The 121,552-nt window shown below is 35.5% G+C and overlaps 11 protein-coding genes, 1 long non-coding RNA gene and 2 pseudogenes across 21 annotated transcripts; 10 read left to right on the top strand and 4 right to left on the bottom strand.

The window, feature by feature from the left end:
• The first annotated feature begins 2,477 nt into the window (after nt 1-2,477).
• On the top strand, nt 2,478-3,356 carry LOC140805615 (uncharacterized). Its single transcript, XM_073161875.1, has one exon. It carries the CDS (start codon nt 2,478-2,480, stop codon nt 3,354-3,356), a length of 879 nt encoding a protein of 292 aa, XP_073017976.1.
• A 635-nt stretch (nt 3,357-3,991) lies between these two features.
• Nucleotides 3,992-9,483, bottom strand: LOC140805886 (protein FLX-like 2). Of its 4 annotated transcripts, none has more exons than XM_073162246.1 (5): nt 9,384-9,465; nt 7,675-7,756; nt 5,505-6,050; nt 4,592-4,731; nt 3,992-4,361 (listed from the first exon to the last, which is right to left on the bottom strand). In XM_073162246.1, exons 3-5 carry the CDS (start codon nt 6,038-6,040, stop codon nt 4,111-4,113), a joined length of 927 nt encoding a protein of 308 aa, XP_073018347.1. In that variant the 5' UTR covers nt 6,041-6,050; nt 7,675-7,756; nt 9,384-9,465; the 3' UTR covers nt 3,992-4,110. The 4 variants fall into 4 exon arrangements, with proteins under 4 accessions (XP_073018347.1, XP_073018345.1, XP_073018344.1 ...); XM_073162244.1 differs by having other exon boundaries at nt 5,505-6,053; nt 9,384-9,464; XM_073162243.1 differs by lacking the exon at nt 7,675-7,756 and having other exon boundaries at nt 5,505-6,053; nt 9,384-9,483.
• A 3,997-nt stretch (nt 9,484-13,480) lies between these two features.
• On the bottom strand, nt 13,481-15,927 carry LOC140805099 (probable serine/threonine-protein kinase PBL11). The gene is made up of 7 exons (XM_073161289.1): nt 15,720-15,927; nt 15,401-15,604; nt 14,794-14,862; nt 14,645-14,713; nt 14,481-14,543; nt 14,072-14,394; nt 13,481-13,994 (listed from the first exon to the last, which is right to left on the bottom strand). The coding sequence occupies exons 1-7, from the start codon at nt 15,910-15,912 to the stop codon at nt 13,569-13,571; spliced, it is 1,347 nt and encodes a 448-aa protein (XP_073017390.1). The 5' UTR covers nt 15,913-15,927; the 3' UTR covers nt 13,481-13,568.
• A 1,269-nt stretch (nt 15,928-17,196) lies between these two features.
• Nucleotides 17,197-18,735, top strand: LOC140804155 (uncharacterized). Its single transcript, XR_012112098.1, has 3 exons — nt 17,197-17,398; nt 17,770-17,832; nt 18,522-18,735. It is a non-coding gene; the product is annotated as an uncharacterized lncRNA (long non-coding RNA).
• Nucleotides 18,736-21,913: 3,178 nt separating this feature from the next.
• Nucleotides 21,914-25,523, top strand: LOC140805884 (uncharacterized). 3 transcript variants are annotated; one of them, XM_073162240.1, is made up of 9 exons: nt 21,914-22,073; nt 22,170-22,303; nt 23,000-23,069; nt 23,456-23,538; nt 23,728-23,766; nt 24,589-24,659; nt 24,870-24,984; nt 25,105-25,209; nt 25,361-25,523. In XM_073162240.1, the coding sequence occupies exons 1-8, from the start codon at nt 22,022-22,024 to the stop codon at nt 25,171-25,173; spliced, it is 633 nt and encodes a 210-aa protein (XP_073018341.1). In that variant the 5' UTR covers nt 21,914-22,021; the 3' UTR covers nt 25,174-25,209; nt 25,361-25,523. The 3 variants fall into 3 exon arrangements, with proteins under 3 accessions (XP_073018341.1, XP_073018340.1, XP_073018342.1); XM_073162239.1 differs by having other exon boundaries at nt 25,105-25,210; nt 25,356-25,523; XM_073162241.1 differs by having other exon boundaries at nt 21,916-22,073; nt 22,185-22,303; nt 25,105-25,210; nt 25,356-25,523.
• Nucleotides 25,524-36,613: 11,090 nt separating this feature from the next.
• Nucleotides 36,614-41,821, top strand: LOC140805882 (cell division control protein 48 homolog C-like). Its single transcript, XM_073162238.1, is given in 11 exon segments — nt 36,614-37,600; nt 38,250-38,851; nt 39,231-39,383; nt 39,727-39,843; nt 39,923-40,027; nt 40,677-40,742; nt 40,839-40,903; nt 41,007-41,166; nt 41,168-41,209; nt 41,315-41,455; nt 41,541-41,821. Coding segments are annotated over 11 exon segments (2,448 nt in total). The 5' UTR covers nt 36,614-36,663; the 3' UTR covers nt 41,601-41,821.
• Nucleotides 41,822-42,316: 495 nt separating this feature from the next.
• Nucleotides 42,317-46,943, top strand: LOC140805881 (uncharacterized). Its single transcript, XM_073162237.1, has 8 exons — nt 42,317-42,540; nt 43,272-43,384; nt 44,484-44,555; nt 44,995-45,030; nt 45,385-45,430; nt 45,697-45,784; nt 46,506-46,563; nt 46,680-46,943. The coding sequence occupies exons 1-8, from the start codon at nt 42,462-42,464 to the stop codon at nt 46,728-46,730; spliced, it is 543 nt and encodes a 180-aa protein (XP_073018338.1). The 5' UTR covers nt 42,317-42,461; the 3' UTR covers nt 46,731-46,943.
• Nucleotides 46,944-47,208: 265 nt separating this feature from the next.
• Nucleotides 47,209-61,222, top strand: LOC140805879 (DNA mismatch repair protein MSH7). 3 transcript variants are annotated; one of them, XM_073162236.1, is made up of 18 exons: nt 47,209-47,558; nt 47,988-48,537; nt 49,079-49,174; nt 49,296-49,351; nt 49,918-49,984; nt 50,985-51,077; nt 51,240-51,353; nt 51,449-51,482; nt 51,579-51,626; nt 52,613-52,803; nt 52,909-53,035; nt 53,116-53,393; nt 54,016-54,207; nt 54,486-54,893; nt 54,974-55,070; nt 59,101-59,228; nt 59,468-59,924; nt 60,450-61,222. In XM_073162236.1, the coding sequence occupies exons 1-17, from the start codon at nt 47,236-47,238 to the stop codon at nt 59,921-59,923; spliced, it is 3,258 nt and encodes a 1,085-aa protein (XP_073018337.1). In that variant the 5' UTR covers nt 47,209-47,235; the 3' UTR covers nt 59,924; nt 60,450-61,222. The 3 variants fall into 3 exon arrangements, with proteins under 3 accessions (XP_073018337.1, XP_073018335.1, XP_073018334.1); XM_073162234.1 differs by having other exon boundaries at nt 60,220-61,222; XM_073162233.1 differs by lacking the exon at nt 60,450-61,222 and having other exon boundaries at nt 59,468-60,005.
• Nucleotides 61,223-63,155: 1,933 nt separating this feature from the next.
• Nucleotides 63,156-64,375, top strand: LOC140805883 (uncharacterized; annotated as a pseudogene).
• A 1,503-nt stretch (nt 64,376-65,878) lies between these two features.
• On the top strand, nt 65,879-66,908 carry LOC140804807 (uncharacterized). Its single transcript, XM_073160942.1, has one exon. It carries the CDS (start codon nt 66,266-66,268, stop codon nt 66,695-66,697), a length of 432 nt encoding a protein of 143 aa, XP_073017043.1. The 5' UTR covers nt 65,879-66,265; the 3' UTR covers nt 66,698-66,908.
• A 700-nt stretch (nt 66,909-67,608) lies between these two features.
• Nucleotides 67,609-72,093, top strand: LOC140805876 (uncharacterized). Its single transcript, XM_073162230.1, has 8 exons — nt 67,609-67,840; nt 68,882-69,006; nt 69,125-69,162; nt 69,535-69,645; nt 69,756-69,835; nt 70,391-70,427; nt 71,192-71,233; nt 71,697-72,093. Exons 1-8 carry the CDS (start codon nt 67,673-67,675, stop codon nt 71,765-71,767), a joined length of 672 nt encoding a protein of 223 aa, XP_073018331.1. The 5' UTR covers nt 67,609-67,672; the 3' UTR covers nt 71,768-72,093.
• A 13,614-nt stretch (nt 72,094-85,707) lies between these two features.
• Nucleotides 85,708-106,520, top strand: LOC140805874 (uncharacterized; annotated as a pseudogene).
• A 1,924-nt stretch (nt 106,521-108,444) lies between these two features.
• On the bottom strand, nt 108,445-110,068 carry LOC140805875 (uncharacterized). Its single transcript, XM_073162229.1, has 5 exons — nt 109,672-110,068; nt 109,482-109,600; nt 109,120-109,275; nt 108,972-109,038; nt 108,445-108,892 (listed from the first exon to the last, which is right to left on the bottom strand). The coding sequence occupies exons 2-5, from the start codon at nt 109,497-109,499 to the stop codon at nt 108,822-108,824; spliced, it is 312 nt and encodes a 103-aa protein (XP_073018330.1). The 5' UTR covers nt 109,500-109,600; nt 109,672-110,068; the 3' UTR covers nt 108,445-108,821.
• Nucleotides 110,069-110,424: 356 nt separating this feature from the next.
• LOC140805873 (uncharacterized) lies at nt 110,425-118,464 on the bottom strand. Of its 3 annotated transcripts, none has more exons than XM_073162226.1 (15): nt 118,072-118,458; nt 117,869-117,992; nt 117,701-117,747; nt 117,526-117,619; nt 116,109-116,896; nt 114,752-114,880; nt 113,971-114,034; nt 113,657-113,696; nt 113,430-113,502; nt 112,713-112,778; nt 112,275-112,349; nt 112,030-112,199; nt 111,640-111,686; nt 111,055-111,256; nt 110,425-110,750 (listed from the first exon to the last, which is right to left on the bottom strand). In XM_073162226.1, the coding sequence occupies exons 1-15, from the start codon at nt 118,383-118,385 to the stop codon at nt 110,476-110,478; spliced, it is 2,508 nt and encodes an 835-aa protein (XP_073018327.1). In that variant the 5' UTR covers nt 118,386-118,458; the 3' UTR covers nt 110,425-110,475. The 3 variants fall into 3 exon arrangements, with proteins under 3 accessions (XP_073018327.1, XP_073018328.1, XP_073018329.1); XM_073162227.1 differs by having other exon boundaries at nt 116,109-116,893; nt 118,072-118,457; XM_073162228.1 differs by lacking the exons at nt 110,425-110,750; nt 111,055-111,256 and adding an exon at nt 111,493-111,550 and having other exon boundaries at nt 111,587-111,686; nt 118,072-118,464.
• Between the last annotated feature and the right edge of the window lie 3,088 nt (nt 118,465-121,552).

Raw genomic sequence — 121,552 nt, 5'->3', positions numbered from 1 at the left:
TATAAAAATGTTAAAAGAATAAAAAAGTTTTTCATTATAAATTTTCTACTATTCCCATAAATTGTGTGTTTTTAGATTAATTGCATGAAAAATTTTCTACACAATCATTAAATACATGAATATCATAATCGTGTTTTATTTTTTAATAGAAAATTGCAATATAAGAAATTTTGAAATAATATTACATAAAAATTGAATTGATATTTGATAATAAAAATACATTAGAGAAATAAATATTTTCTTGATACATAATTCTTAGAAAAAATATTAAAAAATAGATTTTTTATTTAAAAATCATTAAATATTAAAAGAATATATATTTAACTATTATACCTATAAAAGTGTAAAAAGGATAACAAAGTTTTTCATTGTAAATTTTCTACTAACCTTTTAAATTGTGTGTTTTAGATTAATTGCATGAAATTTTCTACACAAATTATGGGAAATCTATGCATTAAGAATGAATATATATCTGATAATAGAAATATTTTTTTTTATCTATATACCTACAACAGTATAGATCATTGGACATGTTTTTCAATTGTCAAAAGATAAAAAGGACCTCCTCATCAATACAAATCCTAGATTCAATAAAGATATATTTGTAAATTTCTAATTGTTGTAAGTGTAAAAATGAAATATCAAAATTTTTTATTTATTCCACCTAATATATAATTAATTAGTAGCCCAATTATTCCATATAATATATAATTAATAGTCTAACAAATGCTAATGAATTATCGCTGCAATATACATTGATTGTAATAATTTATATCACTTCAAGAATAAAATATAACTCTTATATCAATTTTCTCAAATATTTCAACCTTATACCAATTTTAAATATTTTATCCTTCTAATTTTCTTTCAACATGTTATTTTATGATTTTAATGCAATTTTGTAATTATATTTTAGTGTAGTTTCTAATTAATAATAAATCATAGTATCACAAGAAGATATAAGAAAAAAATAATTATATATGCAATAGTACAATAACATGATAATAATATAATAATATTAAATTTAATAATAATATATTTTATGATTTTTTAACTAAAAATTGAAAGTAAATAAATTATTTAGTATAATTTAGATCAATAATCATGAATGTTAATATACTAATAATATCATCAAATATGGATCTGATAGAAAAATGAAGAGAGTTAGCTATATAATAAGAATTTTAAATATTTTAGTAGTAATTTTGTTAAAAAAATTATATATCAGACAAGTCTTTTAGTAGAATCCTTCATACAAAGAAGAAAGGGGTATGAGTGTTTTTCTCCGAACATCCATAAAATTCCCGTATCTTTACTTTTCACAAGTTTTTACATTTCAAACTATATCTTGTTGTTTAGATTGCCATCCGATTGAAAATATCATTAGAAATATTGAAACGTCTTCCACAATTTTCACGTGGTTCATATTCTAACCGTTTGCTTTTTATGTTATTATAACTTATACGTGGTGCTTAGATATATATATTTTCAAAAAAAAAAATCAGTTCAATTCGTTCTATATATTATGCTCATTATAATTTATTAATAACATAAAATCAATTACTTGAATTTTAATTTGAGAAACAGTTTTGAAAGTAAGATATATAAGTTCTTAATTAATTTATTCGTCTAATATGACAAAAGACTAAACCAATATGTTAAGACTCATAAGAACTTTTCTCAGAAAATGAAGATGTTTCATTGTTCGGCTTACAGCGAGAAATGAGCTTCCAAAATAGTATCCAAAGGAAGAAAAGAAACTATTTATACTAAAGTAAAAATAGGAAAAATGTGTTTTACTAAAAGCGTGTTTTGTGAATCTTATTCTACCAACACAATATAAATAAAAAAAATGATTAAAATTATTTTTTTAAAAAATCAAAGTTTAATTTTTATTAAATAATTAATATACACGTGCGATGCACATGCTTCTTGCTAGTGTCCTTAAAATAGTAGATTCGCTGTCTCCAGCAAAATCACAGTGTCGGATTTACTTATTACCAATTTTTTTTTAAAAAATAAAAACAAACAAGAATTTGAAAAAAAAAAACTCTTGAATCTATCTTAATTTCTTGAAGCAAGAAAGTTATGAAATGTGTTGTCTGGATATTTTGGCTTTCCATGAGTATCGTTGATCTTGTCGTGATTTATTCTAAATTTTTGTCACAATCAGGGAAAAAAATACACCATATATACACACACACACACACACCCCTAAGAAATCTTGCAAAGAAATTACTTGGTCCCCACCGTGCACACATGCATGACTGAGTCTCTCTGGACTAAGTGCCTGAAGGCGAAGTCCAAACAAATTTGAAGCCGTCATCACCAAAGCCTTTATATATATTATATGTGCATGACTATTGCATATACAGCTGAATCTAAGGTTAATCACCATGGAATATTTTCAAAAATATTTCGGTTTTCTGCTGATTATTGGAAGATCAATCCAACTTTTTTCAAAAAATGCAAAGTTGATGGCTTCAGTAACCACAATTTCCCTACTCGTTTCTTCAATCTTCTTCCTCCTCTTCGACTTCTCCTCGCTCTCGTTGACTCGCGACATGCTCGCCAAGGAATCCTTGATCCCAATCACAAGCGCATCTAGCTCGGAATTCAACAACCGTGTGCTCAGCAAAATCAAAAATTTCCCACTACTCCTCTTAGTATACACGACCTTCGTTTTTTCGTATTCTTTCATCGCAGTTCTGTCCGTGATCGCCACAGTCATAGTAACATCTGAATCTTGTAATAACAAGACTTTATCCTTGAAAGGACTGTCGTCAAGAATCTTGAAATCTTTGAGAAGGACAATTGCTACGGGGGTTTACACGACCATATTCGTGATAGGCTATGTGTTCTCGGCCATTTATTTGGCAAGCCCTATACTTTCGAATTCGTCTTCTGATACGTTTGCTGCCCTCGGATATGGTTTCTTGTTCTCTGTGTTTGCGTATATAATATATCTTTACACGTCAAGTGTTTGGATTCTTGGATTGGTTGTTTCAGTGCTGGATGAAGAAAGTTGTGGGCTCGTGGCATTGGGGAAATCTTCAGCTATGATTAAAAAATACAGGTTTAATGGGTTTTTCCTGAATATTTTCTTGAATTTGATAACTTTGGCTTTATTTATAGGTCTAAAGATTGTGAAGGGTGGTAATAATTGGTTATCAGATGACCCGAGTATTCTTTCAGGGTTGTATTTGGTGAATTGTTCTTGTTTAGTGAAGATTTTCAGTTTTGTGGCTTACACGGTTTTGTATTTCGAGTGTAAAGAAAACCCTGATGAAGAGATTGAATTGGGAGGGTATGGGAGAATTTCTACGACCACACCACTTTTCAGTGGTGTCCCTTGAAGGTTCCTTATGATATTCTGTGTAATTTATGGATTATTCATCTTTATGTATGTAATAATGTATACATTAATCTTTAATCTTTTCGTTTTTTTAGTATATTTGGGTTGCATCAAGGATGGATTTAGAAATTTTGTCGCAAATGAATTACTCATATATGAATTATCATGTAATGTACCTGAAGTTAAAAATCGATGAGAACAAATCTTAAAAAGTCGAACATATAACATTTAGTCAAAATGGAGCAAGAAACTTCGGAAAATGACAAATCGCCTTTGTTGGCAACTTGGAATCAATCAAAATCAATTCTGGCAAGTTCATTAGCATCGTCAAGTCTACTGTATTTAATGACTGGACAAAGCAAACAATTGCTACATCGCAAACTGATATATGCAAAGATTGAGAGAAAGGGAAGGATCTACATGTTACATCAATTTAGCTTTTCTCTTGTCTAGCCTATCGTATATGGAAATTAAAAGAAATGAATATGCAATGTGTGTGTGTGTGTGTGTGTGTGTGAGAGAGTAAAGCCATGCAAATAGAATAGGCTAGACAAGAGGAAAGATAAACGAATGTAACATGTAGATCCTTCCTTTCTCCCAATCAAAGAAGTATTAAAAGCATCGGTGGCTAAAAACTTAGAAAGGGAAAAAGTACTTTTTACTATTTTTGGTTTTCACGTTAGAATGCATAAAACATTACCATATACAAGAAAATGTTTACGTTCCCTTGTTCTCGAAAAACTATCATTAACAGTTTACTTCTGAATATGGGATGCATCAAATGTACCTCCCCAGCCAGAAACACCAGTACCACTAATGACTGGGCCGTTAACTACTGGAGGAAGAGGTGCATATCCACTGCTGGTAAATGGATTCGTTCCCCCTCCCACAACTCCAACCAAAGGAGGAAAAGGCCTACTAAAATTGTCAAGATCACCATTTCCATGAAAAGTAGGTGGATAAATGTAACCTGAATTGATATGAGGGGCGTTGTACGGTATTGGAGCTACAAAAGACACGAGAGAATTGTTACACACAAGTGGAAAACAAGAGAAAATAAGCTTTAATAAGATTTCGGGTAAGCTATAAAATGCTATACGGGGTGCAATTCATCCCAGTGGCTAATTATCTTGGCCACATTAGTTTTATAATCAAGATGGTAGGTAGTTTGATAGGTGAATCTCACCCAATGTAGCAGACAACCAACAAAGATTTCATGTATGGACAGAAAATTACCTCTAGCTCTCTTCTCAGCATTTAACACCTCAGTTTGCAACCATTCCACTTCTTCAACCACGCGAATGAGGTCTTTTTCCATGATCTTCATTTGTTCCACCTTTTCTATGTTCAAACCTTTTTCATGTTCAAAGACCTTGCTTTTGTTTCATATCAAAAGAAAATAGTCAAGGCCAAATATGACGGAACACGTGACGAAATAAGAGCGTCCATAAAAATGCAAGAACTGACACCATGATCTCAATTTTGGCCTTGGTTCCCATTAGTGTTGGGTTTGTTTTGAAGGATTTGGAATTAGGGGAATGATTTGAAATCTAATTTAATGCTTCATACAAAAAAAATATAAAATTTGAGTTTACCAACAAATTTTAAATGACAGGATCTGAACAGGGGTTTCAGATGGTTAAATGACGAACTTAAATATAATGAATTAGTTTAACTTTCTTTAAATGAAAGGATTTCAAAATTAATGAACATGACAACATGTTATGATAGGGATTTCAAATGTCCTAAAAATAAACTAAACATAAATTGAATTTGAATATGAGTTTAATTTTCTCAATTTGTTTTTTTTCTATGGCAAACAGATATGGTGGATATAGATAACGGACTTTAAATTCAGCTCAAATGCGTGAATCCAAACTCAGGCATAAATGATTGCAAATCAGCTTAAAATGGTTGCTAATGTCCAAAAAAGTGTGATAAAATTATAATCAATGATTTAAAATAATTTACTCAAAAATCCCTCCACCCAAACATTTTGTAAAATACCTCTTACCTATCCTAAAGATGATTACTCGTGGCATCAAGTAAAGACCATTAAGAATGCCTATTCAGTAATGAGAGATTAGATGAGGGTGAGAAGACGTCATATGAAAAATAACAGAGAACGTGGAAAGCTCACTGTATTTACCGTAATCTTTTATGTTCTTGTCTCAAACTATCAAGTTCAGAATGCATTTCTGGAAGTTTTTTAACATCTGCACGAACGGTATCCAATTCATTTGTAGCACGTTGGATTTGAGCAGTCAACTGTAGCTTAGCTTCCACCAAGCTTTGTGCTTCAACACGGGCCTCTTGAAGTTCCTTTTTAATATTGTCTCCAGCTCTAATATTTGCTTCCATTTTTCCAGTCTTGTCCAATAAAATCCGAATCTGAATGTCACCTTCTGTTTGTATGCTTCTGATATGTTCTCTAAGTTTCTCCACTTCCCGTTGTGCAGCTACAAGGTCCTGCCTCAAGGCAATATGACTACATGCCAATTTATGATTATCTTCAGAAAGTTGTTCTATTTCTGCAGCCTGGGTGGCCAATTTTTTCTCTAAAAGAACATGAGGAAGTGGTTCCATAGAGTGAGAGACAGCAGGCAACAGACCATGACGTGCCATCTCTGAAGCTGGTGTAAAATGCCTATCATGCGGAGGTGGTATATTTCTTCTTGAAGCCATGAGTAATACACTACTGAAAATGGAAAGGAGAAAATTTAGAAGAATTTCATGCTAATTCATCACCAAGCACTGAGGCCACAGAAATAACTTCCAAATAAGCTAACACGTAGAGGATGATATTGTACTATCCTTTGAGAAATAAAGATGTTGACCCTTAAGATTTCCAGGTCAGCATCCAGCAAACAATCCACTCTTCAAAAGCAGGAATACCCAATGTTTTTGACCATAATAAGCAAAAGATTTCTGAATACAAACATGAGGCCGAAAAAATTTTCAATTCCTTTTTTGAAATTTTCCCTTAAATTGGCACAATTTCTTTCACTGATACCCATTTATCCAATATTTTAATTTATGATAAGTATGTTGATGACGAAACAACAATCCACCATCAATATGAGATTATCTACTGCACAGCATATAAACGACAGACCATAGTTGTCAAAGGCGAGCGCCTCTCGCCTCAAGGCGAGAGGCGCCACCAGGCGCGGGTGTTGCGCCTGGGGCAATCCCAGGCTCAACAATTTACAAAGGCGAGCCCAGGCGCACGCCTGGGCTCGCCTTGGAAAGGCTCTCAGGCGCGCCTTAGGCACGCCTTTGTAATATTAACTTAAAATGTAACTTCTCTGTTTTTTTTTAGTATTAACTTAAAATGTAAAAGGCCGACCCCAACACCAAACCCTAGCAGCCCAGTTAACAAATTAAATAAGCGACAAGAGCTTCACGCCTGGGCTCGCCTTGGAAAGGCTCTCAGGCGCGCCTTAGGCACGCCTTTGTAATATTAACTTAAAATGTAACTTCTCTGTTTTTTTTAGTATTAACTTAAAATGTAAAAGGCCGACCCCAACACCAAACCCTAGCAGCCCAGTTAACAAATTAAATAAGCGACAAGAGCTTTGCAAACTGCAACAGAATTACATCCAACAACGCGACGACAGTTGGATGATGGAAGAATTTTAATCAAGTTACTTATTATTATGAACTTATTAATTATTTGTTGCTTTGTGTGACATTGTAACTTAATTATTTCATATTTTAATATATATTAATCTAAGATAAATATTTTTTTTTTTTAAATTTAAAAACGTGCGCCTTGCTTCGGTAAGGCGCACGCCTCGCCTTGCGCCTTGCGCCTCAGGCTCCAGAGCCCTTGTGCGCCTCGGCGCGCCTTGCACCCTTGACAACTATGCGACAGACCAACATTACATTTTTCCTTCAACCTGTATGTACAAAATATGAGAAGCTTTGTTTTGAAATGTATACATTACACAAGACACAACTCATCAGTTAAAATTTATAGGGCCCAGACTGCCTTAATTAAATTTATTGCGAAAATTACGAATTTATCTAGTTGTTCATGGAAATAGTGATCTTTCTAAATCAGCTCATCCTAATTTGTCACTTTCTCAATAAATTTTTCTTTGGAACTACTTAATAAACCAATTTCATCGATGCAAGCCTAAGAGAAGAAAATATACTTTACTGCATAACCAATCTCACTGTTAAATCCATTAACAAAAGGAATGACAAAAAAATCCTTAGATATAAAATATCCGAACTAAATAAATGCATCTTGATAAGAATAAAACCACGAAAATCTAACAAAGCAATACAAATTAATCATAACCAAGCCCCACCGGTCAAATTCTTAAATCACCATCCCCTTTGACCATCTCCTCCACATATATAAATACTCATCTCCTTCATTTGGACCAGTACCTGAAAATTTTAAGTTTAACAATGGCGAGATGAATTCAGTATGCACTATGCAACCAGTGCCCTTAAATACAGCCACTAAATCAACCTCAACTATCACGATAAAAACTATAACAACGAATACTAAATGCGTATGCATATAGCATGCTAGAATTTACTGTTTCGAAGAAATATAATAGAATACATATCAGTTTTATGGCATGCAACACGCTGACAATATAAACACAAGAGATGACTCTCTATACCGTTGTGCACATAGCACATTTACCCAAGAACCAAAAGATGGCTCATATAATCATGGTTGTCAAAAGCACAAGAAGAGCGCGCTTAAGCACACGGCTTCTGTGAAGTGCGCGCTGTTTTGCGCTTTGCGCTTTAAGCACGCAAAACAACCTTTTTAAAAAAATTCTGACAGGAGAAATCGCCCTTTGAAATTTTGATTTCTCCTCCATTTCTTTTTTAAAGAAAGAGTAGGTGAAACCCTAACATCAAATCGTCTCTGTCCTCTGTTGCCTCTGCCCTCGCATTTTAACATTTGATATTTGGAAGTTGACGACGACGATGACTATTTCAACATTTAATGTCTCGTGTTTCGTATTTTTAAGGAAAAAAAAAATTATTTATTTAGAATATTTTATTGATTGCACTTTATTTCCGTAAAACATGCTCCTCGCTTTGTGTTTTGCGCTTAAAGCCCTAAGACACTTGAGCAGCTTAATGCGCCTTGCGCTTTTAATTACTAAGCATATAATAAATAAAACATATATACTTATGTGTTACGTGGAGCATAGGAAAACAAGAGGTTGCACACATGCACTGCTGTAAAGATAGAAGTTTAAACTGCAGAAACCAAGAGGCAACTCCCAAAGCAAAACAGAATAGAGAATAAAGACATGCAGAATCTCAATGGATATGAATCTATATGCAAAAGTAAATAATGCAAAACCTAACCGAAGCTGGACACAATATACACATATACAACCTGCAATAAAACACAAAACGACCATATATACGTCCAAATTCATAATTATGGTGCCTTTGCCAAATAAAGTGGAATCGAAGTCCGTTCGCTGAGTCGTTTGTTTAATATGATTGTAGAACTTTGGTAAAACTCTCGAAACCTTAAAATATAAGATATATTTAAGATATAATTGGGCAACTATATTCTAAATACAAAAATAGAAAAAAAAAATACTCACCGGTATCAAATAAAATTGATAGCAGCAGATCAAACTCACATGTCATAACGCGAGATCGAATATGGGTTTCTAAAGCTATTGAAATAAATCATATTATCACAAACAAATCCAATAATAATTATTATTTATTTTCAAGATTTGCATAAAAACTAAAATCTAAACTTGGAGTACACGGACAATGCGAATCTCAAACACCAAATTCAAAATGTTTTCAAGGCAAAGCATCAGACTATCATATTCAAAACTTGAATGGAAATCCAACTTAAAATCCATAAACAAAAAACTAGGTTTAAAAGAATAAATAGAATCTATTGACGAAAGATTAACAAGGTTCTGAAAATAATTCTCGACCTCTCGATTAATTATTTCCTAATGGTTAGAATATTGTTAGATGCCAAAACAAATGCCCCAATTAGGGTTCTCGTTCATACCTCAATTTCTTAATTCCTCCCACTAAAAAAATCTAGAATCCTCCGGTTTCCTACGCGAGTGTTGTTTCCAAATATAAGTGATTCGAAAGCTTGGTCCGATACTCCGATGGCAAATGACAAGAAATAAATAATGGTGATTTTGGGCCTAACCCGTTATTTTTTACACTGGTCCCCAATTTGGATCCATTATTGAGGCCCATATTTGAAAGATTGGTGAGTTTGGGCCCAATCCATTATTTTCACGATTATTTATTAAGGGGTCCATTATTAGAAGCATTTTCGAAAAATCGAAATAAATACATCTCAAGTACTCAACTTGTTTGAATGTAAAACTTGGACAGAAGTCTCGAATCTACTAAGTTATCAGAAAAAAATAATTTGAATTTCGGAAATTTTAATCCATCTATCAATAAAATATTCAATTTTTGCCCATAATTGACTTTTTTTCTATGAAATGTATGAAACTTGTAAAATTTATTTAATTTGTTTTTACTTTTTTTAAATTTAATTGCTTCCAAGTTAATTCATTTCCTTCCAAAATAAAAAAAAAGTCCTTAACTTTGGCCTTTAGCCACCGTCTTATGGTCACCATGTGCTATGAAAGTTGGCTCATTTATGGTCACAATTATGAGCAAGAAAGTTGGACTTGTTTGCCCTATATATGTTTAGACATTGTTTGATCTTAAAAATAAGATAATAATTAGGAATAATTGTGCGAAATATCTATGTGAAATTCTTTTTGAGTTAATATATCTCAGTGTAATGGATTTGAGCATTTCAATCTCTCTATTAATACGCAAATTATGTCAATCCTCAAGTGAAAATCATCATTGAGCTAATGCCTCTCTATAACAGATTTGAACATTTTAGTCTAAATCTGATATTTTTTTTTAGCATGTAAACCTATATCTCATGAGAAAATTACGGTAAATATTCATAAACATTTTTTGTGTATTTCATTCTCTATTCGCATTCAATATATAATTAATTGACGCAATTCAATCGAAACCATGAAGGAAATTTTTATTTATAATAGAAAAAAGAAAAATCCCTCTGAAAATTATCGATCCCAAAATCATCATATTTTATATATATTAAAATAATAATAATATTATTACTATTCTTTATTGCGTTCAATATATAATTAACTGACGCAACTAAATCGAAACAATGATAAAAAATTTTATTTATAATAGAAAAATAGAATTTTTAGAAAAATCCTTGTGAAAATTATCGATCCCAATATCATCACATTTTATATATTTTTAAATAATAATAATATTACTATTCTTTATTCGCGTTCAATATATAATTAATTGACGCAATTTAATCGAAACAATGGTTTTTCACCATATCAGGTTCAAAGTAACGGATATCGTCCCTGTAATGCCCGGAAATTTAATCCTAGTAATCTATAATTATTGATATATAATTTGATATGATTATGAAAGGATTAATCGGGACATGAAATAAGATTAAATATATATATATATATATATATATATATATATCCAACCTTGCATGTAAAGAACGTGGCACAATTGCATGTATCTTGATCGGCGCTCGAGCGGTTAATCTTTATCGCTCAGGCGCGAAGCTTTCTGTCCGAAACATTTCCTCATGCACCTTGGCGTATATATATATATACATAACTTAGCCATTTGAACGAAAATCAGAAAGAAGAATCGAGAAAAGTTCATGTATATGTGTTGAAAATCCTTACGCCTTTTCTGAGAAATCCGTCCGTCCAAATTGTAATCCGACTTCAGTACTGTAATCCTATCAACGTAGGCTACAACTGGACGTAAGTTTTGCTACGTTTTGACATGCTTTGAAATTATGCTATTGTCAGAATTGAATAGGATTCATATATGATGTTCTTGATATGTTAGATATCGTAGAATTGAACTCAGATTGAAAAACAGACTGATTATGGAATTGTTATGAATTTTTAGGGTATATTGATTTATACCAGACAGATTTGGATTATGGATTGATTATAGAAGGTATTGGATATGAGTTTTGGATTGTAACTATTATCTGGTGATATGGTATTGACGGGGATACTGAGTTTGTACCGTTATGCCGATGATTTTGAATTAAATCCAGATTGATCAGATTGTTATTGATTTGAATAGTATATTGACATGAGATTGTTGATATTGTCATTGCCAGACAGATTGTTAATTCAGGACTTCGACTGAGCCAGAAACCGACGAAGAAAGGTATAAATCAATGTGGTATTGGGAGATCGACTTGAGTCGGATTAGACTTGAGTTTCCCTAAATCACATACTTTACTTTATTGCATTGATATTTGCATTGATTTGACTGATGTACTTGTTCTCTTGAAGATAGATAGCAGGTATTAGACGAGTAATCTTGTGACAGAAGTGCTTGATAGTGGTGGAATCGCCACGGGCACATTGCACGATGTCTCAAGATGGGTTATTAGCGATAGAGCTACAGTCCATGACGGATAGGTCAGGACACCGGATGTTTGGTTATATCGAGTAATAGGAATTGGAATTCTTCTATTACGGAATTCGATATAGGAACACCATATTTGGTTATATCGAGTGATAGGAACGGAGTTCCTTCTATTACGGAATTCGATATATGAAATACCACATTTGGAAACCGGGATCCTTTGGCTAGGATTGAGTCTAGTCTGAATGATTGTTTATGTTTCAGATTTTGATACATATATTTGTTACCTGATTACATGCTTTATATGTGTTTATATGATTGCATGTTTCGTTGATTTATACTGGGATTTATTCTCATCGGAGTTATCCGGCTGTTGTCTTGTCTGTATGTGTACATGAGAACAGGTGGGACAGGATCAGGGTCCAGGAGATGAGGAGAGATCGTGATTAGAGTGGAGGCTCCGGACTTGGATTGTATATAGTGGTTAAACACTTGATAGTAGTTGTTGAACCCTAGTTTGTACTGATTTGTAGATGGTACAGGACTTGTACTTTATTATATACTGATATGTATATTAGCTTGATTTCACTACGTTCCGCATTTAAAAAAAAAATTAAATTTAGACCCTGTTTTATAATTGATAATTAGTCCCAATGATGATTAAGAACTGGATTAGCGTCCGGGTCCTCACAGTCCCACTGCATTAGGGTTGGAGTAACGGGTTGGAACTCCTACCATTTAGAGTTTCAAATTTATAGTGCTCAAAATCATAATTCTATCTCAAAACATTATAATACGGAAAATGGTTTCTTTTTTAACCATTAACTTATGTATTTTGGGTTTTGGTCTATTAAATTTTAAAATTTTAGTTTTAGTATATTAACTTTAAATGACCCAATTGCTGACTTAGCATCTAACAAATCAATAACTTTTGATATCACGTCAATATCTTTCAAGTCTATAATAGTATTTTTCGATATCACACACCACATTCCAGGCTCACATCAACATTTTTTGGAGTGACAACAGTAATTAAATCAAAACAGTCAAAATTTTAATATTAGTGTACTAAAATCAAACTTTGAAAACGTAATAGATCAAAAACAAAAATTGAACAAGTGGACAAAAAAATGATTTCCTCATTGATAAATAAGAGTGGGTCTCATGTGATACCGTCTCACGGATCATAATTTGTGAAACGGGTCAACCTCACTCGTATTCACAATAAAAAGTAATAATCTTAGCATAAAAAATAATATATTTTCATGGATAACTCAAATAAGAGATATGTCTCATAAATACGACCCGTGAGACCGTCTCACACAAGTTTTTGCCGATAAATAAAGACTCTTTGCTATATTATAATAGTTCAGAACCTTATAATAACCTATCGAGGCCATGGTATAATTTTGGATTTGTCTAAAATAACTTATAGTGTGATGTATTTGATGAAGTACATAAATGAATACTTCTTTTTCATTACTCAAAATAATTTTTTGATTCTGTAATGTCAAACAATCTGTGAAAATTATGATCTTTGTTCTTTAACATTAAGCGTCATTTATAGCAAAATACTTTAAAACGATAAATATATCACATTCACGTGATTAATAATATTCGTATATTATGTTACACGTACACGGGGCACGTATTCGTCATCGACTAAATATTAGTGCAGTCATAATTAAGCTTGCTCGGAATATATTGATTTGATCCGGATAGGATCTTCCTCAAGTTTCTAAAAAATTTCCGCTACTTATCCATCAAACGCTAGTCTCTGTCCCTCCTCATCCATGCTCATACTCGTTTCCAAACATCTCAAACTAGCACTTTGAAAAATGAGGCTATCCACATCTACGTGAAACCTTTGAAGTCCAATGCCATCTATGCTTACAATGCTTTGAGAATACTCACAATCAATTGTTGATTGATTACTCCTCAATCTCGGAGGAGGATCCATTGCAAGATTCTGCTCGGGCGATAAATGGTCTTGGAGATTGAGGTTGGCTTCAAGTTCTTGCCACACTTGACTCATTGTCGGCCTTTCTTTGGGTTCTTTCGCCACACATTTTAGCCCAAGTTGTCCCATTTTGAGCATCACATCCATGTTGCAATATCCCTCAAGTAAAAGGTTGGCGTCCAAGATTTCCTCAATGTTTCCTTTCTCAATACTAGGCCTTACCTGCATTCATCAAACACACAAATTTATTCGACGCGAAATTCATAAATATAAGTACATATTCATACATTTGAACTCACCCGATCAATAATATGAGACTTGATATGAGTCCCGGTAGACTCTACCGCAGGTCTAGCAACAACAAGTTGCAGAAGTATGACCCCGAAGCTATACACATCCGTGAATGGAGTCAAATGAAAACTCGAACAATAAGCCGGGTCGAGATATCCCGGGGTACCTTTGACCAAACTGCTCACGTGTGATTGATCTCCGACCGGACCTGATCTGACCAGACCGAAATCTGATACTTTGGCCTCGAATCTGTCGCTAATCAATATGTTACTCGGCTTTATGTCGCGATGGATAATACCCGGTTTTACCTCCTCGTGTAAGTGCGCGATCCCTACTAGTACACATCATGGAAGACGAAATTTAAAAAATGAATTTGTATGAAATTTATATTAATAGATTTAAATACTAATTTCTTACCTTTGGCAGCTCCGATTGCTATATCTACTCTTTGCCTCCAAGTTAAGCTTCTTCCTCCCCTCCCTAACTCGGTGTGATTATTACAAGATTTTCATAAATTTCTTTTTCAAGTGTGATTAATATTCATTTTAAAAACGTTGTACATATACATTATTATGACCTACCCATTATGTAGTCAAGTAATGAACCATTGCTCACGTATTCATAGACCAATATTTTAGCTGCCTTTGGCCCTATTTAAAGAAATCCCCGACGTCATGCAGGAGTTTAATTCTATTACAAAAAATCAAATTCGATTTCGATAATCACTCACCATTTTCTTCGCAGAAACCCACGAGTCTCACTGTGTTGTTGTGCTTCACTTTTGACAGCAATCTCACCTCTGCTTCCAAATAAATATAATAAACAAGAATTTATTTCAAGAAACAAAATAAACCAAATTAAGTATCGTGTAATTCTTTAATCAAAGTTCACTTAAATCTTACATTGTCAAGTCTATATGACACTAGTTTAAATTGTTGGATCGTATAGTACAATGACTTTTAGTTTTGAGTGAGTCTCATGTGACAGCGTCTCACGGATCTTAATCTGTGAGACGGGTCAAGCTTACCCATATTCACAATAAAAAGTAATACTATTAGCATAAAAAGTAATATTTTTTTATGGATGACCCAAATAATAGATCCATCTCACAAATACGACCCGTGAGACCGTCTCACACAAGTTTTTGCCTTTAGGTTTTAGACTTGGTCCAACTACTGACATGATATCGAAAAATACTAACAAATGTCACGTCGTAATCAGATCAAAATAGACAAAAGAATAAATTTTGTGCTAGAAACAATTAATATATCAAAACCTAAAATTGAGGAAATTAATAGACTAAAACAATATTTTCCGCCAAAAAAATATGGGATTACCATTTCTGAATTCTTCGGTGGTAGTATATGATTCTGCGAGGGGCTTCTTGATTGCAAGAATCTCATTAACACCAAAAGTTCCGCAATAAACATTGCTAAACGCACCGTTACCAACTAAGAATTCTTCACTAAAATTGTGGGTCGCCTTTCGTAATTCTTCCAACCGAAAACGTCTTAAATTCAATTTCTCTGCATCTAGTCTTCCTGATTTCATCACCATTCCAAGTTAGCTTCGTCAAAATTTAATAACACTTGAATATATATAGTTGATGAACTTGAATTTCGTCCAAAAATTCACTAAATCGATCCATATATTTACCTCGTCTTCTCCCGCACAATAGGAAACTTGGAGCGAGCTTCCTTCTGAAACAGAAACAAAGCCAGCCAACTACGAATACTAATACAATTGCGACGGTGATTCCGCCGTATAAATGTCCATTTCTGGACTCGGTTTTATGGTTTTGCAATCTTGGAAGCGTTGAAACTGGTGAAAATGCTTCTCTATTCTCCATTTGTATTTTCAAAGTTCAAATGCTTTAACTTCAAGTGGGTAGCACTAGCACACACACATATATATATATTTATAATATACTATTTTTCTTGATTCAAACTCAAAGGATCGTAAAAGGATATGGGATTACAGGAAAAGTAGGGAACTTAATAATGCATGAAACCAAAATTTAATGCATGAATTAGCTAGCCGGCCTTTAACGTAGTACTGCTGTTATTATTATTATTATTATTTCATGTTCTGCTTGTTGGCATAAACAGGACTTGGTCTTTTAATCAGGCGGCACAATTAGCCAAACAGGACATGTTAGCTGCGAGATGGATGATGCTGTTGGATATTTTTGCTCTTATTTTAATGTTACTCGACGATGACAGGCAACTATAATAATCCAACGTTTTTGTTTTCTGTTTTCGTCTGACCAGGTTTACTTGATATGGACATCGTACCAAATATGTGTGTCGGAGTTTTTTTTTATATTACGTGCATGATCACTTAAATTCTTATTTAGAAAAATTTGTATTTTGATCTTATATATTTACGTTTGTGTTAGTTAATAATCTTTTATAAATTTCCAAGAAAGGATCTCATGTTATATATCTTTCACATATCAAGTGTTAGCTTTTTATTCCTTGGTTTTGGTAGTGTGTCACTTTTGCCAAGATAAACCCTATTACACTTTTATAAATAAAGTCCTATTAATATAATGCATTTTAGTTTTTATTACTTCGTGGCCTCTCATAAAGATGGCTTTGCTCTATAAAAGGATTTATTTATTTAACAAATTGTGGTATAAAGAACTATAGAAAATAATTATTTATATGAATGTGGCATCATATTGAGACAACCACCACTCGTGTCAGTCACATTTATATTAATGTTATTGTTAGTTCGAAAAAAAAAATTTATGGAAACATTAGAATCATTAAAGGAAAAGGATAAAAAAATATTCTTGGATTTTTGACATTATTGTTAACGGCATTTAGTTAGAGATGATTTAAAATTAATTTCACTGTCCAACTTATATAATATTGTTTTATTAATCCTGACTGAAAATTAAAGGCTAACTTATATAATATTGTTTTATTAATCCTGACTGAAAATTTGTAAGGTCCGAGATTATAGAAATGATATTATTTTAAACCGAGATTATTGAATTAGAGAATTATGGAGTGTTGAATTATATTCCAAGATGTTTGAACTTATTTAGGATTGAAATTGAATCGAAAAGATTGAATAGGGGCCGATTTGCAAATAGTGAAAAGTTGAGGGACTAAAGTGCAAATATGGAAATTTGAGTGGGACACTTGTCTTCACCATGCATGGGGACACTTTGATTCCTTCAAATTCAGAACAAGAACCGAGAATTCCAGAGCAAAGTTTCCTCAAGTTTCTTCGTACCATAGATTTGTGATTTTGGCAAATCCGTCTATCAGAATTTAAATCCGGACACGGTACCGTACTCCTCTCGACACGAGCTACAACTGGGCGTAAGTTTCATTGAGTTTTATTATCATTTGAAATTATGATGTTGTTGGAATTGAATATATTTCATATATAGTGTTCTTGATATACTAGACACCGTAGAATCGAAGTCAGAATGAAGAAGGGATTGATTCTGGAATTATTATGATTTTCTGATTATATTGATTGGGAATTGAATAGATTTGAGTTATGGATTGATTACAAATTGTATCGAATATGGGTTATGATTTGTAATTAATATCTGGTGATATGGCATTGACGGGAATACTGAGATTGTGCCGTTATGCCGCTGATTTGAGTTAATTCAGATTAATCAGATTCAGAGTTGAATCGAGAATAAAATATTGATATTATGATTCTTGATATATCGTTTCAGATTTACAGAGACAGTCTTGAGTTCAGAACTTTGATTGCTTTAGACCGAGACTATAAACGAAAGGTATAAGTCAATGTGGTACTGGGAGATCGACTTGAGTCAGCTTAGACTTGAGTTTCCCTAAATCACATACTTTACTTTATTGCATTGATATTGCATTGATTTGATGGATATACTTGTTCTCTTGATTTATAGATAGCAGGTATCAGACGAGAAATCTTGTGACAGAAGTGCCTGATAGTGGTGGGATCGCCACGGGCACATTGCACGATGTCACAGGACAGTGTAGACATCTTGGGACGGAAGTGCCTGACAGTGGCGGGATCGCCACGGGCACATTGCACGATGTCTCAAGATGGGATATTAGCGATAGAGCTACAGTCCATGACGGTTAGGTCAGGACACCGAATGTTGGTTATATCGAGTAAATAGGATTGGAATTCTTCTATTACGGAATTCGATATAGGAACACCATATTTGGTTATATCGAGTAATAGGAACAGAGTTCCTTATATTACGGAATTCGATATAGGAATACCACATTTGGAAACCGGGATCCCTAGACTAGGATTGAGTCTAGTCTGTCGACAGTCTATGATTGTTTATGTTCAGATTTTGATACATATATCTGTTACCTGATTACATGCTTTATATTTGTTTATATGATTGCATGTTTCGTTGATTTATACTGAGATTTATTCTCACCGGAGTTATCCGGCTGTTGTCTTGTCTGTATGTGTACATGACAACAGGTGGGACATGATCAGGGTCCAGAAGATGAGGAGAGATCGTGATAGAGTGGAGACTTCGGACTTGGATGTATATAGGGTTTTGACACTTGATATTTAGATGTTGAACCTTAGTTTTACTGATTTGTAGACGATACAGGACTTGTACTTTATTTTATACTGAGTTGTATATTAGTTGATTTCACTACGTTCCGCATTTTTAAAAATAAAAATAAAAAAAAATTTAGACCCTGTTTTATAATTGATTAATTAGTCCCAACGATGATTAAGAACTTGATTAGCGTCCGGTCCTCACAAAATTAAAGGCTAACTTATATAATATTGTTTTATTAATCCTGACTGAAAATTAAAGGCTACTTCCATGTGTACGTCTCGTAATCAATCATCTTTCTCATGCATGTGAATGAACAAATATATAGACACACGCGTATACATATAGGTGTTTACTTATTTATTTATAATATGGTGTATGTTTTCATGTGTCTATTATGTATATTTGTACATATATACATGTGTGAGTATGTGCAGGACCGATCCTAGTAATTTTTGGATATGATTCTAATTTAAAAAAAAAACGCTAGTAAATCATAATGTGTGTTCATTTTTTTTAGTTCCATAATAGCCGTTTCGAATTAGATCAAAACATTAAAGATAATATTAAAAAAATCAAACAATACACAACAATCAAAATATTTCTATTATAATTAAATAATAAAATCAAAAATGTCTAAAACGATCACTAAAAAATATAATGTATGACAGTGTTAAAGCTAAAGACATTAATGTATGATCATGTTGTTCAACAATTTCTTTTTCTATTTATAACACACTCAATCAATTCAATATTTATTTTGACATGGTTGATCGGAGAAAAGTTTCGATTAACTTTAATTTTAAGAAACTTCGTTCTATACTTGTTATTATAAACGGGACAATTAACAAGATTTATAAGTAATATGAGCTTTTGGGAAACACTCATCTACTTTCTTAAGGTAATTAATTTATTACATCAATTGCAGATTTTACTTCTCTTGTTAATGAACACTTTAAGAATGTCAACTCCACAAATAAATCATCTTCGTTAATATAAGAACAACTCTTATTAGTCAGAGAATAAGTTTTATATTGTGTCAATTTACTGTAATATATAATAAATTTAGGGAAAAAAAAAAGTTTTTGTTTATACTTGACCCAAGAAAAATAAATTTATATTGGAAAAAAGTTATCAAGATGCTCAAGATTAATAAATTTACCAAGAAAAAATAAATAATAATAATAAAAAGTTTAGATTGAGCCCAAAAATAAATTTTTGTGATACGTAAGGAAAAAACTCACTAATAATAAATTTATATTACATCAATTTACGCTATTATATATATATTATATATATATATATATATATATATATATATATATATATATATATATATATATATATATTTCGAAATTTTGAATCTCTGAAAATAATAGATCATCCGAGTCAGACAACTCTCAAGCCTCTTAAGAGCACCCGCATTGGTGGGTGTTATAATTTGAATCAAATATTACACAAAACATTAAAAATGTAATTAATTAATATGTTAGTTATTCGTACTTAAGGCTATGTTCCCAACATGCAGGTACGATGTTTTCTTTTTCAATTTTGATTTTTGATTGAGATATCTATTTTTTCCTCTTTATTTAGCTTCAATAATTGATTTTGATGTTTTCAGAAAACTATGGTAGAGACTTTCTTGCCATGACAAATTGTTTCGAGTGCTATTTTCATTTTCTAAGACAGTCGCTTGGAATGTCACATAAATATTTGCTCACTATTTAAGGAGACACGTTTTATATTTCCGGATGATATCTTATAGTTTCGAATTCGAAAGGGTATCTTAATTCATCAAATTTTTTAAGTGTCTCCTTTCGATGAATGACCGAAATGAGACACTTTAAGAAATGAATATTACTGATATTTTTAGACGAAAGAATTGCTTTCCTGTAAAAACTTTGAAACAAATGTGTTATGATGTCCTATATTTAATTTTTGTAAGTGTAAGCTTGAGTTCTATGAACATTAACAATCTAATTTTTAAAAAAAAAATATATTTGTCATTCTCTTGGGATCAAAGATGTTTTATGTTACATTATTCTTATCTTTGAGGCGTGACCAAACTCGTAATTATCTCTCTTAAAATCATAAATATATCTACATGCCTAGAAACTACACTAGTTGGAAATCAAATTCATTGGATTATATGCAATGATTTATGTATAGAGGTTATGAACCTTGTATAAAAACCTTATTAAATAAATTAAATGAGTTAAACGCTTATCAAGTATTAATAATGACTTCATTCCACCACCCAAAATAAATACCTACATTTGAATCATTGCGATAAACATTTGCTGTGAATAAATTAATGAATTGAGTCCAATTAGCTGAACTCAGAGCTACAGCATTTGGAGCTGTATCTTATATGGACATCGATGAACACAGATTCAAGAGAGATTTTCTTTTCTGTTATGATTAAAACTAAGCAGCTTTTGTACATGCTTCACATATTTTGACTCATTTCCCCTTGTAAACCACAGACGAAGAAGTGTGAAAGATGGTTCTATGACATAAAAGTACGGTATAATAAAATTAAATTACTATGTTGTGTGCAGTGTTTTGACATCTAACATAACATATAACGAAATATTTTAACATACAAAATTTTACGTAAATAAAATAAGACACACGTAATTATACACAAATGTGTTCACTTGTGTGGTGTCTCATAACAAAATATTCACTTAAAAACTTATAAGTTTACAAAATCAATACTAGTGAATAAAAAAAATTTAACTCCCTTAACAGAGTAAGGGTGCAAAGTGCATCCAAAACACTCATCAAACTAAACCAAAACTACGGATATAACTCTAATGAAGTCAATTTTTTTTTATGAACAACACACTAAACTGTAAAGTGATTAGGTGTTGTGTCTTCAACACTTTATGAAAACACAACAATATGTCTTGACTTGTGCAATTGACATTTTCGATGTAAATCTTCAATTCTCGTGCTTGTTCATGCGGCGTCTCTCCTCTCTTGCCATCCACGTTTCACATTATTTTCTTTTGCCTTAGAGTTTATTCCATGAAAAAAGAAAATTAAAATAGATGGAAACAAAAATTTTATTAGAAAATAATTTTTTTAAAAACATTATGATCATATCTATAATTCTTATCATAAATTTCTATGGTTTATAAAAATAAAACTCAATGATTTATCAATAAACACATGAAAAGAAAATTTTTAATGAGGAATAAATCATATTCCTTTCAAATTGACGCTGACTCTAAAAAATCTCGCGAAATTTTTTTATGTTAAATAGTAAGAAATCGGAAAATTTTAATTTCCATCGGCACAAGCGAAAGGGTATGACGGTCACTTAATGGCCTGGTCCGATTCAACGCTGTTCATTTCTTAGCCACACAACGGGGAATAAATAACAAAACTTTTCGCCTGAATTTATATGATAATAGTCATGGGAAGCGCTCTGTTGCATGGTTCTTCTTGCTTGATTAGTGAGCCTCTTGCACTCTCCAATGATACGGAACCATGGTTTCGTTTCCCTTTTTATCATTTGACTCGTGTTTCGAATTTACTTGATGAATTGATAGCTGCTTTTGTGGCAGATTTTGGTAAAGTGGGTGTTCTTGGGAGGAATTTCCGGAGTTCATTTTGTGGCAAATATTCAATCTTGATCAGAAACACTGGCGCAGCATCAACTAGGCGTGCCACCGTTACTTCTGTTGTACACGTTTCTCTGTCTTTTCTGTGATTTGATTACCACCTATTGCGGAGTTCAAAATAAAATTACTGATAAAGTGCTAGCATTATCTTGAAATAGTAAATACATAGAGATTATCTCAATTTTTTGAGCATCTGCTTTTAAAACTTCATTAGTTCCCCCTTATTCCGTTGGCCGCTTGCAGTAATTTCGTCGGAATAAGAGGCTATTTTTGCGTTGTTTAAGTTTGAAATTTGCATTTAAAGTGGGTATCATGTGAGACCGTCTCACGGATCCTAATCTGTAACACGGATCAGACTTACCCATATTTACAATAAAAAGTAATACTCTTAGCATGAAAAATAATATTTTTTCATGGATGACCCAAATAAGAGATCCGTCTCACAAATACGACCTGTGAGACCGTCTCACACAAATTTTTGCCCAACATTTAAGAAAAATTGGAAGTGAAATTTAAGTTTTTTCACTTTCATACTTCCTTCTCATTAGAATGTGCCTGGTAATCATTTGTTTTCATATGGTTGGTGCATGAATCCAATAATTATGTTAACTGGGAAAAGGTATATCTTACAGATTATGCTTGAAACTTGAAGTTTTAAAATTTGAGTGTAATGCCATTCACCTCATTGTGTACTGGAGATCATACTTTGATGCAGTAACTACGCAGTGTAGCTTTAACGTCTTTTTTTTGTTTCACAGATTGGAAAGAAAGTTACGAAAGATACCATCATTCCTGACCCTGATTACCGTATTCCAGTTGTACTTCTTGGTGCGTATAGATGCTAAGAAAATGTCATGCAACCAAACTGCAAACATTTTATTTTGTTTCATTGTTCATGAAATGATCATCGAGACTCTTCCCAATGTTGGTATGGTTGTATAATGATGATTTGCAATACTTGGCACTATAATTTTAGTTCGTTTGTAGTCATGGCCCTTGGGATGCATCTTGCTATGCCACATAATATGAGATGAACATTGACTGTTGGAGATGGGGTGAACACAGGAAGTAATCAAGGGGACTGAGGGGATCCACTTCTAAACTTGCTTTTTTTCTATAATTTTTTTTTATCTTATTTGTCATTGTCCACACATATTTACATATAAAACATCAGAGAGCTGAAATAATGACTATTTGAATTTTTCGTTTGATAGGAGCGGCTGGTGGTTTTGTATTTGCGGATAATTTAGCTGCCGCAGTCCCCATTGGTCTTCTTGGATTACTCCTTTTAGTTCAGGTAATATGGAGGTTTATGCATGACATTTCTAAGAGTCACGGATAAAGTATCAATAGCTTGTCATGTTGGGGTACCGTTATGAAGCAGATATAGATGTGATTCTTCATATAGTTTGAGAATGCAACTTTGACTATCGCTATGTACGGAATATTGCAGTAACATTCAAATGATTTTATATATTTGTTTCAGGCAACAAGGGTGAGATTTGTCTTTGATGAAGAGTCCCTGGTTTGTTTACTAATCTCTTCTCTAATGCATTTGATGCAAACATTGAAGCAACTCAATTATGCATTAGTTTAGGCTCGTAACCTTATAATGATTATGGAATGACTGATTGAGAATTCCTCTTATCCTTAGTGTAATGTAACTTGTACACCGACTATTGTTCGGCGATCCATCAAATTTGTAGTAGAACTTCATACTATTATGCTTACCATTGAGGCAGTAATGGTAATTTTCAGGATGATGTCACAGCGGTATAAACTTCAGTTTGATAGGATACCAGCATACTTGTGCATCAAAATGATTTTCAATCCTTTTGGTCGACCATGTATTGACGGCAATAAGAGCTTACATCAAAAAATTAAAACTAAAAAAGTAGTGTTTGGTTTCCGAACTAGTTATTTCTGAAATTTTAAAATTTCAGAAATTAGATTAAATTGTTTGGATAAATATAGATTATTGAAGATAGAAACAAAATAACATAGGTCATTGAAGATAGGAAAAAAATATAGAGCAGAAATGTATGGAAGTTTAGATCTTATGAGATTTCAGCACCATATTTTAAATATTTATAAATCCTTCTAAAAGACTAAAACTAATATTTGTAAATATCTTGTAAACAAGTAACTATCTTATACAATATTTTGAACAACTGACAGGACCACAAGTTAGAGGAAGCAGGCTCTCAGTGACCTTTTCCATGCTGCAATATGTTCTTAAGTTTTACTTACTATAGCATGACTAAGTAGAATGCTCTTTTACATCTTGATCACACGGAACTCATTTATGCCGAAGTTCAATAAATAATTCCAAGAAACCTGATCACAGGAGGTAAAAATTGGAGACCAGCTCGAGGAATCAGGTGAAAATGCTTTCGTGGGTGGAAAAAACAGGTGGAAGTAAGTGTGAGCTTTTATTCTTTATTATTACGTACCGAGTTGTGGTTAAGAAACGGGGTTGTACAGTTGGATAGACAATTTCCGGTATCAAAAGACCTGAATTTTAGAGTGCTTACATGGTTTTTGACACAACTTTAAAATCCAAAGGGCCTGTGAGTGATCATATAAGCTGGTGTAACTATTTATTATCATTATTACGTGATCTGTCAGATATTCAACATTTGTGAACTGGGAGCTGTGGTGGCCTTCTTTTCCAATATTAGTTTATTTTAAGGAGACGCAGACAAAGCCAGAAGGACAAATTCACTTTTTCCCAGTAATTTTTGTAAGTGTCAACCACCTTGAAACCTGAGTATCATCTACCTGTTTTACTTCCGTGATCAAATTCTTGGTAGTGTACTGATAAAACCCATTTATCCTTGTTTCCTTTTATTGTTTCATGTAGAATGGCAAGCAACTCTATGATGTTATGGTAGAGCGATGTGGTTCTTCGAAAACCAGCGGCCCTAAATAGTGGCAACGACTAATGTTCGAGCCCGTGATGAATTAGGTGTGCACTCGTTCTTTTGCATTTAGTAATTCCATATACGGCTTCATTTTTCTTTGTTGTTTGCATGGTTATTTGGTAAGATAACTCTGATATGGATAGTATCTTGAATTTAGTCAAGACGACGCTAATAATGTATTTTTTGCATGAGAAGCCGAAATCCAAAGGTTGTTTATGGAGGGAGGCTCAGTTTCATGGACAAATTGCAATGTAAGATCAACTGTCGCTTGTGTCTAATTTCTATTTTCATTGTATTAAGGAAGCATGTTGCATCTGAACAAACTTTTACAGCAATTGAAATCACTGATCATTTGTCATTGCCATCTCTCTGTGTTTGTGAATAGCTAGAAGGAACAAAATCGGGGGTGAGTCAAAGCAATTGTTTCTTTAACTTCCTTTTATAAAAAATAAAAAATAAATCCCAACTTATATTGAATTTTTTTAGAAATATTTATCTTCTGGACTTTCAAAATATATTAAATTGTTCTATCAAGAGTAAAACTTGGATCCGACCCTCGAAATTTCAGGCTAAAAGAATCAACTTTTCCGGCAAGATAATAATATTCAATGGTCTTCGAGAATTACTAATGTCAAAACCGTAATCACTTTTTACTCAGAAAAAAGAGTTCGGATCTCTATGCAATTTAAACAATCATTTATTCGCTTATAATAAACGCAGCAATTAGTATTTTCGAGCAAAAAAACATTAACCCGTCCAAAATGGGTTTATTTCATCCTACCTATGCGGGCACTGCCCCATGATAGGATGGATGGCCAAGATTTGTCCATGCATATGTAGGACCCACTTTTTTTTTGAAATGGTATGTTTGGCAAGATCTTGGCCATCCATCCTCTCATGGAGGCAATGCCCACATAAAATGTCAAAAGAGCATAAATGTCATAATGTCGGGATTCACTCTCAATAGGAATAGCAATTAATATTCTTTACCATTAAAGGATAAGAACCGGAAAAAATAGAATAACAAAGGGTTACTCATGACTAATATTTTTCGTAGTCTCAAATTCATATGATGTTTCATCCACATGGAATATTGTATTCACTGAATATCTAACGACTATCATTGATTAAAATATGTGGAGTCTATGTTTAACTCCATATAATTTTTTTTCGATGGAATGAAGTCATTGTATTTATTACAAAAATAATGTCATTGAGATAAATTGAATTGAACTGCTATCTGTTGGAATTTTGGTGCTTAATGAATGAAAATTAAGCAAGTAAATCAATGTGTTTGATTTGGAAAAATTCGAAAAGAAAAAACGAAGCTTAATGAACGAATATTAAGTTCGATTGTTCTGAATAAAACTCGAAAAAGTTCATCATATGTTGAAAGAACATAAATCGAGTACTCGGAACGTGTAAGGGACGAAAAAGAAAAAAAAAAAAAAAGAGGCTCAGTGAACAGTGTCATGCGCGCGGCCGCGCGCCTGTCGTCTCGACAGGCGCTGCCGAGCACTGCTCGGCAACGTGCGCACGGACGCGTCCCTTCGAAATTTTTCTGACATTTTTTCATTCATTTGGCATTGTTTGATGCTTGTGATCAGTTACAAGTGCCAAGGGACACCCCTATGATTGAAAGATCATGTCTCTTACATGGAAAACATTAAATGCATGATTATTTGAAAATCAAAACAACTTTTTATCATAACATCATATGCATATTGTCTTCTTCCTTTCTTCAACAAGAGAGATTTCATCCATTTCTTTGTGAAAGAACTTGAATATTTGAGTGCTCATTATTCAAGTGTTGTAGTTGTATCTTGGGAGAAGATTGTCACAAACTCTAGCACATTGTGAGGGCAAATTCTTCTTAAGGAGAAAGTGTTCAACACTTGCCTCTACAAAGTTATTTCCATTGTTTTCTTCTTGTTTCTCCCTCATATTTGAATACCCCAAACAACAATCTTAAGAAGAATTTTGGTATTTTGATCATTTGCAAGAAGAACTTCAATGGCATCTTCATCTACAACACCACATACAACCATTGCACAAGGAGAGAAACCGGAGAAATTTTCTGGTGCGCACTTCAAAAGATGGCAACAAAAGATGTTTTTCTATCTCACAACCTTGAGTTTGTCAAGGTTCTTGAAGGAGGATCCTCCCACCGTTGCTGAAAACGAGACAGACACCAACATGAGGGCCGCTTTGGATGCTTGGAACCAAAGTGATTTCTTGTGCAAGAACTACATCATCAATGGACTTGACAATGCATTGTACAATGTGTATTGTCAAGTCAAGACCGCCAAGGAACTATGGGATATGCTTGATAAGAAATACAGGGCGGAGGATGCGGGCTTGAAGAAGTTCATTGTTGGGAGATTTCTAGACTTCAAGATGATAGACTCAAAATCTGTGATGAGTCAAGTGCAAGAACTACAACTTATCTTGCACGAGATTCATGCGGAAGGAATGAGTCTAAGTGAGTCCTTCCAAGTTGCTGCGTTGATCGAGAAACTCCCTCCGTTGTGGAAGGATTTCAAGAATTACTTGAAGCACAAAAGAAAGGAGATGAGATTGGAGGATCTCATTGTGAGATTGAGGATAGAAGAGGACAACAAGAGCACCGAGGCCAAGGCAAGTAAGATGGCACCAAGGGTGAACATTGTTGAATCAAGTTCTCAAGGGAAGAAAAGGAAGTTTGAAAAGCAACCACAACAAGGCCAACAACTATCAAACAAGAAGAAGTTCAAAGGCACTTGTTATAACTGCGGAAAACCGAATCACATGGCGAAGGATTGTAGGAAGCCAAAGAAGGGAAATCCTCAAGCCAACGTAGTTCAAGAAAGGTCGGTACCATTTGATTTTTCTGAACTTAATCTATCTGCAGTTATTTTAGAAGCCAATTTGGTGGAAAACTCCACTGAATGGTGGGTTGATACGGGAGCAACTCGACACATATGCTCCAACAAAAGGATGTTCTCCACATACACTCCATCGACCGGGAGAAAACTTTACATGGGGAACTCCGCTACATCTGAGGTGGTGGGCACCGGCAATGTCGTACTGAAGATGACATCGGGTTTGCAAGTAACCCTTGTTGATGTACTTCATGTACCAGACATAAGAAAGAACCTCGTGTCGGGGTCTTTGTTGGTCAAACATGGGTTTAGACTAGTATTTGAGTCTAACAAGGTTGTATTGACAAAGAATGGTCATTTTATTGGAAAAGGATATCTCGACGAGAACCTTTTCAAGTTGAATGTAATGGCTATAAGCCAAAGTGTTGTTGAAAGTAATAAAGACAAGAGTTCTATTTACTTGCTTGAGTGTTCTTATTTATGGCATGTTCGTTTAGGACACGTAAATTTTAATACCTTGCAACGTTTAATGAAACTTGAATTATTGCCTAAACACAACGTCGATCCAACACACAAATGCGAGATATGTGTTGAAGCAAAAATGACCAAAGCGCCTTACCACTCGATTGAAAGATGTACAACTCCTCTAGAATTAATACACACCGATCTTGGTGATTTAAAATTTGTACAAACTAGAGGAGAGAAAAGATACTACGTGACATTCATTGATGATAATACAAGGTACTGTTACGTATATCTTTTGAGGTCGAAAGATGAAGCTCTTGAAGCATTCAAATGTTATAAGACCGAAGTTGAGAATCAACTAGGCAAACAAATAAAGAGAGTTCGAAGCGATAGAGGGGGCGAATACGGATCACCGTTTGATGAATTCTGCACATCTGTGGGTATAATTCATGAAACGACTGCTCCTTATTCACCACAATCGAATGTCATTGCCGAAAGAAAGAATCGAACTCTGAAAGATATGATGAATGCTATGTTAATAAGTTCAGGACTACCCCAAAACTTGTGGGGAGAAGCAATATTATCGGCTAATTACGTCCTGAACAAGATACCCCACAAGAAAAATGACAAGTCACCTTATGAATTGTGAAAAGGTCACAAACTTTCCTACAAGTACCTTAAAGTGTGGGGGTGTCTAGCTAAGGTAGAAATACCAAAGCCTAAACAAGAGCGAATTGGACCAAAGACGGTCGACTGCATATTCATCGGATATGCACATAATAGTAGTGCCTATAGGTTTATAGTGCACAAATCTGAAAATACAGAAATGAATACGGGCATGACAATTGAGTCAAGAAATGCAGTATTCTTTGAAAATATATTTCCTTGTAAAGAAAGGAAAGAAAATGGTTCTAGCAAGCGAAAACTTGAGATGGGGCATGAAGGTCAAGTACCTACACATGATCCAACTCTAAATGAAAATGCTATACCATTGGAAGACTCTTCAAAAGAGCAAGAGCCACGAAGAAGCAAAAGGGCTAGAATCTCAAAGTCCTTTGGTCCAGACTTCCATACTTTTATGTTGGAGAATGAACCAAAGAACATACAAGATACTCTTGCAAGCCCTGACGCTCCTTATTGGAAAGAAGTCATCAACTCTGAAATGGATTCCATTTTGCAAAACCATACTTGGGAACTAGTGGATCTTCCACCAGGTACCAAGCCATTGGGATGCAAATGGATATTGAAAAAGAAAATGAGAGTTGATGGAAGTATTGAAAAATACAAAGCCAGGCTTGTGGCCAAAGGCTATAGACAAAGAGAAGGTCATGATTTCTTCGACACGTATTCACCAGTTTCAAGAATAACATCCATTCGTGTACTCATTGCTATTGCAGCTTTGCATAACTTTGAGATACATCAAATGGATGTCAAAACGACATTCTTAAATGGTGAACTTGAAGAAGAAATATACATGGATCAACCTGAAGGCTTTGTTGTTAAAGGACAAGAAAGAAAAGTCTGTCGTTTAATTAAGTCTCTATATGGACTTAAACAAGCGCCCAAGCAATGGCACGAAAAATTTGACAAAGTGGTATTGTCAAATAGATTTAAGATTAATGAGTGTGACAAATGTGTTTACATTAAAGGCACTCGAGAATCTTATGTGATGGTATGTCTATATGTGGATGACATGCTAATAATGTGGAATAACCAAGAGTTGATTAAGGGTACAAAGAAAATGTTGACAAAACATTTTGATATGAAAGATATGGGTATTGCTGATGTAATTCTAGGGATTAAAATCTTTAGAACTCCAGAAGCAATAGTCCTATCTCAATCTCATTATGTAGAAACAGTGTTAAAGAAGTTTAACGCTTATGACTCTACCCCAGTAAAAACGCCTTTAGACGTGAATGTCCATTTGGCGAAGAATCGTGGAAAACCAGTTTCCCAACTGGAATACTCCAAAATTTTTGGAAGCCTTATGTACATCACTAATTGTACTAGACCTGACATTGCTTGTGCGGTTAACAAGCTAAGTCGGTTTACAAGTAATCCTAATGATGTACATTGGAAGGCGTTGACAAGGGTGCTTAGATATTTAAAGCACACCTCAGAATATGGACTACATTTCACAAAGTATCCAGCAGTACTTGAAGGATACTGTGATGCAAATTGGATTTCTGACACCAATGACTCCAAATCCACTAGTGGCTATGTATTTAGCATTGGTGGAGGAGCAGTCTCTTGGAGGTCAACGAAACAAACTTGCATTGCAAGATCTACTATGGAATCAGAGTTCATAGCGCTAGATAAAGCTGCAGAAGAAGCTGAGTGGCTGCGCAACTTTCTAGAGGACATTCCATGTTGGATAAGTCCAGTGCCAGCAATCATGATACATTGCGACAGTCAGTCGGCAATTGCAAGGGCACAAAACAGTATGTATAATGGCAAGTCTCGACACATTCGTCGAAGACATAATACTGTGCGACAGTTGATCTCTAATGGAGTTATATCTGTTGATTATATTAAATCAAAGGATAACTTAGCGGATCCGCTTACAAAAGCATTAAATAGAGATCAAATGTACTGTCTGTCAAGAGGAATGAGTTTAAAACCTACCAAATAAAGTTTTCATAGTGGCAACCCAACCTTGTAGATTGGAGATCCCAAGATCTTGGTTCAATGGGACAACTAAATTATGAGAACTTGAGAAATCACTCCTCATTCCTAAGACGATGAGTGAAGTTGCCTACAAAGGTAGTGAGGTTAAGTATTGTACTTTTAATGATTCCGTAGCTTACAAAAGCGGGGTAAGTAGGATACCCTTTTTCAAGGAGATCACCTATGTACGTGTGAGGACGGGCCGCCTCGATGAAACACGTATGAAGCCAATATGTGTTCCATGATCAAAACGGACACAACCGATAACACAAAATGGAAATGGAAGAAAGGTTATCATGTGGGTACAATTGTCTGGGTTTACATGAACCGCCAAGAAGTTCAAGACATCACGTTCACTTCGTGGCCTAGTAAATCCGATTGTATTCCACTAGGGCAGGTTCAAAGCCAAAAGCTACCTCTCCTGATGTGATAATTTTTCGTATATACTCTCTCTTATGTATCACGAGCATTCATGCATTAATTTCATTCATTTGGGGGATTGTTGGAATTTTGGTGCTTAATGAATGAAAATTAAGCAAGTAAATCAATGTGTTTGATTTGGAAAAATTCGAAAAGAAAAAACGAAGCTTAATGAACGAATATTAAGTTCGATTGTTCTGAATAAAACTCGAAAAAGTTCATCATATGTTGAAAGAACATAAATCGAGTAGTCGGAACGTGTAAGGGACGGAAAAGAAAAAAAAAAAAAAGAGGCTCGGTGAACAGTGTCATGCGCGTCGCCGCGCGGCGCGCGCACGCCTGCCGAGACAGTGGCAGGCGCTGCCGAGCGCTGTCGAGAGCGCTCGGCAACGTGCGCACGGACGCGTCCCTTCGAAATTTTTCTGACATTTTTTCATTCCTTTGGCATTGTTTGATGCTTGTGATCAGTTACAAGTGCCAAGGGACACCCCTATAATTGAAAGATCATGTCTCTTACATGGAAAACATTAAATGCATGATTATTTGAAAATCAAAACCACTTTTTATCATAACATCATATGCATATTGTCTTCTTCCTTTCTTCAACAAGAGAGAGTTCATCCATTTCTTTGTGAAAGAACTTGAATATTTGAGTGTTCATTATTCAAGTGTTGTAGTTGTATCTTGGGAGAAGATTGCCACAAACTCTAGCACATTGTGAGGGCAAATTCTTCTTAAGGAGAAAGTGTTCAACACTTGCCTCTACAAAGTTATTTTCATTGTTTTCTTCTTGTTTCTCCCTCATATTTGAATACCCTAAAAAACACTATCATCTTCTAAAATTATATAATTTGTGATGGAATATCAACCTTTACTAATTGAGTGACAAACAAAAGAAATGAAAATAAGATTGAAGCCATGAAAGGAAAAGGATGTCGAAATGGTATTGGACGCAAAGTCAAACTGATAAAGCGAGAAAAAAAACCTTTAGATATTACAATGTCTAAACAAATCTGGAAAGTGGTTTCTTTCGTCTCCCCCAACACTTGAACACAGGACCTCCAGGTATAAGTGCTTGGATTCTTAAAGTGCGGGTACCAGTTGGGTCCTTCAAATTATCCTCTGAGATATGTCCTTGCAGTGAAACAAAGAGGATGGAGATGTCTCTAATACCATATGCATCAGCAGTGGGAAGTTTGATTTTCGCTATGATCTGTACAGGACTAGACATTACTCAAAGCAGTGAGAGCAGTTAGTCGGTATATGGCGAATCCTGGAATAGAGCATTGGAGCATTGTTAAGAGGATCCTTAGTTACATTAAGGGTATCTCAAATGCTGCATTATGTTATGGATGATCGGATTTTACACTCAGGGGCTATGTCGATTCAGATTATGCCGGTGATCCTGATAAGAGGAAATCTATTAATGGTTATGTGTTTACACTTGCAGGGGGGAGCAGTAAGACGAGTTTCAAAACTGCAAACAATTGTGACATTATCTACAACAGAGGCAGAATACATAGCATCTACTCAAGCTTGCAAGGAGGAAATATGGATTAAAAGGTTATTGGAGGAGATCGGACGTAAACAAGAGAATATTTCTTTGTTTTGTGACAGTCAGAGTGTGTTGAACAACGCAAAGAATCCAGCCTTTCATTCCTGGACGAAACACACTGGAATCCAATTTCACTTTGTACGAGAAGTAGTAGAAGAAGGAAGCGTAGATATGCATAAGATCCATACAAAATGTAACATAGCTGATTTTTGTCCAATCAAGTGAACATTGACAAATTTGAGTGATGTAGATCCTCAAGTGGCCTAGCGGAAATGTAAACAACATGAAATGACAAGATTGAAATTATGTGTGTAGATGTATTTGATTCTCAATCAAATCTCTAAGTGGAAGAAATGTCGGCAAAATGAATTAAATGTATGTCGGGAAATTGAATTGAATGAATGATTGGTGGCATGAACAACATGTTAAGTTTTGTTGAAAATAAGAATACGCGATTTTAACGCTTCTTCACACGAACAATGTGCTCTATAAATAGAGTTCCCTCCCCTCATTCTGAAATCATCCATTCTTCAAGTTTTCTCTCATCTTATAGTATTTGAGTGCTAAATCCTATAATATTTGTGAGGTGTTTTGTTCTCCTGTATTAAGAGAGAGTGTTCTCTTTGGAAACACAATGAGTGGTTGTACACCATAAAATATTATAGTGGAATTATTTTCATCTTGCCCGTGATTTTTACTTTAATAATTTTTAGGGTTTTTCACGTAAGTCTCGGTGTCCAATTTATTCTTTATTTTCATATTTATTATTTCAAATTGCCGCACGTGTGACCAACAGTAGTTGCATTAATATATTGGATTTGATGAAACCTATCTAAATAATATGTACAATAAGTGAAAATCATCTCATCGGTGGACATGGACAAGATTTCAAAACTTTTAATTTAGTTATTTAAAAACTTTCTTAAATACAACGCATGTCGATTATTTTTTGGGCTAATAATCACTATCATATATCAAAATTTTAGATTGTGTTAGCCAATGGCAATGACGTGATGTTTATCGTGTTTAGTATATTGATGTCGACCATCAACCTTAATACATATTTAATTTTTTAATTTTTGAGAAGTTATATATTATTAATTTTTAAAATGTGATAAAAAATATTTTTAAATCAAATTCAATAAAATTAATGAGAAATAATTTTTTAAAAAATTCAATAATTTCATAAATCCACATTCACAAACAATTTTGTGACATGACACATGTTTGACACATTTGAATGATAACAATAATTGTTTCATCAATATCTTTATCCAAATGAGTTGTGATTTTATCTACAAAATCTCTTTATAATAAACACAACAGCCTATTATTCCTAAAAAAAATGAAATATGCTATTATAAATAAATTATGTATAAACCAGAAAAGTTATTTTATTAACATTTACTATGTGTATTCCAAAACAATGGCAATAAATTTTATAACATATCTCATAATAAGATGTGCACTTTCTTTAGAATTGGTTTAATCATTTTTATTACGGGACATTTTATACTCTCATGTATCCGTGAACTTTGTAATATAGAAGAAAATTATCACATTAGTAAATACGTAATAATAAAAATTTTGTACAAATAGAAGAATAATGTTTTTTACTTCTCAATCATGAAAGTTAGATTTCAAACTTAATGTCTCGTTGTTTCCATATGTAGGTGGTTTATAACAACGAACAAATCTAAATTTAAACGAACATTACATCTTGGAAAGATTCAACTCAGATATGGTACTGAAAAGATGAGTCATCTCGTAATTCAATTTTGGAGTAGATAAATTTAGTAAGATAAATAGAATACAATTGGTTTTTAATATGATATGCAATATTGTATTATTTATAATTTAAAATTCAAATAAGACATTCCAAGTGATCAAAATCATATATTGGATGCTTTTGACAGAATTATATCATACATTAACTCTTTGAAATTATAGAAATCTCGAATTGCATGCATTGGATGTCAACATTTCTGATTATTGTGGGTAATATACATGTTTATTGAGGGAAATTTAATGTCCATTTGAAACTCTTTTGAATCTATCTCTTTTAATTTTTTTGGGCTCTCTTATTCGAATGTTTAAGAAGACAATTCAAGATATACAATATACATATGATTTTGGAAGAAAACTACAATACATTAATTCTTTCAAATTAAGGTAATCTCGAAATAATATACATTTGAGATTAAAAAATTTATGATTATTAAATGGTAATTTAATGTCCATTATAAAACCTTGTTGTATTGATAACTTTAAATACTCAACCAATTTTATTTTTAGAAAAATTAAATTAACTAATAAAATATTGTATTTTTTTAGCAACTAATTTGAACAGAAAATTACTTAAAATAGCAAAATGTATTTTTGAATGATTTACTTCAAGAGTGATACTGAACATTAGTGAAAATTAGTGAAATGTGTGTATCACCTATCAAGATATATATATATATATATATATATATATATATATATATATATATATATATATATATGAAAAGACTAGTGAAATGCCTGTCTTAAGAAAATGGACTTCATGCTGTTCAAAAATTAATTCCCATTCATTATTATATTAATTGTATCGAAGACGAAGCAATCGCATGGTTCAGCATTTGGATTGCCACACATTCTTTGCTGATTCACGAATCACTTATTTTATACCAAAAAAAAGTTCATGTTTTTCAAGCATTAGTTTGAAAAGGTACTGTTCCCCTTTTTATGTACATATATATAGTAAAAACTTGTGTGAGATGATTTCACAAATTATATTTTGTGAGACGAATTTCTTATTTGGGTTATCCATGAAAAAACATTAAATTTTATGCTAAGAATATTACTTTTTATTGTAAATATCAGTAGGATTGACCCGGTCTCACCGATAAATATTCGTGAGACCGTCTCACAAAAGACATAAACATTGACACAGCCAATACATGTTCATAAAATATAAAAGATACACATTAATAAACCTCGTCAAAAGTAATTATTTTTAACCTCTCTTCTTATTATTAGCACAGATAATACGAATAACAATAAATAATGTGAAATAAATTAATGATAATAAAACTAAAAACATTAAAACAACGGGTATTTAAAAAATTAGAATCAGTGCGTATTTGTTGGATCGCCCAACATTGAAAAATGATAATACAATTTTCTATTATAACAAAAATTTGTGTGAGACGGTCTCACGGGTCGTATTTGTGAGCCATATTTTTTTTAAAAAAAAAGGTTAAAATGAGGAGTCGGGGTCTGAGAAGTGAAACCCCCGGCGGCCCGGCATCTTAATTTGTTAATTGCATCTTAATTTGTTAATTGTTTTTCAATTTTTTTTTAAATATAATATATTTCAATATTTAAACAAATATTTTTGTTATTGTATTTTAAAACTAATAAAAATTATTATTTATTGTTATTATATTTTAAATTTACAACCAATTTTAATCTAGGCTTCTTAATTTAACCAACAATCAATTTGTTTTGAAATCGAAGACACCATAGAAAGCAAAACCCTGAGGATGGGAAGAGCGAGAGGCGGCGGTGGAGGAGCCAGATCATCCTCACCCTCCATGTTCGGCCGGATCCTATTCCGCCACCTAGAGTCCGCTAAGAAGACGTATAGTGGCGCCAGCGTCGACCAACTGGTGGACCATCTCCGCTCCACCTATCCGCACTACGCTCGTCTCAAGTTGCAGCCTTTAACCAAACGCGTCCATCAAATTCTTCACAGTTTAGACAAAGCAAATGGCGACGTCTCCGATTATTCAAATGGCAATGAACAAAAGGAAACAAATCCCAGAAAGAAGCGAAAGGGTGCTGATGAGAGCGAGGAGAAATTGCGGCTTCTCGAAGTTCGGCATGTGAAAACGAGGAGGAATGATGGCTTGTTGAACCTTGGTAATGACTTCTCTTCGTCCTCTGCGACATCTTCCTCAAGCCGCGTAGGATCATCGGAGGAGGACGAAGTTACAACATCTGGGGGTGATGGAATCGATTTGATGAAGTCGATGCTGAGGGATAATTACTGTAGTAAACCGAAGAAATCGGGGGGAGTGGAGGGGAAGAAGGAAGTGGTGGAACTCGAGGTTGTGGAGAACGGTCTTGACAAAACTGTGAAATTGGTAAGTCGGAAGGGCGGTGAAGATGGTATACAATTTGGGGAAAGAAAGGGAGGTGGTAATGCTCTTGGTGCGATTAGTAGTGACGAAAATAATGGGCCAAAGTTTAAGGATTTAGGGGGTATGAGTGAAGTGATTTGTCAATTAAAAATGGAAGTGATCGTGCCTTTGCGTCGTCCGGAGCTGCCGCGGCACCTGGGAGTGAAACCCATTTCCGGGATTTTGCTTTACGGGCCACCAGGATGTGGGAAAACCAAACTAGCTCATGCAATTGCCAATGAGGCCAGAGTCCCGTTTTACAAGATTTCTGCGACTGAATTGGTGTCTGGCATATCAGGTCTGCATGTTATATACATATAAAGTAATGCTTGTTACTTCTGTTTGTTAATGGTTTATTGTGTTGATTGCTTCTATTTAAGTTGGGGTTAACAAATATTCTCCACCTTATATTTGAGTTGTTAACTTGGAGAGCCATGATCGTTATCATGTATTAAGTGAGAGCCTCGGTCTGATATTTGTGAGTTGTCATTTTTTAATTGACCAAAAATAAAAGCTTAGAATGACTTATATTTAGTCTGAAACTCCTTCTTGGCGGAACCAGTTTGTGAGGACCAGGGTTGTTAGATTGACCAAAATCTGGAAAAAAATAGCGTAGAAAAAATTTATTTAGTCTGAAACTCCCTTCTTGGTGGAACCAATTTGCGAGGACTGGGATGGTTAGATTGACTATTATTCTATTGTTTGATATCAAAGAATATAGTTAATCATACTATGATCTTCATTTTACCTGATTTTTTTATTTTCAGGTGTCTTCATATCTGAATTTTCCATGTGCCTTTTTATGGGTTCTTAGCCACCTTTTGGTTTCTTATTTTTTTAGGTTATAGGTGTTTTTGATTTCTAGGCATGCTGAAAATCGCAAGTGTTGTGCTTGATAGATTTTTAAGCTTATTATATATATAATATTTGTTTTGAAAACTTTCTAGGTGCATCCGAAGAAAATATCCGAGAGCTGTTTTCAAAAGCTCACAGGACAGCACCTTCGATCGTATTCATTGATGAAATTGATGCAGTTGCTTCAAAAAGAGAAAATTTGCAAAGAGAAATGGAACGACGAATTGTTACACAATTGATGATGTGCATGGATGACACTTACAAACTCGCAAAACCTGTGGATAGAAAGGAACATCCAGAAAGTTCAGATAGCAGAACTGGTTATGTCCTTGTAATTGGAGCAACAAATAGACCGGATTCTATGGACCCTGCTTTGAGGAGGCCTGGACGCTTTGATCTTGAAATTGGCTTAGGTGTTCCAGATGAAGAAGCACGGGTTCAGATATTAACCGTACTCACTGGTAATCTTAAAGTTGATGGTGCTCTAGATCTTAAGAGAGTTGCTAGGTCCACTCCGGGATATGTCGGAGCAGATTTAGCTGCACTGGCCGACAAGGCTGGAAACCTTGCGATGAAGAGAATCATAGGTCAGAGAAAAGATGTTCTTTCAAGTGAACATAGTGAAGATTGGTTGAGTCACCCATGGTCACATGAAGAATTGGAAAAACTTAGCATTACCATGGCTGATTTTGAGGTAATCATGATTTGGATCCAATGCACTCATTGGTATGTAATGAATGGATTATGGTGCTTAATCTAAGTTAATTATACTAATTATGTTCCACAACAAACCTGCCCACCTTTCTTTCCAGCCATCTCTCGATTGTACAAAAGGTAGAGATATAAATGGGTAGTGGCATATGTCGTGAAAGTTGAGAATTTGCTATTGTGATTTCATGATTATGTTCTTCACACCAGTAATTATATTGAATTATATGACCTTGCCTTATCTACTCATCACATGTTCCTTTTCATTGATATTAGTTTCACATACCTTATTGTCTCTTTTTATTCCCCTCTTTTTTTCTTTGTTATTGTGATGCTCTATAATCTATCTATTTGATTGTTTGCAGGAAGCTGCAAAAATAGTTCAACCTTCTTCTAGAAGAGAAGGATTTTCTGCTGTACCGAATGTGAAGTGGGATGATGTCGGAGGACTTCATTTGCTCAGACAGGAACTTGACCGATATATAGTTAAGCGAATAAAGTATCCTGAAGATTATGAGGTAATTAATGTCATATCTGGTAACTTTTTTGTACGCAGATATCTGGTAAATGCCATGTGTGGCATATTCAAATTTATTTGCTTAGGCAAGAATTTTTTTGTAGACAAATGTGGCGTATCCAATTTTCTTTCTCGAGTTTTCAACGCGCGTATGCATATGTCCAAATATCATTGCACCTTATTCCTTGGGACTTTATTTATTGAGAATCAACCCATCTCTTAACCCACCCACCTGTTTTAACAAATAAACCTTGCAGAGTTTGCTGTCAAAAAATCTTCCAACTGGTCATATTCTCAATGATTTCGAGGAGTTTGATGCTTGATATAGATTTGTTATATTGTAGGATTTCGGTGTGGATCTAGAGACAGGAATTTTGCTCTATGGCCCGCCTGGCTGTGGAAAGACGTTGATTGCGAAGGCTGTTGCAAATGAAGCTGGAGCAAATTTCATTCATATTAAGGTTCCTTCGATTTCTTTTTTATAGTATAGCTGAGCACGTAATTTGTTGGTTCTTTAATTTTTTTATGGTGTATATTAAGGGCCCTGAACTGCTAAATAAATATGTTGGTGAAAGTGAATCGGCTGTGCGGATAATATTCAGTCGTGCAAGAACATGTTCTCCATGCATACTTTTTTTTGACGAGGTACCTTTCTCTCCTTCACTTCATTTACAATTGCCCACCCTGCTACCAAATAGGTTCAGGATTTTATATGGTGCTTCAAATTAAAGTATTCCCAATTTCATATCGTTATCTTCACCAATAGGGTCCCTTTGTTTCAATTTTACAGAATATATGTGCCCATCAAACATGCATAGTTGTGCTGCTGGTAGTCAAAACTTAATTGGATAATCTCAACATTTACTTTCTAATTTTTCGAAAGGGATTATAATATGCCTTCAAGGTTTAATGCAGGTCTGATGATTTTGAACTGTAGATTTACCGTATTGTGGTGTATTTATTTTTATTTTATCTATTCCACTCTAGTTGTGCTTACATTTTGGGAAAACTGATGGGTTAACAAATTGTACTTTGTGATGCAATTGTTTTTTTAGATTTTTTGTAGTTTCTCTGATTTATTTTCCAATCCATTTATCTGCTTGATACAGTAGTGGCAGTGGCATTTACAGAATTTTGCCCTTGAGAATTTAGCTCCTTTGCTTCCTAACTCCTTTTTGTACTTCGACTGATTTTTAATTTTGTTGTTTCTTCTCTTGGTAAATAGGTCAGTTCACTTGATGGATTTTTATGTTATCTTATATCCACAATTCCTCATTTGTTCCTTATCTATTAGGTGGATGCATTAACGACAAAGCGTGGTAAAGAAGGGGGATGGGTTGTTGAGCGACTCTTGAATCAGGTTAATGAAAAAACCCTTTTGGATCGGTTCCCCTTCTATGAGTATAATTTCCATCTGCTTGTCTGACCATGTTATGGGCTGTTTCTATTATTTCAGCTACTGATTGAGCTTGATGGAGCAGAAGTGAGACACGGTGTTTATGTAATTGGTGCCACAAATAGGTAGATGCTATTGTTCCAACTCTTGGGGCATTTTTGTGGATTAACAACCAAAATATATGTTTTTATTAGGTCCCTTGTTTAACATCCTCGACATTTTTGACAGGCCTGAAGTCATGGACCAGGCCCTTCTTAGACCTGGAAGATTTGGTAAACTTTTGTATGTTCCTCTTCCATGTCCAGAGGAACGAGGAATGATATTGAGAGCTCTTGTTGGGAAGAAGAAGATAGATGCCACGGTCGATCTTATGGCCCTTGGGAAAGGCACAATCATGTGAGAATTTTAGTGGAGCCGATCTATCTGCACTGGTATGCCCCTGTTATTCTGACGAACGTTCCTTTATACATGATTTGTTCTTAATTAAGCCTTCATGTTTTTTGTCTGAAACTGTTATTTGCACCTGACAATGACAGATGAATGAAGCTGCTATGGCTGCAATGGAAGATAAATTGGCGTTATCACATGAAAGTTCGTTTGATGACTCATATCGGACAATAAAAGACGAACATTTCAAGAGAGCATTAGATAAAATCTCACCCTCAGTTTCAGAAAAGGTCTTTTCGTGCTACACATTTGCAATCATCTAAATAAAATACCTTGTTTTACCCGTTCTCATCACATATACTTTTTTTTGTGCAGCAAAAAAAGTATTACAAAAGTTTGTCGGAAAGCTTCAATTATGGACGAGAGCAGAGTTGATGCTTCCTAATCAAACCATTTTCTTGAACTATTCCATCGGACAATTTCGGCTGACAACACCATTGTGTGACCGTCGATGCAGATTACTGCTGCATTTTTGTTCGAGGCATTGCCTTTTTCACTTTTGAGTTACATTTTTTTGATTTTTATGCTGTTGGCATTGTGTCACACCCGGTATTCTTTCTTCATGATGGAAGTGTAGTTCATGCACTTGAATATTTTTTCCTCTGAGTGAATGGAAAACGAGATCATGCAACCTGTGCAACGAAACACATCGGAAAAGAAAATAAAAAATTATCACAAAACACACGCCACTCCGTACTTATCACTGAATTTGAATAATTGGATCACACGACAATGCTCCAAGGGTTAATGTCTGAGCGAAGCTACTTTTGCTGCCTTCGATGCATGAGAAAGAGCTATGCAAGAAATGGAATCTCTCACCGCCATTATTCTTCTGAAGCCAATGTCTGGTCTAATTCGAGTATATATTCCTCTGTCTATATTAAATTTCTTCCCATTCAATAAATTTAATTTTTTTTATTAAAATACATATTATAATGACAGTATAATTTTAAATGGGTAATGGTGCTTTAGGGAGATAACGATACATTTTGACAAAACAAGTTTTTGGAATATAATTTTTATTTTATGACTTTTTAGATATGAAATTATTTTAATGGGACTTGATATGTAAGTTTTAGAAAAGACGGGGGTTAGTTTGCGATACAAAGAAATTTGCGATTTGGTTACGAACAAAAGCCCTAATTGTAGTCTGCCTATTGAAACGCTCATAGTAATTCCCATTTACTTTTACAAAGTTTGGGCTTTCAATTCCGAACTTTGAATTGGAGATACAAGATGGGTTGGATCGGAGAGCAAATAGATTCAATCAAATCTTTGCAGTTTAGACAAGTTCTCACTCAAATCATCAGCCTCGGTTCGTTATTTTATCTCTTTCGTTATGGATTGAATGTTGGATTCAGTTTTTCAAGTTTGCAATCATGGGTTTTACTCTGAATTTGAGTTTTTTAATGGGTTCAAAATTTGGAATTCCTTTTTGGATTTAAATGCATAGTTTTATGCAATGTGCGTATACATCAATGAGGAAGTTTGTCTCAGATATGCCTATGTTGTTTTGTAGGTGATAAATCTCTTTTTATATGGGAGAAATTTATCTTACATATATTTGCTAAGGGATAGTGGATTTGAGACCGCTGGGTCATTCCAGAAATTGAGAGGGGAAGTAGAAAGTAGCGAAGATATTTAGAGCTCATTCCCAATATAAATGAGAATGCAAGACTGATGCCTGATTGTTCTATATCCTATTTTCTTACATAAGTAAGAACTGGCTAAAAATTTACGTATAGAAATGATAATATGGATATAGTCATTGGCATTAATCACCAATTTTCCGTGATCCAATAGCACTGTATATTCTTTGGTCTTCATCCTTTATGAGGCTTTTAGCAGATGTACCATTATTTGCTTGATGACTGCAGTGTTATTCGTTATTATTTTTCTAGTCACCAGTTAATTTTATGTGAAGTAAATTATACGAATATCTTAATAAGCTATTAATTTACAAAATATTGCACTCAACCATGTTTTTTTCTCTTTTCTAACTCGTGAACACATAATTGACTAGTTATTATTCTTTGTGTCTTTCAGGTATGATAGTCACATCAGCACTTATTATTTGGAAAGGACTAATGTGCATCACTGGTAGTGAATCACCTGTTGTCGTTGTCCTTTCTGGAAGCATGGAACCTGGCTTTAAAAGGGTAAATCCCCCTTGATAATTTAAAAGAACAATCTGATTTTATCACCTGATTAGTGATCTCCAATAATCTCTACCTAGCTTTAACTAGATTTCAATCACAATAAAAGTCATTTACCATAGCTAATAACTCACATAGTATCTTATGTGCAGTCAAATTTGTTTGTGTCTAACTAGTGTTCTAAAAATCGGCCTAGGCGCCGACTGACCACACCGAAAAACTGCTAGTTGGCCAGCCTAGGAGGTTAGGCGGACTTAGGCAGCCCTAGGCAGTCGAAAATTACTTTTTTGTTGTTTTTTTTTTGTGATTTTTTTGAAAAGTTTTTTGAGCTTTTAATTTAACTTAAAAGTCCAACAAAAATAAATTAAAATTAAATCAAAGTCCAACAAGAAATGTGATTTGTTGGCTTACCCTAAAATATCAAATTTCATCTTATTATGTCGATACCGTGGAATCTGCCTGGCGCCGTTTGTTCATTGCCTAGGTGTTGGTCTGGCTTCCGACTAGTGTGCGACGAATTTTAGAGCCTTGGCGTCTAATTTCTCAAATTCCCATTTTTTGGGTATTTTGGTGGTTATTCTCAAGATCTGATAAATTACCATGTATAGGGTCCTTTATGTTGCTCAACATTGATGTTGATGGCCAATCTAGGTTTCGTAAATTGCATAAAACTGTTGTTGTACGTTGATTGAAACTGATATTCTCTCTATCCACTTATTAATGCTCTCATGCTCATGTTAATGAGTGAGTTTAACATAACTGCAATACTGTCCGAGTGACTGTATCTTAAAATATTTATATGCATGCTGCTGTACATGAATTAAAACACCCTTCTTGTACCGATTTTAGTATATACAGTTATATCCTATAACTTCAAAAAGTAAATTTCATTTTGCAAATTATTTGCTTATTCATACAAAAACCTTTTGAGCTAGTATTGTGCACATTGACTTATAATGCATATGCTTAGCCGCTGTTTTTTTTTATCTTAGGCACATTAAAAAAATTAAAAACAGTTTTATTTGATCATAATTATCAAACACTGTAACCTGGGTATTAAAATGCCAATTAATAAAATTTAATGGTGGTTTTAATGTTGCAGGGTGACATTTTATTCTTGCATATGAGTAAGGAACCTATTCGTGCTGGAGAAATCGTAGTTTTTAATGTTGATGTAAGTACTTATTATTTTGTTTGTTTCGTCTTTGTCCCCTCTGTTTGTTAGTCATATATTGTTTTTATGACTTTTACCTGTATTTATTCTTAATAATAAGTATCAGTTAGCATTTCATCCAAAAGCGTATGTGGCTGATCGCTAAATATCACTTACGTAGGGAATATCTTTTGTCTCCTCAATTATGGTTTATCACCATGGAATAGGGGAGGAGGTAGTATTAGATATGCAAACATCAATAAAGTAGTGGAGGAAGCCATAATATATAAAAAATATATCGAGAAAATTTGGAAAATCGCATTGAAGAAAAGATGCGGGAAAGCGTTTGTTTAATTTTTTTCTCTCTTCCAAAATAAGTAAATAATTTTTTCCATTTTTTTGTTTGTTTAAATTTTTTATCTCTTCCTTAATAAACTAAATATTTTTTCCTTGTTTTCAGGGGCGCGAAATTCCAATAGTCCACAGAGTTATTAAGGTGAGTACGCTGGGTAACACATGCTTTGTCATTTTTTTTTATTTCTGCTCATATTTATATTTGAACCTAACTTCACAAAACAAATGTTAGATATCAATGATTTTCTTATCCCCCTCAGAGAAGCGAAAGACAAGCAAATAGGTGGTGCGAAAATTATGGAGTCTGTCATTGAACATATTACCTTCTTGGAGGAGCAAATAAGATCAAAAACACATTTCTATATAATATCGTTTGTACTTTTAATGAGTTAATAATGAATGATACTTGTGGTTGTTCATAAGAAAAGGTGCTTTATCCTTTCATCTCTTCTTCTTGCTCGTAATTAAGTGACTCTAATGCTGCTTCTTTCTTTAGGTTCATGAGCGTCAGGATACTGGAGAAGTTGATGTCCTGACAAAAGGTGTCACGTCTTTGAATGTCTTTATCTCTAATCTATAATTGATGTTTCTTTTTATGCATCTTAGTGTACATGAGTTAATTTTCACTACAAAAGAAATGGACAGATTTAAAATGTTACAGAATGATGGCTTTTTTTAGTAATATTTGTGGCATGTGCATGTTTGATGTGTTGTGTTGCTTTTGGACCTGGTTTTAAGTTGATTTCACTACTACCATTTTCCATACAGTTGGATGGCTGGTGTTTACATTATTTATTTATATATTCAGGAGACAACAATTTTGGGGATGACAGACTCTTGTACGCTCATGGCCAACTTTGGCTTCAGAGGCATCACATTATGGGTAGAGCTGTTGGGTAAGTTGGTTGTGGTTAATGTTCTTGACATACTCATTTATACCATTGGTGGAAAGCGATCATGTACTAGGTTTGATTGATCATGTACTAGGTTTCATTGTGATGCGTATTAATTCATTAAATATTTGCAACTAAAATAAGGTTGCAGATCTAAAATTGGCTCTATATTGATCCTCTTTACGTGCTTTCCTAAACATGTAAGGGAAAGAAAATCATAGTTTTGAAAACATATATGTTAGGTAAGCGTCTAAGCGATTTGTAGTGTTTTTGCTCATGTGACGGATGATGATTATCATCTTTCTCCAAAACCGAAGAGGTAATTTACCCAGATCTGAATGAAGATGGTAAGTGTAAACAAGGAAGTACCTTGGACTGAGTTCCCTAGAGGTTTTCAAATTTAGATGTCGATGTATCCTAAAATTTCTGCTGAAATAATAATGGGACAGTTCTTTTATATTTCTGTTGCGCATCACATCCCATGATTCCCCCCCTCCCTGGTCTATGTTATGTTTGAATATTCTCAAGGAACAATAAGTCGTTCATTTAGTGAACCACTTTTCTTGACCTCATCATCTTGCTGCAATTTATTGCTATACGATTTAGCTCAGATCAGTTGATGTATGTCGGGTATTTCCTGAATGCTGGTTTTAATTGCTTGAAAATGATCATCAATTGGCTCACTTTTCTTTTCTTTCCTTTTATTTTTTTGGCCTTTTTTCAGATTCTTGCCATATGTAGGTTGGGTAACTATAATCATGACTGAAAAGCCTATCGTCAAGGTTCGGTTCTTAATGTGCAAGTCCATTTTTATTTTATTTTATTTTGTGTTGTATATATGTAAGAAATAAGTTTTTTGAATCGGTGTTTAGTTTAACTTGGTTTTTGTTTCATGCAGTACATACTAATAGGTGCTTTGGGATTGCTTGTGATTACTTCCAAAGAGTAGGGAGTGGAGATCATGTAATGTAACAAGCTTCTGAATTGTTGGAAATCGTTTACAGACTTGGAATTCTTTGTTCTGAATCGCCCAAATTGTGAACTACAAAAATATTCGTGATATGGAACGTACTAATATTTTTCTTAAGCAAGAATGAGATGAGATTTTCTTCCGAATGTAAACGAGTCGAGACGAGTATTAATACTTTCATGTTCGATATCATGTGTTTTGTTGTTGCTCTTAAACTTTTTTTATTTTGGATTCAAATCTGCTCCAACCAACACGTGCAGTGTTAGCCGAAATCTGGTTCAAGACGATCTCTAACACGATTGAATACTTTGATTATTTTGTACTAGGACATTCAGTGGAAACAAAGTATTTTTGATTTGTCGTTTGTTCTAAAAGCGATTTTAGAAATTTAAATTAGTGATCAATGGTTCTTTATTATAATATTAACACGTTTATAAAATTCACAATCCATTTTCGCTTGGGTTTATGGGAAAATCGTTAGTGTATGGCTGCACGACAACCACGTAATACTAAAGTTGCTGATTCGTTCATTTGGGCGCCAAAGTTGTCTCGTGAAATAATAGCGAAGCCCGCCTCTCCAGCTCCCGACCCAAAAATGCAGCGGCAAAAATCTATACTCTCGTTTCTAAAACCTCAGAACTCCGGCGGAGGAAAAGATGTCTCTGGTGGAGGCACCTCGCTGGAGAAGATGCCACGGCAGGCCTTGGCTGAAGACGGCGGCACCGTCGCCACTCCATCGGTCTTCTCCAGCATTAAACACAAATTCCTGAGATCCGAAGGCCGAATCAACGCTTCAACTGATTGCAGGTACTTTAATTGTTATCTTCTTAACCTATGAAATTACGAGAAAATATGTTTCTGAAGTAAATACTGAGCTACAGTTCCAATTTGACTTAATTTTAGTAAAATGAAGTTAAATACAGTATCGACATATTTATCCAATGATAAGCATATAATACTCTTACGGCCGTTCACTTGGCCTGAAGCATGAAAACTGGGTTTTTGATGTTGTAAATAAAAAGCGAAAAATATCAACCGCGTGTATAAAAATTTTGCTCACCCAGTGGTGCCATGATGAAAAAGGTTGGTTTATGTCAAACAATTTCAGCATGCCAATAAAAACTTTATTGACCCAAACTGACGTTCATTATATATCTTGTGATTCAGTGCTCATAATAAATGCACCAGTTTCATATGTGATTTAATTTTTTTTACCCTCCTGGGGTTATCATGCAGATTCAAAGAGGATGAAACTTCTATTATTCAATCTCTCACTGATAAATATCGTGGACAAGAAGATATAGGCAATGGATATTTAGGTCCCAAGCATCTTAACAAACACAACGAATTTAATGCAAGCAAAACAATCAGCTCCAACGGGAAAAAGTGGTGTTCCTCTGAAACTAGAAAAGAAGATATTATTGTTCCAGAAAAGTCGGGAACGAGACCGGTTGTCCCGGGTTTGAAGAGAGTCCAGGAGAGCCTTTTCAATTGCAAGGAAAATGCTGATGTTCCTGCTTCTAGTTGTAATAAAAAACAAAAGATTCTAACGACTACGGATAGTGGAACCAAAGATCATAATGATGACTTTAAACTTATCAGCAAGTTCGAATGGCTCCATCCCTCTCGGATCAAGGATGCCAATGGAAGAAATATTGGTGACCCTTTATATGATAAGAGGACACTTTACATTCCTCCTGATGCTTTGAGTAGAATGTCGGCATCGCAAAGACAGTATTGGAATGTCAAATGCCAGTACATGGACACGGTTCTCTTCTTTAAAGTGGTCTGTTTATGAACTTGGTCTAATTTCTTTCTTCTCTTTCATTGGAACTATTCTCACTGTGGAAATGCTTGTGGAAATTTTTGACTTCAGTTCTGCAATGGAGTAGAGACCGATAAATGGTGTTTTTTGTTGTTATAAACGTGTTAATCCATTCATATAAATAAAATATTTTGTTTCTTGTTTAATGAAATTTTCCATTTCTCATATAGATTAAAATATGACTGTCAAGTAGTTATCCTGATAACATGCCCTGAAAAATAATGCTTATATCAACTGTTTGCTTTAAGTTGCATTAGCATTGATACCGAAAAATTTGAAATAATGTTTGACCTGGCAAATAACAAGATAATTTACTACTTATACTTAGGTTTGCGGTGTCATATCTGTGTAGCCAGTGCTTTTTATTTTTATCTTCTGATGTCTTCCTTTTTCAGGTAATTTTTTAACTGGAATGTTCAATTAACAAGAGCAATAATTTTATGCTCTTTCATCTATGTTTTCTTTGGCATGTGCTTAAATCCGGTATTACAACCATTTCCAGGGAAAATTTTATGAGCTATATGAATTAGATGCTGAAATTGGGCACAAGGAACTTGATTGGAAAATGACACTAAGCGGTGTGGGAAAATGTCGACAGGTAGTCACCTTTTTGGGCTGAGATTCCCTTATGTGCCTGTACCAATATGACTATCTACTTATACCTGTGTGCAAGTTTGCATCTGTATGATGCTATATAAAGTGGCAGTTTATTTCTGTAGGTCGGGATATCTGAGAGCGGAATCGACGGTGCGGTTCAAAAGTTGATAGCCCGTGGGTATGACACTTTTCACTACTGTTCTTTAGTAAAATTAATTAGCTTAGCTGATGAATCTCTTGGCTTTCGAATTCTTACTCCCCACTGTTTTCGCAATTTCCTTTTTCTTGATAAAATTCATGTTGCCATCTGACCATAATTTTGTGTGTGTATAAACTGCAATTTGCATGGTTGGTCTTTTAATCCATTATCCAGATACTACTGTGCACAAAAAAGGAAAAAAAATGAAGTTATAAATTAGGATCCATACATATATTATATATACCTTACATTTTATTTTTACACTGATAAGGTTAAAGAAACAAAATAAATATTGAATGAAGTTCAATCTCCAAGTATTCACTGCTTACTTTTGGAGTTTCCATATATGATTATTTAAAAATAATCTCAATTGAGATTATAGTTGGGATCACCTTTGAACCTTTGATTTTCTATAACTATATTTCCCAAATATGGTCCATAATCATTACTCTATTCTGAGGGACTTCAAGGTCCATTTATTTAATAATTTGGATTATAAGAGATTAAATGTGCATATATTGTTGCATTTTTGTTTATTGGCACAGGCACAATGTTGGCCGGATGGAACAAATAGAGACATCAGATCAAGCAAAATCACGGGGCACTACTTCTGTAAGTTTATGACTCCTTGTAAGCTGCACTTAATTGATTAGATTGTTGAATTTTGAACAAAGTTTACATTAGGAATGCAGTAAAACCCATATATGCTACCCAGTATTGTTTTCTATGTAAAAATGGTAAGTTAATTTATGCATTTCCCATGTCCCGAACACTTCGAAGCTGTGTATAGAGTTTTTAAATATATAAAGGGGACTCCTATCAAAGGGTTACTCTTAGGAATTGTGGTCGTTTACAAATGAGATCTACATTGATGTAGACTAAGCGGGTTGTGCTGTCGACAAAGATTGACATTGGATGTACTACTTTCTATGTTCAAATTTGATAGGTGGGTTTAGGTCAGTTGCTCATGGAATTTATGAGGTTTGTTGGTCAATGCTCATGGAATTTATGAGGTTTTATAATAAAAAAGCTTCTAGAAGAATAGAAGTCATCTACCATGTCATTAATCAAGATTTACTGTGACAACGACGCTCCAATGGCCATTATCGCAATCTAGTACTTCATGATAGGACAAGACACGTGAAAGTTGACTAACACTTCATCAAGGAGAAGATTGATGATAGAATAATTTTTATGCCTTGTGTACTTAAATTTAACCATATTGCAGACTTTCTAACAGTGGGACAAGAAACAATTCAACATTTTAGTTTGCAGGTTGGGATTGGAGAATATTATTATGCCGACTTGATGGGTAATGTTGAAAGAGGGAAATAAACCTTTTTCTATTATTTCAGATTGTTTTTTTTTTGGTGATAGAATATCTTTGGTTTTTTAATATTTGATTAAATGTATTTTGTAGCATCCGTTTTTACCTCTTTTCCTGCTGTCTTCACTATTATAAGAGGAATGTTAGTTTGTCTTTGTAAATTGAGAGTGAAAAGGCAGTAAATACACTTCTCTTTCGTCTCAGCTATTTAATCCTTTACTACCATAAAGCTCTCAAGTCTTCCGTATCATCTGTGATTTAAAATGATCAAAATATATTCCACAGGTCATTCAAAGGAAATTAGTTAGAGTAATCTCACCCGCAACGAATGATGACAATATTGGGCCTGATGCTGTTCATCTTCTTGCCATAAAAGAGGTAGATTATTTATGTTGAAGGATTTCTCCATTTTTATTGTTCTTCATGCACGTTGGATGTACTGAAAGTTCATAAGTGTCAAATTTCATATGTCGACTTATGGATGACACACTGCAGCACAATTTTTGGCATTAACACCACGTCTTTTTATTTTGTATGTAGAATGGTTCAACTGGATTTGGGTTTGCATTCGTCGACTGTGCTGCTTTAAAATTCTGGGTTGGCTCCATAAGCGATGATATATCATGTGCTGCTTTGGGGGCTTTATTAGTGCAGGTATGTACTTATGTTTTGTTTTCAGTTTCGGTCACATGAGAATATCCAACTTGTTATGATATAATGCATCTTGATATCCTATTGTTCATTATTAGGTATCTCCAAAGGAAATCATCTATGAAAAACAAGGTTACGGTGTTTTCAGTTTTATAAAGTTCAGCCCCTTGTTTAATCATCTGTCATCAAGTAGAACGTTTCTTATGATTTCTATTTATTCCATTACAGTATTGTCGAATGAAGCTCAGAGAACACTTGAGAAGTATAGTGTGACGGGTAAGCTATGTAGCGCGGACATTCTTAATTTTTTTTGAAGTATCGGACACGAATACGGATATCCGCGTGTCGGATACACTATCGGTGTCGTTGACTTTTTTCATATTTGACCAGAATGGACACGGCTGCGACACGTTTTTGGATACATTGAAATTTTTTTTGGCCTTTTCTTTTTAAATCACTGCACTGAAATTATACATTGTATATATTTACATATTTTGTATATATATTTCTACACTATATTTTTATAAATACGTATATCTCTACAATTTTTAATACTATATATATGTATGTATGTATCATGTCTTATATTTTCAAAATTTTCCGTATCGTCGTATCCGTATCATATTCGATACAATACCCGTATCCGTATCCATGCAACATAGTTGGTAAGATACAAAAACCATTTAATTTTTTTGCATATAGATTATTTATTATTGTCCATGATTCTTGGTTATTTTTACCTTCAGTTTAATTTGTTTTATCGTGTTTTTTTCTCTGGCATTAATCATGAAAACATGGTTATTTGTTGGTCAAGTTCGGGGTGCATGAAGCTGATCTTGTGGACCAGTCATGGGCAGCACCATGATCAAAGGAATTACTATTGTATGTTCATGGTTAATCCACGTAAAGAAATACGGTATTTCATAAGGAATCTTATAATTTATTTTTGAAAAGGGAAACACTACCTTAGCCTAGATCACTAGTTAGGCATGGACCTATACCAGTCATAATCATATAGTGATTAACGTACAAAAGGGCTTGTGCATGTGTGTATGTTGAACCTATGGAGCATTGATCGTGCATTTTCTTATTCCTCAATCATTTGCTGCTGCATTTAGATTTTTAAGTTGTTCCAACAGTCTTGTTGGATAATTTATCCATGTAAAAAAGTTTCTATTATTACCGATCTTCTGTCTTTGTGTTTAACATAATCGTGGAAATATGCGGTTAGAAAATTTGTTAAACCTTAGTATCTTTTGTAGGGTTGTCTGCCTCACAATTGACTCCGGCTGATGCTTTTGGTGAAGCTATGGAAGTTAAAAATTCTATCGTGTCCAATAGATACTTTAGTGGGTCTTGTGATTCATGGCATTCTGTCCTTGACGGAGTAGCACAGCACAACCTTGCATTATCCGCTCTTGGTGGACTTATCAATCATCTAGCACGGTTGATGGTAAATGCATGAGCTTTGGGCTTGTAGTAGTTAATTCATTTTAATTGGGAAACTTTAGACGGCGGTTGTGCTGATGAATTATCTTAACCTCTTTGTTTGGAGCAGTTAAATGACATCATTCGCAATGGAGATATTTCATCTTATCAAGTCTATGGGGGTTGTCTTCGGATGGATGGTCAGACACTTGTGAACCTTGAGATTTTCAGTAATAATGCTGATGGAAGTAATTCAGGTTGGAACATGGTTTATTCGCTATCTCTCGCTCTATTTTTGGTTTTCCTTGTGACAGCAAAATTCATGGTTTTGTTGTAGGCACACTGTACAAATATCTTAATAATTGCATAACATCTTCTGGTAAACGGCTTTTAAGGAACTGGATATGCCACCCACTTAAAGATGTGGAGAAAATAAATCACAGACTAGATGTTGTTGAGGACTTGATTGCAAATTCAGAAGTCGTGTTACAAATTTTCCAATCTCTCCGAAAGCTTCCAGATTTAGAAAGGTTACTTGGATGCATAAAGTCTAGCATTCAGTCTTCTGCTTTACTCTCGTTGCCCTTAATTGGCAGCAAGATATTGAAAAAGCGAGTATGTACTTCTATCTTGAGATTGGAGCCTTCATACACTTCGATTATGTTTTTCTGTTTTTTCTGACCATTGATAAATCAACAAATAATTAGGTTTCTGTTATCTATTTCTCTTTTATTTTCTTTCTTTCCTCAAAGAATTTTATATCTTTTGTATTATCTGTTCAGGGCTGGTTTTTCCATCATAACCAGATGCATTTCCCTTAATTCCCAAATTGACTATATTATCCATGACCAAGTATGGACAACTGGGTGGGCTCGATGGACTTAACTTTTAATGTGTTTTGGGGCATTTGTTTGGTATGTTAAGAGTTAATTTGGTTGGAAAAAATTACTAAGCAACGAAAGAATCTATTGCTGCACATCCTTTACATATGGTGTAAGATTCTGTTATTCTTTCCTGCCACTAGGAACGTAGTTTGTGGCGGTAAGCAGTGAAGTTAATGTATCTGCGGCACAAATATATTTGATGTTATATTATACTTTTTTTTATAGAAAATTAGTAAGTTAAATTATGTTTTTGGCAATGCTGCCGTATAATTCCATCGAATAGATTCTGTCTATCTACTGTATAACATGACTTGCCCTGGGCTAAAGCAGATGAACTCTCTGTATTGGTACAGGTAAGAGTGTTTGGGTTGCTCATAAAAGGACTAAGAGCCGGAATGGACATGTTAATGGCCATACAAGATCAAGGACACTTGACCTCATTATCAAAAGTGGTAGCCCTTCCTATGCTGAGAGGCAGTGAAGGGCTTGACAAGTTTCTTGTTCAGTTTGAAGGAGCAATAGATAGTGACTTTCCAAATTACCAGGTTTGATTTGATTATCTTTGCACCAAGTTTTTGTGTTTGAAATTTCTGTTAGATGCGCCATATATCATATTGAGCTTGTTTCTACATATTTCTCATTTGTACAAGTTTCATTTGGTTATTAGTGCACATGGGTTAACTGAATGACTCTCTCTGTTTCTCTAAACACACATGCATATGCGTGTGCAAATGTTTATTAGTTGTTTTTTCATCCTGGAGTTAGTTTCATACGGAAAAAAATTGAAGTTCATGCAGTAATTGTTGTCTTTTGGTGATGGCAGAACCATGATGTGAGAGACTCAGAAGCTGAAACCTTGGCAATTTTGATGGAGTTGTTCATTGAGAAGGTTGCTCAGTGGTCTCAAGTCATACATGCAATAAATAACATCGATGTACTGAGATCTTTTGCAGTTGCAGCAATTAATTCTGCTGGAGCGATGTGTAGACCTGTTCTTTTTCCTCAGTCTAAATTTCTTAATCCTGCCATCGAAGGAATGCATCCTCTTCTTGAAACTAAAGGGCTGTGGCATCCTTATGCCCTTGGCGAAAATGGGGGGATACCGGTGCCAAACAATATCCACCTCGGAGGAAATGGAAGAGTTCCTTGTACTATGCTATTGACTGGTCCGAATATGGGCGGAAAATCAACCCTTTTACGTGCAACTTGTCTTGCTGTTATACTGGCACAGGTCCTTTTTGTTTGCTGGAAATTCCTACATTTTTGTTATTTTCTATATTCCTAGTTGTAATATTTATTTATGTGCTGCAGCTAGGTTGTTTTGTGCCATGTGAAATGTGCGCTCTTTCAGTTGTAGACATAATATTCACACGGCTTGGTGCAACAGATCGAATTATGACTGGCGAGAGTAAGTACTTTCTCTAAATAAACTCTAGATTTTTGTAGAACAAGATGTGTCTTCCATACCTTCCTCCTAGAGACTCATATTGGACCATGGCCTTTGTTTCTTTAAGCCCACTCTCTAAGCCTGTCTCATTATCCCACTCTCTAAGCATGTCTCATTTTCCTCTTCAAAATCCACGTTGTCCTCAAGGTGGTGGTTTGGAAAATGAGTCACTAGTACATCTCATCCTCCCAGGTGACCTCCTCTGCTCTGCGCCCCTTCCATTGAACTAATAGTTGTAATATTTGCTATGTTCCTCTTTTCTTGAACCGTTTGGCCAGAATTCTTTCAGGCTCCTATGTGATAGCTAGATCTGTCTCCAATTCTTCTGGTAACTTCGTTTCACCCTTACATTTAATGCCCATTGCTTTCTTTAGACAAGACCATGAAAAATTTGATGCACTCTTTATGCCCATCTCAGACAAGTCTCCAAACAACGGTTAAGAACTTCGGATTGGCCAACGGTTTCCTGATGATACGCAGAACTCATTTTGAGAATGATTCAAAAACACACTATCTCTGTCACTAACAATCGTCTTGGGGATACAATGCAGTCGCCCCACTTCCTTCATAAACACTTCGGCCACTCTTGCTGTCAGTGGGTGTTTTAGCAACATGAAGTGAGCTGCCTTAGAGAGTCTATCCACCACCATCATGATTATCTCGAAACCTTTGGACTTGTGCAGCCCTGTAATGAAGTCCATTGCCAAATCTTCCCAAATGACCTCTGGTATAGGTAGTCCTTGTAACAAACCAGGCAGTGACTTAGCCATATATTTTTGTTGCTGGCAAATGGCATATTAAAATCTATACATACTATTTTGCATTCCCGGCCAGAAGAAACTGTTGGCTATTCTTTTCAAAGTTCGGAAAGCCCGGAGTGGCTCCCATAGGTGTAACGTGAAACTCTTCAATCAACTTAGGCACCCCAGGTCTTTAGTTATTGCTTGCAACTTAGGATCTATCCCCATTCCCAATTCCAGTTCTTCCCACTCCAGCCATACTGGATTTGACAGAATTGACAATTCAACGTCCTGACACATCCTGACAATGCATAAGCCGCCCCATTCATTCGACTAACTTCTTATTTGATATCAAACTCAACCCAACAGTTTAGATAACCAATGCTGTTGGTCGGGTGTGTAGGTTCTCTGTTGTAGTAGACTCTAAGGATTTGTGATCAGTCATAATTGTGAACTTTATTCCCAATAAGTACGACCTCGAATGTTGGATAGCCATGACAAGAGACATCGACTCTTTCTCATATATGGATTTAGCCAAACCCGAGCTGCCAAAGCCATGCTATAATAAGCAAAAGGCTTCCATAATGAGACAAAATTGGTCCTCTTCCCTTCCCTGACGCATCATACTCTTTCACAAATTCTTTATCAAAATCAGTTTTACATCCCTGACGCTTCATACTCTTTCACAAATTCTTTATCAAAATCAGTTACTTGTAAAACGGGAATTTTTTTAATGACTGTTTTTAGCTGCTCAAAAGCCCTTTGCGCTTCCAAATTCCATTTGAAATATTAATCTTCAAAAGTCCGGTTACAGGTTTGACTATCATCTCATATCCTTTTATGAACTTTCTGTAATATCAAGTTAACCCCAGAAATCCTCGAACTCCCTTAACATTGAGAGGCTTAAGCCATCTTTGCACACTCCCGATTTTTTAATCATCCATCGACACCTCTTCCCTGGAGATTGTATGTCCCAAATATTCCACCTCCTTTAGCCCAAACTGACATATCTTTTGATTTAATACTAACTGGTGTTGGCTCAAAATTGTCAATATGATGCCAAGGTGCCTCAAATGCTCTCCCATGTAACACTGTAAATTAGTATATCGTCGAAGAATACTAGCACAAATTTTCTTAAGTATGGGGCTATGGGCGAAGTACCTCACTCATCTTTCACTGGAATAGGATATTTATCAATGATTTCATATAGTGCCCGATAGTCCACACAGAACCTCCAGCTACCGTCCTTTTTAACTAGGATCACAGGGCTAGATTACGAACTGGTGCTAGGCTAGAAAGCTTTTCTTTTACCCTTCGTTCCATCTCACTTTTTTTGGCAATGAACATATCTATAGGTCCTAACTACCACTAGTGCACAAAACGCAATCATGATCTATGATTGCGTTTTGTGGATCGCTCATCCACCATTTTTGTAAACCTTAAAACTATTAATTATAATTCAAGTTTCTTATCAAAAAAAAAAAAAAACTACCACTAGTGCACAACCCTCTTTTATGTGAATGTCATGCTCCTCCCTCGTATCGGGCCGTAAACCCTTGGGAACTTCGAAAATATTCTGGGATCTGGGCTTTGGCCAACAATTTTTTTCTCCGTCGGTGGAGTCCTCACTCTGACTGTAGCCCATAATGCACCACATCCACAAATTTGATTAGAGATCGCACAGAGACTATGGACCTGTTTAGGGACGGGTCCCCTTGAAACCCCCCATTTCTCTTGACCCTTGTACAAATTTCATCACCATCCTCCCCTGACCTACTCGAACTTCTCCAAGGGAACTCAGCCATTCCTCTCCCATGATCAAGCCCACAGCCCCTAATTCGAACAAGTACCCATCGATGGTTAACATACATACTCCAAGATCAACTCATAACTCTCTGCACATTCCTTGATAGAGGATTCGACAACCATCACCCAATTACACATCAAACCACATACTCTCATCCAAGCTAAACCCAACCCATCGATCAATTTTTTTGAAACAAAATTGTGGCTAGCACCATTGGTTGACCCCACCCACTGAATATAATGGTAACTCCAACCTTCCACAATCCACTTCTTGTCCTCTTTCTGGCTCACTCTTCCCCTGTCCCATGATCCACCTTTAACTCCTCTCTCCTATGTAGCATGGATACCCCTAAATTTTTTTCTGAAGTATCGGACACGGATACGACACACAGATACTCATGTTGGACACGGCAAAATCGTCGTCAATTTTTTGTTGGTTTGATCAGTCATATACGTCTTGGATACGACTAGGATACACCGTGGAAACGGCGAAGATACGTTTCAGTCTTAAAAAAATGAATTTTTTTGTCAATTTTTTTTTGGCTTTTTCTTTTTAAATCACTGCTCTGAAATTGTACAATGCGTATATTTACATAAATATGTATGTATATTTCTACAATATATTTATATAATATATGTCTTAGCAATTTTTAATACTATATATATATATATCATATTTATATATATTTTAATAATTGTCGTATTCTGGTCGCATCGTGATTTATATTTTCAAAATTTTCCGTGGGAGAAGGGAAGTATCTTATATATTCATATCTCTGTGCAAATATTCTCCTAGCCGCTGCTAGTTACAAATCACAATCACAAAAATAACGGGTGTGAATATTCTCCTAGCCACTGCTAGTTACAAATCACGATCACAAAAATAACGGAATGTATGTTCTCTTTCTTCCCTCACTATTTTTCTACTACAAATATTGGATCATGGACCTTTGTTTCTTTAAGCCCACGCTCTCTATGTCGTGTCATTTATCAACAGTAAATAGTTAATTATGGTAATGATATCAGAATTGTGCATTTTGGGGGCAATCTTACTGATTGTGTTTATGCCTTGCTGTCGACATTCCTGTTGGTGTCTTCTTTCTTATGACGATGCACTAAATAGGTTCATGTAAATAAGTATCAAGTTAGTTATGGTTATGCTGATGAACTATTGAAGATCTTCTGAACATCAACCTCTAGCTTTATGTGTGCTACTCCTTTACTGACATTTACATGTCACTCATCTGCAAGACTGGTTTCTGACTGGATGCCTGCAATCGACATGCATTTGCATTTAACTCTGTTAAGCGTCTAATTTTTTATCGCAAGGATTAGTCTATGCAAAACTCTTACAGTAGATAATAAATAAAACATTATGCAAGATATGGAGTATGGGATTTGCTTCCCTTCTTGATATTCATGGTTGAAACTTCTAAATTCTGTAGGTACCTTTCTCATTGAGTGCACAGAGACTGCATCTGTCCTGCAAAATGCCTCGCAGGACTCACTTGTTGTTCTTGATGAGTTGGGTCGAGGAACAAGTACTTTTGATGGATACTCTATCGCATATGCTGTGAGTTGCTGTTTTCCCCTTTTCTTGGTTAATTTATTATTGAAGAATTATATTTTGTATGCCATATGCAGATAAAAATATCTTGTGGGTAAGATATATTGAATTGTGTTTTCATAGATAAAATTTCAAGGATGATATTCACTGATAAATATTTTGTATTTTAATTCAAAAAAATTTGAGTTTCAATCAAAAGTCTCGTTTTTTCTTGTATCCTTGATGTTTCAAGATTATGCCCACAGGTATTTCGCCAACTCGTTGAGACAGTCCACTGCCGTTTGCTGTTTGCCACTCATTATCATGCTCTCACGAAGGAGTTCTCTGGTCATCCTCTTGTTACCTTGCAACATATGGCATGTAGTTTCAGTTCAAACAATAAAAATGAGCTCGTTTTCCTCTATCGGCTCACATCTGGAGCATGCCCAGAAAGCTATGGAATGCAAGTAGCTCTCATGGCTGGGATTTCCGAACAAGTGGTTGAATCAGCCACTAAGGCTGCACAAATTATGAAGAAAAAGATTGGAAAAAGTTTCGAGTTATGCGAGAAAAGGGGTAACTTTTCAACGTTACATGAAGAGTGGCTCAAATCTTTAATTTGTATGTCTTACACAAAGGAGATCAATTCAGATGACGACACCTTCGATGCTCTAATTTGCCTGTGGCATGAAGTTAAAAGTTCATTTAAGGTGATCACCTGAGGTAAAATGCTGCCTTTTCCTCACTTATTAGCTAATGTACTGTTTATTCCTTCTTACTGGTCACTGTGATTGGTTGACCTTTTTTGCCGTGTTAGTGGATGCAATTTAATACATCTAAGTAGGGATTGAGGCCAAAATTTCAGAGTACAAAATGGAGTTTTTCAGTGATATTCAGGCCATATTTTCTACTGAAACCATTAAAAAATGAGTTATTATTCTTTATAATTAAATAATATTAGGGAACTAATATGAACTAAAAATGTTGTATCTATGTAAATATGGCAAGTGTTAAATAGGTTTCTCTGGAGTTCACATCAAGCAATGGAACTTCAAGAGGACATTTTATCGATTTGGTAAAATATTGAAGCCTAGATGAAAACTGTATGGAGTGGACTGGATAATATGAAAAATGCACCAGCCAGGGATTATTGATCAAATTAACTTCAATTAGCTTGTACTTGTCTTTTACTTGGTCCGAGATTATCTCAGCGATGGAATATTCAATTTTTTTTTTACATATATGAAGCTAAATTCGGGCTTGGGAAAATTATGAACTAGTGAAAAAGAACTTTTGTTACTTCGTCCAAAGAGGAAATGAAGCATATGAGACTAGTATTATTTTGGTGGGTAGAATTGGTTATGGATTAGATATGGATGAGTGGGTGCTTGTAAAGTTGTATTATTTTGTAATTTTGTGACATTATTTGAAATCCGTGATTTTACTTAAAACTCCCACGTGCATGGTCCTTCTGACCCTCGCAGCTGATCCATACTCACTGAACACCTCATTTTTGTGACATTTTTTTACTTCTTACAATGTATATAACACACAAAAATAAAATTATAACACTGTATTTTCTTGTTTTTTTAGCTGTCCCATATGATGCATGACACTCGTTAAAATAATTTAATCCAATATAGTCTTCCTCAAAATTATTGACGTCCCGTGACAATAATTATGGTGAAAAGGTGAAATCATCTCCTCCACTCAAATTTTGTGAGGGGTCAAAGACGCAAAAGTGTGCAGACGAATGGGGTTTGTGAGGAAATCGAGTCTGTCATATGATACAAGTTAGAAATATGAAAGGTGACAAAAAGATAAAATACTACAGGACCAAAGGTGTCCCATACAAAATTGATTGAGAAGGCACGTTACCGTAAATTTAGAGCAAAAAAAAAATGTGGTGGTAAATACGAAATATAGACAGCCCACAGAAAATAAACCACCCACAGATTAAAATTGGTGGGTACAATTCTACCATCGTCGTAAAAGGAGGAAAACATGAGAAAAGAAAAGAAGCTGGCTCATTTACTTTTAATTTAGGTACGTTTTGTCCTATTTTCTTTTACAGAGGCCAAGTACAACCACAAGATTCGAGTAATTTCGCCCCTTCAATTGACACCCAAGATTGTAAGAGGTGCTTAGATTACTTTGAAAAAGTAAAATTCTACCTCTTTTCTTCTATCATTAGACAAACAGTACCAAGATGTATGCTCAAAACACCATCTTACTTAAAATGGTTTCTTGATTATTCCATTGCATAATTTTGGTACCTCATTAAAACAAGGTATAATTTTGTGGCTTAAATAGTGGACCCAACGTCTTATTTTTTTTTTTAAATCACATACTGATCACTAATTATTAATATATGTGGTAATGCCCGGAAAGGGTCTGAGTCATTCTCGGACAAAAGAAGGATCAAAGTAGGGTTGGTCCAGAGTTGATATTAGGAAGCCAGAAAGAGACTGGGTGGAGGTCGGCGCCAGTGTAGAACAAGTGCTTATTTAAACCACCTTAGGGCACATGTAAACCTGAGAAACCTATCAGACCATTCATTTCCAACTTATATAAGCCAATGCCCATGGCTTCAATTGGGTAACACCATAAGACTAAGTCGATTGATTATGAATCATGTCCACCGATGATCATGGGGCATGTTCTCTTTCATGCTCTCAATCATGCTAAAGCCAAGATGTGGGACACGTGATCCTCACATCATGGTCATTACCCGAGCATCTTGGAGCGGTCCCCGACTTTGGTACCCAGTAAATACCCGTATCAGAGGTAAAATCAGTGAATTCACTTTTCATTCTCCAATCACCCTCTATATTCACTTGAAAACACATTTTTTCAATTGGGTGAATAATTGACGACTTGAGCGTCACAGTGATCGATCGTATTGTAAACTCTTCCGACACCCCACTAATGTCTCTTGTTTTTGGTGTGCAAACAATCCATCTCGGATTCATCCTACTCACAAGGGGCGGAGGTATGTAGGGGCTGGGTTGGGCTCCAGCCCCACCTAAATTTTTTTTTAAAAAATAAATATGTTTTATTTTAAAAAATTTATGGATTAGCCCCAATCTGTATTTTTTCCTTCTTTAACTTCTCTATTCTTCTATCTCAAACCATCACAATTTTCATTACTTCAACTTGCCGTAATTGTAGATTCGGAAAGCCCACAGAATAAGCTTTTTTTTAATACCAAATTTTCGAAGTTTATTTGTCGTCTTGAAATCAGCCGTCGCTCATCGGTCGCCTTTTTCACCGAAAATCATAAAGAAATATTAATGTTAGACTTTCTACCGCTCGTTCTTGTTGTTCTTCGCTAGATTTCGAATTTTAAAGGTAATTTTAGAGTTTCAAAATTTGGGTATTTTGGTTTTTTTTTTTTAATTCCGATAATTGATATATATTAAATTTTTGATTGTAGGTACTATATTTGAGCCAATTGATGATATTGATAATTTTTTAGAATTTATTTGAGCATTATTTCGAATTTCCAGATTTTATATTGGGGATTGTCGATTTTTAGTGTTGATTATTTATTATTTGGGTGTTTAGATGCTATAGAAAATATAAATACGAATTTATGGAAGCATGAGTTTTTCGGAGATTCTATAGTAATCTACATCGAACAAGAATTGGTTGAAAAATTGATAACGATTTAATAATTAATGAGTTTTATTCTAAGAAGAATCGAAGAGAACAATTTCAGTAGTGTTTTAGCTCTATGTTTTCAAGGTATTAAATATTAAATACTCTTATTCTATGTTTTTATGAAGTCAATGTTTACATATTTTTTATTTTAATTTTTTAGTCAATTATTTATTTTATTAAATACAACATGAGACGGAGCCAGTCCCAGGTCATTTTGAATCCTGGCTCCGCCCCTGCTACCCACCCTATATATATATATATATATATATATATATATATATATATAATGAGTGCAAGATTAACTCTATATAACTCAATGGCATTCCAGTCTCCTTCGAACCAATCGCATTCCATTATCAATATGGACTCCTCCAAGATTTTAGCTCTTCTCTTCATTTCCATGCTCTCAGTCTCCACAGCAACCACTACAATCAAACCTGACTGTGCTAAACCTAAACCAAAACCAAAACCAAAACCGCACCCGCCCACAAAACACAAACCCCCCACCCTCCCTCCTATCGTAAAACCACCCATAACCCTCCCACCGGTGACCGTACGTCCCTCCTATTGTAAAACCACCCGTAACACTCCCACCGGTGACCGTCCCTCCTATAACCTTACCACCTGTTGTGAACCCACCGGTGGTGGTTGTGCCGCCGGTGCTGACACCACCAACCACTACACCTTGTCCCCCGCCACCATCTCCAGCGAAACCGGCCACCTGCCCAATTGATAGCTTGAAACTTGGTGCTTGTGTGGATCTTCTTGGTGGGCTGGTGCATATAGGGTTGGGTGACCCTGCTGCAAATGAGTGCTGCCCGATTCTTGGAGGGCTTTTGGAAGCAGAAGCAGCTGTGTGCTTGTGCACTACACTTAAAATAAAGGCTCTGAATCTACAAATCTATGTGCCCATTGCTCTTCAGTTGCTTCTGACCTGTGGGAAGACGCCACCTCCTGGATACGCTTGTTCTCTCTAGTTCCAAGTACGAACATGCATGCCCTCGCGCACACAATACAGATACGAAGGAAAAAAACTTGCAACCTTTCGGCTTCATGGCCACCTTTTTTGCCATGTCAATCTGACTTCCTTTATATTTTATAGATAAAATTAATTTTCTAATATAAATATTTTTAAGATATTTTAAATGCAAGAACACGAGTGATTCGGTTACCACGTTAATCATTGGCTAAAACAAATATTTTTCTGTTTATTGAAAATTAATTTTAATATATATGGCACATTCTCTAAATTTTCGATTAATTAATATTGATTGGTACGTTTTTTCTTGACTTATGCAGGTTCTCTTCTTGCTACAACATTGATTCAAGATTATGCACGGACACGAGAGGATGTCGGTCGAGTCTTGAATTTCATTCGATTTCCACGTTCTTGCATCTTGTTTAATTTCCTTGTCTTTTAAATGTTTGTCGTTAATTTTAAACACCATTCGATTCTGTTAACGTTGTTTTCTCATCGACAAGAAATGAATTAATCCATTTCAGTTCTCCAATTTGTTATGCCAAATGTCTCAGATAAAGCTAGCTAGCAACCGTTCAAATAAATTTTATGTTGATATTGTTTTATTTATCTTATTTACTTAGTTAGATAGGAACTTATCAATCATTTTATCTCTCTTTATTTGTATTTTTGTAGTTTAAATTCTTTGGATTAGCTTATCTTATCTCCTTAATTATTTATACAATCTTTGTAGATTCTACATATAAGAATAAAAAATATACGATGTTCACCAATTCTCTCCCTATTCTAACTTCATGGTACAAGAGCAACATGGATATACACGACCAAATACGGCATGGTAACACCTAAAATATCCCAAATTCCGAAGTTCAACCCCGCGGCAATTGACAGTATCCATTAATTGTCATTGATTGAATGACAAGAATTATTTGCATGGTCACAATCCGTTGTGCTATTTATCTGTGGCCGTGAGAAAGATGGCTTCTTGTCCGGCAACGCGTTATGTCCAACGTCTGATGATCTGAAATTTCGGATCTTGAATTCTAAGAGTTGCATGGTTATGTCTTGGTTAATAAACTCCATGACAATCGAGATTGGAAAGAATTTCCTCCTCTATCGCAGTGCCAAAGTTATCTAGAAAGCTGCAAGAGATACATATTCCTCCAAAGATAACACCTCCGAATTGTTTGCAATCGAATGCGGTTTACAAGATCTCCGCCAAGGGGAGTCCTCGGTCACCGATTTCTTTAACTCCTTTACCTGTTTGTGGCGACATTTAGATCTGTGAGGTGATGTGGATCAGAAGAGTGCTAACCGAGTTAAAAGTGAAAGAAAATTCCTTAGTTGAATTGTTGTGTGATAATCTAGCAGCTATATATCATCATATCAAAGAATTGGCAGTTCACCCTGTTAGTCCTCCAGGGCTGCTGGAATAGGACAACCAAAGGAAAGGAAGGAAGGCCCTGCTTGCCACCACTCCAAAAGCCTGAGGGTACACCATGATCGGACGAAACATGTTGAAGTAGACTGTCAAATTCATTAGTGATGATGCGATCCTGGTGAAATGGACGAGCAGGGTCGGGTGCTCCACCGGATCAGATCAATAATTTCGGTGCACCAATATCAAAATTTGACAAGTTAATGAACTAGAATAAAAAATTAATTAAGTTAATGGATTAAAAAAAATATTTTCCTAAAATTAAGACTTTATTGTGATGCACTCTCCCTTCTTAGTTCCAAAAGTTTCTCAACAACAATCATGCATGCATGCTCTCTTTTTGGGAATATTTCATGCTATGCATCCAAGGGCCAGAATTCTTTCGGGCCCATTTTTTTTTTTAATTCCCCCCCATGAAATGAAATCCTGGCCTTTGATATGGTGTGGGGGCCAGCATCGAATCAACCCTCTTTTTGCCCTTTCTTCATCCGTATCAAGAAATCGCATGCTGCCATGCACCTTCTCCAATTTATCTTGTAACAAAAGCATAACGTGATTAAAACAAGTGAACCTACGTAAACCTCACTAAGTGAAGTAGTGGGCTACTTTTGTGGGTGGGCAAAAGTCAAAACGTGGGATCGATCGATCGATCGCGTGAGGAATCTAGCAAACTTCCATTTCATCCCTTAGCTGCTTTAACTTCATCCACAAATTCTTCCTTTGCTTCACATTTACTCATCCTTTCCCGAATGATAACGAAGCAATGTGCCTTTTAATTTATCTACTTTTATGTTTTTAAAACATTTGAATTTTCACCTAACCAACTAAACCTAAATCCTGATATCTACACCTATAAATAGCTGCTGATAGCTCGTATTTTAAGTACGTAGTCTCACAAAAACTCCAATCTAGCTAGTATCCAAGAAACTAGTGTCAAGAATCTTGTTTTATCCGTTCTAAGGATTTCAGGCTCAATTTTCACGTATGACAAACATAAACTCTTACTTTGTTTTCGCTTTGCTGATATTTTCAGCATTGGCAAGGGTTTCTGAAAGCCGAGTGGCGAGAAAGGACCTGAACCTGAACTTGGGTGGCTTGGGCGGGATAGGATTGGGCTTGGGTACGGGGATTGGAATTGGCTTAGGAGGTGGAGGAAGTGGCTCAGGAGCTGGGGCCGGTTCTGGATCAGGGTTGGGCGCTAGCTCAAGCTCTAGTAGTTCTAGCTCGAGTTCCAGTGGTAGTGGTGGTGCAGAGTCAGAAGCTGGATCTTCTGCTGGATCAAGAGCTGGATCAAGTTCAGGTGGCCACAGTGGAGGCGGTGGCGGAGGCGGAGAAGGAGGAGGAGGTGGGTCTGGTTCGGGATATGGTGAAGGGTCTGGCAGGGGAAGTGGTCATGGAGGGGGAAATGGAAAATGAGTGCATGCATGTTATGTGTTTGCATTGCAGTGCATGTAATAAGTTTCTAAAACGAAAAAGGAGAATGCATCTATCTAACATACGAATTATATGTGTTTGTTTGGTCGTCAATTTGTCTGACAAAGTTTTAAATTTAAGTTCGGATTATTGTATGTTATTAGTGAATTAGCTTTCGACGTCATTGAGATAATATAAAATAAAATGTAAACAATATCGTTTTAATATTCGAAAAAAATTCGTTAATTTGATAATTAATTAATATTTAAAAAGGCTACATGTTTTTGACATGGAATATTATGAATTTATGGATATATAACTGATCGAATAGAGAGTAGGTATCTTGACGGTCTCACGAATCTTTATCTGTGAAACTGGTCAACCCTACTGATATTTACAATAAAAAGTAATACTTTTATCATAAAAAAGTAATAAATTTTTCATGGATAACCTAAATAAGATATCCGTCTCACAAAATACGACCCGTGAGACCGTCTCACATAAATTTAATTTGCAATGGAACAAGAGAAAAACTCTAAAATATGATGCTCGTGTTCCTCTTTATTGGGGAAAATGCCAATAAAAATTGTTTAGTTTATTAACCAATTTATCTTTATTTTTCATTTTTTTTTTAAAATCTCAAAATTCAAGTTAATATTATCGAGTAATCCGAATTCTCACACCGAAATACGATGATGTGTCCTCGTGATAATGTCAATCCGTTATTTTATAGGTATAACTAAGCAATATTATCTGATATTTTTAAGCTATTAGAAAATAATCTCTAATATTTTTAAACGAAATTATTAATTAAATATAAAATAAAACTTTATAATAATTCATTTAAAATATTTTCTAGTATGAAAATATTATTTACTGAGATTAAAATAATAAATTTCAAGGGAAAAGAAAAGCAGCTGAATAAGGAAATAAAAATTAATCCCCGTGGAGTGATTGAAAGGGAGAACAGGGGAAGATATGAGCCGGGTGATGAGCAAATGTATTGCATCTCCCTCTCTTTTTTGCTGCGCTCAGCTTCGTTTCTCACGGTTTCGAGCCACCTCTTCAAGAATGGCATCTGAATCTTCATCCTCGCCCTCTCCTTCCTCCGCCATTGATTTTCTCTCTCTTTGCCACCGTCTCAAGGTATGTTTTTTGTTCGTGTTTGTTGGATTTAATGAATTCCCATAACCACGTATTGGTGCGCTGTTTGTTTGCTCCTACTCTGTTTTTTGTTGACTAGAATGATAATGGGTTGGCAGTAGTTTTTCCTGTTGGCACTGGCTGAAGACTATTAAATAATTGATGGAGATATTAGCGTGAAATTTGTTTCTTCTTTTTTTCCTGAGCCCTGCTTGATTGCCGCGCCTGTTGATGGGAAATTCGAGGGGGTAACGAGGGGTTGATTTTATTTAATTGCTTTTGGGGTCGACTGTTTTGCTGATCGACTGAACTGGGCAATGGCATACTCGTTGCTGAGATAACTGAAAGATTCAAGTATAGTTGAAATATATTGCAATTTCTTCAGTATCTTTTGTTTCGTGATATGTGAGTATGTGACATGATGGATTTTGGCTTGTTGTCATCACACACTGTATCCCGAAGAAGTTTTGTTTTTATGTCTTCATTCATTCCTGCTGGTATGCTCTTGATTGACTCCTGCTTTGATACTAAAATCTAGTTGTTGCATGGTACCGAGTCAAAGCTGATCTTTTTACGCTAACCAGTTGAACAAAGTAGATTGAAGGTGATATGTATCTGTGAAATGATTTGATGGTGAAAGTTCTCTGCCTGAAACAGAAATCATGGAGCAAAGTTCACAATGTGTTTTTGCAGTAATTCATCATTACTTCTAGCTGCTGGAAATTATCGTCATACAACCATAAGTTTGTTTTATCTTTTGATGAAAAAGTTGAAATGCTTTAAACAATTTTGGGTGTGGTGATATCGAATTTTGATAGATGTTGAGTTCTATTGACTTGTACTGTGTCTTGAGGTGCAATAGATGTTTTTCTACTGACGTACCGATTTAACATTTTTTATTGATTTTAGTTTGGCATTATAATTTGATTCTGTGTGCAGTTCATACATGACTAGATCACTGTGCAAGTTTTTATATTTATATTATAGTGTTCACACAGTACTCTATTAATCTGCTAATTATATTGACCTTGGCAAACTTACTAGACAACAAAGAGAGCAGGATGGGTACGGAAAGAGGTTCAAAAACCTGAATCAATAGCTGATCACATGTATCGGATGGGATTAATGGCTCTTATTGCTCCTGATCTTCCCGGCGTCAACCGCGAGAAGTTGGTGTTTTGTTGTCCATGACTTCAACTATTACCTCAGTTTTATATAATTTCAGTAGAAAAATGGAAAAAATTAATATGTTGTTTGAATATTGTGGCTGTTTGATTCTGAATTCAGGTGCATAAAAATGGCGATCGTTCATGACATTGCTGAAGGTGGGGATAGACATACTTAGTTCTTTTGTGAGGCTGGTGCAATTTCTTTTATGATTAACAGCTTGCAAACCTTCACTAAACAATATTCTTACTGATTTATTTTAGGATCAGACTAGATCATATACTTTGACGAGTCAATGAAAAGAAAAATGGAAAAAAATCAAAATTAAGGAAAAATTCTATCAATCCTGTTCTTTGTCTTTCTCAATAAACTTCTTGAATTTTATGTGGTGCATATGTGTTATCTTTAATGAGTGTTTTTCCATCAAGACACAGTAATGAAATATGTGAATGCGTGTTTAATCATTTAATGTGGGTACTATGATTCTGCTAACTAGCATCTCAGTCTTCTTGTTTAATTCCTCTGAATAGCTATTGTTGGTGATATCACTCCTGCTGATGGGATCCCAAAGCTTGAAAAGAGTCGAAGGGAGCGAGAAGCGCTAGAGAGTATGTGTGAACTACTCGGTGGAGGTCCAAGAGGTATTGTGTTTCTTTTATCTCCACTAATTCAGCTTCTTGAACTGATTTTATGTAAAGTGATGTATCATGAATTTTACCAATAGTGGGCCTGATAGCTGATATTGCCACAGCTAAAGAGATTGGTGATTTGTGGATGGAGTACGAAGAGAATTCTTCATTGGAAGCTAAGGTTGTCAAGGACTTTGATAAGGTAATCAAAATTTGTGTAGTTATTTCCTTATTGCATGAAGTTCCCTCTTCTGAGAAGTTTGGTACCGGTAGTAGTTGCATATGGTGCTGATGCTGTGAAAGAATCATATTCTACATGGTTGGATACTAAATAGTCATGGGGATCACCAATCTAATTTTAGCAAATAGAAGTTCATTCAAGTTGAGTGTGTGTTATGGAATGATTTGATGTTTATTTTCAAATATCTAGTATTCTTTATTTTTTCAATTTGATAAACCTATAAATTAGGTGCCTTATTTTGATTACTTGCCAGACCTGTACTTGTGATTTTTATTTAAAATCTTTCTTTTTCTCACTTTATTTCACATTTAATTTATTTTCCATCTCCCTCCTCTACCCAGCATTTTCTATCTGCTTTGTCATTCTCTTCCTTCTCCTACATCAGTCAGTGTAATTAGCTAAAGAGGTATTTGATCATATGGCTGTAGTTATTATTTCACATTTGCTAGGTGATTGCATTTTATCTACTATTTTTTTTGCTTTTTTAATGATTAGAAAATTGATCTCCATTTTCAGGTGGAAATGATACTTCAAGCTTTGGAATATGAAAAAGGTTGGTTAACAACAGCCGTCTAATCGCAAGTATTTGATTGAAGATTTATGTTATGATAGATCTCAAAGAAATGATATGTTGTCTGTTAAGAACAGTAAAACTTAAGAATTATGAAACGCCTTGAGATGTTGATTGCTGCTACCTTGGATGCAGTAAATAATCTGTTATTATTTACCATTTCACTGGGTGTACTACTGGACTTTCTGTTAGTATATTCTTTTCCTAGTACTCTGTATGTTTGGCACTGTGACGACAGTGGGCTTTTGAGAGCGTCCTTTTTATGGGTCACTCTGTTTTACAGCTACTGCTAGATCAGTTGTCTTTCTTCAACTCTGGGGGATATGTCTAATGAACTATAATTTTATTCAAGCTGCACCTACGCTTTTGGAAAATCGTTTTTAATTAGCAATGTGAAGAAGTAATAACCATTTAATCAGCATCATTGCTTGGGGTTCTAGAGCTCCTATTTATTGTTTATCACTTGCCATAACCAAAAAATGGTATGAAGCAAAGACGTTCTTCTGGGGAGAAATGTAAAAAGAAAAGGGAAAAAAACTCTTCCCTCTTCTCGGGGCATCTGCAGATTATCATAATTAGATTACTTCCTCCTTGTATACTAGGCGGAATGGAATTCAATCTGTATCCAAAGGACTGTCTGATGTTAGGAGGATTGTACTCCATTATTGAACTGCCTTGAATGCTTCGTATGCTAACACATGTTGTTATTTATTTGACTCATATACTTCAATGTGTTGTGTGTGCAGAGCAAGGGAAAGATTTGGAAGAATTTTTCGAGTCTACTGCAGGTATGCTGTATTAACCATCAACTCAGACAAGTGTTTACTGTCGCTTGCATATAACATATAGTAACTTGTTAAAAAATCAACCACCTTATTTCTGATCACATTCAGACTTTATTCCTGAGACGGCTTTGCATCGGTCACCGACTTTAGAATGGATTTCCCTGTTATTACTGTTGTGTTGCCGCATATGGAATAATATTTAATCTAGAAAATGAAAAATTATACTTCAATTCGAGTCCATCTACTTCAACTAATAGTGTCTGTGCGCACTGTTTGTAAAATTTGGGCAACACATTCTGGCAGAGAATGATTTGAAGCTTCAAGTATTTTCAGATCTTCATCCATATGCATCTCTTTTAACCCTTTGTATATATTTGAATGATTTTTCATTTCAGTGGCTTGTACATATTGATAATACCTCAACTCCAATGAAATCCCTTTCTCAACTCTACCAATCTTTCTGCAGGCAAGTTCCAAACTGACTTAGGCAAAGCTTGGGCGTTGGAGGTGGCATCAAGGAGAAGAAAGCAAAACTAACATTTTAACCCAAAATATTACAAGATTCCTTCGCTTCCGGACCCTAACCTGATGTTATTTTCGCGAGGGGCGAAAGTATCATTTTATCACATCTGCTTCGTATTCGATTTAGACTCGAAAAGTAGAACTCAGTTTTTAGAATTACTTGCACTTAGTTACTCATGCACACACATCAGAGAATACATGTATGGAGTTAACTAGTATTTTGACGTTCTGTTGCTGATCTAAACATGTTTAAATTACCCAATGGTTAAAGGTTCCTTGTGAAACCCATTTTACACATTGATCTCATCGGCTATCTATTAAAAAATATTTTTACGTGTTTCTATACATTTCTTTGGTAAATTTATAGACTAATAAAAAATAAAATAATTATTTATTTTTAGATATATTAAATTTGGTATCATGTTGCGGAGTATCCGCACTGGTCCGGTTGCCCAAGCCTGCCGGCCCCTTAGTTTATTATAAAATTGAATTTTTGTAAATTTTGAAAAATATTAATTATTATTTAATTTAAAAAACCTAATAGTATTGATAAAAACGAAAATAAATCATATGAATATTTATTAATAATAATTATAATTTTAAAATTAAGAATATTTGTAATAAATAATTAATATTATCAAAAATAACCAGCGTAACTGATTTAATTTGAAAATTAATATCAAATCAAATTAAAATTGAATATTTAGTTTTGTGTTCAAATTAACCAAATTATTTGGGGGTAAAAGTTTTATTTACGAAATACAAGTAAAACTGCATACAAATAATGAAGGTTTTTAAGAAAATCTGTTTAATAAGTTTAACTGATTTTTTTTTATGAAATCACCGAAACCAATCTATTTTTTTGAACATTAAAAACCCTGGTTTCTATTTTACCAAACCGATTTTTTGAATTTAATTGGTTCATTGATTATTTTTGGATTATTTGCTTTTTTCTGTAACTTTTATTAATTTTTTAAGTTATTTTATCATCATCAAATGATCAAACGTTTAATTCAGTTTTGTTTTGTTTTGTTTGTATAATGACAGTTGATCATAAACATAAAAGAAATTTATATATTGTATGAATCAAAAAATTAGTTTTGTGATCTGATGTTGTTAATACGAGCGCACAACATGCAACGGAAATTAATTATTAACACACAAGTATAACTCGAATAAATAGAGACCAAATTTAAATTATGCACAAGTACCAATACTTGTGCAATGCCTAATGACAAAAATTCACTAGAAAAATACTTAATCATTTGCATCAAAATAATACTAGTGAGAATAACAAAACCAAATTCCTTGACACTCCAAAGAATTATAATGCATTAAAATGAACCAAAATCAAAATTAGATGCATAAATCGAAGTTGCTTAAAAACAATAGAAGAACACTCTTCGATCAACACTCTGGGTCAGAGTTGTTTGTCACATGTCTTGAACACCAATCAATAACACAACATAAACGTGAGTCGATCACTCAAATTCTTCAGCACGAAAATTATTTCCAACTATGAACATCGCGTACGTTCAAAGAAAAACCCTCGCAGATACGTAAATATCCTCTCAAAGTTGTCATGTTTTTCTCTCAATATTCCATATATATAGATCTTCATATATTGACATAATTATCTTTCCATAAGAACAAAATTCTACAAACATGGAAACAAGAGTTTATTAAGAATAAGACTCTATTCAAATATAAGATATTATATTTTAAAGATAAATACCAAAAAAAATCATAGGGGATAAATACCAATATTAGATTAGATCAACCAATTCCAGAGAAATAAGACTCTATTCAAATATAAGATATTATATCTTAAAGATAAATACCAAAAAAAAATCATAAGGGATAAATACCAATATTAGATTAGGTCCACCAATTCCAGGAATAAATCTTATTATTAGATAAAATCAAATTAGTCTAGAAATTCAAAACTCTTATTTTCAATTTAAATAACGGATAAATATTAATTAGGAATAAAATATTTTTTTCTTTTTTTTTTAAATAAAAGATTTTCTAAGAAGAAAAAAAATTATAAAAATATTAAGACAAAAACTTGTGTGAGACGGTCTCACAGGTCGTATTTGTGAGACATATCTCTTATTTGGGTCATCCATGAAAAAATATTAGTTTTTATGCTAAGAGTACTACTTTTTATTGTGAATATGGGTAGGGTTAGAGCTGTCATTCGGGCCGGCCCGTGTCGGGTTGGGTCGGCCCGACTCGGGTTGGGAAGTGGTCGGCCCGTGGCGGGCCGGCCCATCGGGTTGGTGGGTTGGGAAATCCCAGCCCAACCCACCAAAAGATGGGTCGCGGGTTGGGTTGTGTCAACCCACGGGTCTAAAAAAATCTAAACAATTTTATTACATTTGCTTAGTTTTGCATACTGTAGTTCACCCAAAACAATTGACAAATAACGCTGTGCTGTAATCTGAATAAAAAAAGGTTGTTGGCGGTCAAAGAATCCAAAGATGAGTAAATGTTAAAACATGAAATGCCACAATTGACAGTGAAATAAACGAACAAAGTGCTAAAAAGTTAAAGAGTTCAAAGAAATTAAAGTTCATCAAACTAAGCAAAAAAAACAATACAATTTTTTAAATTTCATTAATCATGAAATCATTCATATCAAATTCTTCTCCTCCATCTTCATCCTCTCCCCCTTTATCAATATCAGCATTTGATCCCTGATTAGACAACGTTGTTTTAACACTTGTGTCGTCTTCATTACCTTGATCAACATTAAAATACAAAAATATGAATGTAGTTAAAATTAAAATAACAATAAACTAATTTATCAACTAAGTCAACAACAAACTAGAAATTTTTAAACAAAATTACCAACGTAACCATGCAACCAATTGCGAGTGCAAATAAGAGCTTGAATTTTTTCAGGAAGTGTACAACTTCTATATTTGGTAAGCACACGAGCACCGATGGAAAAAGCTGATTCTGATGCAACAGTAGTGATTGGAATAGCCAAAACATCACATGCCATCATTGCTATGGTGGGGTACCGATGTTTTTTATCCTTCCAATACTCCAAAACATTCAAATCTTGATGATATGCAAATTCAAGTTTTGGCTCCTCCAAATAAAGATCAATTTGAGATTTTCCAACATTTGTAATTGTCTGGCTCTCATATGCCATCATTTCCTATATTAATTGCAATAATTATGATATGAAAATATAAATCAGTTAAATAATACAAGAAAAAAAGTATTAGAATACTTACATAAAAAATGCTTTTGCTCTTTCCTTTACCTTCTCCTGCACTTTGGGGAGCAATTTGTGTGCTAGAAGAAGATCGTGGTCGTGAAGAACTTGCATTGTCAGTCTTAGAATATTCATCAAAAAGCTTATAGAATTTTGCTTTCACAAGTTCTATTGTAAGGTCCGAGATTATATCATTTTAATCCAAGATTATTTAATTTACGAATTTTGGAATGATGAATTAAATTCCATGATTTTTGTAATTAATTAGGATTGAAATGGAATTAAAAAGAGTTTTGAGGACCAAATTGCAAATAGTGAAGAATTCAAGGGCTAAAGTGCAATTATGACTTGTGTGGACACTTGTCACACATGCAATTTGTTATATATATAATGTATATTCTTCATTCCATTGAGCAGTAGCAAGAATCGAGATTTCCCCTACAAATTCTCTCAAGTTCCTCCAAGCTTTGAATTGTGAGTTTGTTTAACTCGGTTACCAGAATTTAAATCCGAGTACGACACCGAGTTCCTATCAACGCAGACTTCAACTGGACGTAAGTTTTATTACGTTTGGATGTGATTTGAAAATATGATGTTGTAGGAATTTGATAGAATTCATATATGATGTTCTTGACATAGTAGACATCATAGAATTGAAGTCAGATTAAGAAACAGATTGATTATGGAATTGTTATGAATTTCAGAATGAAATTGACTAGAATTGGTATCAGATATGTATGGTGGTTGATTGTGAATTATTGGAATTGGTATAGACTGATATGGTATTATCAGTATCGCCAGATTGTACTGTTGTACTGTCAGAATTTGATAAAACAGAGATGTTGTGATTTGATTAGAATATTGATACAGAATATTGATATTGTCATTGCCAGATTGAACAGTGACAGACTTTGAATCGAGACTTCGATTGTATCAGAGCTACAACAAGAAAGGTATAAATTAATGTTGAGTTGGGATTGCACAACTCGAGGGAGGTTTGACTCGAGTTTCCCTAAATCACATACTTTACCTTATTGCATTGATATTTGCATTAAGTTGATTGATGTACTTGTTCTCTTGATATTAGATGACAGGTATTAGACGAGTTATCTTGTGATAGAAGTGCCGGATAGTGGTGGTATCGCCACGGCACATTGCACGATGTCTCAAGATAGGATATTGGCGATAGAGCTACAGTCCTTGACGGTTAGGTCAGGACACTGGATGTTTGGTTATATCGAGTAATGGAATCTATTACGGAATTCGATATAGGAACACCATATTTGGTTATATCGAGTAAAGGGTATTGGAATTCTTCTATTACGGAATTCGATATAGGAATACCAGGGCACTGGTTATATCGAGTAATAGAGATTATGGTTCCATCCTTTACGGAATTCGATATAGGAATACCACATCTGGAAACCGGGATCCCTAGGCTAGGATTGAGTCTAGTCTAAAATGTAGAGTCACTGGACTAAGTGACAGTTATATCTTATGGTATTGATTAATACTGATTTATGTTTCTGAATGTGGTGCATGTCTATTTATGTTCCTGAATTTGGTACATGTTTAGAATAGGAGCTATTCTTGATATTGATTTATGTTCCGGATATTGGCACATATTTAGAATAGAAATTATTCTTGATACTGATCATGTTCCTGATGTTGGTACATGTTTAGAATAGAAGTTATTCTTGATATTGAGTATGTGCCTGATATTGGTATATGCTTAGAATAGGATTTATTCTAGATATTGAATTATGTTCCTGATATTGGTACATGTTTAGAATAGGAATTATTCTTGATATTGATTTATGTTCCTGATATTGGTACATGCTTAGAATAGGATTTATTCTAGATATTGAATTATGTTCCTGATTAGGATACATGTTTAGAATATGATTTATGCTTGTTATTGATTTATATCATGATGTTGATATAGGATATGATTTTTGTTATATGCTCTTATATGATTTATATGATTGCATGTATACATGATTTATACTGGGATATTTATATCTCACCGGAGTTATCCGGCTGTTGTCTTGTCTGTATGTGTGCATGGCAACAGGTGAGATAGGAGCGGGGTCAAGACGAGAACGAGGCTGGATTAGATAGCGTGGAGATCCGGGCTTCAGAAGCAACTTAGGATTCAGCACCGACATGTAGTTGAACCTAGTTGGATTATTGTAGATGACATCAGATTTGTATGTTCATGTTTAACATGTAATTTGATTTTAATTACATTACGTTTCCGCTTTGCATTTTAAAAGAAAAATTTTTAGACCCTGTTTATTATGAATGATTAAATATTCCTAAAGACGATTAAGGAATGGATTAGCGTCCGGGTCCCCACAACAGGTGGTATCAGAGCTGTAGGTCCTTGAACTGTAGGTTCCTTAGCACTGAGATAGAAAAGAGTGAGCGGGGTAGACTGAGTTTTCTTTCCTGCTTTTGATTGCTAGCATGTGATATAGTATTATGTTGATTTACATTGAGTATGCTAGCATGCCAGCATGTTTTATTGCGTTTAAATGTATGTTACCTGAATATCTGAATTGATTTGGTAATATATCTGATTTGAAAATGAATCAGAACCAATTCTTGATCAGAAGGTAAGCTGATCAGAAAGGGATTGGGATTGATTATCTCTTGTGATTACTGATTCCTGTGATCATCAGATATACCTCGTAGAAGATTTTCAGAAAGGGGTAGTACTTCGTCTGATCAGATAGATGTATCAGAAATTCAGATAGAAATTAAATTGAAAGAGTTTCAGTTATTTCAGCCGCCGATTCTGAGTGATATCGGGATGTCTGAAGAGTATGAGAACTGGTTTAATGACATAGAATTACGGTTCGATTTACTTGATTGTACAGATGAACAGAGAGTTAAACTGGTGCCCAATCAGTTACGAGAAGCCGCCAGGAGTTGGTGGATTACAACCAAAGGAATATTAGAACTGAGAGGTTCCCGAGGATTTCAGGGAGCTGGATCATCTGGATATGGTGATCAAGGAACAGACCCAGGACACACTTGATGATATAGTGGCAGGTATTGTTCCGCTATGATTATGGGATTGAATTAGGACAAATTGTACTTGTATTGTCTGATGATGACTGCCCTGATTGATATTGAGATATCGAACAAGTACAGAGCAATTATAGAGTCTTGCCAGGAGATGGTAAGATTCGGACCTGAAATGGCCAAGGAATAAATGATATACGGTAAGGATTCTTGATTTTGAATTCTTTGATATCTGTACTGTTTATGATTCGATGATTATCGAAAGGAATGGAGTAATTCCTTATGTATTCAGTTGATGACTGAAGTTGAGCTTACCAGGGATTGATTTACTAATAGCAGGAAGTTTGCTATAGTCTTTCAGATGAGATTTCAGGTTGTCCTGTATCCGGAAGAGTGATTTCAGCCTTGATTTGATTCCAGGTATTGGTTTCATTTTAGAATTTCTTATAGACTGATACTGATTGAACTGAAAGAATTGAGATATCAGTTGAAAGAATTACTGTCTAAGAGTTAGAGTTACATTTGAATATATGTTTCTCTGGAAAATACTTCAGTTCCAATGATGGATTGATAAATCCTGTGTTCAGCAATATTCTGAAGACATTATGCTAGTTTTATCTATGAAATTTTGATATATTCGCAGCGTACGATTGAATTGAATATTCTGGGAACTGGGATTGTGGTATACAGAATTGTTCGGATATGAATCTCGATTGTGACAGATTGTACTCAGAGTCTATGATATCTGAAGATAGTATACTGACTGAATTATAGTACTGTTGAGACAGGGATCAGTGACTGAGAATGACATTGAATATGGTAGAATTTCCGAGATGTCAGAAATGTCAGAGATTGTGTCTTATGCAGTCATTAGATCAGCATTGTGTATTGATATTGTGAATCAGATATGATAGTACTGTTATTCTGAGTCAGTGTTTGATACAGTTCAATCCAAATCAGAATTGAATTCGAGAATTTCAGACTCAGAAAGTTAATCAGAATATTCAGAAATTGATATCGATAATCAGAGCCGAATACCAGGTAGGTATTTTTCTTTACTTTACCTTATTAACTGATTGTTTATATCGTATCGTTCGAATCAGAAAAGACAGATGGTGTCAGAAACAGACAGTAGTAGATTCAGTTTTCAGTTTGATGACTGAGAATGCACAGTATTCGAACAGACAGTTTTGATATAGAAAGATTAAATCAGTTATGATAGAATTTGTACGGAAATGTTGGCAGAATTTGTACTGAAATGTCTGAATCGCCAATAGATGAAGATAGAAAAATAGAAATCAGCAGATTTCTTACAGAATTTGTATATTTCTGATTAGACATGGAGAGTATATTTCGATGAATTTCGTAATGAGATCACTGTAATACTTTCCAGATTATGATATGATATGATTGGGATTGACAGATTGTTCAATCGATATCTATTCGTTTGTACCAGATAACGTACAAACATGACCAAATGACACGGATCGATGTCAGAGAAGCGGTCAGAATAACTAGAATGCCGAAATAAAGTAGATTAGATTGTGATGTTACTTGAGTTTATACTTTTGGCAGAATATACCATAAGTTTTCTCAGATATTATCCAGACTGACAGATAGCCAAGGCGTATTATCCAGATATTGGGAGATATTATGGAGCTGTAGTGCTGGATGCTAGCACTAGTTGATATGAGATATTGTCATTTTACGAATTATGATGCAAGAATAATATCTCGGAGATACCTGAGATAGGATCTAACACGGTCAGAGATATGACCAAGAAGAGGTAGCTAATTCAGAAAAGAATGAAGATAGCTTAGACCAGACAGACATAATATGCCAACGTCGGATGGTGACGATTGGTATTTAAGGCTGAAGATTTAATATATCCTTGAATGGGATAAACAGATTTGATAACAGCTGATCGTAATGATTTGTTATGAGCTGTGGATGAGCTGTGGATTGGTATATACGGATGTTGTATAGCCAGTATTGCGAGATTGATTATGTCAGAATTATTTTAAGGGGTATTACGATGTTATACTTCTTGAATTCTTATTCCAGATTGGAATCAGAGATCCGTGAAAGAAAATTATTTCAGAACGAAGATTATTCTGTTGTAGGAAACACAGTAAGATTGTCAGTAGGTCAATGAGACTATCTGAAAGACAGAATCTGATATGAGAGTGAAATTTCAGAATTGATTCATTGAGATAAGTGTTCTGATTTACCTCTTATATACGTTTCGTGTTGATATATGACTTGATTACCTGTGATTTCGAGGACGAAATCGTATCTTAGAGGGAGAGAATTGTAAGGTCCGAGATTATATCATTTTAATCCAAGATTATTTAATTTACGAATTTTGGAATGATGAATTAAATTCCATGATTTTTGTAATTAATTAGGATTGAAATGGAATTAAAAAGAGTTTTGAGGACCAAATTGCAAATAGTGAAGAATTCAAGGGCTAAAGTGCAATTATGACTTGTGTGGACACTTGTCACACATGCAATTTGTTATATATATAATGTATATTCTTCATTCCATTGAGCAGTAGCAAGAATCGAGATTTCCCCTACAAATTCTCTCAAGTTCCTCCAAGCTTTGAATTGTGAGTTTGTTTAACTCGGTTACCAGAATTTAAATCCGAGTACGACACCGAGTTCCTATCAACGCAGACTTCAACTGGACGTAAGTTTTATTACGTTTGGATGTGATTTGAAAATATGATGTTGTAGGAATTTGATAGAATTCATATATGATGTTCTTGACATAGTAGACATCATAGAATTGAAGTCAGATTAAGAAACAGATTGATTATGGAATTGTTATGAATTTCAGAATGAAATTGACTAGAATTGGTATCAGATATGTATGGTGGTTGATTGTGAATTATTGGAATTGGTATAGACTGATATGGTATTATCAGTATCGCCAGATTGTACTGTTGTACTGTCAGAATTTGATAAAACAGAGATGTTGTGATTTGATTAGAATATTGATACAGAATATTGATATTGTCATTGCCAGATTGAACAGTGACAGACTTTGAATCGAGACTTCGATTGTATCAGAGCTACAACAAGAAAGGTATAAATTAATGTTGAGTTGGGATTGCACAACTCGAGGGAGGTTTGACTCGAGTTTCCCTAAATCACATACTTTACCTTATTGCATTGATATTTGCATTAAGTTGATTGATGTACTTGTTCTCTTGATATTAGATGACAGGTATTAGACGAGTTATCTTGTGATAGAAGTGCCGGATAGTGGTGGTATCGCCACGGCACATTGCACGATGTCTCAAGATAGGATATTGGCGATAGAGCTACAGTCCTTGACGGTTAGGTCAGGACACTGGATGTTTGGTTATATCGAGTAATGGAATCTATTACGGAATTCGATATAGGAACACCATATTTGGTTATATCGAGTAAAGGGTATTGGAATTCTTCTATTACGGAATTCGATATAGGAATACCAGGGCACTGGTTATATCGAGTAATAGAGATTATGGTTCCATCCTTTACGGAATTCGATATAGGAATACCACATCTGGAAACCGGGATCCCTAGGCTAGGATTGAGTCTAGTCTAAAATGTAGAGTCACTGGACTAAGTGACAGTTATATCTTATGGTATTGATTAATACTGATTTATGTTTCTGAATGTGGTGCATGTCTATTTATGTTCCTGAATTTGGTACATGTTTAGAATAGGAGCTATTCTTGATATTGATTTATGTTCCGGATATTGGCACATATTTAGAATAGAAATTATTCTTGATACTGATCATGTTCCTGATGTTGGTACATGTTTAGAATAGAAGTTATTCTTGATATTGAGTATGTGCCTGATATTGGTATATGCTTAGAATAGGATTTATTCTAGATATTGAATTATGTTCCTGATATTGGTACATGTTTAGAATAGGAATTATTCTTGATATTGATTTATGTTCCTGATATTGGTACATGCTTAGAATAGGATTTATTCTAGATATTGAATTATGTTCCTGATTAGGATACATGTTTAGAATATGATTTATGCTTGTTATTGATTTATATCATGATGTTGATATAGGATATGATTTTTGTTATATGCTCTTATATGATTTATATGATTGCATGTATACATGATTTATACTGGGATATTTATATCTCACCGGAGTTATCCGGCTGTTGTCTTGTCTGTATGTGTGCATGGCAACAGGTGAGATAGGAGCGGGGTCAAGACGAGAACGAGGCTGGATTAGATAGCGTGGAGATCCGGGCTTCAGAAGCAACTTAGGATTCAGCACCGACATGTAGTTGAACCTAGTTGGATTATTGTAGATGACATCAGATTTGTATGTTCATGTTTAACATGTAATTTGATTTTAATTACATTACGTTTCCGCTTTGCATTTTAAAAGAAAAATTTTTAGACCCTGTTTATTATGAATGATTAAATATTCCTAAAGACGATTAAGGAATGGATTAGCGTCCGGGTCCCCACATCTATCTTCTCGAGACATTTAACAAAATCACTCTCAACCTTAGAATAAAAAAACTCCAACATCGAAAGCTTTATCCGTGGGTCAAGAATGGCTCCAAATGCAAGCACCATGCTATATTCTGTCCAATATTTTTCAAACTTTCCCAACATTCTTTTACACATATCACTTATCACCTCATCTTCATGCATTAAGTTTTCCTTTAACAAAACTTCAATCTTCCAGACTTGCATAAAATATAAATTTGATGTAGGATAAGAAGAACCGGAGATCAAATTGGTAGTGTCATAAAATGGCTCAAGGAACTCACATATTTTTTCTCCTCTTTTCCAATCTTCACTTGAAGGACAAAATTTATAATTCTTGTCATTGAATTGAAGGAAAACAAAAGCTTTCTTATACTTGATGGCACTATCAAGCATTAAATATGTCGAGTTCCAACGAGTAGACACATCCAATCGCAAGCCAATACTAGTATCAATGCTACCGACTGCTTGTACACATTCTTGAAACTTCTTCATCCTAGTCTCCGAACCTTTAACATACTTGACTGACTCTCTAATTTTATTCAAAGCAACAACAACGACTTTCAAACCTTCTTGGACAATTAGATTCAATATATGAGCAGAACAACGAACATGAAAATACTCACCGTCACACAATAAGCTATCATGCAAAGAGAGTTGCTCTTTCAAATTAACTTGCATGTTGTCATTACTAGATGCATTATCCAATGTCAAAGAGAAAACTTTTTTCTCAATTCCCCACTCCTTCAAAAATTCAAATAATTTTGCTGCTAACTCAACTCCTGAGTGTGGTGGAGGCATATGAGAAAAGCTAAGAATTTTACTATTCAACTTCCAATCATTATCAACAAAATGAGCAGTCAAGCAAATATAACCCTCACTAGTGCACGACGTCCACAAATCCGAAGTTAAACAAACTCTATTCTGAATAGTAGCCAAAACATGCTTAAGTTTCTCTTTTTCCCTCAAATAGATTCTTTTAATATCACAAACAAGGGTATTTCTAGAAATACAAGCAACATCGGGATTTATGTATTTCATCCAAGCTCTGATACCATCATACTCAACAAACGAAAATGATAAATCATGTCTAATGATTGCACAAGCCAATAATTCACGTGCAATTTTTTGGTCTATTTTCTTAGACCTCATCTTCCCATCTTGCTCAAGAATCATTTGTCCTACATCATGGAACTTCAATTTGCTACAAGTTTTCTGATGACGCCACAACGTAGAAGTTCCATGTTGTTTAGTCCCACATTGATACTGTTTTTCACATCCATTACATTCAGCTTTATCTAAACCATCAATCCCTTTGATTTTCTTAAAATACATCCAAATATCAGAAGTTTCTCTACGTCTTTTTGGTTTAGTTGAACCCTCATCATTTTTAGAATTTTTCAGTTTATCAACATCCACATCAGCAGTTGGAGTTTGAGAAGAAACGTCCATTTCAACAATCTGTAATTTTTTTTTCAAAAACCAAGTGTAATTTTGAATTCAAAATTTAAAAATACAATCATTTCAATAATAACTTGCATTCAAGAATGTATTAATTCAAGACAAAGTGTGACCTTCCAAGAAAGTGCAAATTCAATAAAACTCCATAAGAGCAAGGAGTAACAATAAGAGGTTCACAAATTCAATTTTTTTTTTCACAAATTCAATTTACAACTTGACACCCAATTCACCATTCCACAAAACTCCATAAGAGCAAGGAGTTACAGTAGAGGTTCAACATTTTGAAGGAGGCGTCCCTTTCAATACAATCAGGTAACCATAATTTTAAGAATCCATGAATGTCAATCAATGTCAATATTAAGACAAACCGAACTTAAACAAAATACAGCAGACAGAGGCTAAAATGCAGCAGGAAAACAAAATAATTTCTAGAATTGCTAAAAAAAATAGTACTGAATTGTATTCATATGAAGAGAATTTCATATAGTGCGGATTTCTTATCCGCTTAATGTAATCACTAATTATCATTAATAAAAATTGTTTCCTATCCAAAAAAAATTATATGAAGAGAATTTCAAAATCAAATCATCAAGCTCCATGCAACCTAATAAAAGAGAATGCGAACAAACATTTTCATTAGTTTATTCAAGTCACAACCATTCGAATGAAACGTGAATTTTATTTTACTCCCACAAACAAAACAACTTTCTAAATCATCATACTTGATCCACTGAAAGCAATTATTGCAGACCAAAAGAAATCAGCAAAAACTTCAATTATCGCACCCCAAACAGACTGATAACTAATAAAAAAAATCCATCATACGTCTCCCCTCAAACTCAATCCGTAAGAAACAAAACAAAGACAATGGAAAGAAAAAAGAAAAGGAGTTGAAGCACGACACTAACCACAAATAAAATGAAGCAAGATCATTACCTAAATCGAGCAAGAATCGAAGTATCGAACGCAAGAACAGGCGCGGCGACTCACGGCTGATGCTGGGAGAGGACTGAGGAGAATGAGATGAGCGACACGACGGGACGACGGGTTGGGACTTGGGAGGAGGGTTTGCTTCAGTGGGCTGGACAAAAGTCAAAAACTAATACATATAATTTTTTATTTAAACCACGGGCCATGGGCTAACCCGAGCCCATCGGGTTAGGCCCAATTCAACCCACAGCCCGAGCGACTGGGCCCGTTTAGGCCCGAATTTAAATGGGCCAACAAAATCAAAACCCAACCCATTAAATTTCCTTGTCGGGCTGGGCCAACCCAGCGGGCCCAGCCCATATTGACAGCACTAGGTAGGGTTGACCCGTCTCACAGATTAAGATCCGTGAGACGGTCTCACGTGAGACTCACTCAAATATTAAATGTTATGTATAAACTTTGGTTTAACTGATATTTTATAAAATAATTGAAATCAAACCTAATTAATTGATTTAAACTATTTTTTTAAATCATATTTTTAATTAATCAAACCACAATTTTGAATTGAATAGGATGTGTCGTTCACGTCGATTTAACAATAATTTTGTTGGATCCAAATTGTTGGACCCTAATTTGGATAATAGTATTATTTATCATTAACGGTTAATTTATTTTTATTCTCTTTATCCATATTATTAAGTTTTTTTATTTAAACAATATAAAAATAATTATATTAATTGACATTTTGTAATAAATTTCAGGAGTGGTGAGCTTAATTTTTTATTTCAAAGGGCCGAGATAGGAATCCCGGGCCCATTTGCGGCCCTTGAAATCAAATAGAAGGAGCCGGGGTTTTATTATACAAGAAATACAGCTCCGAAAGATCATATTTTTTTCGTGTGGAATCGACACCCTGATATGTTAATGTGATCAACAGCGGAAAAAGGTAAAATTCCTTTGATGGCCTATTTTCGCAGAAGGCTGGTAACATTTAGTTTACTTCAGGTAACTCCATCCATGCAAAGATCTTATGTTTTGGACTGTATTCATAATTGTATGTGGTTATTTACATGAACTGAAGGCATTGAGTTGTAAGTGGGTTTACTGGAATTTCAAATACACTGCGTTTGGATGTCAGTTGAAGTCTGGAGGGTATTTGTTTCTGAAAGTCTTTCCCCCCCCTTTTTTTTTTGTAATGCAGAGCTCGAATCGTTGTCCTTCTGGATTTTTGAAAGGTTTCTCCTTTTTTCCCCATTCATTTTGTGTTTGTATGTGCTGAATCATTGAGTTTTTATTTGTATCCCGACAAATAAATATATGTCTGATTTTAAATAAATTCTGTGTGGGGTATTTGTAGTGGTTGGAGTCTTTAACCAGAAATTCAGCTCAATTGTCACCTCACAGCCAGGAGTTCAGAAATCGGAAGAACAGGAGGGAAACCAGATTTTGGAGGATGAAATTGTTAACATCAGGCATGAATTTGATGCTGCAAGAGAGAGGTTTCTTCGAATACCGGATGCATTGAAGGAAATGCCCAAAGTGGATCCTAAAGGTTACAAGGATTACTCTGCTCAAGTATTGAAAGTTACTGTTGATGGGATAGTGCATTCACTTTAATTTCTGAAATAATGCTACTTTGTGTCTGTAATTTTCAGGCATATACGTAAATAAAAACTTGAGGTTGAATGATATCAAAGTATACGGGTTTGACTATGACTACACATTGGCACACTACTCTGCCAATTTACAAACTCTAATATACGATCTTGCCAAACAGTATTTAGTTAATGAGGTTTGTTACTGTTGTTGATTTAAAACATAATACATGTGCCAAAATCCACTTTTTGCGTACTTTATTTCTTGGAAGCAACTAATGCCTTTGGCTTTCTGTGGGTTGTTTCAGTTTAGATATCCCGATTGTTGCTTGGAGTTTAAATATGATCCTTCATTTCCAATAAGAGGTTTGTACTATGACAAGTTGAAAGGATGCCTCATGAAGCTTGATTTCTTTGGGTCAATTGAGCCTGATGGGTGCTATTTTGGAAGGCGCAAGGTATAGAGTAGTAATATTTCCTTATTTAATGTCTATCTCACATGAGATCATATGCTGACAGGCATTTGCATCCCTGGATCATTACTTATTTATCTTTGCAGTCTGCCCCTAACATCTTTGATTTTCGTCTCTACATAGAAGATCACCTATTGATCTATACCATTTGTCAGCTACTTTCTTGGTTGACATCTATTCATCGTAGTTGTCATTTTGTAATTTGTTCCCGAAATATGAAGTTTGAATTCTTTGGATTTCAAGTATCATGAAATATTTGACAGGCTGAAATTTCTAGTCAGTTTATCCTGAATGACTTGACTATCTGATCGATAAGTTTTCTCAACTTCTGATTGCTGAAATTTGAACCTACAGGAAAAAGATTCAATTTTTATTGGGAGTGCAGTTCTTTGTGTTAGCTGGTTTATGGCATTTAAAGCCTCTATTGATCTCCATTCTCTGCTCCGTTCATGGATAAAAATGCTATCTGGTATAGATTTCTTTAGGACTTAACAAACCTAAGACCTATAAAATCATGAGGTTCAATATGTTTAATCCAGCATCATATAAGTGATACTCACAAGAAATATAGGGTTTGATTCGGGCAGATGAGATTAGCCCGAATTCAGATATCAGACTTACTCTGGACCTAAAATTACAAAGGAGACCGTTAGAAAGGGCCGGGAGGGTGTTCCGGCGTAACCCTTCCGACGCTCAAGTCATGTACTGTGGATAAATGAGAGAGCATTTAAAGGCTGGTAAAAATTAATATAGTAAATGAATAAATTATGCTCTCAAACTTGGTATTTATAGGAGAGCGTGTGAGGTTAGGGTGGGGCCACCTACTTTGGTTAGGAATGGGCCAGGGGTCCAAAGTCTGGTTTGGACCTGATCTTGATGGGCTCATTCATGGGGTATTCCAGTCTCCCCCTCCCAAGTTGAACTGAGTCGTAGGTTCGAAGTAAGATTAATTGCAATGACCTAGGCTTACAATATGTGAGTCGTGCATTCTTCCCCTTCTGTCCACTAGTCTCCAAAAATTTTGGAACAAGATGAAAAAATGTTATAAACCAAATCACCGTCCATATCCTTAGACATGGCATCTCTCAATCACCCTTCATTTTTTAATCGGTTAGATTTGCTTTGGCCCCCCGATAAACAGCCATCCCCTCCCCACTTTATTTTTCTCTCCCCACACAATATTTCCTCATCCCTGCACTCACTAGCTTTCCCTTCAGTTCCCCTTCGCCTCTTCCCCTAACCCACTCGCCCACCACCCTCGTCTTGCTCTCGCTTCACCCAGCGCCTCGCCCTCACCTTCGCCCATATCCACCACGCCCTCGCCTCGCCCCAACTGCCCCGCCCACCACCTATTTGTCGGATGACCTCACCTAGCCACCATCGCCCCTCGCCCTCGCCCGCTGCGCCTCCCCTCCCCTCTCCACAATTCGCCTCGCCTTGCCCTCGCTCTTCGTTAGTTCTCATCTTGCCCCTCTTTCCACAGCGTCACCCGCCTCGCCTCGCCCTCGCCCCTCTTCGTGCCTCGCTCTCTCGCCTCGCCCTCTCGCCTCCTACCTCGCTTCTCGCCCGTAGCCTCAACTCGTCACCATCTCGCCTCATCTAACCACTGTCTCGCCTTCGCCCCAGCACCCTCGCCTTAGCCTCGCCTCGCCCTCGCAGCCTTGCCTCCTCGCCACAGCCTCGCCGTCTCCCTCGCCTTCTCACCCCCAGCCTCGCCCTCGCCCTCAGCCTCGCCTTGCTTTCACATCTCGCCAGCTTCTCTCCGCCCAGTGCCCTCGCCTCGTCTCGCCCCACGTCTCCGCCCGCCGTCTCGCCCTAGCTCTCGCCAGTTTCTGGTCAACAGACTGCCAACGCCGACGATACGAGTTGCTCTCTTCCCGGGCTAACATTCTGTCTGACTTCAACAGCTCATTCATTCATTTCCCTAGTCTTTTACATCCAGTATTTTCCTACGATTCTTCCGGGTAAGTTTTCCTCCACTACTTGTTTAGTTACACTTAAAATCCATGTCTTCCTCTTATTCTGATTTCAATTCCTCGAGTGCCTCCGAGAGGTCTAGTGAATCTGATGAGACTAGGGCTTCCTTTGAATATCCCAAACTTTCTCACGACTCCCAAGAGGAGGAGTTGGTAAGCCATAGTCGTCCTGGTAAAGAAATCCGTCACGTGAATGAACAGATGAACATAACCAATGCTGATATCCTATCATATGGCCACCTATCATCCCACATTACTCTTACTAGTGAGTCAGACCTTAGGGCTTCCTGGCACATTCCTTCTTCCCACAAAATCATCATTCCGACCTCCAAAGACTGACCTTATCTAGCTCCCAAGGGTTGTTATTCATTTTTCCAACTTCAGTTAAAAGCAGGTCTTCGCTTTCCTGTATCTGAATTCCTCCAAGAGCTGAGCAGTTATTACCAGGTGCACCTAGGTTAACTTACCCCCAATGCCTTCCATTCAATATGTAGCTTCGTTGTATCACTACGGGCTCTAGGCCTTCCTCTAGATTTACCAGGCGGCTGTGGGCGAGGATGCGAGAAATGAGGCGAGAAGGCGAGGCGCGAAGAGGGGCGAGGGCAAGGCAAGGCAAGGCGGGCGAGGCATGGAGAGAGGGGCAAGGTGAAGGGCGAGGCGAGGCGAGGCTAAGTTTGGAGTGGGGAGGCGAGGAGCGGCGAGGCGGGCGAGGGAGAGGCCAGAGGGGCGAGGGCGACGGTGGCAGGGTGAGGTGATCACATGTGGTGGGCGGGGAGTTGGGGCGAGGCGTGGGTGTGAGCGTGGGCGTGGATATGGGCGAAGGTGAGGGCGAGGCGTTGGGTGAAGCGAGAGTGAGATGAGGGTGCTGGGCGTGGGTGTGGGCGAACGGGTAAGAGGGAGAGACGAAGGGGAAACGGAAGGGGAGAGCTAGTGACTGAAGAGAGGAGGAAATATTGTGTGGGGAAAGGAGAATGAAGTGAGGAAGGGATGGCTATTTATCGGGGGGACCAAAGTAGATCTGACCGTTCATAAAATGAAGGGTGATTGAAGGATGGGCTGTCTTGGGATATGGGAAGGTGATTCAACTTTTAACATTTTTTCATCTTGTTCCAAAATTTTTGGAGATTAATGGACAGTAGGGGAAGAATGCACGACTCACATTTTGTAAGCCAAGGTCAGCGTAATTAATCGAACTTCGAACCTACGATTTATTTCGACTTGGGAACTGGAGACTGGTGATACCCCATGAATGAGACCATCAAGATTAGGCCCAAACCATACTTTGGACCCCTGGCCTATTCCTAACCAAGGTAGGTGGCCAATGATAGACCCCATGTGTTCTCCTATGAATACCAGGAGGGGCTACGTCGGGACACCTTCTCGACCCCCTTCTAACGGTCTCTTTTGTGATTTTAGGCCAGAGTAGGTTGTCTGAATTCAGGCTTGTCTCATCTACCAGAATCGAATATATTTCTAGTGAGTATCATAAAGGATGACGTAAATATGCTACCTAGTGAGCTAACAATGTTTGAATAGCTCAAGAAAAATGGAGCTTTTTTTAAGTGAACATTGTCCAATAAAATGATATAAACTCTATGTATATTGCAGTTGAACCGATCAGAAATTAATGACTTGTATGGCACACGACACATTGGCCGTTCTCAAGCTCGAGGACTCGTGGGTTTGATGGACTTATTTTGCTTTAGTGAGGTTGGTTATTAGTCAATTCTTTTATATAGCCCCTTTATATTTGGCATTGTTTGGTTTATAGAATAAAAGTGTGATAAGTTAATAATTCCTTAGTTATCCCACGTTTGATTGATTTTTTGGTTAAGCTGTTGGCCAGTGAAATTATAAAAAATCCTACGTAGTTGTTATAATTTGTGTGACAAATTAACCCTGAACCAAGGTGTGATAAGTTTTATGGACGTGGTTAAAGTTTACATTTACTATAATATCCTTCTCTCCAAAAGTAGGGAACCATTTTCGTTGTTCAAAATAATTTTTTATCAGGTGCGGAAGGTTCATCCAAATGGATCTAATATATATATATATATATATATATATATATATATATATAGTAGAAGCGAAAGAGGATTGTGGTTAGAAGGGGTGGAATTATTTTGGGTTTTTTCTTATTTAGTTTTTTTATTTTACTCGGTGAAGAATATTCTAATATTGAGAGATGAAAACCCTGGAAAAAAAATCGATCGCTACTTCTTTGGGTGGGAGGGAAAGCTTGGTCTACTGGTAAAAAGTATTGGAGGTGAGACGATGGTTGACGACGGTAGTGGTGGCAGCGAATGGTGAAGCAATATTAGAAAGTAATAAATGGAACATATTTTCATGTTTGTATTTCCAAGGTCTTCTGCTATGAAGTGCCGACATGTTCGGTTTCTGGAGAAGCAGAAGATGAAAGTTTGGCTGCAATTTAATTTTTTTTTTTGAAAAAAATATTTAATAATATATTTTTAACAACATTTAATATGTATTTTAAAATTATTTGTGTATGGTTTCAGAAGGAAAATGATGATAACTTTGTATTTTTACACAAAATATCTTTTGTATAATAGATTAGTAGAAGAAATGTTTTATAAATATTATTATATATTTATATTCTTTATCAACTTGAAAAAGAAAAAGGAAAAAAAAAATTGATTGAGAGGGTATTCTGGTCATTTCAAGAAAATACACAAAATTTATTATCAAATACTATATGATACATCACATTATATCATTTATGATCAACTTTCATTTTGTTATCACTCTAATTATTTATCTTACTTTTATGTTCACATTATGTCTTTGTGTTTTATGAATCCATTTTCTTTTAACAACTGATTATGCCATTTCTCTACGAGTTCTACTTTGTTTTGAAGCTCATTATCATTTTTAGGATTGATCTTTATGTTTTAGAATTTGGATCGATCTCTTCTCAGGTTATTGTGCTACAGGTAGCTGATGTTCAAAAAACATTTGTTTCCAAAATTTTGGATGTTTTTCAAGGGTTTTTTATTCTATTTTGTTTGAAATTTCTTTCGAACAAGATTAACCCCACTTGACGGTCTTTCATTTTTCTATAATATCAGTACTTTGCCGGGATTCAAGGTACATGCATGCAGGCATTTAATGTCATCGTTTTTGTTTAAGCATTTTTTGACATCATGTATCTGCCCCCATTTTCACCCATCATTTATATCATGAATGAGTAATATTTAAGAAACATTGCTTAATCTGAACAAAAAAAAAGAAACATTGCTTAATCACCCCAGTAAAATTATATAGAGATCAATTCATCGAACCCAAAACCATTATTTTAGCTTCATCAATGGCTTCTGATTGGTTTCTTTTAGTTCTCTTCCCGGACAGTTGGCAGTATATGACTAATGTGAGGATTATGGGAACTGAGAACAAACAATTCTACATTCGAGGATTTTGTGAACACCTATCTTGAATTGAACTGGATGCAGGGCTTGATTTCTAAACATTAAAAAAAAATCATGTCTTGATGAGATTGGAGAAATAAAAGGCAAGCCACTCATTTGTTTATGAGCACATTGTTTAGAATTATCTGGATGAAAAGCTCATTCTCGTGGAAACTTAAATCATGTAATAAAATAATTTATACTTGCCTCTCTGCAGTGTTCAAGTAGAATGGATGCTGACTCATGGAATATGAACAGTTGCATCTGAATAATGAAAAATTTCTGAACCCAACTTGTCCAGGATTAAGGTAGTCATAATTAATGAACGCACGATTCTCATGGATATTCTGGTCTTAGTTTAGGATTTAATACTCTCTACATGGTTGGCAATGTGCGATTTGCAAGAGAATTATTGTTTCCACTGGCTAACAAGTTTGTTACAAGTCAGAGCCTGCAGTTCATTACGAGCTCGATGGGCTACTTAGGCAATCTATATTCGATATCAACAGCTACTCTCTTAGGTGATAAGGATGATTTTTTATGATTGTTTTGTCGCTTTTACTTTTCAATTCTAAATGCTTAATCATATTTGTTAGTGTACTTTACTACTTTCCCTGGTTTCACATTAATTCTGCGATTTCAGCGAGGTTGGGATCTATTTCTCTGTTGCTCTTAAACCCAAGGGTATTTAGCAATGGGATGATGTAGATTTAGTTAATAATCATACTAAGGATTTCGTCGAGCAAGTAGAAGCTTCAAAAGGTCAATGTTAAATAATTAATACTACTCCTATGGAAATAATTATCATACGAGTGATGCTTACATTATTGTACCTTGTGAGCCTTTTGGAAAGTTTAAACCTTTCATAAGGGTCATTTCATTGTAGAATCGAGCTTATTTGTGTGAACAATCTGTTTTTCTGTTTTGCAGTCATGTCTTATTGCTGATATTGTACAACATTTTGTCAACGCTAAGCTGGAATTTGACGCTGCATATGTCTATCAAGATGTGAATCAAGCAATTCAGCATGTACATCAAAGTGGGTTAGTTCATAGGGGAATTCTTTCTGATCCAAATAAGTACCTTGTAAAGAATGTATGTTTTTTCAATCTTGTTTTTCGCATTTGCTGTCATCTTATTGTTTTTGAAAACTTTTTGTCATTATCAAGGAAGATTGTGCAGTTGTTTGCTCAAATTATTTGCCGCTCAATTCCAGGGTCAGCTGCTACGCTTTCTAAGAATGCTTAGAGATAAAGGGAAGAAGCTTTTCTTGTTGACCAACTCTCCATATTACTTTGTGGATGGAGGAATGCGGTTTATGTTGGAGGTAATTGTCATGTCAGTAGACAGCAGTAATCCTAGAAACAATCAATTCATATTCTCAATTTTTTTTCACTTTTCTAATATTTAATTTAATTAAAAGATGCATAATGGTGAAAGAACTATTTTAATTTGTTTATCCGGTGGAAACTTCTGGTGGTAGGTATTCTGTGCATTATAAACAATCAGGGTTTATATGCAATCTTGCTCTCTGATATTTGCTAATTGATTTCATGTTTTTACTTGTCTGTGACAAATGAGTTGGGTAAAATTTGTCCCTGCTGGAATTTCCCCCATTAAAATTTTGGCTCTATGATGGTTGAAATGTGACCTTCAATGGCGTACCATCAGACACATAAATGAATACTAATTTTTTCCATATTAAGAGAGATGGTTGAAATGTGATCCTCGATGGCCTACCATCGGACCCATAAACGAATACTAATTTTTTCCACATTAAGAGATGCTCTTTTTTCTTCTTTACAATTCTTTTGTACTGATTTTTTCCAAGTCTTCATCTGTTCCCTGCGTGCAAAGTGATTTTTGTGTCAGAGTCCAAGTGTTAGTTCATCCTATGGTTTGACTAGTTGTCCGAGGTTCTTGCTAGGAATAAGTCTTCCTGGTTAATTTCCTCTCATCTCAAATTTTTTGGTTAAAAGATATCGGTAGAAGAGGATAAGTTTGAAATTTAGTTTGTAGATTATGTTATGAAACTTGATGTGATCAAGGTAGAGAGATGAGTGTGATGGAGTAATAAAAAAATTTTGATAGGAGGGTTTGGAAATTAGGTGGTTTAAAATTTTGAAGAATCTGGTTAGAAAAATTTGAGGCTGCACTCTCTTTCGGGATGAGAAAAGTGAAATTTTGTGTATCAAACAATCTCAGTTTCTTGTTGAACATGGTGATGTGGAGAACTCTTCTATTTGTGTAGATGTTCTTGCCATTTTTTTGCCTTATTGTCTAGTTTTATCTTTGTGGTGACTGGTGATGCATAATTACTTTGCCAGACCCATTGTTTCTATTCTGTTTGCTATTTTTGCCTGTCCTATTATCTCAATGTCCATCATGTATTTTACCCCTTTTGTTTTCACCAATCCTTCCAATCCTATAACCACTGCAGCAAGTCGCATCTCATCCAAATGGCATAATAAACAGGGCCGTCCTTTTTCTCTGCACCCTTAAGTATAACTCCACCCTTCTGCTTTATTAGGAATCAACATATCCCGTGTCCTTTTTCTCATACCATAAATTATGAAAACTTACTCAAACTGTATATGCAACAGATATGACTTTTTCTTGGGCATCAGTCTGTGTGCTCAACTGATCCTATCAAACTTATAGATGTGTCTATAATACTTGGATTGACTACTAGAAACAAACTTAGATTCTGGATTGCTGCTTATCTCAATGAGAAACAATTTTACTGTAATATGTTGGAGAGGTGGGTCTACGTTGCCTCTGCCGTTCACATTGATGCTTTCCACCATAAGACCTGCAAAAGTTTTATCCGATTGACAATTTTTTCAGAACTTTGTACATAATGGCTATCTCACCATCATTGTGCTGAGATGCTTATTTGATTTAGACTATCAAACTAGGTTTATCTACTTTTTGTATTTGGAAGCATTGTTCCTAGCTACTATACATGTAGTTTTGTTTGCCATGTTTTTCGTTTGTCTTCTATGTATAGAAATAAAAATGCTTGAAAAATGTAATGGGTGTCTTTTGTTCGTCACGAACTAGGACTCGTTGCGGCACCAAGACTCTTGGAGGGAACTATTTGACGCAGTGATTGCTAAAGCTAATAAACCGGAGTTCTACACATCAGAACATCCATTTCGGTTCTTTCCTCCACCCTTCAGTTACTGCTTATAATTCATCATTTCCTTTTAATACTAAATAAACTAAGTCTGATTGTTACTGTAGTTGTTAAGCCATTCCATTGATCTATTTTATGTTGAAACCATAATAACATCAGTGTGCAACTAACTGGTTACAACAATTTTTCAGTTTCCCACATATACCTGTAGCTGTTAAGCCATTACTATGAAATTACTTTTGTTTCTTCTTTCTCTTTTATCATCTGGAACTTCTGTGTAGCTGTTACGATGAGGAGAAAGATACTTTGGCGTTTTCAAAGGTAGATGCTTTTTCACCCATAAAGTTTATTACCACGGATGCCTGAAGACTTTCTTACAAATAACAAAGTGGAAAGGTCCTGAGGTGTGCAACTTGGATGAACTCTTGTTTGAAGTTCTGTTATAATTTTTTATTTACCATTGAACAACTTGAACTTGCAAAAAGTGGAACATTTGTTATTGGTTTCCGATGGAAATTAGGTGATATACTTTGGGGATCACCTCTTCAGCGATCTACGAGGGCCATCAAAATCTGGGTGGCGTACGGCTGCTATCATCCATGAATTGGAAGTATGCCTTTATTTCTTTTCTTTTCAATTTATTTGGTTACATACTTTGAAGTAATTATGTTTTTACCATAATATATGTGAAAGGGTGGGTACTTAAAGTCGATTTGGAAAAGACGTACGATAACGTGGACCGGAGATTTCTGGACTTTGTGTTACAAAAGAAAAGGTTTGGTGATAGGTGGAGGAAGTGGATGAAGGGGTGTGTATCCAATGTCTCCGTCTCGATTTTTATCAATGGACGACCACGGGGGAAATTTAAAGGTGAGAGAGGTCTAAGGCAAGGGGACCTATTATCCCCTTTTCCTCTTTAACCTAGTGATCGATGGACTGGGCCGTTTGGTAGACAGGGCTAAGATTGCAAATGATGTAAGACGGCTGGAAGTAGGGAGAGATAAGATAGAAATTTCTCATATCCAATTCGCTGATGATACTTTGTTCTTTGTCCAATCTGAGAGGCACGTGCTGTCTTTGGGGAATATTTGTTTGAGGAATAAGCCACTGCTAGGGAAATAATGGTGGAGATGTTAAGTGGAAAGGGACTCTTTGTGGAAAAAAGTCATCAAGAACATTTATGGTCTACAAGATAATGGGTGAGACGTGGGGTTGGTTAGGAACTTGACATTTTGAAGTCCTTGGAAATTTATCTCTCGTTCGTACCCGGCCTCTCATCGGTTAATAATTAGGGTGGCGCTCAAAAGGGGGAATCTCATTCGGTTTTGGGCGGATATTTAGTAACTTCGTCAGTGTCGTCAATCTCCCGGTTAACTCAAACTTTGACAGGGATGTGCGTTTAAATGAGGTCGGATTGGGAGAGTTTAGCACGTTATTAGGGGTCTTAGATACAGATAATCTTGAGTTGGGCACTGAGGATTTTCCGGTTTGGCGGGGGATCCTTCTTGTTCTTTTTTTGTTAGGTCTTTTTATGACTTTTTTTCCCGATTAGCAATTATTAGGGGTCTTAGATACAGATAATCTTGAGTTGGGCACGGAGGATTTTCCGGTTTGGCGGGGGATCCTTCTTGTTCTTTTTTTGTTAGGTCTTTTTATGACTTTTTTTCCCGATTAGCAATTTTCCTTTATTCCTATATTACAATAATGTCTGGAAAGTACCTATCCCGCATAAAGTTCAAGTTTTCTCGTGGCTCGTGGCTGTGGGAAAACTGCCGACTTGCGCTGCGCTGCAAAAAAGATGACATGTCTGTGTTTTATGCCCATAGTGGTGTAGTTTATGCCGGTAACAAGAAGAGGACCAAGACCACCTACTGTTGCATTGTTTTCACTAGGGGAGTATGAATAAAAGCGTTGCAAGAGTTGGGTTTCGAGTGGACATTTCCAACAAAAGCGCAAGATTTGTTTCTTTTGGAGCCAGACTTACTTTCTGGGAGAAGGAATATGCTGGGGTGGCAATCATAATAGTGAGAGAATTTTTTGAAATGCTCTCCCTCTTTTTTCCCTCTTTGGCTCCTTGGCTCATTCTTCCTTCATTAGTTTCACTTTCCGAGATCTGCTGACCGTTCACTTCCTCATTCAACGTCGCCGGTCGCCGGTCTCCGGCGACCAGGCTTTTTTCTTCATCTTCTTCGCATTTTCCCCTTTCTTTCCGCTTCTCCGAGAGCAGATTAGCCCCTTACCCTTTTCAGTTCTCTTCAGGCAGCTTCCGGTATTCACTCCCACATTCTCAGGCGTCGCTGGTTCTGCTCTGATTTCCGCCTTATATCGTCGTTAGAGATACCGTCATGTACGCATCTAGAATCGTAAATCCTCGGGGTCAGTCATACAAACCTGGGTTATCTGCTAGGGATGAGACGATTAGGATTGAATTTAAAACGTTCACCTTGAGATTGGGTAATAACGGCAGTTCCATATGGTGGTCGGAAAAAACAAAGACATCATGCTACATGCTGGATTTCAACAGCGAGGAGGCCAGTTGGATTAATCGTACGCTCAAAGATTACATCTACTCACCCCAATCAGGATCTTCCTTTCGACGTTTTAGAGGCATTAATTCAGTGTTCACAATGCAGAGATTTGAAAACAAACGAGGAAGATATTTGGAACTGTCGAAATTCAATAAACAAGGTAAAAAGCTAACTACTATTGTGCGTAGCGGACTTGACGCTATTGGGTGGATTAAGATATCCAGTGCAGTAGACAAGCTGTTATCGGGGAATTGTCAGAGGGATTCAACTCAACAGATGCCATTTCATGGAAGAACTCAACTCAGGTCTACAGCAATACATCAGGATAAGGGTTTCGGGGATAGGAGAAGCAAAGGAGGATATATGCCATCAACGGATGAGAGCAACAAGCTGCGGGTAAACAGGAAATGGAGTGAATCTATTATTATCACCAGAGGCAGTGTATCTTACTCATGGGAGCTAATTGAAGGAGTTCTTGGGAAAGCAACGAATAAAAAGCTAGAGCTCTTTCCTTTTCAAGCCAATAAAGCTCTTTGGTGGCCCTCAAATCAGGATGAGTATTCATTCTACATCAATTTAAAAAAAGGATTCTTTAACTTTGGGGTATCCTTAGAGTTTGAGGAATGGTCCAAAGACATCAATACCTTGGATTCGGTGGAAAATTGTTGCAACAGTTGGATATGGATTTATGATTGCCTTGGGAATTTTGGACGACTACTACATTTAAAACTATTGGCGATCTTTGCGGGGGACTTTTGGCCATTAGTCCACATACTCTATACTTCAGGAAACTAGAGGCAGCAAATATCAAGGTCAAGGGAACGGAAGGAGGTTTCATTAACACAAAGATGAACATTTCATTGGAAGGGAGAGCTATAGAATTCAGAATCAAAGTAGAAACGTTCGATCCTCAGAGTTACGAGAAATATGAAAAGCAAACCTATGCTCAAGCAGTTGTGAATGGTAAGAAGATATTGGCGGGCTGGGGAAACAAAAACATCTACAGCGCTTTAGCAAGGGAGGAGGAAATCTTATTCAGTGACAACAAAGGAAAATCAGTACAGGGGGGCATATCCGTCCATGATCAAGGTTCGGCAGGATCCAAAGAAGTATGCGGCTCACACAACGGGGAGCGAAGATTGGATGTGAGCCAGAGACCAGAAGCTTCAGAAGCATCAGGACATATACTAAAGAATTCTGAGAGGAAGGTTGAATCTTCGAAAAATTCGACTGACGCAAAGGTGCTGAAAATCTTGAGGAACATTGATCCCAAGCATTCATCAGATTTTACAAGTTCATCAGTTGGATCTATGAATAGCAAGCAGAATCAGGTTCAAGATAATAAGGAAGTAAATGGCAGAGACATCTCCTCAACGAAACAGCCTTGGAAAACTTATTGCCGAAGATGCAAAAGTGTGGGAGCCAAAGAAAAGACTTCAAGGGAAAAAGGGGATTACAATATTTATGACAGCGGGTTGCTCATCCACGAAGGAGAGGTCGAGATGGAAAATTTAGAAGAGGTTGAGCTTGAAGATTCACAAGATGAATTGAGAGAATTGGAGAGTGATTCAGCCGATTCAGATAGCGTTGGATACATCGGTTCTGAAACTTCTGAGAAGGCTGAAGATGAAGTCATAGCTTTGGATGGTTTGTTCTCGCCAATAATGAATACAAAATCTATAACAAACGCTGAACTTCGAGAAAATTCAAAACCGATTGTGGGACAGGTACTTAACGGATTTCGCTCAACCTTCTTAAATCATTCTTTCTCGTTAAATTTGATTTTACCGTCCTCTTTCAATGTCTTGGGTTTGTCTAGTGGTTCTTTAGGAAAAGGGTTTAGTGTGGTTGATGAAAAGCCTTGTATTGATAGAGACATATCACCAAGAAAGGTGGAGGAGGTCAAGGAAACAATTGTACAGCAAGGGTCAGGGGTGGGCTTAAATGACAGCAATGCAAGTAAGGATAAGGGTATAAACAATCCGTTGAAGAGGGAGTTGTACAGATTACAGTGTGGTATTAGTTATGACAGAGGTTCCAATTCGAGGGGTCCCAATCCGTTTACATGAAGATTTGTGCATGGAATATAAGAGGTGGGGGTGCGGCGAGGAAAAGAGTTTTGGTTCGGTCAATAATCCAAAATGAAAAGCCAGACATTGTGGTCCTCTTGGAAACAAAACGAGAAAAAATAGAGAAAATTTTTGTTGCAAGTGTGTGGAAATCAAGATTTGTTGATTGGGTTTATTTACCATCGGTTGGTAGGTCAGGGGGAATACTAGTCATGTGGGATCCACGCGTGGTGCAAGTAAACAATAATATGATTGGGGAATTCTCGGTCTCCATCGAGATTAAAGGGAGTGCCAACAATTATTGGTGGTTCTCAGCTATCTACGGGCCTGTGAAACCGAGATTGAGAGAGTTATTCTGGGATGAATTAGCGGGGTTGAAGGTAATCTGTGGGGAGGCTTGGTGTCTTGGGGGTGACTTCAATGTTGTGAGGAATTTGGGTGAGAAACTTAATAGCCATTCCTCAACTATTAGCATGTCCTGTTTTGATACTTTGCTGGATGAATTGGAGCTCTTTGACCCACCACTTCTGAATGCTAAATTCACTTGGTCCAACTTTAGATTGGTGCTTATCTGTAGTCGGTTGGACAGATTCTTGTTTTCTGCGGGATGGAGAAACTTATTCCCATCATTCAGACAAACCGTGCTACCAAGACTGACATCTGACCACTGCCCTGTCTTGCTTGACACATCAAAGTTGAGATGGGGTCCAGCTCCTTTCAGATTTGAAAATGTTTGGTTGACACATCACACATTCAAAGACAGAGTGCGGACATGGTGGAATAAAGGGAGTTTCCAGGGATGGGAAGGGTACAAATTTATGCATAAGTTGAAAATGATCAAAAAAGATGTATCGGATTGGAACAGAGAAGTGTATGGTGATGTCCGTGTAAGACTACACGAGCTGAACAACAAAATTAGGCAGTTGGATGAGATCGAAGCTGCTGGACACTGGTCAGAATCGCTGATTTTAGAGAGAAGGGATGTGAGGTGGGAACTGGAAAAAACAACATTTGCACAATTTCAGATGCAAAGCCAAAAAGCAAAAATAAAATGGTTACAAAAAGGGGATCAAAACACAAAGTTCTTCCACGCTTTGTTGAATAGCAGAAGGAATAAAGCACTGATCGAAAGATTGGAATTGGAAGATGGACGAGTCGTTACTGAGGAAAAAGAAATTGATCATGAAATTATCATTTCTACAGAAACTTGTTTACAAAGACAGTGAGAGCAGGGGGGGGTCGGCCGAGTTGGGGAGGGGTTTTAATGGGCTGGATTGGTCACCGATTCAGAGAGTAGAAGCGGAGGATTTGGAAAATATGTTTGAGGAGGAAGAGATTAAAAAGGCCGTGTTTGATTGTGATGGGACTAAAGCGCCGGGGCCGGATGGATTCACTTTGGCATTCTTTCAAAAAAATTGGGATACATTGCGAGGGGATCTCTTAAAGGTATTCTCTGAATTTTATGAGGATGGGATTGTAAATGGAATTACAAATGAAACCTACATCTGCCTCATCCCAAAGAAAAATGATGCACGCAAGATTACCGAATTTCGACCGATTAGTTTGGTGACAAGTTTGTATAAGATTTTGTCGAAGGTGTTGGTCAACAGATTGAAAAAGGCTTTGGGAAACACAATTGCGGAGAACCAGTGTGCATTTATTAAGGGTAGACAAATACTGGATTGTTGTCTCATCGCGAATGAGATCGTGGAAGAGTATCGCAGCAAGAAAAAAAAAGGATTGGTACTGAAAATTGATTTGGAAAAGGCTTATGATAGGGTGGACTGGCAATTTTTAGATGAGGTGCTGAAAAATAAAGGATTCGGAGAGAGATGGAGGAGGTGGATTAGAGGATGTGTTTCTAACGTGTCTTTCTCAATATTTTTAAATGGAAAAACTTGTGGCAAAATAAGAGGAGAAAGAGGTCTAAGACAAGGCGATCCTTTATCACCATTCCTCTTCAATTTAGTGGTGGATGTGCTGGGGAGAATGGTGGATAAGGCATTGCATGCCGACGAGCTGAGGGGGCTGGATATAGGCAAAGAAAAGCTACAAATCACACATCTACAATTTGCAGATGATGCTCTATTCTTCGTGAAGTCTAAGTTAGATGTGATGAAACTGCTGGACATACTCAAACAGTTTGCCAATCATTCAGGGCTGAAAATCAATATGGGAAAGTGTGTTGTGTTGGGATTGAATTATCCAGAAGAAGAGGTGGATGCAATGGCAACCGCTCTCGGGGGCAAAAAAGAATCGTGGCCCATCAAATACTTGGGGTTACCATTGGGAGGGAATCCCACTAAGACTGAATTTTGGGAACCAGTCATTTCGAAGATGGCGAAGAAATTAGCTACTTGGAAAAAATCGTTCCTATCTAGAGGTGGCCGCTTAATTTTGATAAGAGCTGTACTTTGTACGATGCCCTCTTACTTCATGTCCCTTTTCAGAGTTCCTAACAAAGAGGCGGCAAAAATGGAAAAAATTATGAGAGATTTCCTGTGGGATGGTGAAGAAGGGGAGAAACATTGCCACGTTGTCGGTTGGAAACAAGCGTGCAAACCAAAGGAAAAAGGTGGCTTGGGTATGGGGAATATTTGCCTTAGAAATAAGGCTCTTCTTGGTAAATGGTGGTGGAGATGTTCGGTGGAGAGGGGGACGTTGTGGAAAAAAGTCATCCAAAGCATTTACGGACTACAGGAAAACAAATGGGACTTGGGGTTGGCGGAGAGTAAGACATTTAGGAGTCCTTGGAAGTTTATATCTCGATCTTACAAGGCTTTTCATCAACTTATTAGGGTGGTGCCTAAACAGGGTAACATGATTCGATTTTGGGAGGATGTCTGGGAGGGAGGGGAGTCGTTCGCTTCTAGGTTTCCTGCTTTGTTCCGTGTTTCAATCTCAAGAAACAAACCTATTTGTAATTTTATTCAGCTAGTTAATTCTGGTGGTTCCTCTTCTTTCACTTGGGATTTGAGGTTCAGGAGAAACTTATCAGAGGAAGAGTTAGGAGAGTTCACCACCCTATTAGGGATCTTAGAGGGAGTTAGTTTGCAGTTGGGTTCGCAGGATGTAAGAGTTTGGTTGGGTGATTCGTCAGGGCTTTTCTCTGTTAAATCTTTTTATAATTCTTTCTTTCCTTCTCCTACTTTTCCTCTTTTCGATTGCTTCCATATAATCTGGAGAGTGCATGTCCCGCAAAAGGTTAAAATTTTCTCGTGGATTGTGGCGTTGGGAAAGCTGCCTACGTGTGATCGAGTGCAAAAAAGGTGGAGGAGCTGCGTCCTAAGGCCTCAGTGGTGTTGTTTGTGCAGACAAGACGAAGAGCATCAGGACCATATCTTACTGCATTGTTCATACTCCAGAAGCATTTGGATTAAAGTGCAAAGAGAAATGGGAGTCCAATGGGCTCTCCCTAACCAGGCTGATGAGTTTTTTAAGTCGGATTTTGAATGCCCGGTCGCACCGAAATATAATCAATTCTGGTACATGATCATCCACGGAGTACTATGGTCCCTATGGTTGGAAAGGAATAGAAGAATCTTTGAAGATGCACAGGAATCAGCTGATCAGATATGGGAGAAGATTAGATTCAGAATTGCGTCTTGGACTACCAGCTTTAAAGATTTTGGGCACTTATCTATTTCGGATTTAACTAGGGACTGGCAATTTTTATTGACGGGATAATAGTTCTTTAAGACAATAGTCCAGCTCTTTTGTAATTTCGCGGATTACTTATCCGCTCTCTCATGTAACTTTTACCTATTATAATATAAATTAGTCTTTTATCAAAAAAAAAAAGACTTACTTTCTGGGAGAAGAACTATGAGCTTTTGGTATTTGGTAGTTCAGTGCATCTTTTGATCAATTTGACTGGAACGAAACAAAAGAATTTTCACAGACACATCAAAGTCTATGGACGAGGTATGAGAGAAGATTAAATTCAGAGTTGTCATTTGGATGACGAAGTTGTCAGAGTTTAATCACTTTTTTATATCAGATCTAGTTAGCGATGGTAATTTATTTACAGTTGACGATAGTGTGAGGGGTGTTTTGTGGATTTCTCATCCGCCTTTTTGTAATTTTTTCTACTATTCTAATAAAATTATCGTTTCAAATAAAAAAAAATAGGATGTTGTAATCTTGAACCATGTAAGAATTATTATCTCCAGAAATGTACAATTGCCAAATCCAACATTTTCCCTGCTAAAATTTGATATCTTGGTAGACTTTACTTTCTCCAGTGTAGGGAGTCATCCTGCTTAAATCGATCCCATTTAACAGCTATAAACTAGTTGCTAGCTGCTAAACCGGAGAGGAACAATTTTTTTTCTAAAAAAAGATAAGAATTGGCAGTCTAAATATTACACGGTTGTGCTATTTCTTCCTGGCTGTGGTGCTTCTTTTGAGATATGCAAGCCACTAGATGTGAAGGTTCTGTATCCCAAAAGATTTTGTTCATTGTCCACTGTGATTGAATTTGTGAGAACTCCTTGAACGTTTTGTCTTTGTAGTACTGGTTTTCATGTTCATCCTGTTGCCAGATTTCGTCATTAACGCCTGAGTGAGCTAGAGAGTGAAAAGCAGACTTATAAGTTATACTTTTTCGATAAGAATAAATCTAGATTAAAAAATTGCCAAGTGCGGTCTATGCATCTGGGCTAGCTTCATATTCTAGGACTCTATCAGACTCTCCTTGAGCCGTTTTTGTCACTAATGTATCCCAAAAATCTGTTGTGGACGTGACTGAAGCTTCACACTGAACTGAAATTCTCTGTTATGAAGTTCATATAAGCAAGAGAAAATCCCTTTAGTTAAATACTCACTTGTATTTGTCTGATGGCCATGTTTGATGGTGAACAATCAATAATTTCTCCCTTTTTAACTTATTTACAGAGTGAAATACAGATCCAGAATGAGGATAGTTACCGTTTTGAACAGGTAACCTTTTCAAATGGGAAATCTGACTTTCTTGTGTTTGCTCTCTGTATTATTCTGAAACGAATACGTATCCTCTTCTCCAACAGGCCAAGTTTCATATAATACAAGAGCTTCTCGGCAAACTACATGCTACGGTAGCCAAGAGTGGAAAAAGTCAAGCATATGCATCTCTTCTTGAGGAGCTAAATGAAGAGAGACGGAAAGCACGCAACATTATGAAAACCATGTTTCATAAATCATTTGGAGCTACATTTCTGACTGACACAGGTCAAGAGTCTTCATTCGCATATCATATCCATCAATATGCCGATGCTTATACTAGCAAACCTGAGAACTTCCCGTTCTATCCGCCTGAAGCATGGCTTCATGCGCCTTTTGACATAAAAATCATGCCACACCATGTGAAGGTAGATTTTTTATACCAAAGATACAAAAAGAAAGAGTAAACTGCATACAATCTTTTTCAGTTATTCTTTTGTTATTTTCATGTCAAACAGAAGTGTGATTTCAGCTGTCGAATACAACATTTGGTTTTTTTTTTTTTTTGACACAAATTAATAAGAAGTTATCTTTTACACCAACACAAATGGTAGGATGCCGCATTGGTTTCATTGACTACATTGTTTCATGATTCTCTATTCAGGTCCAACATGGAGTAATAGGAAGGAGTTTTGCTGATATTGGTTCTTTACATTAGCATCTTGTTGAATCTTTTGTAGCAATACTCATTCTTCACCGCACCCCTGCTTTCTTGTTAATTTGAATGTAACAGCAGAACAGATAAATTTGCAGGGTTGAGCATTTCAACTCATTAAAGCATGTTCTGATGTTCTTGTATTATTTGATAGCGTCATTTAAAAAAAATTATGCTTGTTTAAAATCCTTTTGACTAACGAAGCAAATCTAGAGGAAGACAAATTCCAGTTGTAGTTGGCATTATTTGGTGACGTACGTTTGATATATTCTGCTTATAATTTTCAGTTTTTGCAAAATAAGCTTGTCAGATCTTATTCTCATTGTTGCCTGTGTTTTTTCTAATCAAGTACGATTATTTCCTTCCAGGTTTCTTCAAGCTTGTTGAGAACCTGATTCTTTATCATTCCACCCGTCAATGTGGAAATAGAAGTAAAATAAGTCCTACTATTCCTTCTTCTCTCCGGTAGCTGGTATACACCTTGAGGCTCTTTTGATCGAAAAAATTAGTTTCAAGCTTATAATTCGTCTTCAACGGCCATGACTAACAAAGTCTGACGAGTGGACAAACCAAATTGTAAGTTGCTATGGGCCTTGTCCTTTTCTCTGTTACTTGTAATTGGTCATGAAAGATAATATGATTTATCAGGATCATATACCGAAAATAAATTACAAATGATTATCTGTTAACATATGAAATGAGCTGGGTGGGATACTAAATAAGGATGACAATGAGTCGGTTTGGGTAGGATTTCAAATCCACCGTCTTCGTCTTCATTTATTATATTCATTATCATCTTCGTCGGGTATTCAGTTTCATCCTCATACCCTTTTGATGATTGAATATTCATATCTTAATTAAATATCATATTACTCATTAGCATAGAGATGATAATTTCTTCCGAAACCTAATGGAGGAAGACATTTAGAGAATTTCTTATTCGATTAAATAAATAAATAGTCGAGTGAGAAAATTTTCGGGTGTGGGGATGGAAACAGATATTAAAAATTGTACTCATATGCGAATCGAATATCCGATTATATATATGTGTGTGCATACCTCTGGCAGGTAATACTCCCTAGAAGACGAAATACAAGCTGAGCGACTTGAGGACTACCAAACTCAGCCTACTGATAGGGAACCGTCTTATAATACGTGAACCAATGATTGGTGGAGAAAATATAAGTTCCATTCATAATTTGAAGTGGCATTCACTGACATTGAATAAAATTTTAGAGAACATTATTTCTCGTTTTAAAATAAATCTATATCAAAATGAGTGCAATAGTAGTCTCATATGCTTAATTTCTCCCTTGTACGTATTCCCAAAATCAAGGTGAAGAAATGATCCAACTGTACAAAAACCTTAGAACACGCTCGCGACATGCTAAATGTATACTTGAAGAAATATAATAATAAATAAAATTCTTGGAATGGTGTTTGCTGTTGGGAAATTTCAGCCATCTGCATGCAGTCATGATGCTGTTGTTGCTGGATGAATGTCGCATGATGTTGGGCGATTCAAGGCATCTGCATAAAATTTGGGTGTGGTGCCTGGCTTGTGGTGTAGAGGGTTGTTTCTTGATTGTAACAACTGGACTCGAAAGGATTTGAAGAGACCATCTCCACACGATAAGATTGATTTGGACTAGTTTTAGTCAATGCCATTTCACTGTTTTACTTAGACTTTGAATTGGACAAGAATCGGGAGTAACTTGGAGTTTTATGGAAAAGATGTCAAATTAATGCAGGAAGAACACGGAAGTTAAGGGACTCCACGGCTGAGAAATTTCAAATGGTGTTAATGTTTGCTTCAAACTCGGTGTAAGACGCAAATTCAAACTCGGTGTAAGACGCAAAAACAATCACTCATGTAACTCATCTCTAGTTCCCCCAAAGAAGCACCAAGGTGCACTGCGGGTACTGATGAACTAGCATTTAGGCGCAAGGTGAGAGTACTTAAGAATGCTATTCTCAATTTTATTTAGAAGTATAAAAACTGTCACAGAAAAACCACAACTTGTAAGAGGAGTTTAAACTGCTGCAAGCCTTTATTGCACCAATTTAAGGTACACTTCTAATCTATATCTATATATCTATCAAAGTGTGGATAATATAAAAGTTTTCTCATTGTGAACGGACATTATTACCTTTCACATGTTTATTTATTTTCATTATTAGGTAACATATGTAGTAATTTCACATTTAGTCTATTAATTAATAATTAATACTAATTAACCACATTTTATGGTTATGATTTTGTGCTTTTGACTTTCTTCTCCATGTTCTTAAATGTTTGACCTAATTTTTTAAAAAAAACATACTATTAGATTTACTTAATATTAATATCAATTATTTCTTTCATTTTAATAATTTTCTTGGACTTTCATTTAAATTCTAACTTAAATTGATTATGTTATTTATTGAGCTATTTCACTATCATTTGAATACATTCAATGAATAAATTAAAAATAAATTTTAATTTAATTATGAAGAACTCATGATAAATCATTATTCCAAATTATCATACTTTGTTTTGATCTGTCTTTTTCGGAACGAAATTTTGTTTGATGGATTGAATCACGTTATGTAAAGATTAAAAATATTTTTATTATTAATTATTTTTTAGTTATTCAGAATATGAGTTCACGTACATCTGCACGTGCTTTTATGCTAGTGTAACGAAAGTGAGCGTAGCCATTTGTACATATTTGTGCTGGAGAAATCATAAAACATGAAAATTTTGTAATACCTTAGACCTAGACGTGAGTTGAGCACTAATAACTATGACTTGACCTAACATAATGCGTGATACAATATGAAATAATCAGATATTGTAATTGTGATAGTATGGACATCATGAACAACAAATGCATATTATGCATTACACGGTTGCGAAGCAGCAACATAATTATGCAACGGAATTGGTAACAAAGTATAACAAAATAAAAGATAGAAAGATTGCTTATTGTGCTGCAATCACTTTATATATCCTTGTAGGCAACTGGAGCAAACAAATTATTACCTTACTCTGTGCAGCTCAGAATGTGGTGCTGTTACACTAGTGCAAGCTCCCAACTAGCTGGTTCACTTGACAACTCTGAACTACTTGTGAGATTAGATACTCCTACTCATGATATGAAATGATGACATCATGCTTTCTGACTTCTATTTAGATTGATAAAACACATAAACAGAAGAACTACCTATTGAAACATAGGGGTAAGCTTGTTCAGCCAATTCAGATGCTTCCTGGCATGGTTCATCCCAGCTCTAAGAATACAAGAAACTTGTATGGTAAATTACTAGAAACTATATGCATTTGAATTGATCCTATGATCAGAAACTCAATACCAATAGATCGAGAATCAAAGATGCTGCTTCAGCATCGCTCTTGTCAATTTTTTGGTCCTTGATAGAATCCACAGATGGATGAGATCCTTCTTCAGTATCAGTATCCATATTTGATGCTGGCTCGGTCAATATTTTCTGAATATGATTATCTTCATTCTGATAAGTGAAGGAAAAACATTTTAAAGATGATTCACAGGTATGTAGGAAATAATTCATATGTTAGATGTTATCTACGCATATTTTTAGGACAACAATAGTGGAAAGTAGAGGGAGCAACACACTTGTACACTAAATTTGGGGTGAGGTAGTGAATATTTTTTAAGGTACTTCAAGTTTCGAATAATTCAGGCACTAATACATACTGCTCTCAAGGAAAGCATTAGAGCTTCCTTGAATCTGATCTGGTCGGACTTGATCTTTAAAGATAACTTTGCTATCGATCAAATCTATGATTTCTTTCGAGATTTCTCTTGAAGTTGAGCTCTGAAATATAAAATAATTAAACATAGAATATCATAATGAAACAAAAGTTACATAAACTTTATCAATAACCTCATGCTCGGCATCAGCCATCACATGCCAACCAATTTAAGTTTAAGTGCCAATTGCATTTTGGAATGATTCAACTCATAGTTAATGCTGAACAGTTGTGTCATTTCAGAGTTCAGATTTTTTAGAAAAGAAATATAATGAGAGCATACAATTGGTGGTTACTGATGGTTTGTTTCGAATATGAAGCTCTATTTAAATTTAATGTGCTGAATTTTAAGACGGACGAAGAGACATGGCATACAGCTGGTAATCTCGAATATTTCTTGGATGTCCATTTTTTGTTAATTACTGACTGTAATTTAATGTATTTGTGTTAAAATATCTTGGGCTGCCTCATTTTAATTTTTAAAAAGTAGCCCAAGAGACTTGATGCATACGGCGACCGTTTATTTATGTTAGAAATATGTCATTAATTGTAATCTCAAATATAGCATGCATTTTGGGCCAAACGATTCTGTTTATTTAAGGTAATTAAATGTCTATTGTCTAGCCTCATATTCGATCAATAAATTTTTTTGCAAGAAATATTTAATAAACGAATTACATATTTTATTTATTTTTAGCTATTTTATTTTGGCAGAACTTTGCAAAAACTGAGCTTTTATATATTGATAGATAGTAAATATAAATTAGGAGATCTAACTAGTAACTGCTCAACAACATCCAAACTATTGCTTCATTTTCTTGGCTCATACATACGAAAATTAATACCCTCATTTTCCACCAACTTTCGAAAAAAATGACAACCATATCATCGAAAAAATTATATTAACAAAACATTGGCATCTCAGGCATATATATACATTATTCAAAACCAGAAATATCAACCTCCTGACAGCGTACCAAGCCAGCAGCTCCGCCGTAGCACAGCCACTTCTTACACTTTTTGTTCGCATTCCATCTGACCCTGTGCATTGACACTATCTTGGGAGGGAGAACTTGGATTTCATTCACGCTTTTTTCTTTACTTTTAACTACTTGATCATCTTCCGCCATATTCTTGCTGCTTTGTTTCTTGATTGTTAAGGATGAGTCATCACATCCAAGTTCATGCGCTGGATCGCTGCCGCCACATGTTTCTACAAAGAGAGAACTTAATCAAGCACACGACATAAAGAAACAGCACCACCTATATATCAAGTTTGGATGTCAAACGTTTTTCCCTATATACTGGTGAATAACACACATATCAGTGTGTCACTCCACTCAATACATGGAAGCCAACACCATCTGCAACAGGAGATTTTCAAAAAGGCCGTGGCACGGAGAACATTGCACTTTCTGAGATTTTGTCTGATACTTCTTGGTTCAATGCCACCGTCAACTGTGGGACAAAATGCGAAAAACATATAAATCAAGTGATCAAAAGTGCATGATAAACACCTTTAGGCACTGGTTCATTCGTTTTTGTCTCTTGATATCTTGCAGCTGTAGACCCACGTTTCATGCTTGGGCATCGTTTTGTGAATGGAGAATTAGTCAACAGACTGACTACAATTAGATCAGATCCGTCTTCCAGCAGTGATCCACAGAGATGATGATGAATACGATTTCGAGAAGGATCATTCACTGATCTAGATGTCGGCTGAGCAAACAAGACGAGATTTCATTAGTAAGAACTTGGGAGAGGGAATAATGTAGATGTTGTCACGTTGAGAAGTTGAATTTTCAAATGAACCACCCATGACAGACAAGGAAATTTAGAGTTCTGAAAGATTGCGAGCTAGAACTTTTTAAAAAGATTGGCTTTAGGAAATGAACATTAAGATAATGAAACTAATGTAAAATTTAGGGCATGCAAAATAGGCAGTATTCATAAGCTAGATCTTTAGTAGATTATATGAGTTCTATAACATAAGGTTTGCAGTTATTAATATTGCTGGAAAAAACTGACATATTAAGATTGTCTTGCAACAAAAAAAGTTGACTAAAAGGAACGAATACGTATAAATTCACCCAACTATTCACCTGGAAGCAAAAAGCTGTTCCATCCTCACCACAATATGCCACCATGCCTAAAAGTTAAAAGAGAATCAGAGGCAATGGTCTAAATAATGTAGATTGGCAACAACAGCGCGATAGTAGATCACAAGTTCTAATTCAAAGAAATGATACCATGATGGCAAATGCTTTAAGAGAAAAATATGTATTAGTGAATGTGTCATGAGGTGGAGATGGAATCAGGAAATAATACATGCAAACTAATAGGTCGTTTCCCATAGATTCAAGTACAATACAACAATTTGAACGAACCTAAATGAATTTGTACATAAAGTAGCCATTATAGATCATGAATTGGATTTAAACTATAATAAGATCGATGGAAAAAGAAAAAAAATATCTATTATCACAAGGAACCTGTCAGTTGAGAAGCATGAACACTCCATATGGAGAATGAGGAACAGTCAAAATTGTGGGTCCCCCATTTCGTGGCTGCATGAGACTTTCCAGCAATTGGAAAATCAGATGCCGTTTTCACTAAGTTGACCATCCACAACGTTCCATCATCAATGGATCCAAAAACACATCTATGACCCAAAAATGACAACTATGAGATGAGAAAAGGGTGGAAAAATATATTTACAAGAATGATTAGAATATACCGTGGGTCTTGCAGCCAACTCAAACTATAAGCTAACCCTTGAATTGGATGTTCCCACGAGGGACGAAATGGATCCCTGGAAGAAACAGGATATATTGAGCAAAAACTAGAATTATGAGCCTCGAGGTCTGCACTGCCATCAGGTTGATTGTTGAAACATACTTTACATCATTTTGTGGCAAAACTTAAATACTCTGTTTTGAACTTTGTTACACTGTTTCTTTATAGACATATGGTTAGTGCACTTACCTAAACCAACCATTAATTTCACAAACTCACAACCATTTTCCAGGTTAGCTTTAAATGTCAAAAGAAAATTGTATTTGTTTCAACAATCAACCAAAAGTTCGCCCAAATTTGAATGTGGATTTCAGCCTGAAACAATAGTTTACATGTTTTTCGAAGTTTCAAACTAGACAAAAATCACGTAACCACCTACCTTATATCCCAAAATTTAAAGCTTCTATGTCCACCAGTGACGATTACATTTGCGCTCTCAACATCACTGCAAACATTAGAATAGTTTGATTAAACAGAAATGATCAACCAAAATTTCGGCCAAAGATGAGAATTTGATAGACAAACTCCAATTGCAACTATGCCTTGACATTTTGTTGTCATTAATTGGTGGAGAATAAACAAACTCAACAAGACTTTCACCCATGCTTTAAGAACACCAGGTATCTTTATGATGCATTTTGCACTTTTATACAGTTACACAGCCATCGAGTTCACTTTTGATTCTCTCATATGCCTATAGAAATGAATATATGAATTTACTTCTCTCAATGAAAGGCTTCCCAAGCACACATTATCGGCACATCACTGTTGTATGAAATCGGTCTCAGTGGTGCTAAAGCGTGCAGACAAGCTCATTCCCAAAAGCGCAGGCGCGCAGGCAATTTTCAACCAAGAGCCTCATTAGGTGAGTGAAATTTATGCACATATATAATAAGTTACAGTAGCCATCCAAATATAAGAAAACATTTTAAATACAAAAGAAAAAATATGTGCAACTAAAGAAAAAATAAATCAGAAACTAGACATGTGGTAATGTCCAATCAGAAAACCAGCCAACTTTGGGTGAGAAGACTAGAATAACATTTATTTTATGAGTGGAAATAAAACTGACAGAGATCGTTACTGTATCACTGACCTTTGATTTGGTGCCCATGCCAGGGCTCTAATAGGACCTGTATCTGCGCTGAAGGAAAGCAAAGGCCTGGTTTCTGCAGAGAAAAGAAACGAAATGCCATAGAAAGCTGTCATTTTCATTGGCAAACTATCATAGAAAAAAATATTTCACAGAAATATATGCTTTTAATATCCAAACAGAAAGAAAATATTCTATTAAGGTCAACATGGAGCCCTTAATGTCACCACCTGTTGATGGATCAGTAACCGAAAACTGCCATAATGCAACCTGAGAAGTGGAAAATGGTTTACAATTTTAAATCGAGCCTGAGTGGAAAAACGTAATAACTTATGAGTTAAAAAGCAGTGCAACAGCCATTTAATATTTAATAAGGAGACATTTAAAGGAATTGTGTCAAATAAGTAGCACATCAAAGAGTTTTCACTTTCATGAGTCTTCTAATTGTCATGGGCAAGAAAATTAAGCTATAAAACTGTTCTTTGTGAACAGCAAGTATGAGCTCGACAAGTACAAGAAGGGAAAAACAGAAAGAAAAAGTTACCGCTCCATCATGACATCCAACCAAAATCCTATCAGATACAGACCATTCGAGTGTTAGTGGAATGCTGTGATACAAAAGGTGGCAAACCATAAGTTAGGCATGAGATTGCAGAATCTGATTATAAGGTGAATAAAGTAATATCAGCATGCTACCAAGGTAAAAAAGTTATTTACTCTTGTCATGAAAAGCAAACAAAACATAGTTCTTTAACTGTTGACTGTAAAATAAGCCATGGATTTATGAACCCCAAAATCAATTTGAACTATACTGTCCTTGGTGCCGATTCATCAATTAACCAATGCCAACTGAAAAAGAAAAGATAATGTGCACTAGTTCCACACGCTTAAGTTTCACCACATAGAGTTACTACTTGAAGTGTAAAAGGTAATTGATCATTCAGGAATCCCTTCTGAGTCTGTTTGGTCAAAGCACGACACTGCTTCAGCCTTCATGCAAAAAAATAATGTAAATTGTATTCCCTAATCCAGCTTAAGACTTAAGACAACTTCACCCCAAGCTCTCTCTCTCTACCACACTTCAAAATTTGAGGTCATAGGGTGAAAAAATATTGAGTGTATAAAAAAAATGTCTCAAGTCTCTGATAGTTCAATGCACTAAAAGCATCGAAAGGCAGACATCACATAAAATGTAAGCATATATTTCCTTAAGAGTATGATTCAGCCAAAAGTTTGGAATTGGAATATAGTATTGCATAAAACCAGTTATTGCCACGTCATAGGGAAGAGTGTGCACAGAATAAATATCTCTAGTTCCAAATTACCTTTGCCTATCACCGCATTTCAAAATTGAACATCTGAATACCGGTTGCAATTTAATGAACCGAGGATCGACGCACTCTTGGCAATCAGGATATACGAGTTTTACAGTCTGAGGAAGGGGAACCTCCCACCTGCATTTGACATATGGCACGCTGAGAAACTCAATGAAGAGAAATACCAGACGGAGGATGACTTAATGCAGGGAAATGTGCTGAATTAAGAGCTATTGCAATTTATGCAATCATAATCGGGTTGGGTATATCTTATATTCAATGTTCTGAATAAAGAACTATCACGATTTTATGCAATCATAGTCGGGTTGAGCATATTTCATATTCAATGTGCTGAACAAAGAACAATTACAATTTATACTATCATACTCAGGTTGGGCATATCTCAGATAAAGAAAAAAGCTTGTGCCAGTATAATCATCAGATTTTGTGAGCAAACACTGGTATACAAGGGTCCTTGTCACACATCGTGAACTTTAGATATCTGTAAAGTTGCAGGTTGTGTTGCTTCTAAGTTCTACCTCATGGTGCAGTCCTCTTAAAATGAGTGGGGGGCCATGAAGGTATTAACTTTTCCTATTAAAAAAATGTTGTAAAGGTATGTGACTGGACATAGCACCTGAGGTAAGTAAAGATGGAACTTAAAAAGAAAGGAAGACCAGAGAGAGAAAATGTTTAAAAACCACGAGAATGAAGTAATAACAAATTATGGGCAATTGATGCTAAACATGAAGGCATTCTTGTAACCCAGATGATTATGAGAAAAATTATTTGTTGAAGTGAGTTGATTGAATATATAAGAATTACTACTAGAGCCTTTAAATATAGCTGCATTCAGCTTAAAGCCTCATATTTTAGGAGACAATCATCCAAGAACTCATAATCCAACAGAAAATTTTTAAAACTTTATATTAATGTCACCTATCCACCAGATTTTCTTTCTTCAAAGATTTTAAATAAGCAATGTAACAGATTATTAGAGAATATAACAATGATGATTTTATTCTATGTGAAAGAAAGAACACAATGTACAATTATATAACAATACAAGAGAACAATTCTAGGAAACTAAATCAACCAATAATAAATTTCTACTGATACACACAATATTATAAAATATTATGAACATAATATCATATCTTCAGACACAGATAGTGCGCAATATAGAATCTTAACACAGAGTGATCTCTACCCAATTAAATGAGAAGCTCAAGTCACAAGTAACTTATTATTCCTCTAGGATATCGAACATGTATAAAGAAACCAAAAAATGTTAAATAGGATTCAAATTCCAGAGCCTGTGGAAAGTTCAGCCAACAAAAGAGTGGATAGCTTAAGAGGATCTTACACTTCTAGTGCACCATTTCCCAGCAAGACAGCAAGATAACCCATTCTCTTCATGGATTGAGGGTCGCAACCATTATATGGCCGCCACTTTACATCCCATGCAACTTTCCCATTATGAGCTAAACACAGCATCATTCTAGGTAATGCAATGTCCTTGGGAACAAAGTATCTAGTATCACAAGAACCAATACAATTTATCTTATTGTGGGGCATCAAGGAGGAATTCATATGATAACTTGCAGATGATGATGGATTTAAAAGGGAAGGTTCTTGGGGTTCATCTTGTCTGAGAATACGCAAATCATTATTGTGAACCTGGGTTTGATTTTGTGCCTTTGCTTGATTTCCTCTGCCTCCTGCAGAAATCAATGTTAACGCATTTGCATGTTTTGTCTGGTTACATTCTTTTTGTGTTCTCCCAGGGCCTTCAAAACTTTTGCTGGTACTTACAGAAGTCTTATCTGATGGGTGCGAACTAGAAGAACCCTCAGGGTATTCAACTGCAAGAGGTTCCACATATTGATTGTCAGTGTCTGCCTCTTCTAAAGGGTCAATAAGAGGCTTCTTTCTTGGCCTTCCTCTTGGCCTATGCATTTTAGTTGCCTCATTAGCCATGGCCATCACCTTTTTCTGGGCTGGTCTTGGCTTTTTATTACACTGAGATGGTACATCTTTCTTCTCACAGAAGGCTAACACACACCAAATTTGAATGACACCTCTGCCAGTTAAGGGGGAGCCAATCTTGTGATATGAAGATTCGGGAGGATGAGCAGCAATAGCAACGAACTGCTACGTCAATTTTCAAAGGTGAACATAGAGTTAATATGGCAGTCTAACATGTAGAGAAGGTACTACACACACGAAATTAAGAAGATACACGATCTTTTAGTACCTAAAACTGAAGCAAAACGTGGATGACTGGATGTGAAGTAAGATTTGAGAAATACTTGATCTTGATTGCAGAAACAAACCAATTGCAAGAAAACTTAGCCTTTATACAATAATAGGGTAGATAACAAGGGAAAGAATAGGTACTATATTAGTTCAAGAACATAGATACATTCAATAAATCAAACAAATGGTTATCACAGTAAATTGCCATCATGCATGCGGAACAATGGAAAGCTCTCCAATACTATTAGTAAAGACAATTCTTTCACCTCCAACCTATAAGAAATATTTCCAATCAGAAATCTGCACAAGTTATTATTATTTCAGTTCTTTTTCCTTTAGTTACACTTACTGCACAAAATCATTTTCTGTGAGTTATGTACACTACCAAAGATTTTCTAAATTTATTCACCTATTCGTACAAAGCAATTTCCAGTGCAGTTATTCGGCATAACTCCTTTTCCAAGTGGCACACCTTTATAAAGGAATAGAGATTCCTACTTGGATGCAGGCATCATATCAATTACCTCAGGCTCAATGTCATTCCCCGAATTATGATCAACTCTAGGACACCAATCCAATGCCCAGACAGCACCCCCAACATGCATTACAAAGTCTTTGCTGCAACAAGGTAAGGAATCACAGATGAATAACAACAGAAATCTTATATGTACATCCCAAAAATCTAATTATTCAGCCCACCTAGATTCTGTATCAGTAATTTTGCTCTGAATCTGCGGATTTTGAAGCTGCATACAAGCAAAACCCAAATTTAAAAAAAAAAATTATTTGGGAGGGCCTATTCTGCACGTGTGCGTAAATCACTCGTGCAGGATAGAGGTAGGTGTGAAATTATCTTCTGCAGAATACCTTCGGAACACTTGCAGCTGAAAATTGAGGTAATGTAACCTCGCCTACAATGTCTTTTTTCTCAGAATTATGCTGGAAAGCAAACCGCACAACTCGGGAAGCGTAATTAAAATCCCTCCACTCTCTGCAACGAATATTTCACACATAACTTTGCACGCTTCAAGATCAAAACATCTCCCCACCTGAGCGTTAAAAAAAACTACCTTAAGAAAGTGATGGAATTGGAGAACCTCTCGATTTCAGAATGATCGGAATCCACTGTTCCGGATTGCCCGCACAGTTTGACGATTGTGTCGACTGCTTTGAAGTGATTCTCGACCGAATAATCAAACTCAGAAACTGATATTTTCGCCGCCGCGTCTATGTTTGCATATGGAGCGGGTTCAGGCAACAGGACGGGCGGCGGCAGGTTTTGCGCCACCATTGTTGGCTGGTTGACCAACGGTTCAGAGATTTTCTTCTTCGGGATGGAGATTCTTTTCCGCTTCAATGCTTGGTCGTCCTGATCCATTTCCATAGTAACCTCTGTTTCTGATTTGTTCAACTGGAGACATTCGACTATTTATAGGATTAGATCGGGCCGAGTCGGCTCGATCCATGGAGACAGTAGCCCGAAAACATCATCGCCCAAATAAAATTTTAATTAAATCGAAATAACACTATAAATCATATTTGATTAAGAGTGCATTATGAAAAAAAGTCCACAATTCAAATTTCTAATATCGGATTTATTTTTTAAGATTTAAAATTTTAGTTTGAACTCTCTAATTTTGACAAAATAATCAAAAATATCCTTGATATTAAATTTGGGTCATAAATGATATAAGAGCCGAAATAAAATTATTTCAAACATACATTGTTATTTATTACTATATAATTGAAAATATTTGAGAAATATATTTTCTCAAGAATTTTAGATCCGATCATATGTTCGAAATTAAATATTTACAAGAATTATTCTAATATTTTGGAATATTTGCAAAAAAAACACTAATCAATGTCAGATGTCATGTGAAAAGAGAAACACATAAGAATCATAAAGTAAACTAATGATTTAAGTAATATGTTCTTATTAATAGTCACGGATTTCTCTAAACTCTTTGAAAATCTTAGAAAAAACCGAAAGATAGTACAGAATTATGGCAATCAGCTATACGATGTATTACATTAAACCGAGGAAATCCTTGAAAAAAAAGAAGAAATTCTTGGAATATTAAAGTATATTCAAACAAGAATCCAAACTCTAGAACAACAACCAAATTATAGTAAAATGATATCGGAAAGAAGTTTACTACCATCATTTGATACTAAACTCTTATTACACTAGAGATGGAAAACCAAGGTAATACCAAAATCTTTAACCGACGAAAGAAAAATTATTAATCAAATTAAAATTGTTTCAGAAAAGCATGAAAATAATAGAAATGATTGGTCTAGAAGATCTTCAAGACTTTGCAGAGTCTTTTGTGAATCTCAAGGTCGTAGATCTGGAGATGAATACCACATAGGGCAAAACTTCCTCGATAACTTGTACATCTTCTCATGAACCATCAAGAAAAAGTGTGTTATCTCGTAATACAAAAATGAGATGACCTCAAACATATTTCCTAGTAGCCAGAGAAGCACATCCAGCGGAAACACGGTCAAGAAGAAATCAAATTCTCTAACACCAATCAACTTAAGGGAAATCTATTTTATAACAAATAAATATTTATGTAGTTATGCTTAACTTTGATGTACTTTATTTAAAAAGCAGATAAGATCTCATAGTTGATTGGACATCGGCTATGAGAATCGCATCAGGCACAGTTGATCTCAATAAAGATGGGTTCATTAAAATTTTAGAAATGAGTGACAATATCAGTTAAAATCGTCAGGCACATGATTTTGGAATAAACCAAAGATTCAATCCTAGCTGGAGAATCTCTTAGTGAGATAACTGGACTATTTAAAGCGCACTTTATAGGGATGGATTATTTTAATAGTCAAGACACGAAGAAAAAAATAAATATACTGAAGCTTTGTATAGTCTTAAATTACATGAAAATATTTTAAATGATGAATATATTATGTTATTTGCTAAATATATATGTAATTTCATGGTAGAAAAAAATATAGTAATGCAATTTTTCTTCGTCAAAATGTCAAGTCTCTGGAGAAAATTGCTAACTAAGGAATATGTCCCTGGAAATCCTGATACTTTGGCATGGAGGTCTTATTTTCTCCAAAAAAAAAACTTGCAGAATAGTGTTATATGACGACATTACAAAAGAATTACAAATGATTAAGGGGTATTAATTAATCTATTCATCTATGTTGGAAGATTGTTAGAAGTAAGCCACAAAGGAAAAAAAGAAGATCTTTAGATCTCATCCTTGTGCCAGAAATGGAAATAGTTATTGGAAATTAAGAACAGAATTATCCAGAAAAAAATCAATATCTTACAAATCAAGACAAAGAAGTGGACCATCAAGAAGAAGGATGTCGTCCCAAGCATCGAACTCATCTTGAAGCACGTGGCATATACAAACAAAGAAAACTTTCAGAAAAGCTGCAACCCAAGCTAGTGAAAGTTTTAAAGATTGTAGTTGATGGATATACGGAGCAAAATGTCATATTTCAACCAATTGTCCAGAAAATGACATAAAAGGAAAAAAACGCTTCCAACCAACTCCAGATATTGAAGAAATTGTTTATTACCAAGATCTAGTTCAAGTATCTGAAGGAACATAAACAGAATCTGGCTGAAGATGAGGTGCTTCGACACAAAATACGTGAAAACTTGTCTGGTTTCTTAGTCAGACGACGATATTTCATAACATGGTCCAAAAGATCATGAGAGAAAACCTTAGCATATAGAGATATCAAGGATTCATTACATGACGAGTAGAAAAATTCTTGAGAAATCTTGGCCTAAGAAACATAAAACATCATCTAATCTATAAAGTTTCCAGAAAGGAATGACAATCCAATAGAATTTACGAGAAACCGGATGAAGATAAAATTAATTCTTTCTAAAGAAATTAAGGAGGAACTGCAAAAACTCAAGATAAAAGTAGCACAAACCATATCCTATACTCATATCAGAGCAATCCAGTTTAATGTAAAAGCTACTTTTAAATAAGTAATAAATTCACCTATTGACATTGCTATATGCGATAAACGAACGGGTAATCTTCAAGATTCACTACCGGAAACAATCTCATGAAATCTATGGGTAGAAAAATTTGTAGGAGTAATTTAACCAAGAATTGCCTACGACATGACAGATCGAGATTTAGTCGAACTTTAACATTACATCAGAATTTCAAATAAATTAAGTTGAAAAAAGATGGTAATAGATCATATTCTATTACCTATGAAATTTCATATGCTCTATCCAATACACATCACACAGAATGGTTTATCATTAATGTGTTTATTGAAATACCAGAAATATTTGGAAAAGTTGCCCAACAAATATATCTAGAAAGAATTGAGTTTCCTTTAATGTAAAATATATATATTCAGATCCAAGACAAACTGATTCTAAAAAGGAATCAGAGCCCTAGACGAGAATCAAGAAGACCGTAGTTTCTTTCATTTCAAGTATATCAACATAACTGAGAGAAATTGAAAACAAGCATAAGTATCAACTCAACCACAATCTGAGTTGATATAGCAGGAAAGTATCATAGGATATGG

This window comes from Primulina eburnea, chromosome 11 (assembly GCF_022965805.1).
Source record: "Primulina eburnea isolate SZY01 chromosome 11, ASM2296580v1, whole genome shotgun sequence".
Lineage (NCBI taxonomy): Eukaryota > Viridiplantae > Streptophyta > Magnoliopsida > Lamiales > Gesneriaceae > Primulina > Primulina eburnea.
This window is presented reverse-complemented; position numbering and strand designations above follow the sequence as displayed.

What these genes read in the sequence shown, in the direction of transcription:
- LOC140805615 (XM_073161875.1), top strand. Translation starts at nt 2,478, where the DNA reads ATGGCTTCAGTAACCACAATTTCCCTACTCGTTTCTTCAATCTTCTTC.
- LOC140805886 (XM_073162243.1), bottom strand. Translation starts at nt 6,040, where the DNA reads ATGGCTTCAAGAAGAAATATACCACCTCCGCATGATAGGCATTTTACA. An exon ending in CAAGAACATAAAAGATTACG is followed by an intron (nt 4,732 to 5,504) that starts GTAAATACAGTG and finishes ATGAAACAAAAG; the next exon opens with CAAGGTCTTTGAACATGAAA. An exon ending in TGCTGAGAAGAGAGCTAGAG is followed by an intron (nt 4,362 to 4,591) that starts GTAATTTTCTGT and finishes TGTCTTTTGTAG; the next exon opens with CTCCAATACCGTACAACGCC.
- LOC140805099 (XM_073161289.1), bottom strand. Translation starts at nt 15,912, where the DNA reads ATGGAGAATAGAGAAGCATTTTCACCAGTTTCAACGCTTCCAAGATTG. An exon ending in ATTGTGCGGGAGAAGACGAG is followed by an intron (nt 15,605 to 15,719) that starts GTAAATATATGG and finishes TGATGAAATCAG; the next exon opens with GAAGACTAGATGCAGAGAAA. An exon ending in ATTACTTGACTACATAATGG is followed by an intron (nt 14,544 to 14,644) that starts GTAGGTCATAAT and finishes ACACCGAGTTAG; the next exon opens with GGAGGGGAGGAAGAAGCTTA.
- LOC140805884 (XM_073162240.1), top strand. Translation starts at nt 22,022, where the DNA reads ATGATAATAGTCATGGGAAGCGCTCTGTTGCATGGTTCTTCTTGCTTG. An exon ending in GATTACTCCTTTTAGTTCAG is followed by an intron (nt 23,539 to 23,727) that starts GTAATATGGAGG and finishes TATTTGTTTCAG; the next exon opens with GCAACAAGGGTGAGATTTGT. An exon ending in TCTTTGATGAAGAGTCCCTG is followed by an intron (nt 23,767 to 24,588) that starts GTTTGTTTACTA and finishes ACCTGATCACAG; the next exon opens with GAGGTAAAAATTGGAGACCA.
- LOC140805881 (XM_073162237.1), top strand. Translation starts at nt 42,462, where the DNA reads ATGGGTTGGATCGGAGAGCAAATAGATTCAATCAAATCTTTGCAGTTT. An exon ending in TAGTCCACAGAGTTATTAAG is followed by an intron (nt 45,031 to 45,384) that starts GTGAGTACGCTG and finishes TTCTTTCTTTAG; the next exon opens with GTTCATGAGCGTCAGGATAC. An exon ending in AGTTGATGTCCTGACAAAAG is followed by an intron (nt 45,431 to 45,696) that starts GTGTCACGTCTT and finishes TTATATATTCAG; the next exon opens with GAGACAACAATTTTGGGGAT.
- LOC140805879 (XM_073162236.1), top strand. Translation starts at nt 47,236, where the DNA reads ATGGCTGCACGACAACCACGTAATACTAAAGTTGCTGATTCGTTCATT. An exon ending in AACGCTTCAACTGATTGCAG is followed by an intron (nt 47,559 to 47,987) that starts GTACTTTAATTG and finishes GTTATCATGCAG; the next exon opens with ATTCAAAGAGGATGAAACTT. An exon ending in ATCTTCTTGCCATAAAAGAG is followed by an intron (nt 51,078 to 51,239) that starts GTAGATTATTTA and finishes TTTTGTATGTAG; the next exon opens with AATGGTTCAACTGGATTTGG.
- LOC140804807 (XM_073160942.1), top strand. Translation starts at nt 66,266, where the DNA reads ATGACAAACATAAACTCTTACTTTGTTTTCGCTTTGCTGATATTTTCA.
- LOC140805876 (XM_073162230.1), top strand. Translation starts at nt 67,673, where the DNA reads ATGAGCCGGGTGATGAGCAAATGTATTGCATCTCCCTCTCTTTTTTGC. An exon ending in TTGTCAAGGACTTTGATAAG is followed by an intron (nt 69,836 to 70,390) that starts GTAATCAAAATT and finishes CTCCATTTTCAG; the next exon opens with GTGGAAATGATACTTCAAGC. An exon ending in ATTTTTCGAGTCTACTGCAG is followed by an intron (nt 71,234 to 71,696) that starts GTATGCTGTATT and finishes ATCTTTCTGCAG; the next exon opens with GCAAGTTCCAAACTGACTTA.
- LOC140805875 (XM_073162229.1), bottom strand. An exon ending in CTTTGATTCTCGATCTATTG is followed by an intron (nt 109,039 to 109,119) that starts GTATTGAGTTTC and finishes TTGTATTCTTAG; the next exon opens with AGCTGGGATGAACCATGCCA. An exon ending in TTACCCCTATGTTTCAATAG is followed by an intron (nt 108,893 to 108,971) that starts GTAGTTCTTCTG and finishes TATCATGAGTAG; the next exon opens with GAGTATCTAATCTCACAAGT.
- LOC140805873 (XM_073162226.1), bottom strand. Translation starts at nt 118,385, where the DNA reads ATGGAAATGGATCAGGACGACCAAGCATTGAAGCGGAAAAGAATCTCC. An exon ending in GGAATGACATTGAGCCTGAG is followed by an intron (nt 116,897 to 117,525) that starts GTAATTGATATG and finishes AAATTGACGTAG; the next exon opens with CAGTTCGTTGCTATTGCTGC. An exon ending in GGTTACTGATCCATCAACAG is followed by an intron (nt 113,503 to 113,656) that starts GTGGTGACATTA and finishes TTTTCTCTGCAG; the next exon opens with AAACCAGGCCTTTGCTTTCC.